This window comes from Eschrichtius robustus, chromosome 19 (assembly GCF_028021215.1).
Source record: "Eschrichtius robustus isolate mEscRob2 chromosome 19, mEscRob2.pri, whole genome shotgun sequence".
Classification (NCBI taxonomy): domain Eukaryota; kingdom Metazoa; phylum Chordata; class Mammalia; order Artiodactyla; family Eschrichtiidae; genus Eschrichtius; species Eschrichtius robustus.
The window spans coordinates 1,506,561-1,627,621 of record NC_090842.1 but is presented as its reverse complement, the minus strand read 5'-3'; the positions used below and the strand labels follow the sequence as shown (position 1 = coordinate 1,627,621).

Below are 121,061 nucleotides of genomic sequence, written 5' to 3'. Positions count from 1 at the left end.
ACATAATGATCAAGGGTTCAATCCAAGAAGAAGATATAACAATTATAAATATATATGCACCCAACACAGGAGCACCTCAATACATAAGGCAACTGCTAACAGCTATAAAAGAGGAAATCGACAGTAACACAATAATAGTGGGGGACTTTAACACCTCACTTACACCAATGGACAGATCATCCAAACAGAAAATGAATAAGGAAACACAGGCTTTAAATGACACAATAGACCAGATAGATTTAATTGATATTTATAGCACATTCCACCTGAAAACAGCACATTACACTTTCTTCTCAAGTGCGCATGGAACATTCTCCAGGATAGATCACATCTTGGGTCACAAATCAAGCCTCAGTAAATTTAAGAAAATTGAAATCATATCAAGCATCTTTTCTGACCACAATGCTATGAGATTAGAAATCAATTACAGGGAAAAAAACATTAAAAACACAAACACATGGAGGCTAAACGATACGATACTAAATAACCAAGAGATCACTGAAGAAATCAAAGAGGAAACCAAAAAATACATAGAGACAAATAACAATGAAAACACGACGATCCAAAACCTATGGGATGCAGCGAAAGCAGTTCTAAGAGGGAAGTTTATAGCTATACAAGCGTACCTCGAGAAACAAGAAAAATCTCAAATAAACAATCTAACCTTACACCTAGAGGAACTAGAGAAAGAAGAACAAATAAAACCCAAAGTTAGCAGAAGGAAAGAAATCATAAAGATCAGAGCAGAAATAAATGAAATAGAAACAAAGAAAACAATAGCAAAGATCAATAAAACTAAAAGCTGGTTCTTTGAGAAGATAAACAAAAACGATAAACCTTTAGCCAGACTCAAGAAAAACAGGGAGAGGACTCAAATCAATAAAATTAGACATGAAAAAGGAGAAGTTACGACAGACACCACAGAAATACAAAGCATCCTAAGGGACTACTACAAGCAACTCTATGCCAATAAAATGGAAAACGCTGAAGAAATGGACAAATTCTTAGAAAGGTATAACCTTCCAAGACTGAACCAGGAAGAAATGGAAAATATGAACAGACCAATCACAAGTAATGAAATTGAAACTATGATTAAAAATCTTCCAACAAACAAAAGTCCAGGACCAGATGGCTTCACAGGTGAATTCTATCACACATTTAGAGAAGAGCTAACACCCATCCTTTTCAAACTCTTCCAAAAACTTGCACAGGAAGGAACACTCCCAAACTCATTCTACAATGCCACCATCACCCTGATACCAAAACCAGACAAAGATACTACAAAAAAAGAAAATAACAGACCAATATCACTGATGAATATAGATGCAAAAATCCTCAAAAAAATACTAGCAAACAGAATCCAACAACACATTAAAAGGATCATATACCATGATCAAGTGGGACTTATCCCAGGGATGCAAGCATTCTTCAATATAGGCAAATCAATCAATGTGATACACCATATTAACAAATTGAAGAATAAAAACCATATGATCATCTCAATAGATGCAGAAAAAGCTTTTGACAAAATTCAACACCCATTTATGATAAAAACTCTCCAGAAAGTGGGCATAGAGGGAACCTACCTCAACATAATAAAGGCCATATATGACAAACCCACAGCAAACATCATTCTCAATGGTGAAAAACTGAAAGCATTTCCTCTAAGATCAGGAACAAGACAAGGATGTCCACTCTCACCACTATTATTCAACATGGTTTTGGAAGTCCTAGCCACGGCAATCAGAGAAGAAAAAGAAATAAAAGGAATACAAATTGGAAAAGAAGAAGTAAAACTGTCACTGTCTGCAGATGACATGATACTATACACAGAGAATCCTACAGATGCCACCAGAAAACTACTAGAGCTAATCAATGAATTTGGTAAAGTTGCAGGATACAAAATTAATGCACAGAAATCTCTTGCATTCCTATACACTAATGATGAAAAATCTGAAAGAGAAATTAAGAAACACTCTCATTTACCATGGCAACATAAAGGATAAAACACCTAGGAATAAACCTACCTAGGGAGACAAAAGAACTGTATGCGGAAAACTATAAGACACTGATGAAAGAAATGAAAGATGATACCAACAGATGGAGAGATATACCATGTTCTTGGATTGGAAGAATCAATACTGTGAAAATGACCATACTACCCAAAGCAATCTACAGATTCAATGCAATCCCTATCAAATTACCAATGGCATTTTTTTTACAGAACTAGAACAAAATAATCTTAAAATTTGTATGGAGACACAAAAGACCCCAAATAGCCAAAGCAGTCTTGAGGGAAAAAAACGGAGCTGGAGGAATCAGAATCCCTGACTTCAGACTATACTACAAAGCTAGAGTAATCAAGACAATATGGTGCTGGCACAAAAACAGAAATATAGATCAATGGAACAGGATAGAAAGCCCAGAGATAAACCCACGCACCTATGGTCAACTAATCTATGACAAAGGAGGCAAGGATATACAATGGAGAAAAGACAGTCTTTTCAATAAGTGGTGCTGGGAAAACTGGATACCTACATGTAAAAGAATGAAATTAGAACACTCCCTAACACCATACACAAAAATAAACTCAAAATGGATTAGAGACCTAAATGTAAGACTGGACGCTATAAGACTCTTAGAGAAAAACATAGGAAGAACACTCTTTGACATAAATCACAGCAAGATCTTTTTTGATCCACCTCCTAGAGTAATGGAAATAAAAACAAAAATAAACAAATGGCACCTAATGACACTTAAAAGCTTTTGCACAGTAAAGGAAACTACAAACAAGACGAAAAGACAACCCTCAGAATGGGAGAAAATATTTGCAAACGAATACACAAAGTATTAACCTCCAAAATTTACAAGCAGCTCATGCAGCTCAATATCAAAAAAACAAACAACCCAATCAAAAAATGGGCAGAAGATCTAAATAGACATTTCTCCAAAGAAGATATACAGATTGCCAACAAACACATGAAAGAATGCTCAACATCATTAATCATTAGAGATATGCAAATCAAAACTACAATGAGATATCATCTCACACCGGTCAGAATGGCCATCATCAAAAACTCTAGGGCTTCCCTGGTGGCGCAGTGGTTGAGAATCTGCCTGCCAATGCAGGGGACACGGGTTCGAGCCCTGGTCTGGGAAGATCCCACATGCCGCGGAGCAACTAGGCCCGTGAGCCACAGCTACTGAGCCTGCGCGCCTGGAGCCTGTGCTCCGCAACAAGAGAGGCCGCGACAGTGAGAGGCCCGCGCACCGCGATGAGGAGTGGCCCCCACTTGCCGCAACTAGAGAAAGCCCTTGTACAGAAACGAAGACCCAACACAGCTAAAAATTAATTAATTAATTAATTAATTAAAATATCTAGAAACAGTAAATGCTGGAGAGGGTGTGGAGAAAAGGGAACACTCTTGCACTGTTGGTGGGAATGTAAATTGATACAGCCACTATGGAGAACAGTATGGAGGTTCCTTAAAAAATTAAAAATAGAACTACCATACGACCCAGCAATCCCACTACTGGGTATATACCCTGAGAAAACCATAATTCAAAAAGAGTCATGTACAAAAATGTTCATTGCAGCTCTATGTACAATAGCCAGGACATGGAAGCAACCTAAGTGTCCATCAACACATGAATGGATAAAGAAGATGTGGCACATATATACAATAGAATATTACTCAGCCATAAAAAGAAACGAAATTGAGTTATTTGTAGTGAGGTGGATGGACCTAGAGTCTGTCATACAGAGTGAAGTAAGCCAGAAAAAGAAAAACAAATACCATATGCTAACACATATATATGGAATTTAAGGGAAGAAAAAAAAAAGGTCATGAAGTACCTAGGGTTAAGACGGGAATAAGGACACAGACCTACTAGAGCATGGACATGAGGATATGGGGAGGGGGAAGGGTAAGCTGTGACAAAGTGAGAGAGTGGCATGGACATATATACAGTACCAAACGTAAAATAGATAGCTAGTGGAAGCAGCCGCATAGCACAGGGAGATCAGGTAGGTGGTTTATGACCACCTAGAGGGGTGGGAGGGAGGGAGATGCAAGAGGGAAGAGATATGGGAACATATGTATATGTATAACTCATTCACCTTGTAATAAAGCAGAAACTAACAGACCATTGTAAAGCAATTATACTCCAATAAAGATATTTTTTAAAAAAACAACTACAATGAGATATCATCTCACACCAGTCAGAATGGCCATCATCAAAAAATCTATAAACAATAAATGCTGGAGAGGGTGTGGAGAAAAGGGAACCCTCTTGCACTGTTGGTGGGAATGTAAATTGATACAGCCACTGCGGAGAACAGTATGGAGGTTCCTTAAAAAACTAAAAATAGATTTACCATATGACCCACTACTGGGCATATACCCAGAGAAAACCGTAATTCAAAAAGACACATGCACCCCAATGTTCACTGCAGCACTATTTACAATAGCCAGGTCACGTAAGCAACCTAAATGCCCATCGACAGATGAATGGATAAAGAATATGTGGCACATATATACAATGGAATATTACTCAGCCATAAAAAGAAACAAAATTGAGTTATTTGTAGTGAGGTGGATGGACACAGAGTCTGTCATACAGAGTGAAGTAAGTTAGAAAGAGAAAAACAAATACTATATGCTAACACATATATATGGAATAAAAAAAAATGTTTCTGAAGAACCTAGGGGCAGGACAGGAATAAAGACACAGACATAGAGAATGGAGTTGAGGACATGGGGAGGGGGAAGGGTAAGCTGGGACAAAATGAGAGAGTGGCATGTACATATATACACTGCCAAATGTCAAATGGATAGCTAGTGGGAAGCAGCTGCATAGCACAGGGAGATCAGCTCGGTGCTTTGTGACCACCTAGAGGGGTGGGATAGGGAGGGTGGGAGGGAGGGAGATGCAAGAGGGAAGAGATATGGGGATATATGTATATGCATAACTGATTCACTTTGTTATAAAGCAGAAACTAACATACCATTGTAAAGCAATTATACTCCAATAAAGATGTTAAAAAAATAAATAAATAAAATAAAGTTGAAAAAAAAAAACCTACAATGAGGTATCACCTCACACCAGTTAGAATGGGCATCATCAGAAAATCTACAAACAACAAATGCTGGAGAGGGTGTGGAGAAAAGGGAACCCTCTTGCACTGTTGGTGGGAATGTAGAATGCAGAAAGAGAAAAACAAATATCGTATATTAACGCATATATGTGGAACCTAGAAAATGGTACAGGTGAACCAGTTTGCAGGGCAGAAATTGAGACACAGATGTAGGGAACAGACGTTTGGACACCAAGGGGGGAAAGTGGCGGGGGGGCGGGGGAGGGGGTGTTGTGATGAATTGGGAGATTGGGATTGACATGTATACACTAATATGTATAAAATGGATAAAAGAACCTGTTGTATAAAAAATAAAATTTAAAAATTCAAAAAAAAATAAAAAAATAAAAAACGCTAACCATCCTCTAAGCCTTCAGCCAGTTGTAATCTTTTGTGCAAGAGTAACAACAAAGATCACTGATCACAGATCCCCATAACAACTGTAATAATGAGAAAGTTTGAAATATCACGAGGATTATCAAAATGTGACACAGAGACACAAAGTGAGCAAATGCCGTTGGGAAAATGGCGCCAATAGACTTGCTCGACGCAGCGTCACCACAGACCTGCGATTGGCAGTGCCATCAAGCGAGCTCTGCCTGGGTTTCCTGACAGCTCGTGTAGGTGAGGACGGAGCCTTGGTCTGGACCCGCCGGGCGCTTGTGGCCCAGGACAGCCCCGCACACGTCCTCACTCTCCCGGGACAGTACCGGCAGCTGCCCCTGAGGCCTTCGGGGAAACTCAGGCAGGTGATGGAGTTGAAGGTAGTCTGTGCGTGAAAAGGAGCTCTTTGACCTTTCTCTACCTTCTTAGTTTTCTGTAGCGGGCGCTCACTGTTTAGAATTAAGCAGCGGCAGTGATTTTTTGTGATTAGGGACGTGGATGCAGGTCCCTTGCAGGCAGGCAGGGCTCCTTCCACCTCTGCAGGCACTGCAGTGGGCTGCCCTCTCCTCTCGCGGCGCTCACAGAGGCGGGCCGCCTGAGGGGCGGGGGCTGATTCTGACGGAGGGCTCCAAGGGCTCCAAGCTGCACCCCGCCCCCGGCTCAGGAGTCACCAGCAGGAAGGAGGAGGGAGCGGGTAGCATCGCCGGGCCGGAGTAAGGCAGGCACCTGGCCCTGCCTGTGTCACGGGTGAATCTTTCCTCTCTGAACCTCAGTGTCCCCAAAAGGAAACCGAAAGAAAGGACAATGACCATTTATCAGGAACAGGACTTGCCAGGTACTATATTATTCCACACCTACTGTCTAAGTAATCTGAAATCTTTTCATCTCAGGACCCCATTTATGTTCTTAAATTACTGAGGACCCCAAAAAGCTTTGATCCATGTAGGTTGTATCTATAGGTATTTACCGTATTCGAAATACCTGAGGGGCTTCCCTGGTGGCGCAGTGGTTGACAATCCCCCTGCCAATGCAGGGGACACGGGTTCGAGCCCTGGCCCGGGAAGATCCCACATGCCGCGGAGCAACTAAGCCCGTGCGCCACAACTACTGAGCCTGTGTTCTAGAGCCCGCGAGCCACAACTACTGAGCCCGCGTGCCACAACTACTGAAGCCGGCATGCCTAGAGCCCGTGCACCGCAACAAGAGTGGCCCCCGCTCGCCACAACTAGAGAAAGCCCACACGCAGCAACAAAGACCCAACACAGCCAAAAAGAAAGAATGAAAGAAAGAAACGCCTGAGAATTTTTAAAATATTCACGTTATTTAAAAATAACAGTCATAAACCCATTACGTGTTAGCAGAAATAATGTTTTTATGAAAAATAATAGTTTCCAAAATAAGGAGAGGAAGGACACTGTAGTGCTTCAAATCGCTTTACTGTTGGCTATTTAACAGCAGACGGTGGGATTCGCATCTGTGTCAATACACTATTTTGGTTGAAGTACGCGACGAAAATCTGGCCCCACAGACGTGTGCCTGGAAACGCAGAGGCATTTCAGTAGCCCCGTCGGACCCCCCGGCAGGCCCTAGAGACTAGCTTCGAGGTGGACTCTGCTACCCTATCCCCGACCCTTTCCTCCTCTGTTACAGTAAAATCCATTGGTCTGTTTTGCACTTTGAAAGGATTTTTACCCAGGCATGACCGGGCCGTTTGGAAAAATCTAAGTTCACGGGGTCCAGTGGATCTCCCAGTGGAGACGCACCTCACACGACATCAAACACAGACACAGCACTCCGCCCCGTCACCACCAATTTCGTCAGCAAAGTCCAACCCTGTGAAGCTCTCAAGCTGTGCAAAATTCTCATTTTCCCGCGAGAGCCCGAGCTCTATCACCAGCACAGGCTCTGAGCTGGTCTCCTGGGCGCATCCTGGAGGAGACTCGGCCCCGTGGTGCACCTCGGCTCACGGCCACACCTGCTCCTCCCGTTTCATTACCAGAACCATTAAGAAGACAAAACTCAAGCGCTGAGATTCAGTACGATTAGTATCTTGTTGCTGCCTCATCAAGGACACCCTCAGCATCGGCTGCGGGGACACACGGGAGCACAGCCCGGGCCGAGGCCATCAGAGCAGAGGTCACCTTGTGCCAAAGGCAAGTGGCGTCTGAGTGGCTTTGACGTCACAGACCTTGAGGGTTCCACGGACCACACTCTGAGAACTGCGAGACTAACCGCTCACCACCCCTCCACCCAGCTCAGCTCCGTTTCCTGAAGAAGAAACTGGAGGCTCGGTGATGTCAGTGCGGGGCCCCTCCAGCCCTGCCACTTCCGTCTCTAGCAGGACAGGAATCTGTGCGTGGCCCCTGCTCCCACCCCACGCAGCCCAGCTCTCTGCCCCCCCCAGCCTCTATTAAGGCCCCCTCTACTCCGCTGGGGCCCTCAGATGGCCAAGCCCCCAGGCAACTCCCCCTCCCCCCGGCCCCCCCGCAGCCCAGCGATGACCCAGGTGTCCGTCGAGCCCCCAGAACAAGAACACTTCACCACCGACAAAGCGCAATCCACCCTCTTTCACCCTCAGGACCAGCGTGAGGATTGTTCCAAGTGGCCGGTGAGAGGCGGGGGCCTCGTCTCCCAGGCTCTGGGGCTGTTCCCACCAGAGCATGGCTCTCCTAACCCTCACGCCCCCCGCCCACCTGCCACCTCCCCAACTTGTCCCCGGCCCTGCCGCCCAAGCTCAAAGTCAGCAGCCACCTCGGGGAGTCAAGAGAGAGCTGGGGGGCTCACATGGGCCACGGACACCTCTCCCCGTGCCTGCTGGCCCCAGGCCCTCCTCTGCTGGGAGCAGCCCTCCACCCCAGGCTCCGCGGTCCCCAACCGGCACACTCCACCCCCGCTCAACCACAGGGCGGGTTAGAGGTTGGGCAAGGCCCCAGGCCCACCTCTGAGGACCACCCTGGTGGCATCAGTCGCCCCTCCCAGCGCCAGGTGGCAGCTGCCGCGCCTCCCGGACAACTCCTTCTCAGTCACCAAATCCCTTCTGAGCCAGGGTCCTGACACGGGCATTCTCACTTGGCTGGACTGAGCACCTGGAACCCCAGGCCCAGGCCAAGCAGAGCAACCCTGCCCAGAGCCAACCACTCCCCCTGGCACCCTCCTTCCCACCGAGCCAGCAGGCGCCTGTGGTCTGGGCCGGGGTCCCCAGCTCCTCAGTCAGGCGGGGTTGGGAGAGCCTGAGAGGGCCCCTGGCCTCGCAAGGAGGAGGACAAGGGAGATGCGGGCTTGGGGGACCCGAGCCTCCCAAAGATGCACGACCCTGAAGGACCAGAGGGAGCGCCAAGCGCCCTGGGCGGCAGGCCTGAAGCCTCCTGGGGTCGGAGGAAGACAAAGTGCTGTGCATCTGTGTGGCGCTGATACCAGGCACCTACTGCCTGAGAACATGCCAGAACCCAGCAGGGGAGTGGGCGTCCCATCGCCCCAGGCCAGCCCCGCCCCGCCTGCAGTTAAAGGAGCACAAAGGCACCTGCGTCCACACACATCTGCACGTCCTTACTCAGTCTCTCTGGTGAACCTTCTTCCCTGGTGTTTTTCTCTGCAATTTCTTTAATGCATGATTCTCAGTCCCCTCTTGATCCTCCAGAACCAGCTCAGACCATGAGCTCAGTCTGAGACACCAGAGCCCTGAGGGGGGGGCTCTCCGGGGTCACCCAGCCGTACGCACCGCGCTTGGTGAGCCCTGTGGCACCTGGACGACCTGACCAGCCAGCCACTGGACACGTGCCACTAGCCCAGGAGCGCTGGAGACTAGAATTCAAAACCGCGTGCAATGCACTCGCTACCCTCGGGGCCCATAAATCAACGCTGAGCACCTAGGGAAAAGTGTTAGGGTCTCGGGAGTTTTGGGGAGAGGAAGGAGTGGTGGGCAGGAAGGGGAGGGAGGAGTGGGGACGGAGGGGGAGGGGAGGGAGGCGTGGGATGTGGGAGGGCTGGGGGTGCCACCAGCTGGGGGCTGCCCCAGGGCTTCCTGGAGGGGGAGGCTCCTGGTGAAGGTAGCAGCTAAAGAGGCACTGCCCCAGGCGCAAACCCCGACTGATTGGCTGTAATGACACGATGCCCCCAAACAGTGAACCGCCCGTTCGGGCTCCACATGAAGCCGAGCACAGCGTCTCCTCAGCTACACGGTGGTCACTCTCCTGGAACGGCCAGTGCGGCTTCAAAAAGTGCAAAGAGCCCTTCGTGTCCACGCACAAAGCTCAAGGAACTGCAAACAAGCACCTTACCTCCACGATGGTGACTTCAGGCACCCCCTGGACCGTCCACTAAGTGCCGCTGGCTCCATCCAGCCCTGTGACAACCAAAAAACCGCCATGCAGGCCGATGAGGTGGGTGAGACCAGCGCCGGAGGAGACCAGCACCGGGCAAATCGAGGGAAAACAAGCTCTGGGCCCGGTGCCTGCTGGGATATCGGGATGAGGCGGCGAACACGTGAGCAATTGAGTGGATACTAACTCAGCCCACCTGCGCCCCTGCGGCGTGCGGCCCTCACAAGAAACACGTGGGCCGCCGTGGGGCCGCTCAGCCCGCAGTGACAGCCAAACCGCAGACCCAGAGCAAGGGGGAGGGCTCCCCGGGGCCGAAGACCAGATGTCCCGGCAGGCGGCCCTGCCCTGGGCTCCTGTGGCGGGGAGGAGAGGTGTGACGGGGGTGGCCTGCGGGTGACAGGGCGGTGGTCTCCAGCTGGGCTTGTTTGGCAATCAGGGGAATCTCGGTCAGCTGAACTGGAAATGGTTTTCTCTGTAGCTAGTTTCAGGGGAACCAGCGGCTCTAATCTCAGCTAATCAACCACGAGATGAAGATCAGGGAGCTGGAGGGTCAGGGTCTGGCCTAGTCGCAGGTAACCCAGGGGGTATCTGGGGTCCTCAAGGGGGCCCTGAGGAAGAGTGAATCAACTCCACTTCATTCGGGCAAGTCTCTGCAGTAAGCCGTCTCCCAGGGCGCTTCGAAAAACAAGGGGTTTGTGAGGCTTCTTACTTGCCCCTCTTTTCTGGGAGCACAGACTCAGAGGGGACCCCACCCAGACACCCTGGCTGCTCCAGCATTTCCCAGGGGAGCCCACTGCCCCCAGGGCCCAGCGCTGAGCTGGGGAGTGTGGCGATGTCCCTGCACCCACGGCGGCCCCTGCTGGAGGTGGGGGAAGTGGGTGACCCACACAGGCTCCCGAGAGGGGGCAGCGGGATTCGCTGGCTCCGCCCGAGCTGGGCCAGCACCGGGCCCCACGCCCTCGGCAGCCCTTTGGCATTCACCCCGAGGGCCACACACACTCATCAGAGAGCAGAGCCTCGGGGGAGCTCCGAATGGCACCGAGTAAGCCAGCACCGGACATGGTGTCCCGATGGCCCGAGGGCACTGCACGGCACACCCCGCCCGGGGCCCTGGCACCGTCCCTTTTCCGAGCACTGTTTTCTGGGCCCGTTCCCAGGCAGCACCCGCTCTAACCTCTAACTGCTGCATCTACTCCCACGTGGCGACAGTTCATCTGCGTCGTCCCGGGCAGCTTGAGTTCTGAGCCGCAGCAAGTCAGGCTTCACACACGTCCCCAGGGGCCTCCCAGCCCAGCTGGGAGTGAACCACTGGCGACCCCTCCACACACCAAAGCTTCCTCGCCTTTAGCCCCTCGGGGTGGGAAATCCATCCAGAGCACAGTGCTGGTCTTGGTCCCCTTAAACTGGGGGCGCTGCCTGTCACAGGCGCTGTCACAGTTAAGGGCTGGGGTGCCCAGCTGGGGGGCTGGGGCTGTCAGCCTGTCCCAGCGCGTCCCTTAGCGCGGAGCGGGTTGTCGCGGATTTGTTTCCCACCCAGGGCAGTGCTCCCGCCGCGTAGCTCTGGCCCCTCTACTGCAGGCGCCCAGAACTGTGGGCCCAGGCCCAGCACTGGTATTTTTGAGGCTCCCCAGGGGGTGGGACGTGGGAACGGCTATTGTGAGAACCAGGAAATAGAAATCGGAGCGACTGAGCGAGGGGCTTCAGGGGGAAGGCCTGACGCACACCAGGTCTGGGGAGCCCTGGACCACCCAACAGGGCTCCTGGGAGCTGTGTGTAAAGCGAAGCCGGAGCACAGGCTCACTCCTGGGCATCAGGGCAGCAGTTTGGGGTCCTCTCCGACTTTCAGAAGTTCCCTTCTTTCATTTGCAGGGGAGTGGGGTGCCCAAATTAACTTATTTCCTGATTTGCATCTATGTCCTGGGTAAGGGACAATAAAGCAGTCAACCTCCCTGTCAACGACATGTCCCTGTGCCAAACGAAAAGAGAAAAGGAGCAGTTCAGACAGCAGGACCGGCACAGAGGTGAGGCCAGAACTCCCGTGACAAGTACCCTCCCTCGGCCCGGTCTTAACTGGGGGCAGGGGCACCCGAGCCGAGGTGTGTGACGGGTTGACGGGAAGGGTATCAAGAAAGGCCAGGAGGAGACCCGAAGCCTCACAGCAGGGGCTCGGTTTGGTTGGAGAGGTAACCTCAGCGTCAGGAGACCGTCCAGAAGGTACCAGAAACAAAGCTTGAAGCCAGGAACAGAGTAAGCAGGAAAAGCTGTCCCAGCTGTGCTGCGTCCGTCGGCGCCCACGCAGGAAGGCCTGCAGAGCTCGCCTCCATTTCACAGATGAAGCAAGAAGGGGCCACGGCCAGGGCTCATGACAGTAAGTAACGCGGCCGGGGCTGGCCTCTTAACGCCAGTGCCCCGACCTGGGCGCCGCACACCCTCAGCGGCCACAGGAGATGCTCACTCCCGGGCAGCCTCCATCCCCTGGGCTCAGCCACAAGGTCGAGGTGAGGGCGCCCTCCCTCCAGCGAGGCCCCGTCTTCTCATCGTCCCCCATCTGTCCCTCGGCTCTCTCTGGGGACAGAGCCTCACCATGGCCCCAGCTTTCAGGACGCCCTTCCTCCCTGACCAAAGTACTTCCTCGTTCCCACCTCCTTCCATCCTGGAAGTCACATTTGGGCGACCTCTGGACACACAGACCTTCTTCCAAACAAGTGTCCACGGAAAATCTGCTTTAATGAGCATCACAGGGGCCCAAGAGGAAAATAATTTTGGAGAGAATGGGGATGGGGTCAAGGTCCCGTGCCTTTGGCCTAAAGAGCTTTGCGGTCAGGAGTTCAGCGGCTCACCCACAGGGGACAGGTGACGGCCTGAAGGTCTCCCGGCCTCAGCTTCCTCATCAGTGAAACCGGGAGAACTGGAGGTCTCCCTTGACAGGGTCGTTGCTGGGTTAGAAGGGCTGCTTGTAGCGGGCTGGCCCGGAGCCCCTGACCATCAGTAAGGACCACCAGGAGGACGGTCTGGCGTGGACAGGCGGCGGGCAAAGGGCCAGCGGGGCCCGCTGTCTGCGGCTGTCACGTGACCACGGCCACACCCACTCACACCCACACTCTCCTCTCATTGGTGGATCAGCAGGATGGACAGCCGCGAGCACCAATGGAAGGCCGGGCATCCGTTCTCCCGCTTGGCCGACACCATACGGCCCCTGCAAACAGGCCGCGTCCTGCCCTGGGGCCCGGACCGCTCAACGCATAGCAGGCCGCCTGCCGGGCCCTTGACCTAGCTCTGGGGTCCCAGGTCCTGGCCGCCCGCATGTGGCCCTCGGCCCAGCCTCCGCTGGCGCTTGGAGTCACAGCAGAGGTGACAACGGCTGATCTGTGTCCCCACCCGCGATTTTTTTTTTTAATTTTTATTTATTTATAGCTGTGTTGGGTCTTAGTTTCTGTGCGAGGGCTTTCTCTAGTTGCGGCAAGCGGGGACCACTCTTCATTGCGGTGCGCGGGCCTCTCACTATCGCGGCCTCTCTTGTTGCGGAGCACAGGGTCCAGACGCGCAGGCTCAGTAATTGTGGCTCACGGGCCCAGCTGCTCCGCGGCATGTGGGATCTTCCCAGACCAGGGCTCGAACCCGTGTCCCCTGCATCGGCAGGCAGATTCTCAAGCACTGCGCCACCAGGGAAGCCCACCCGCCCGTGATTTTGAAAGCACTTTCCATATGGAGTCTCGCCTGGGAAGTGGCGAGAAGAAACTGAGGCCTGCGGTTCTGAGAGCCGGGCCAGGCAATGGTCCCACGCACCAGCTGGCCCAGAAACACATCTGGCTCCCCCACGGAGGGCTTCTTCTGCCACCTGACGCCTGAATTGTCAATGCCTTTGGCTGCAGTGTTCCACCCAGAAAAGAGATGGAGCCCGAGAGCAAGAAGCCTGGGGCCTGGCCGTCCCATGCCCTGACCTCCCCCTCCAGTGCTGGGTGTAGAGGGCAGTGGTCAGCAAAGCGGGCCCCACAAGAGCAGAGCTTGAACGCTTCGGGCGAGGGGTTCAGGAAGGCTTCCTGTTTCTGGCTGAGGGGCCCGAAGAGACACAGCGCTCTGCTCTGTTTATGACCTGAGGCAGCACCACTCAGGGCTTGTGGTCCAGGGACAGAGCTCAAAGGGGAGGAGGCCGGAGGCCGGGGTACCGGCCAGCCTCAGCACACGTGAGTGGCGAGTCTGCCAGCGGTGTCTCTGGGTGTCAGCGGTAAAGCTGGGTACCCTTTCTATGTGGCACCAGGTGGCACCGTCCCACTTGGAAAACATCGCACACGGACTCTGCCCACAGCCAGACTGACACATGCTATCACCAGAGACTGGAAATGCATTCCTGTAATACCCATCAGGACTTTTCCCCTGGAAAACAGAGTGCTTAAACGAATGAATAATAACAGATGGAGGGTCCTAATTTTACACCAGTGAAGGCTGGGACCCTCCCAGCTTCCTCCTGCTCCTAACCTCCCCCGCTTCCAGAGGAGGGGAGAGCGCTACCCAAATGGAGTCCAACCACCGGGCCAGAACTAGGACATGTGACCAGTCCTTGTTCATGGGGAGGGAAGGCACCAGGGACCCAGAAGAGCCGTTGGCAAAGGGGCTTCTCCCCTCTCCTGGCCCTGCCAGCCACCAGCGGACAGGACACAGCACAGGAGCAAACCGAGGGAAGCGAGAGGGGCTGGGCAGGGGGACGGCAGCCCTCAGATGGTGCTGAAACCAGGCCCCTGCTGCTGGAGTGGGGGCCCAGCTGCCTGAGGGCCCGTGACCTCACTCCCGCCGGTCCGCGTCTTCTGGGGTCCACGCTGTAGCTGGTGGAGCTGAGGCCAGCTGTGCACGTCTGTGGCTCCTCCACCCCACCCCCGCACAGCCGCTGGAAGGCAGCCGGAACTTCGGGGACACGAGGCTGTAGATGATGGGGTTGATGGCGCTGTTGGTGTAGACATAGGTGCGGCAGAGGAGAAGCCCCCAGGGGTCCAGGAAAGGCTGGGCCACAGAGGAGTTGAGCAGCACCGGTGTGCGGTAGGGCATCCGCAGGACGGCAGAGAGTAGCACGACTACCACCAGCATCATGGTGACCTGCAGGGCGGGAGGGCAGGGGTGGGAAGCCCCTGGCACCCGGCACACCGAGTGACCGAGTGACACGGCTCCTGCCTCAGGGCATGTTTGCTGAGTAAGTGATGAGGACGTGACTGCAATAATCACTTAAACTAGCACTGCGTATGGCTCTGCGCTAAACGTTTCCTGTGCAGGAGCCCACGGCCGGCATTCAGAGCTGTGCTGGTCCATGCGCTCATGAAATAGCCCCACTTCAGGTGGTAAATACTCACTGCCCTGAGCCCCCTGGCGCACCCTATCCCCCAGACCTCTCAGACGCCCAGCAAGTAAAGACTGGATGCCTGGAGCGGGGCCTCGGGCCCGGGATGACACAGGAAGGCCCCAGGTGGACGCTGTGGCTGCTGGCGCTTAGGTTATGTCCCCTGCATCGGGCCCTCCCAGTGGTTCTGTTATCATCTCCACACGAAGGACGAGGAAGCAGGGAATTCCCTGGTGGTCCAGTGGTTAGGACTCGGCACTTTCACTGCCAGGACCCAGGTTCAATCCCTGGTCTGGGAACTGAGATCCCGCAAGCCACGCAGACAAAAAAAAAAAAAAGGAGGAGGAAGCAGGGGCTCAGAGTGAAGGATGACACAGCACACGCACCACGAACCGGCTTCTCCTGCAGCCCGCCTGTGCTTGCCACTGTCCTGAGTGGCCCAGCCAGCCATGGTCATATCCCCATTCTACACCCCAATCTGTTCTTTCAGCCCAGGAGTGAGTCGCCAGGCCCAGGAGACAGTCCTGTCAGGAGGGGGGCCGAGGACAGGGATACTCTGGGCTCTTCCACCTAACTTCCAGCTGCCTACCCAGGGTCCCGGCTTCTCTGCAAGGGAGGCGGGTCAATGGGAGGGGAAGGGGCACGTGTCCTGGCCACTTCCGAGGGCAGCCTCCACTGACCCATGCAAGGAGCTTCCTGTGGGCCCCAGAACTGAGGGGAGGTCTCAGGGGGGCCTGTCATCTGCTCTAGTCTTGGGCCCTCCCTGCTGCCGCCTTCAGGATGCAGGGGCAGTGGGTGGGAGCATGGGTGCTGGAGCCGGCAGGCCTAAGCTGTGTGACCACGTCCCAGCTCTGTGACCTTGGGCAGCCCACTTAACCTCTCTGAGCCTCCCTCTCCCACTTGTGGCATCAGGAGAATAGCAGTGTCCTTCATGAATTGGTCTGTGGAGGGGCAGTGGGGTGAGGAGTCCCCATGAAGTCATCACTCTTTTGCCCCAGGAAGTTTGACATCTCTGTGTCCATAGCTTTGTGCTGGGGCCATGCTACGCCCTGAGTGCCAGCAGGCCTTGGCCGCTCCGTGCTTCTGGCTCTCCCTCTGTCTCTCCATCTCTCTCTCTGCCTCTGTCTCTCCTTCTCTCTCCGTCTCTCTCTCTATCTCTCTCCCTGTCTCTCTCCCTCTGTCTCTCCATCTCTCCCTCTCACTGTCTCTCTGTCTCTGTTTCTGTCTCTGTCTCTGTGTCTCCCTCTCTGTCTCTCCCCCTCCACTCACATCTCTGCTGCTCACCCACAGGGGCCCTCTCTGCTCAGCCTTCCCCCTGCCTCAGCCTCTCCAAGTGCCCGTCGTGGTTACATGTGGGACCTGTGCACACCTGTCTGGGGCTCCAAACGTATGGGGATCCCCCTGAAACTGGAGGGAGGTGCGGCCCCTCCGCTCAGAACCCCTGCTACCTCCAGTCAGAGCCAACTGCTTCCCGGGCCCCCGGGGCGCCCACCCCGCTCCCCCATCCTTGCTGACCCTCGGTGCACCAGGCCCTCCCCCTGCCCCCCTCCCCCGCCGCCTGGACCACTTCCTGGGTGTCTGCTTGGTCACCTCAGATCTTCATTCAGTCATCACCTCAGCAAAGTCTTCCGAACTTTCGCCTAAACTCCCACTCCTCCGGGCTCCATTTCTTCCTCTGACAGGGTCCATGTTTACTTGTCCTGCCATGAGCCCCGGGGGCAGGATGTTTATCTTGTTCTGTTCTCCCCCGTGTCCCCGCACCTAGAAACTCGCCTGGCACACAGTCGGTGCCCAGGGGACACCTGCTGAGTGAGTGGGTGGACGAACGTGGAGCCGGCACCCCCTCTCTGTCCATTCACGCCTCTGCCGCATCTCCCTGCCTCTCTGCAAACTGACCCCGCCCACCCCTGCTCCCCACTGGCCACCCCCGCCCACCTGCTTCCTGGAAGAAGGGAAGCCTCTGGCCCGCGGGGCTGCCTCCCCTGGCTTCCGGGCTCTGGCCGGTCCTCACCACCCCCATGCTGGCCCCCAAGCTGGTCCCCGAGCTGTGGCAGGTGGGCCGGGGAGCTCTGGATCAAGACCCTCCCTATGAGACTGTAGAGGACAGTGGCCTCCAGCAGGGCGTAACAAAGAAGACGGTGAAGTCCAGCAGGCAGATGGGCAGGTACAGGCTGCGGCCCCCCGTGCCCGCCAGCGTCCAAGTCCACCAGGAAGAACCAGAGCAGGCAGTAGACGGACGTGGTCCCCCAGACGCCGGCCGCGATGCACTTGGCCCGCGCCGCGATGCACACGGCCTGTGCCCGCATTGCATGGCAGATGGCGAAGTACCTGCAAGCCACAGGGCAGTCACGTGACCCACCTGCTGATCCGTGGGATTGGGCCATGGAGGGTGGTCCACTCAGCTAATCAGATTCCCGGATGGGGAACCGAATGTGGGCGCAATGGTGGAACTGGCCCTTTCATAGGGGACCTGGGAGGCCATGTTGAGGCAGCCTCGGGGGCTGGCAGAGCAAAGGTGCCAGTCTTGAGGGGAGGGCAGGGCCGAGTCGGAAGGTGCAGCCCCTCAAGGTCCGGCCAGGCCCACAAGGTTCAGAGTGCCCTTGCGAAGACCTTGACCTTTGTGCAAGTCCCAGGGTGGGTTTTCTACCGTCCACCGCCAAAGGTCACAGGCTGAGGGGTCAAGGACATTGCGACCCTAGATGGGCACAGCAGGGGAGAGCCAGGACCGGGCCAGTGTATGGATGTCAGAAGGCCTCGGTTATGTCCCCGTTCTGTGTAGCCCTGGACGAGACATCCTAATCCTCTGGACCAATGTGCTGAAGGCCGCGCAGCTGGGAAGAGGCAGAGCTGGGCTTGAACCCGGTCAGTGGGTTTCAGCGTCCACATGCTTAGAGGCTAGATGGCCTCTCAGGCATTAATTTCATAGCTGGAAGAGGCCCAAGAGACTGTCCGGCCCCAGTGCCCACGTTCCCGGTGGGGACTCCAAGCCCAGAGAAGTGCAGGGTTGCCTTGGCATTCCGCAGCAAGTCAGTAGCAGAGGTGAGATGAGAAGCCCGCTTCCCGGCGCCTGCCCCTGCCCTTGCCGGGTTCCTCCAGGGTCCCACACAGCGCCCCCTCCATAAATGGGGAGCAGACTCAGTTTACCAAGGATCGTGGCCAGGAAGTCCTGGCTTGCAGCAGGGGTCGGGGTGTACCTCCCTCTCCACGGTGAACGCCAGGATGGAGCAAGAGGAGGCACGGATGCCCAGGTACTGCAAGTAGCTGATGCCCAGGCAGCCGGCGTGGCCACAGACCCACTGCCCAGCCAAGCTTTTGGAGACTTTGGGCAGCCCGGCCGCCACCAGCACAGTAAGGTCCGCCAGGGCCAGGCTGACCAGGTAGCGGTTGGTGGGCGTGTGCATGTCCCGTGTGGTCAACACCACCAGGACCACCGTGGCGTTGCCCACAACGCCCACCACGCACACGAGGAGCACCGGGAAGACCGAGGCCATCTTGTCCTCAGGGCTGGGGACGGCATCACCGGGAACCAGGGACACGGTGCTGGGGCTGCCCGGCCCGCTCCCGCTCTCCATGGTGGCGGCGCAGGCGCTGGCGGGGGAGGGCGCTCTGGGAGGCGTCCACACCAGCGGCCGGGCCTCACGCCGCTGATGAACACCTGCCTCTCCGAGAGCCCGGCCCCAGGGACGCGCAGGGACCCGGCGCTCGGGACGTGACTGCCTGGCCAGGCGAGGGACAGAACAGGGATGCTCCTTCTGGTCTCTGCCGTAAATACAGTCAGCGAGCCACTTGCTCTGCCAGCCTCAGTGCCCCGGTACGCAAATGCAGACGGCCGTCATCCCGAAGGTGTGAGGCCGAGCGGAGGTTAAACCCGGGAGGATGCACGTCAAGCCCCAGCCCAGCACCTCCTGAGCGCTCAGCGGCCAGCTGCCCCGTCACTAGGAAGCCACACAGCGTGTCCAAGCCCCAGCCAGCTCGTCTGTGAAACTGGGGGAATCAAGACACCTGCTTCTCAGGAACACGGTGAGAGTCCCACAAAACGGCGAGGCACGGAAATTTCTGGGCCCGGAGCCTGGCACCTGTCGCATGTCCGTTACTTATGTTAAAATTGAGGCTTTAATCACCCTGGGCCTCAGTCTCCCCATCCTTCAGGGGATCCTAGCTCGACCCCGGGTGGGCTGTGCGGAGTGGATGAGACGGGAGCGCCCAGGGCATCTGCAGGGCCCCAGCCGCGGCTCCGCGGGCTCTGCTCCCTCTTGCTCTGGAAACGCCAGGGTCAGCCAGCCCCCGTCCACCCATCGAGGTTCATAGGCGCCCCTCTCTCCCTTCTCAGCTCCTGGAGTGATGGCAAAAGGGTTTGTATCGTGAGCTGATCGAGGAGTGAAGTCACAGCTGGGACTCGGGCAAACGGGTGAAGGCCCAGGGCACACACAGCACTGATGCCACGCGATACACAGCGCACCTACACACGCACACCACGCGCCACCCACCTCCACCCTTTAACCCCGTAGGTGTCACCTGCCAGCAGTGCCGCCTGCCTGCTCCCGCAGAGCCCAGCCTCGCCCCTGGCAGCCCCGCCTCCCCGTTGGACAGGCGCCCCAGGACCAGAGCGGAGCCGGAGCTCTGCTGAGCGGCGGGAGCCAAGGCTGACGCCACCAGAGCTTCACAGGGCGGTCCCCGCTGTGGCCCACGGGGCAGGGACCAGGGTGCAGAGTTAGGGCAGGGCTGCGAGAGAGCTGGTGGCCCCAGGACGCCGACCACACGCCTGCACACACACGCAGCACACACACAACACACAACATACCCACAGCACACCTGCACCGCACACGCATGCAACACAGAGTCACATGGTGTTCACACACATGCATACACATGCTCCCCACACAGACAGCCCAACTCCCCCTGTGCACGGCAACACGCAGAAACGCGGACACACAAGCACACAGACACACACATGAACCAAGCCCCCCTGCACAGCATACCCGCCACACACAACGACACACACACACACATGCACCCACCTCTGCAGGCACACACTTAACTCACCCCGCGCACACCTGTACCCACAACACAGGGACCCAAAAGCACACACAAGTACACAAATGCACATCACAACCCAGGCATCTGTGCTGTAGCTAAAGACACACACCGTCCACACTCACACACCCAGGTGCACAAGCACGCAGAACACGCCACACACCTGTGCCCACAGGCGTCTGCTGACGCGGATCCACACGGCCTGAGGCCCCTCGCTCTCCTGGAAAAGAGCCTCTCTCCCGTTTAGCTGGAGGAGACGATGGCCCCAGGGTCACGGCAGCCGCCAAGACCCCAAAGGCTCCATTCCCTCCAGCCGGCGGCCCGGGGTCAGGACAGACCCAGAGCTCTCCCAGCAGCCCCCCACCCCCGTGTGCAAGGCCCCCTGAGGCCCGGCGCTCACCCGGCGGCCCCTGCCGCCTCGGTGTCTCGGGGGCCCCCCTCCTCCTCACCGCCACCTCCCGCTCCTGCCTGCAGGCGAGCCTGTCTGAACAAAGCCTTCCGCCAGGCGGGCAGCCGGGACCACCGCCTCCCAGCTGAGAGCTTACCCAGCGAAGAGCCTCGGCACCTTCCTCCTCCCAGAGGGGGACAGGGGGAGAGGAGAGCCGATCCCACAGCAAGGCTTCTGGTTCTGCAGGCTGCAGTGCCGCCCACAGACGTGCTGGGTGCTCACACGCACGCGCCCCGCCACCTTCTCCCCGCCCCCCACCGGCCACCCTGGTGGGGCTGAAGGCAGCCGATGCAGCTTCTCCCGCAGGGACACCCGTGAGAAGAAAGCCCAAGCCCCCTGCCTTCCCCAGGCCACGGGTTCGCCAGGCTGCAAAGGACCCCGCTAGCCCGCTGAGCCCCTAGAGCCCGACAGGAAGAGGCGGAGACCCAGGGAGGAGGTGGGGAGGGCGTGGACTGGTCCCCTTACACGTGAGGCTGGGATTACTGGGGCGGGGGGCGGGGGGCTCAGATGTCTGGAATCTGAAGGTGAGTCTGGTGCGGGGACCGCCCCCCGAGGGCCTTCCACTGTGATCTGGAGAGGAGGGGACCCTGAGCTGAGCCCGTGCTGGCTGGGAGACTGAGGCCCGGGCAGGGGTGTGAATGGTCCAGGTGGAGGAGCGGGACTGGGGCCCCGGCCTGGGGGCTCCAGGGAGCAGGGGTGCCCCACCCTTCCTGCTGGGCTGGTACTGCCGCTGTGCACCCCACGGCTGGCACACCTTCTCTCGGCTAGCCTTTGGGAACAGAGCCCGAAGGGCCCCCTCAGCTGGCTCAGAAAGCAGGAATCCCAGCTGTCACCCCCAAGTGGCCAGCGGCCTGGCTCTTCCAAGGCATTTAAAGTGCAGATTCCAGTCCCAGGCCCGGAGGCCTCAGGCTGGAGGGACCTGGGTAGCATGCAGATCCCTGGCCACCAAATCGAGCATCCAGGCGAAGTGCCCTTGAATACATGTCTTCTAGAAAGACCAACAACACCTAGCGTCTTCTCTTGTCTCTTTATGTTTTGATCTTGGAACATAATATACTCAGAGAAAGGTGCATGGAACATGAAACAACGGTCGAATGAATAAAGCGAGCACATGGGTGCCATCGCCCGCCCCCACCCTGGGGGTGCCCCGTCACTGTCTTCTGTTCTGCCCGCCTCAGAGCTTTCTATAACCAGAGCCACTGCAGCTGTGTCCTGCTTATTCCAGTGACACTGGCGGGTGGGGACTCACCTGGCTGTGTGTAACCAGCTCGTCCGTTTCCCCTGCTGTGTGATTCTCCGCCGTAGAGCTGGGCTGCGATATGTCCACGCGTGATGGACTCTCAGTGGACTTCTGGGTTGTTTCCATTGTGGGGGAATCAGGCGCCACTGTTGTGAACACTCTCGTACGTGAATCCTGGCTGAGTGCATTTTCATCTGCTTGGTCCCTAAGATGTGATTCCCAGGACCTGGCTGGACACAGAGATGAGTGGAGGTGGGGGAGGGCTGCTGAGGAGGAGAAAGGGCGGCAGAAGAGACAGCATGCCTGGCAGGCTGTGGTCCCACTGCCCCAAACATGGCAGCCCAGCCCCCCACTGGGGCTGCCTGGAACCCTGGGAGGGCCACACGGAGGGCTCCGCAGTACCCGGGGGGCAGGGGATCTCCCTGGCTCGCCCTGCCACCCCTAACCCACCTCCTGCACCTCCCCCCTCTCCTCCAGGATGGCCCTCCCCTGGGAATTCCGCTCCCAGGATGGCTCTCGACTGCTGTCCTCCTGGCTGGTGCTGAAATCACCACGCTGGACTAGAATCTGTCTTCAGCCTCACGCTAGGCCCTCGCTCTACACCCCTCGCCTTGCTGTTGGGCGCGGGGCTCCTCCTTCTCTCTCTCGGACAGGAAAAAGGTGCCAGAGGGGCAGGGGCGTCGCCGCCCAGCACCTATGTACAGAATGCCTCACCCGCCCTGAGTTCTCACCCACTAGCTCACCTGTGGACAGACCACAGCCCGCAGACTTTCCCGCGTCTCCACCCTCCGGGTGCCCGTGGAGTCCTGCAGCCAGCAACACCCCGCCCAAGCAGCACAGGAACCCTCGGTGGCTTCTCCCAGGTATGAGGCAGTTACGGAGCTCTTGTTCACAGCAAGACAACTCGCTGACAACTTAGATGGCCACTCAGAGTGGTAAGGACTTGATGCTATGTCCCCACAGCTGGATGTCTGGCAGTTAAAACAGACGTGGTTGAGAAAAACTGATTGGCATGCAATCCACTGAGTTAAAGGGCGGGCTGCAAACAGTAGGTGAGCGCTCTCACCTGTTTGCAAAATGTATTCGTGTCTAATAACAGCCATCCGCCAGGAGCTTGGCATGTGCCAGGCATGGGGCCCGGCCCTGGGCATCTTGTGTGGCCATCACAACTATCCCCTCATGGTGGCAACTGTTATTGTCGCCGTTTTTCAGAAGAGAAAGCAGAGCCTCACAGATGCAAGTTGGTTAGCTCAAAGCCACAGAGCTAGTCAATGGTAAAGCTGGTATCTGAACCCAAATCTCTCCTTCTACAAAGTTGGTGTCCTCGGCCATAGGCTCCAGAAATGTCTGGAGAAAAGGGACACCCAGCGCCTGGGTCACCTTGTTTTTCTGTCTGCATCGATAAATGTGGGTTGATTCTGTAGTTAGGAAAAGAGACGAGGGACTTCCCTGGTGGCGCAGTGGATAAGACTCCGAGCTATCAATGCGGGGGGCCTGGGTTCGATCCCTGGTCAGGGAACTAGATCCCACATGCATGCCTCAACTAAGAGTTCACATGCTGCAACTAAGGAGCCAGCGAGCTGCAACTAAGGAGCCAGCCTGCCGAAACTAAGACCAGGTGCAACCAAATAAATAAATAAATATTTTTAAAATATATTGTAAAAAGAAAGGAAGAAAGAAAAGGAGATGAAATACCCCACTGAAAGGCTGCCTGTCTCATGGGATCCTTCCTGTATTTGGTCCCAAGGCCCTCCACCCTGCCGCCCTGACACTCCCTGGAACCGTCCAGACGTCTCCACGGCCCAGGATCCAAAGCGTAAATGTCTGGTCCTATGTCGGAGGCCCTTCTGGCTGGTTGGTGGTCACACTGTCTGGTTATGAATGAATATCTGAGCAGCACGCCTGGGTATTTGGCCATGGGTTCTGCTGGAATCTGGGCAGAGAGGAGTGATGAGGCCAGGCCAGGTGAGGAAGGGGTGGGGTGGGAGGTGCTCCTGGAGAGTGAGGTGATGTCTGTGTAAAGGAAGACGGAGGCAGAGACAGAAGATTGTAGGCGTAAAGAGACTCGGCAGGCTGGTGCTTGAAAGGGGAGAAGTCACCCTCAGGCAGTAAGCTCACACAGGGGCGGGGCACCTGTGGGTGGGGCGCCTGGTCCCCGCCATGGCAGTGCCCCTGCCGCCTTGGTCCTCTGGTGCCGGGTGACTGGCCACCCCTAGCGCAGGACTGACACTGCAGCCTCCTCGTTATCCTGCCTTTCTGTCGGCGGCTCTTCTGCACGTGATGACGGCTGGGACGGTGTCCGCTGCCTGGCTGGCGCCCACAGGGAGGATGGGCCGGCTGGACGGGGCCTCTGCCTCTCCCTGCAGCCAGACCAGCAGAGAACCGGGCTCCCTACACGGCAGCTCAGCACGCTGTCCCCTGCGTCGCCAAGGCCCAGCCTGATTGAGGGGCTGCTGGGGAGCTCCGTCCCCGCAGGCAGGCAGGCAGGCAGGACCCCCTGGGGCCGTCCTGGAGCCCGGCCACCACAGTCTACTTGTCTTCAGCATAGGAGGCTGCCGGCTGGACCACAGCATGGCCTGCGGGTTCACGTGGGCTCTGTTGGTGGCCAAAGTGGAGGAGGGCGTTGGGGTGTGAAACTGCCGCCCCCGGGTTGTCCACCATGGGAGGGAACCCAGGGTCCTCGATAAAGCCCGCGAGGTGGGAACTGAGCTGACCTTCATCCCTTAGCTCAGTATTCGCTCATCAGGACCTCCCTGGCAGCCCAGCGGTTAAGACACCGCGCTTTCACTGCTGAGAGCATCAGTTCGACCCCTGGTGGGGGAACTAAGATCCCACAAGCCGTGCGGCCAGGCCACAAAAAAAAAAATCATTCATTCATTCATTCATTCATTCATTCACCAGAACCAGCCGGCCCAGGCCCTGCCTTGCGAGGGGCCCTGGGGCCACATAAACAACACAGCTTCAGGCGAGGAGGTCCCAGGAGCCCTTTCCCCCAACCTCCCCGGGGCCTGTGAACCTCATGAGACAGGGGCAGGCAGCCACCTGTTGGCTGGGTTTCAGGGTCGCCCCTGGATGTCTCCAGGGAGGGAAGGAGGCCAGGTGGGGTCAGTGCCGGGAACCCCACGAGGCCAGGATGGAGCCTGGAGGGACCAGGGGCCCCACGGGGGTCAGCACCCCTGCCGGTGGAGCCCATCCTTTCCTGAGTGGAGCCCTCTCACTGCGTCTGCGTAGGGGCTGCGATGTGAGTGGGGTCTGGATGAAGATGGGGGAGTGTGCACGTGTGTGCGTGTCAGGGCCCGCACGTGAGCCTGCGCCCACCTGGGCCCCTCACCACGTGACCGTGAGCTAGTGCAGGGGACGGACAGCATTTGAACGTCCAGGAGCCTGAGGCCCTCCCAGCATGGGACCCCAAATGCCCGGACTGGCGCGCCCTCTGGTGACAGCCCGAGGCAGCGCGGAGGCTGGCTGGCATCCAGTCGCTTGGAGAGGCGAGAACTCCTGGTTCCCTCCTCCCGGTGGATCCGTCCAGCAGATTCATTTTCGCAAATGTGGCTTTCAGACAGAAGCCCTTGTGCGGGGCTCACCCTCGCCCCTGGACAAACTCATAAAGACACACACACATACGTTGAGGCATTTGGGGCGGGGTCGAGGGGATGAGCCCTGAGCGAAGGCAGAGGGCAAAGTGAGCCTTGGGGAAAACTTCAGGAACCAGCGGAAAGCACCTGGGAGGGGAGGTCCGCGGCATGGAGCCAGTAATGTGTGGCACTGGGAGAGACAGGCTGCAGATGCAGCCTGCAGACGGGGAGGTGGGCGTAGAAGGCCCCCTCCCTGGGAGCACAGACCGGCCCTGTTGACGCCTAGAAGCAAATCTTAACAGGGCCCAGTGATCTGCTAAAACCACCTGCAGGGAAGAATAAAGCCTCGCCTTCTTTGGGAGTAGATAATTCATCCACAATGTCCCACAGCAAATTGAAAATACAAGTCGTGCGATGAAAAAGGGCCAGATCGCTGAAAACCAGAGGAAACGCGGCAGACCCCCGGGTGATCCAGACGCAAGAACTGTCAGACAGGGGTTTTAAAATAATCACCTGCCGCGCCCTTCTTGTCACTGCCCTGCTCAGGAGCCTCCCATGGCCCCATGGCTCCTCAGCAGGGCACCCAGCGCCCCCTCCCACCTTGGAAGCAGCTTCGCTTCACCCTTGTATAGATTTATGTATAGATTCATACACAGAAGCTTGGGATCCATATGTTACAATGCTAAACAATTACAATCTTGTAAGTATTGTGTGATATTACAATCACCTGTAAACATTTGGGCCATTTCTCGTTTTTGCCTTTGTTCTTTCGGTTATTACGAAGGGACCTATGAACATCCTTGCTGGGATGGGCAAGAGAGTCCCAGGCCAGTGGTTCTTACTCTTCCCCGGGACCTGTTAACCTGCAGGCCGCTGGCCCACAGCCAGAGGTCCTCAAGCAGCAGGAGTGGGGCGGGGCCTGAGAATGTGCATTCCTAACAAATCCCCAGGGGCTGCTGCTGTTGGTGATCCAGGGACCCCGCTGTCTAGGGTGGAGCTGCTGATCCCAGGCACTGCTCTCACTAACGCCACGCTGTTTCCCAAGGTGGTCGTGGCCCAATGCAGATTACCACACCATTAAGTTCCCATCCAGAGTTCCACGATTACGGCCATCCAGAGGTCTGTCACAGCCCGTGGCCACAGCTATTTTATACGATAAGTAATGTTAATGCAGGCCCTCGACTGACCCAAAGGCCCTTGCCTGATGGGACCACACCTGTTGTCCCACAGAATGTGGGGGGATGTGCCAGTTAATGTCACAGTGGCTGCCGGTGACAGTGACCCCAAATGACCAGGGCTGGATGAAACAGGTGTTTACGTTTCTCTTACGTAACAGCCACAGCCAGAGTACCTTAATCTGGAGACAGCCTCATTCGCTAGGCCACTTGGGTTTTTTTTTTTTTTTTTTAAATTTTGATTTTAGAGTATTTTATATTTTTATTTATTTATTTATTTATTTATTTGGATGGACATAGTGGTTCTTTTTTATTTATTTATTTATTTATTTTTGGCTGTGTTGGGTCTTCGTTTCTGTGCGAGGGCTTTCTCTAGTTGCGGCAAGTGGGGCCACTCTTCATCGCGGTGCGCGGGCCTTTCACTATCGTGGCCTCTCTTGTTGCAGAGTACAGGCTCCAGACGCGCAGGCTCAGGAGTTGTGGCTCACGGGCCTAGTTGCTCCGCGGCATGTGGGATCTTCCCAGACCAGGGCTCGAACCCGAGTCCCCTGCATTAGCAGGCAGATTCTCAACCACTGCGCCACCAGGGAAGCCCAACCACTTGGGTTTTGTGGTCCGACTGCCTGGGGTGGAATCCCAGCTCTTAGATGTTACAGTTTCTATTTCCCTGACTATAAAACGGAGAGAATGGTGGGGCTGCCTCCCAGGATTCCACAAGATCGCTGGGCACCAGGCCTGCTGGGAGTCCATATAAGGACAGATGTTTGTGCCTGTCACCTCCTGTCTCTTCCTTCCCTCCTGAGAGGGAGGCAGCAGGGGTGAATAGCCCCACTTCGCAGAGCCGGAACACTGAGGCCTAGAGAACACAGCTTGCATCCTTACACCTGGGGACTCAGTGGCTCAAGGTCGAGGATTTAGATTCAGAGAGACCTGGGTTCTAATCCCACCTTGGCCACTTTCTGTCTTTCTAAATGCACCTCCCCGCCGCCCCCCCCATACACACACACATACACACACACTCCGGATGTTGAAAACACTGTGATTAGTAACGCCGGGCGGGAGGGGCGGAGGGGCCAGCAGCGGCCCGGGGGTACAGAGTGGGGGGCAGCGTGCTCAGGGGTGGGTTTTATCTGGGGGCAGAGGGAGCTGCTGGAGGGGTCTCAGGCCGGAGTGATGAGATTGGAACCAACCCGAGATTTAGACACGTAGCTCTGAGTGCCGGGAGAGGGTAGGGCTCGGGGCAGTGATGGAGCGGGAAACGGGGGGAGGGGCTGGAGCTGTGGCCTTAATCCTGGCAGGTGGTGATGTGGCTGGATCCAGAGGCAAGGGGAGGGAGAAACGGGAGGACACTCAGAGATTCACCTATGAGGAGTCCCCTCCCCCAAGCCTCTCCCACCGCCTCTCAGCTCCCACCCTCCTCCTCTCCTCTACCATCTCCCTTCATTTCTTTCCTTTTATTTTTTAATTTTCATTTATTTATTGATTGATTTTTGGCTGCGTTGGGTCTTTGTTGCTGCGCACAGGCTTTCTCTAGTTGCGGCGAGCAGGGGCTCCTCTTCGTTGCGGTGCGCGGGCTTCTCATTGCGGTGGCTTCTCTTGTTGCGGAGCACAGGCTCTAGTAGGGCAGGCTTCAGTAGTTGTAGTATGCGGGCTCGGTAGTTGTGGCTCGCGGGCTCTAGAGTGCAAGCTCAGTAGTTGTGGTGCACAAGCTTAGTTGCTCTTTTCTTTTTTAAAAAAAAAGAATAGCTTTATTGAAGTATAATTCATATGCCATAAAGTCTACCATTTTTTTAAATTAATTTGTATTGTAGTATAGTTGCTTTACAATGTTGTGTTAGTTTCTACTGTACAGCAAAATGAATCAGCTATACATATACATATATCCCCTCGTTTTTGGATTTCCTTCCCATTTAGGTCACCACAGTGCATTAAGTAGAGTTCCCTGTGCTATACAGTATGTTCTCGATAGTTCTCTATTTTATACCTACTTGTCAATAGTGTATATGTGTCAAACCTAATCTCCCAATTCCTCCCACCCTCAAAAATCTACCCTTTTAAAGTGCACAGTTCAGTGGTTTTTAGTATATTCACAAAGTCGTACAACCATCACAACTGCCTGACTCTGGAACATTTTCATCACCCCTAAAAGAACTTTTGTCCCCATTAAGTGGTCATTCCCCATCCCACCTCCCCCAGCCCCTGGTAACCTCTCACCTACTTTCTGACTCTGTGGATTTGCCTCTTCTGGATATCTCACGTAAATAGAATGTATTTGTCAGCTCAGACGACCATAACAGATACCGCAGACTGGGGGGCTTCAACTACAGACATTTATTTCTCAGAGTTCTTGAACCTGGAAGTCCAGGATCCGGGCTCTGGCGAAAGCCCCCTTCCACCTTCTTGTGTCCTCTTACGGTTGGACCACGGCATCTCTTCTTAGACAGAGTTCAATCTTCTGTATGGCTGAGTAGTACTCTACCGTATGGATGGGCCACATTTTTTTTTGGCCGTGCCACACGGCTCGTAGGATCTTAGTTTCTGGACCAGGGATCGACCCTGGTTCTTTGTCAGTGAAAGGGCCAAGTCCTAACCACCGGACCCCCAGGGAATTCCCTGGACCACATTTTACTGAGCCATCATCAGTTGATGGACACCTAGGTTGTTTCCACTCTGGGGCTGTTGTGAATAACACTGCTGGAACATTTGTGTACAGGTTTTTGTGCGCACATTTCATTTCTCTGGGAGTGACATCGCCGGGTCAAATGGTAGCTCCATGTCAATGACCTCAATTTCTTCTCTTGCTCATTCATTCACACAGGGTCCACTGCAAAGTGAAAACGTGGGCCCCTTGTTCAAAAATGATTAAGAATCTTAAGGCGAGGACAGCAGAGCATTCGACCAAGCCTAGGGTCCCTCTAAGTGCAGGTTCCTATTGTAACATGGACAGTTTGATGTTCTGCAGGAGGCTCTGTGTGGCTCCACCCTGAGGGCTGTGAAGGCAGTTGGTAAGCTGTAAAAATACTCCCAATGCCACATGATGTCCTTCTGATCAAGGACATTAAGCTGACTGCATTTAGTAAGATACACAGCTGTTTATCCACATGGAAAGAGTGTAAAATTTTAAGCTCTGATATTTAAACGCAGTATCTTTAAAAAATGATTAACTTTTGTGTTGAGCTGATTATTATTTTGTTTTTGTTTGTTTTTTTGAGCTGATTATTTTTAAGAAATCAGTGTTAAAAATTCAACTGAGTAAACTTGAAGATCTAATTAGCTTTATTCAACAATTTATGAATCAGGCTGCATCCCATGTAGCAAGCAGAAAGGCTTCTAAAAGCTGTACAAAATGGAGGTTGTTATAGGCACAGGAGGGTGAGACAAGGAAGTTAAAAGGGTGGGTTACTTCCAGCAAGGGCACCTTCCCTTAGGGGATGCAGGGGTCTTAGGCAGATCACCTCCCTAGTGCTGACTGATGGGTTTAAATTTCCACTCTAGGGAGAGGCTAAAACTTCAATTAAATTAGGTATTAAGTCTTGATAGGCTTAGCATAAGTGACTCCATTTTGGACCTGTTGCTACTTTTTAACAACATTGGCAATAGTTTTAAATGTTTAACCTTTCAGTGGTCTATGTCCTTTTGCCAGCCGGAACTCCTATTTTTATTTATTTCCTATGGGGAAAATCCCACCCTGGACCTCTCATTCTAAGACAGCACACAAAAAAATATTTGCTTTTCAATTTAAAAGCTAATTAAGGTTGATTTTTTACTACTGAGAACTTTATGGTGCTTCCAGCAAATAGGTTACAAGCCACAGTGTGGCAAAATCCACCAGGACTCTATGACATTTTCTTTTTAGTTGATCCTGTTTCTTAACCCAAAGATAGCACCACAAAATGATGAAGCAAACTTTTCAACACTGGATTGCTTACAAAAAAAAAAAAAAAAAAAAATAATAATAATAATAATAATTAAATGTTTAAGCTTTGACATTTAAACTCAATATCTCAAAAAATGATTAAATTTTGTGTTGGACTGATTATACTTGATAAAGCAGGAGCTATTTAGTCGCACAGAAATAGTCTTTAAAAATGTTTAGGCTTCATTCTTTCAAAGATTTCCTAATTGAATCACCTGGATACATCATGCTTAAGATTCAGTCAGAAATACACCAGAGATGCTCTCTAAAATAATCGATGGGAGGAGGTTGGATGAAACAAAATGATTAATCATCAATAGCATTACATACTTATTTGTGTCTCGACATCACATCAACTCTGTTAATTTTATTATGTCATCATTTCTTAGAATATTTGTTATACAAATAAAAATATTTTCTTTGTAAAAAAAATGTTTAGTCTTTGACATTTAAACTCAGTTTCTCGAAAATGATTAATTTTGCGTTGCACTGATTATATTTAACAGAGAGGGAGCTATTTAGTCCCCGGGAAGAAGTTGAAAATGTTTAAGATTTGCTATTTAAACTCATTTCCCGCAAAGGATTAACTTTGGCTGGGACCTCTCCAGCCGCATGGAGGCACGTAAGTTCCGAGCCCCGACGTCGCAGGACCCACCTCCGCGGGTCCGGTACCGCCCGCGGAGCGCACTGCCAGGCGCGAACCGGCACTCGCGGCTCACGAGACCGCGCGGCGCGGGAAGCCCACCCTGCGGCTAGGCGGGCGGTGCGCCGGCTCGGAGACCCGCCCCAGGGGCGGTGCCCCGGCCGCGCCTGCGCCGTGCTGGCTCGGGCGGGCGCGCGCCGCGGGGGCGGGGCCGCGCGGAGGCGGCCGCGCGGAGGCCGGAAGGAAGCGGACGGAGGGCGTGGCGAGCGAGGGAAGCCCGCCGGCCCGCAGACAACCGTCGCGGCCTGATGACGTCGTACAATGGCCGGCCCCCGCGGGTAGTGGAGCCCGTTTGTTCCGCCCGCGTCGCGTCTCAAGCCGGAGCCTGTGAGGAGCGGAAGGGCTGAGGGACGTCTTCCCCGCGCCGCCCCGACCCCTGCGAAGCCGTGGCCCCCTCTCTGCCCTTGCGCTGAGGTAAGTGGTGGCGACGGCGGGAGGCCGGGCCGGCGGGAGGAGGAGGCCGAGGCGGCCGGGCGGGGAGCGTGGCGGCTGCGCGGAGCCGAGGCCCGGGAGCCCCGCCGCCTCCGCCTCCGCCTCCGCCTCCGCCTCCGGGGAGCGCTCCAGGCTGCCCCCCGCCGAAACGTGGCTCTCGGGCCCCGGAAGGGGAAGCTGAGCTAGGCACGATCCCACGTTCCGTTCGGGCGAGCCGGCCTGGGGGTCCTGGACCCCCTCCGCTCGAGCGCCCGACAGCTGCTTCCGCTCCCTGCAGTGGGGTTGATCTCCCGAAGCTGTCATTTTTCTTCCGGGATATTCGCGTGGCACTGCTTTCCGCCCACAAAGATGGGGTGGGGGGCGGAAGGAGGCACACAGGTTCGCCCTCCGGATTGGGGATAAGCTCTTCGGGAGCTTTGAGCTCCCCGGAGCCTCCTGGAACTTGCTCCCTCGGCTTCCCGGAGGCACAGGTAGGACCTATTGGCTGTGTCCCAAGACGCGCGCCACTCTTTGGAATAAAATTCCTTGTGCCCCTTTGGCTAAGAGCCCAAAGGATGCCGGCTCATTGCTGGGAGAACCTAAGACTTAAAGACTTTCGGCATTACTCTTGCTAAAACTTCAGTTTTACTGACTACTTCATGACAGCTGAGTTTGCCGGCTAGAGTGGTTGATCGTCTTAAATGAGCTGTTCAGTTCTATATCTGTGAGAGCAGGTCAGTTCTTCAGATCAATTTGGGGAGAATGGACGAAGAGGGCATTTAGAGGCATAGCAGTGCTGTCATCTTTTCTCCTTTGATTCTCATCTCCTTCGTGTTGCCTGTGGAGTGGTCCTGTCCCAGAGCAGAGGTTGGGATTCTCAGGGTGAGCCTGGACCCAGGCTGATTCCCGCTTCCCAGGCAGGGGAGTCTTTGCCTGATGATTTTACAATCTGAGCACATGTGTGGAGCCCAGCCAGCTCTGGAAACCAATCACGTGTGTCCCAGAGGCTGGAACTTGTCTCCAGTTCTGGGTGGGAAACGATCAAACACTGAAGAGGTTTTTTCCTTTTTCACAGATCATCTCAAGGTGAGTGCTTCCTCCCTGAGGAGTCGTTTGATGTCAACTTTAGTCAGTTTGGGGATGGTGTCTATCACCAACCTTGACATCCTTCCTTTGGATGTTGTAAATCCATGAAGTTATGAGTCTGAATTTTAACCAGATGTAGCAGAACTTGGGCATTCAGATAGGGACTGCTCTGTTAAAAATTATTAACCTGGAAGGTTAGGCTTGTATTTCTTTGGTGCTCCTTTGCCAAAACCTCTTTGGAACTCCTGTTTTGGTAGTAAATATACAAGCCATAGGAGGAAAATCAGTCTCATTCAATAGTCACACCCCACGTTTGACCAAAAACCATCTTACCTGGCTTGGGAACTCACCTCACTTACCAGACCAGGCCCTGAACAGCTTCCTGCGGTTTGTCAAAGTGACCCACCGTGAGAGAGGGAAGATTTGCTGCCACTGAGAGTGCCAGGGGAGTGTCCTGCAGGTTCTAAAGGTTGCTGGGAAAGAAAAGTTCCCACATGTTGTATACTGTAGCAGTGTCCTTGCAGTCAGGGCGCAGCCTTCCAGAATGGCCGCTGGGAAACGAGGCAGCACCCACTCTGTCTCTCAGTTCTAGAATAGTCTTCTAAAAAGTAGGCACTTACTTCAAGTTTCTTTCTGGCGTGCAACAGGTAGTTCATCAAGTAATGAGACCTTGTGATTTAGTCAACGAGCGTCTCTCCGTCCCCGTCTGCCAGTGTAGTATGCTGTGGAGACACAGTGATGGACACTGCTATTCTGTTCTCCAGGCAAGTTCACTGTCTTGTGGGTCAAAGGACTAAAGAGTTCTAACCCTTGCCAAGAACGCTCGATGACAGGGTGACGGTGTGAGAAGAACAGACTGAGTAAGAATAGTGAGCCTGGGGGTTGTGAAGACGTGACCAGAGGACCCTCCATTTCGTTGTGTGCATTTAATAGACCACATGGTTTTCTTGGCTCCTGACACAGAGCACGTACTCAGATATTTGCCGAGTTGAACTAATCTCAAAACAGGACACTGATGCCCAGAGAGCCAGTTAACTCGCCCAGAGCAGGGCCTGGAACACACACCGTCTTCTGACCCCCAGCGACACACCCCTTCTGTGCAGCAAGGTGTGACTCAGGTTGCTTCTGATAAGCAGGAAGATTCTTTGGCATGTTTTCCTCTGCAAGCTGTTCACCTGTGTGTAGCCTCAGATTGGAAAATCCCAGGAGGTTCCACAGGGAAAGAAGAGATGGGACCCCTTTGCTCAGGAGATTGTCAGGGCCTCCTAAGGGTGACCGTGTGTCCCAGTGTGCCTAGGATAGCCAGGCTCATGCCTGCTGTAATGGTTAACAGTGCCCCCTTTCAGTCTCAAACACGCCCCCAAGTTCAGACAATAAGTTATATGGTAGCTCTGCTACCGAGTGCCAGCCATTTGCTGAGCTCGGAGAACCCAGGTGATTCTGAGCCCTTCCACTCAGGCCCTTCATGGGGCCGGGGCGGGGGGGTCTCCCAACAGACTTTGCAAACAGATAGTTGCGGTACACGGTGTGGAGAGTTTGGGCATGTAGTAGAATAATGTACAGCATACTTAGGGCAGGAGTTCTCAGTGGGTGGACCTCAGGAGGTTTTGAACTCCGAAAGTGGGGGATAAATTGTGTATGTCCAGGTTTTTCTAGGGAGAGGAGCCATCCCCTTCCTCGGATTCTCGGAGCAATCCGTGCTGCCCAGAAGGCTGCCAGCGGTAGTCCTCCCCGATAGGAGCAGGTGCACACAGGGCCTTGCACTCTGCCACCTTCTGGTCAGCACTGAAAACTGCCCGTGAGAGGAGGGAAGTTAGCTTTGTGCTTGGACGGCTGAAGTGATTTCCATAATACAAACGTCGTGGGGCATGCAGGCTCTGCAAGTACTTCTTTTTTACACACAGTACAGCAGCCTCAGGATTTTAATTTGAGGCAGCATTTCCTGTGGTGTCGGTGTAGAAGTGTGCACCTTTGTGAGGGCTTCTTTTATGAGATTCACCTTTAGTGTAAGTGCCTAAGGTTCAAACTTTAGACACATTTAAAATAAAAAAATAAGTGACTGGTGTCGCAAGTTTGATTCCCATATGGTCATCACTGTTCTCTAATAATCTGTGTGAAAATGTGTCTTTTTGGTTCTAGAAGGGCTAAGATAGCAACCTAGCTGGATCAGCACAAAACTTTAGAAGGGAGAAAAGAGCAACAGGCAAAGTCTGCTGGTTCAGTCCAAGTCCCCGATTTATGTGACGGCTTTGTTCCAAACACGCACGTGTGAAGTCAGTTAGAGATCAGGTCCCATTTTCCTGTCGAAACAGTGGCGGTGAGTGGGGATTAGTCCCTGGGCAGGTAGCAGGAGCTCGCGTCATGCATCGGGCCGGCGCCGGCACTGGGCACCTGCTCCTGCAGCGGCTCGGAGATGCAAGCCCGGATTGCGCTCAGTGGCCACGTGGCCTTGGTTTCCTTCTCTGTGAGGGGAGCAGCGTTTGTTTGGAGGGTTGATGCGAGGAACTGGGTCGAGTGCCTGGCAGAGTGGTAGTCTCTCAGCAGGTGGGTGGACTTGATTCTATTGCACACGTGGTCGTGCAGAGTTGATTATCCGGCGTGTGTTGGATGGCTGTCTCCTGAGCACCCAGGAGACTGACCGCAGTCTGGTAGGGAAAGGGGTGTGGGTGTTGGAAGCCATCAGGCTGATCTCATTTAGGTGTCGCAACGACTTCTGCAGCGGATGCTGTTTCCCCGTATTTCAGATGAACAAACTGGGGTCTGGCAAGTTTACATAATTTGCCCAAGACCCTAAAGCTGGGAAGCAGCAGCGCTGGGATTCAGGTTCTGACTCAGAAGCCCACACTGTGTGCCCTGTTCCATGTGTCCCAGAAAGACATGGCCCACTTGCTTGAGTTCATATAGTTGAAGTTAGGCGTTCTTTCTCCCATTTCTTACCCTAGGATTTAAATCGAAGTTTGCCAGAATATAAAGAGCAATTTGGTTGGACCTAATCATGACAATGAAACCTTTTGGCACCTGGGTCCCAAGAAGGGGCTGCTATCAAGTTACTAGTGAGGGAGCCTCTGCGCCATGAACAGGATAATAATATGTTGCAAAGCTAGAGTATCAGGTTTGTGGATTTTAAACTAGTTTAAGGGGACACTTAATTTTGATTACCAGTTGATTGATTTCAGAGGTGACTTGGTTCCCAAGGTTGCCATTAGACTATGATGTGAGAATCAGAATTTGTCAGGTTTCCAGTAGGGATATGTCTGAGGCTCAGTGACCAGCTGCGCGTGACTGCCTGCCTACACGGTCCCAGGTGCCAGCCTAAGCAGCTGGGGAATGAAAGTCCCTGCCCTTCTGTGGAGAGGTTTTGTTATATACAATGTAATAAAAACTGTACAAGGGTAGGCAGAGGACATCATACACAAAGGAAAATCTCCTGTGTTTTACTGATGTCATTAGCTAAGGAGGGAGGCTGCCGGTTTGCCACTGGCCCCTGACTGGCTGCCCTAACGCCCCCACGCTGTCTGGAAGAGGTGCGGGTGCCGGGCCCTGTCCGCGGTAGGCTTCTTGCCTTGCTCGTTGCCCTGGGCTGCAGGGGTGATGTGTGTGGTGACAGGCTGTGCCCTGCACAGGGAAGCCAGGAAGCCACGGGACAGCAAAATACTCCATTTTAGGGCTAACTTTTTAATAATTCTTTCCAGTAGTCCTACCTCTGGATAGTGTAGTTAGAAGACTGAAAAGTGAATCATTTTCAAAGCTGTCTACTTTTAAGTGACTTTGAATGGATTGGTTGGTTTGTAAATTTCTTTTACTGCTAACCATTTAATTTATTTATAAAGTGATGAATTTTAAGTGACTTGTCCTCATGTTTGCTGAATTTTAATAATTTCCATTAACAGCAAAAACAAAACAAAACAAAACTGTTTTTAACTGTGGGTTCAGATACCAACTCTTGGTATGTGCATCTTTAAACATAGGTTCTCCTTTTGAAGGTATAAAGTTAAAAGATACACTTTAAATTTTTAGTTATGTAAATGCATAAAGTAATTTTATATAGAGTATGTAAATATACTTGTGCGTTTCCAGATCTCACTGAGGTACCAAGTAGCATGACTGGGGCATACATTATTTTAAATAAAAAATTTTGAAGAATCAAGTGAACATTAAACCCTTCACTGTTCCTGCTATTTCACACCAGCTTAGTGGTTACTCGCTACCCGTTGCGTGGTGGATGGTAAATGTTTGCTTGTAGGCTGTTTGGTGTTGATTTCATGCACACACCGTCTCAGCCCACCTTCTGCAACCTGCGTTTAGAACCAATGGAACAATGTCCTATCTTTGCACATTGGGGTGGGAAAACCAGAAAATAGTCACTTTATAATTAAATCTAGTGAGTAAAAATAGAAATGAAATCTTCTAAAATGACACTGTTGGTCTTTTTATATAAGAAACTACTTAAATATGTAAGATTTTCTGCCAGAGTTCTTTCCCACGACCTGCCTGTCCTGGAACAGTGGTTCTCGAGAATCACAGCACACGAAGGCCTTCCGGGCGTCCCTTGGCTGCTCCAGTAGGGTCTGATGCGGCCATCACGACCGGACCTGGAGAGACATGTGCAGGAACGGGAGATGGCCCATGTCCTGGGGGCTCTCAAAGGCAGGCTGGCTGGCTTTCTGTTCCAGACCCTGCGGGGTGACTCCGGAAGAGGCCAGGCGCTGCCTTCAGTGTTGCCACCTCCTTCCGAATGCTCGTTTTCCTGAATTTCACAAGTAATTACTTTACGAACCCCAAAAGCTGTCGCTTGCAATGCCCATCTTCTTGCCCACTGTCTGATAACCAGTCGGGGTGCCCTGTGTGGAGGTGGGCACGCCGGGTCTCTCGCTGCCCGGTGGCTCCAGATGTGAGGCTCCTGGCACACAGCTCCACGCACTCGGCCCGGCCCCGCGGAGGCCTAGGGTGCAGTGCCGGTGGTCTGCGGACTGGGGTCTGGGGTGTGGAGGAGCCAGGCGGGGCGAGCCCTCCTGCAGGTCAGAGGCAAGCACGGGGCCCAGCAAACCAGCGCGAGATTGACTGGCCCTTTTGCTGGATGCTGTGAGTGTGTGTTCTCTTTGTTTTGCAGAACCGTGGGTACCGATGGATGTGGCCGAGAGCCCTGACCGGGACCCTCGCTCTCCGGAGGATGAGGAAGAGGAGCAGCAGGGGCTCTCGGACGATGACATCCTGAGGGAAAGTGGGTCTGAGCAGGACCTGGATGGAGCGGGGGGGAGGGCTTCTGACTTGGAGGCTGAGGAGAGCACCGCCCCAGGACTGAGCCAGGAGGAAGAAGAGAGTCGCTCTGACGAGGAGGACCGGGACTCCGAGGCTCAGGAGCTGAGCGGGGGCCCGGCCAGCCCCCCGCGGGCCGAGCGGGGCCGGGGGGAGGAGGACCGCACCAACGACCTGAGGGACGAGGCCTCGTCGGTCACCAGGGACCTGGACGAGCACGAGTTAGACTACGACGAGGAGGTCCCCGAGGAGCCGGCCCCCGCTGCGCAGGAGGACGACACCGAGAAGGCCGGGCCCGAGGATGACGAGGAGAGGGGAGAAGGGGCTCCTGGGGAGGACGGGAAGGCAGACGTCCGCGGCGTGGAGGACAGGGAGCCCGTGGAGGCCGCCAAGGAGAAGAGGAAAGAGGACGACGACGGGGAGATCGACGACGGAGAGATCGACGTGAGTATGCCCAGCGGAGCCGGCAGCGCCCCCGGAGGAGGGGGACAGGAGGCGTGTGCTGGGAGCCGTCGCCGTGGTGACGAGGGAGCGCTGAAATCAGGGGACGTGGGCTAGAGTCAGAAGACTGTCTGCCAGTCGGTAGCTGGCAGAAGTCCTGTGGACCCTCACTCATCTGGTGCTGTTGGTTGGATTGCGGTAAAATTCTAGATTTTTTTTTTTTTTAAACAAGCAGTAATTTTCTGCCTTTTTCTTTGCTGTCTTTAAGTAATATTTGAGTTAGTATTCAACTAGAACCATTGTGGATTTCAGTTCCTGTTAGGTTCTTTTTTTTTTTTTTATAAATTCACTTATTTATTTATTTTGGCTGCACTGGGTCTTCGTTGCTGCGCGTGGGCTTTCTCTAGTTGCGGCGAGCAGGGGCTACTCTTGTTGCGGTGCGTGGGCTTCTCATTGCCCTGGCTTCTCTTGTTGCGGAGCACGGGCTCTAGGTGTGCGGGCTCAGTAGTTGTGGCTTGTGGGCTCTAGAGCACAGGCTCAGTAGTTGTGGTGCACGGGCTTAGTTGCTCTGCGACATGCGGGATCTTCCCGGACCAGGGATCAAACCTGTGTCCCCTGCATTGGCAGGTGGATTCTTAACCACTGTGCCACCAGGGAGGTCCCCTGTTAGGTTCTTGAGACTGAAAAAACTTCCTTCCAGCTTTGTCTATTATTTTAGGCATTTTTATCTTTGCCCTTCTTCGCTGCTGAGGGTCACAGCTAGGCCACGCTTCTTTGGGAGTGTCCCTAAAAAGACCCTCAGAACTGGATAAAATGGGGTTGTGTGTCAGAACGCTTTGGCTTCTGACCAAGGCACCACATTCTTATAACTTATTTAAATTAATCTGGCCTTCAGATTAAGGAGAAGGTACCCAGTAATAATCATCTTAGTTGTGCGCAGGTTGGGTTTTTATGACAGATGATTCTGTTGAAAGAATTTCCGTCACGATCTTTTAAGAAGTTGAGTCTTGGTGGGGAAGAGCCTGAAGTCCTGCTGAGAAATGCTTTTACTAAAAGGGGTTGAGAGAGGGACGGAGCAGATTGACAAGATCTGGGGCCTTTAATATCCCAGCAAGGAGATTCTGCTCACCGGAGAGTCCCTGTGGGGAGAGGTGTGAGGAGCACCTCAGAAGCGCTCTGGGTTGCCGAGAGAGGAGGGGCTGGTTAAGTACGTGACCCCGGCTCGCTGGAAGTGCCAGGCTCCTGCGGCAGCTGGTGCGGACGCCGCGTCGCGGTGGCCGTGGCTGTGGCCTGGTTTTCAAAGACCGTGCTTCTCAAGCTTTGGTTCACGAGAGCAGAACTTTGTGGGGCGTTACAAGATTGCGTATGTAGTTACAAGCTTAGAATTTTAGATCTTTTATCTTCTCACAACTAAGTGTAGGAGATGATCTCCTAAATTAACAGCCGTTACTTATTAATACTGTACTCATTTAAAAGGGTATTGTCGGGACATTATCTATGAACACTCTTAGGTTTCGCCAGCTATGCTTCCCTTCCCATCTGGAAAGTTCACCTTGACCACAGGGTTACCAGAGGAAAAGGAGATGCCATGAGACTCCAGTTAATCAGTTTGGACGACATTTTGGGCAGAAGATGAAATCATTGGTTGAGGTTGCCTTGAGTTTGGTTTTTCAGTTTACAAAGAGAAAAGCCACGTCTGCATCCTGCCACCAAGGATTGAGGGGCTCCTGATGACTGGGGTGCTGTGGCCGGCGGTTCTGGGCAGTCTGTTTCCCACTAAGAAAGGACCAGTTGCAAGCTCTTCTTGCTTCAACTGCTGAATAAGCTGTACGGGAAAATTCATCTACTTTCCTGCCTTTCCATGATCATATGTGGACAGGTGTCTCCCTGCAGGTCCCGGGGGGCCTTGCCGTCATCGCACTCCCGGGCTTTCCTGCCACACTTAGATGTGGTGGCGTGGGACATTGGGTTGAACTGAGCTGGCCCGGGAAAGCACCCATCATCTGGCGGTTTGCTGGTTTCCCCCAGAAACAGCAGGTGAAATAGAAATCCAGTTTGACTTTCTTGCCCACTTGATCCTAGATGGTTGTTTGGTTTGGCTTGTGCCTGCCTGGCACCTCTCGCAAGGGCCTCACAGCCCTACTGGACCCGCAGGCTGCTGGGACCAGAGCACAGCTTCGTTCAGCCACGGGGCGGCACTGCCCTTCCCACACACAGCCCCACGGACCCTGCAGTGTGTCAGGCTCATTGTAACACGCTGGGGGTGTAACTGGGAAGGGCAGAGCCCATCACCCCTCGGGGATAGGCAGGCCTAAACGGGAGTGGGCGCTATGAATGGAGACTTGGGCCCTCATGGGAGCACACCTGCCTTCCAGGAGCCCCTTGGTTCACTTGCCCTTGCCTGTGCCCGCCTGCGTTCCAGGCTTCTCCCCATCCTTTAACCATTGGCTTCCATGTCACCTCCTTTCTGCAGGCTCTGCCTCCTGCCCCTGACTCTGTTACCTCTGGCTCAGTGCCTTTGCTGGGCTTCCACAGTCTGAATTGATTGGGTCATTAGTGTGTTTGTTTCTGTTGCTCTTCCGTGCCCACACCTCCAAGAACACAGGTTCCCTAAGTCTGGGACCTGCATGGCTTTCCCCCTCTATTCCCAGGACCTGGCACTTTGGAGACAGCCGGTAACTGCCCTCTAAGCAGATGGGCGAACTCCAGCTGCTTTGGGGCGTGTTGAAGTTGAGTGCCGTTGAGATGGGGGTGGCAGTGGGTGGAAGGTCTACACTGGAGAGCCATTCGCATAAAGAGGCAGTTCAAGCACTGCGTGTGGGTGACCAGCACCAGCACTAGCCGCTGTTGGAAGAACCCAGTGTAGATACACATTAGCTCGTATTGAAAAACTACTGCTGGTTCGCTTCTCCTGCTCTCTCCATCCCAGTTCCCGTCCGTCCGTCCTTGTCAGAATCTCGGCTAGAGAGTTTGCCCCACGGTCCCGCAAGCACACACTCCTGTATCTTTCTCTCCCAAGATGGAAAGGGAGCCAGAGGTGTGCACTTGGGTCCATGAGCAGCCTGCTTCTGACAGGCCTTCGGCCTGGTCCCCTTTAGTTTAAATCCCTGCCAAGTAGCCTCTGGTCCAAGTGGAAAGCATCCGTCCCAGGGGGCCTTTTCCCCATTGCTTTCAAGCACGTTTTTTGGTATCAGAAGTGGACTACCTGGATGTTTTATGCAGAAGAAAAGGGCCGTTTGGCTCACACCTCGCAAGTGTGCGTTCACTGAGGCCCCTGAGCTTGTCCACGTCTGGCAGGGGTCTTGCAGCCCCGCTGACTCTTCGAAGAGGCTCACCGTTCCCAGGGCCCCTCCTGCACTTCGCTGCCCGTCTCCCCTCAGCATCCAGGCCTGGAATTGCTGGGAACGGCCAGCTGAGTGGAAGCATCTAAAAGGCCCTGTGGTTTATCCTCCTGTTAACTGAGAAGCACTTTGCTCTCCTGTCAGGGTACACTGTCCCTCTTTTTTCCCTTGTAGATTTTGGGTCCCTGGGACAGGTGAATTGATTTGGGGGGGAGTCACCCCCACCCTCCGCAGCTTTTCTGCTCTCTTAGTGGTTTCCTTGATAGTGGCATCAATTTGTACAATAAACCTTTGACATTCTTTTGTCTGAACCACATAGTTTATAACTCAGGCCTTGAATTACTTTTCTATGTTTTGGTGTGCTACCTTCAGATACAAATGCCTTTCTGGAAGTGCCACTCCCTGCTGCGGTGGGGATGGGATTTTGCAAACAGGATTGTGGACCAACTATTTATAGCACCCGGCTTATTTGTGGAGGGGAGCCGAGGGTCCCTGACAACCGACAGCTGAAGCGCGGGTGAGTTCGACTTCGTCAGCGGTCTCACCTGTGCACGAAGCCACACTTAGGACAGGCAGACGGAGCAAGCGGCCGTGTGAGGCCTGCCTGGCTCACTCTCGCACCCCTGCTGAGTTCCGCACACAGACCCCCTTCCTTCGTGGCTCTGTGATTCACCTTAACAGACTCGAGGCCTTCCATCTTTGGTCCATCCTTTGTCTCCTCCGCTTATGGACTTGGTTCTCTTTTTATATCTCGCTTGTCATCTGGTTGACAGAACTTCAGCCACCTGGAGTGTGCCATCCCCTTGGGAAAGCGTGGCGTCGTTTGTTCCCTTCCTCCTTTCGTCAGTGACTGTCACACTGATAGGGTGCGTGCTCAGAGACGGGGCGGGGGGGCGCGCCCCGAGTGGATGGGCCACATGACTCCTTGGGCAGAAGTGGTAGCTCTGGGCCCAGCCACAGACAGATACACTTGGAGGCGTTTTCTTTGCAGGCGGTCTTTTGTCTTTTCTCCTGTTCACATCTACCTCCTCCTTTCGCATCTGGACACACAGTATCTTCTGCCAAAGGGCTTCCAGGCAGGTGAGGCCTCGGGCTTAGGGATCTGGGGACATCCACAGCACTGTCCCCTGGTGGGAGCCGGGGAAGCAACCGTGGTGGCCTGGCCGCAAGGGACTAAGTAAGGCCTGCCGCCCCCCTCGGGGCGGTTGGGGGGCCCGGGCCACTGTCCCTGCTCAGCTGAGCAGCCCAGAGTTCTGGGGTGGGAAAGCTCTCCTTCTGCCAGTGGCTGACCTGGCCAGAGCCGTGGAGGCCGTTTGTGGTTTTGTGTTTACCCCCTGTGGGCTGGTCCCGGGTCCCCTCACAGGAGGATGACTGTCCGTCCCGGGCGCCGCTCCACCCACCCGATCACCTTTCTGAGGCCAAAACATGACCTCTGGCCCCAAAGGGTGTGAATGCGGGATTATAGACCCGAATTGCTACCCCACTTCACAGGTGCAGAATCGAGGGTTCAGGGAGCCCCTGGTTGGCCCGGTGGGTGCCTGGGCCTCTGCTCCAGGGCACGTGCCGCGTCTTGCTTCCTTATCTGCCGAGACTGCGGAGCTGATGGGTGGGAAATGACTTCTTTTTGTTACTGAGGACATACACAGGCTTTGTGGTTTTGTTTTCGGTTTTTTTTTTTAAAAAAACTTTGGGTTTATTTATTTATTTATTTATTTATTTATTTATTTATGGCTGTGTTGGGTCTTCGTTTCTGTGCGAGGGCTTCCTCTAGTTGCGGCAAGTGGGGGCCACTCTTCATCGCGGTGCGCGGGCCTCTCATTATCGCGGCCTCTCTTGTTGCGGAGCACAGGCTCCAAACGCGCAGGCTCAGTAGTTGTGGCTCACGGGCCCAGTTGCTCTGCGGCATGTGGGATCTTCCCAGACCAGGGCTCGAACCCGTGTCCCCTGCATTGGCAGGCAGACTCTCAACCACTGCGCCACCAGGGAAGCCCTTGTTTTCGTTTTAAGGAAAATAAAAACCTGCACAAAGGAGAAAGTGGAAGTCACCCATGCTCCGCTCACTCACGTTTTTTGTTGTTTTTTTTTTTTTATAAATTTTATTTATTTATGTATATATGTATGTATGTATTGGCCGCGTCGGGTCTTCCTTGCTGCGCACGGGCTTTCTCTAGTTGTGGTGAGCGGGGGCTACTCTTCGTTGTGGTGCACAGGCTTCTCATTGCGGTGGCTTCTTTTGTTGCGGAGCACGCGCTCTAGGTGCACAGGCTTCAGTAGTTGTGGCACGTGGGCTCAGTAGTTGTGGCTCGTGGGCTCTAGAGTGCAGGCTCAGTAGTTGCGGCACATGGGCTTAGTTGCTCCGCGGCATGTGGGATCTTCCCGGACCAGGGCTCGAACCTGTGTCTCCTGCATTGGCAGGCGGATTCTTAACCACTGTGCCATCAGGGAAGCCCTCACTCACGTTTTGACGTGTTGCCTCTGAGGGGGTTTTTCTATCACGATGATACTCGCGCCCTGGGTGGGAGCTCTGGGTGCTCGGAAGGTCGGGCGGGGAGAGCACAGCTGGGGCGGAGGGCCGTGTCCACGGTCGTGGTGGCAAGTGTGATCCAGGCTGCCCTGTGCCCCATGCCCTGTGCACACTCACCCCAAGGACACGCTGCCGTGGTTCTCCTAGATTTGTAAACTGTGGAGGGCCTGGCACTCACCCCCTGAGTTAGTTGTTGGTGCCGTTTTAGCTGTTTATAGACCCACCAGTTTGCTTCTTGCTGGACCTCTGCTCTCTGCTGGCTCCGGGATCAGGGGCTGCCCATCAGAATTCCCACCTGACAGTTCCAGCCCTGACCTGACAGGACGGCTGTCCAGCAGCTGAGCGCTGGGAGTCTGGCTTCAGAGACCTCCTTCTTGAGTCGTATTTGCGTGAAACTCTTTATAAGATTTAAGAACTCCTTTGGTTTGTCCAGCACTTGAAAGGCCATTGTACTAAATGAACGGTTAGTTGACATTTGAGGGTATTCGACTGCTGAGTGATTTGTGGATGTTTTCGTCTGCCTGGCGTCTGAGAAGCCGCAGAGCGCCCCCTGGTGGCTCGTGGCTCAGGTGGCTGCTGCCCGCCTGAGCTAGGGAGCTGGCTCCTCGCTGCTCTTGTGAATATTGAGAGTAACATCGTTGCAGGAACACGTCTTTAACCCGATCTCGTGCACTGACTGAGTCTTGATTCCTGAGAAGCAGTCACTCTGTACTCATCATTTCAACTCCTGTGCATTGATTTCCAAACGAAGCAGAAGATTTAAATGAGTTCTGACCTCTCAAAAGAGTTTTGTTTTTCTAATGAGAACAAACAGAATCTGCTCTCAACTTAGACGTGAGCTCCTGTGTAATAGATAATAGCACATTGAGGTTATGCCGGGAGGGAAATAGTGAAAGGAGAACACGGCTGGGAGACCAGAAGGGCGGGGTCTTCTGTCATATAGCATAAAATCAGCACATTTTCCTCAAACTGAAATCATGTGGGGGGCCGGGAAAATGGGGAGATGTTGTTCACAGGGTACAAATTTTCAGTTATAAGATGAATAAATTCTCGGGACCTTTAAAAGAAAACCTTGACTAACTTATTTAATCTTTCTCTCCCAAAGAAATTCTGCTGACTCTCTCTTTTAAGGGATATAACTCTGAGGCATCTGTTGTTTTCTGTTATAAAATGCCTTTTAATAACTTGGTATTTTTAAGGTAAAAATTATACAAATATTTAAGCTTTAAAATAAGTCATCGTAAATCTAGGGTTTGCCGTCAGTATTTCTTCATTCGGTAAATATCAGTACTTGCTGTTTACTCTGAGCCTGACGCTGTGCTTGGAGCGGTGACCCGTGGTGTGCAGAGGGCAGGGGCCGGCTGGGCAGCCACGACGGCTGGGACCCGTGCTCCAGGGGCAGGGGGCTGTGGGACCGGCTGTGAAGGGAGATGGGGGGCCCTGAGGAAGGGGACTCGAGCTGCGGTCTGGACATGAGATGAGTTCCACGCCGGGGAAGAGAGGCGAGAGTGTGGTCAGGCCAGACCTGCAAAGATCACGGCACAGCGGGGAGCACGTGGAAGGGTTCAGGAGTGCGGACGCCCTTCAGGACGCAGTCCCCTGGCCAGGTGGGACTGGGCAGTAGTTTGGACGAGGGTGGTGCTGCGGGAGACGGGGAGACAAAGGTCCAGGTGACTCCCACACCGCTGCCCTGCTTGTGATCCCTTGCTTGGACCACATGAGCGCGCTCTGGAATGGGCTGGGAACCGGGGGGGCGGGGTGGGGGGCCGTGAGGAGCTCCATCTTGGACTTACCTACTTAGCTATGCTAGCAGGGCGCTGGATACCTGCCCAAGCTGGGGGCGGTCCCGGAGCGGGGTCTCAGGGGCACAGGCGGGGACTGAGGAGGGTGCAGACCAGTGGTCCAAGTCAAGGCTGCTCTTTGGAGTCCCTGGGGGAGAGACCCCCCCCCCTCCCCGGGCTGTGGTCTTTAAACCCTCCTGCGTTATTCTAAAGCCAAGGTTAGGACCTCTGCACCAAGAACCAGAAGAGAAGGGCCCAGGTCTAAGCGAAAGGTGGATACGCTCGCTGGCCTGAGTCGCCTAAATTCCCTCCTCCTTGCCCCCAGACTTTTCAATTAGAGAAAGTGTCTAATTTAAAGGACATAAAATATTTTGTCCTGTGAATTTTGTTTAAATGTAAAAAATGTTAAACACCTGAAGTGTAGCCATTTCCTGCCCAGAATTGCTAATTAAGAGAAACGTGATGACACCCTGCTTTTTATCATGCATCACGTACTTCACAGAACGTTGTTGGTCTCGTGTGATGCTGCACTTTTGTGGGTAAGCTTTGAGAGATCCCCATTGTGTGGATGAGGAGTCTAAGGTTTGGGAAATGTACGTGAACTTGGCCACATGGATGGCCAAGACCTGAGTGTTGTGACAATACCCTTTCTGGTTTAGTGAAGGCCGTGCATGGTGGTAGATGCCCCTCCTGCCTCTTCAGCCCTCATGAAGACAAGTCTCTCTTCAAGTCACATTGTCCTCTGTTTCAGGATGATGACCTGGAGGAGGGTGAAGTGAAGGACCCCAGTGACAGGAAGGTGAGGCCTCGTCCCACCTGCCGATTCTTCATGAAAGGTAATTGTCTGAGTGAGGGGCCTTTGCGCGGCCCGTTTGTGTGGCCTCGGCTTTTCCTGGGACTGTGGTGGTGGTTCAGCCCTGGGCCTGTGCAGGGCAGTTCTCAGGGCCGGCAGCGACGGTCTGTGGCGGCAGCGGCAGTGCATCGATGTCAGCTGTGGGCCTTTCGTGGTCGCTCTGATGCCTCTCTCGGAGGGGAGCCAGCCTGCTCGTTTCACCCTGGGATGCCAGGCCCACCTGCCTAGCACAGACCTGTATCTTCACTGTAGACAATGCTAACTCTTTTTCTAAGTGGTCCTTCTTATAAGGCCAAATGCCCCGGCCACCAATTGTGACATTTTCCCACCTCTGTAAGGGGAGTTGCCGCTTTCTGCAAGATGTCTCAGAGGCATATCTTTCATTTGGAATGGACTTCTAAATAGAGAGGGTCGGCCTCTGAAGGCGGCAAGGCCCCTCCCTCCTGAAAAGTGGACAGAGTGAGTCAAATAGCTGTGACAGTGGCAGTGTGACAAGGCTGGTGAGCAGTGGGCACTCAAGCCCGGGGAGACGTGTCACGGCACCGTCTGGTGTGCGTCTGTGATTGAACGTTTCCCTTGCACGGCAGGAAGGTGTTCTTCTCCTGCCCTGCTCTGACCCTAGATGCCTCGCACAGTGACCCAGCCCACCCATGCAGCCTAACGTTCACAAGAGCTTCCTGTACTTCTTTTCCAGATGTTGTGACACCATTGTCCACTCCTCCTTCACCAATACCAAATTCCATACCATTCAGAGGCCAGGTTAAAGGTACAAAATATACGATATTCATCTCTTCAGTACCTCACAGTCCCCCTGCTCCGGAGGCCAGACTCCTTTCTCCTGGATCCAGAATGCTGCTGTGACGCCAGGGGAAGGGGAGGCCCTGAGGGCAGAGAGCAGCCATGACAAGGCTCACGGGAGCTGCGTGCTGGCTGCACGGGGGGCGGGGGCACGGGGGGCATGGGGGCGGTGGAGCCCCGTCCTACGAGTGGCCTCGAACAAGCCCGTCCCTTGTCCCAAGGTGACCCAGGGATGAGGGTGCACGGGAACACGCGGGACCCCGGTCAGCGCGTGCCGGGGGCGTGTCCTCTCGGCCGTGCTGATTCTGCGCTGCTGGTTGCTGCCGAGTGGGGGAGTCCGGCTCGTCTGAGTTAGACGGCCGCGCGATGGCTCCGTGTGTGGCCGTGTGTGGCCGTGTGCGCTGTGCCCGTGGGACGGGAGCGTAGCCGCCCTCGGGATGCAGATACGTGTGCAGTACCTTGTAGAAAGTAAATTGTTACAGGTCTTCAACGGCTTTGGTATTTGAAGCGTCATTATTTCAGAAAATTTAAACTTAAGCCGAAGACTTCTTTTTCATAATGACGTCAGCCCATCTCTGGAATTTCTGGAGTAAAATGATGGAGACAAACACGCATGCATACACATACATGTACTGCAGTCATTTCCAGTTAGCGCTGGCCACACACAGTGTGCTTCAGAAACCTGGCCATCGGCCAAGAGCAGCCGGAGGCCCCCGTGGCAGCGAGGGCAGGAGGCCGCGGCATCCACTGTGGAGGCCACGGAGGCTCTGGTCCAGGTGCTTGGGGCCCCACGGCAGAAGCACTTTCCAGCATTTAGCCCCAGGAGCACACACACCGTGAAGCGGAGTTGGTGGCGGCACTGCAGGTCGGCATCACCGGGAGGCGCCTGGCCAGACGAGGACAGGGTGCCCTCTCCAGGGACATATGGGGGTCACATCACAGGAGGAGGGGAGGTGCCTCCAGGTCACACTGAGCGCCCAGTTGGGGTTTCGGGGAGTGAGACCAGTGGGTCAGGCATTTCGCAGTGGAAAAATCTGAAGCTAGTGGTAAGTGGCCTTTTTTGCAGTTTAGTTGGGCCTGTTCAGTAACTTGTTTCAGGAATGTATTTTTTAAATATTTAGTCACCTTTCCCCCCTACTGTTTGTTTATTCTACAGAATAATGCGAGTACAGAGTACGGAAGGAGATGGGTATTCTGGAACATATCCTGCTTTTTCTTAGTTATGAGAAAGGTTTTGGATGTAAATGTTTTTGCTTACCTGCAGTTTGTAAGATTGGTGTTGAATTGAGATGAATGCGTTTCAGTTCTCTCCGGTAGCAGGAGAGTCACTTTAAAAATACAATGAAGTTTTTTTTTCGTGTTCGGGGAGGATGTGGGGAAGTGGAACCTCATACCCAGCCGGTGGGAACGTGAGCCGGTGTGGCTGCCCTGGGCGCGGCCTGCTGAGTGTGGGGGACCGAGCTGCTCTCTGAGCCGGCCACACCCCTCCTGGGTGTCTGTCCAAGAGAAATGAAGGCGTGAGCCACGCCGAGACTCGTACTAGCAGCATAGACACAACAGCTGCGTGACTGTGTGGAAACAACCCCAGTGTCCATCAGCTCATGAACGGATAAACAAAATGTGGTCCATCCTGATACTACAACGCAGTTGAACCTTGAGGACACTGCCAAGTAAAAGAAACCAGTCACGCGAGGCCCCATATTGTACAGTTTCACTTACAGGAACTGTCCAGAGTGGGCAGATCCATAGAGACTGAAAGTAGGTTAGTCATTGTCTAGGCCAGAGAGGGATGGGTAGTCATTGAGTGCAGGGTTTCCTTTAGGGGGATGGAATGTTCTAGAATTAGGTAGTGGCAGTGGTTGCACAACTTTGTGAATGTACTAAAACCCACTGAATTGTGCACTTTAAATGGGGGTATTTTATGGTATGTAAATTATATCTTTGAAAATGCTTTTTAAAAAATGTTTGTTAGCTATATTTCTGTTGTTACTGTGATCTGCAGGTTTATTGTTAAATTGCCCAAATGGACACGTTGATATTTGTGACCATTGACAACAAAATGTACTTAGGAATACAAATTGAAACATTTTAAAACACCAGTACTTTGTTTATGGTGTATTTTTACCTGTCTTATATTTAGGTTGAGTCATCAAGACATGAAGTTCTATCCACAAAGGCATAAATAGCATTTTCTTTAAACTGTGTTCTGCTTTGGGTCTCTGATTACCTAGCTGTCAGTAGCACCCAGCCCGTTCTGTGGGCCAGGCCTCCTGTGTCCTCTCCTTCCTGCTCTCTTTTTCTCTCCCTCCCTCTTGCTTTCCCTTTTTTAAATTGTGGTGAAATACACAATATAAAATTTACCATCTTAGCCGTTCTTAAGTGTACGTTTCATTGGCATTCAGTACGTTCACATTGTGGCCATCACCACCATCCATCTTCAGAACTCCTTTCATCATGTAAAACTGAAACTGTCTCCATTAAACACTAGCTCCCCAGCCCTTGGCATCTGCCCTTCTCCTTTCTGTCTCTATGAATTTGACTACGCCATGTGCCTAATAGAAGTACAGTCTTACAGGATTTGTCCATTTGTGACTGGCTTATTTCACTCAGCACGGTGTCCTCAAGGTTAATCCAGGCTGTAGCAGGTGTCAGGATTTACTTCCTTTTCAAGATTGAATAATATTCCACTGTGTGGATGAACCACATTTTGCTTACCCATCATCCATCAGTGGACATTTGGGTTACTTCCATTTTTTAGCTATTATGAATAATGCTGCTGTGAACGTGGGTGTGCAAACATCTCTCTGACACCCTGCTTTCAAATCTTTTGTGTATACGCTCGGAAGTGGGATGGCTGGGTCAGGTGGTGGTTGTGTTTTTAACATTTTGAAGAACCACCCTGCTGTTGTCCACAATGGCTGCATCGCTTTGCATCCCACCACTGAGCACAGTGTTCAGGTTCTTCTCGCCAACGCTTGTTTTCCGATTTTGTGATAGTATCATCGTGGGTGTGAGGTAGGGTTCTGATTTACGTTTCACCGTGATTAGTGATGTAGAGCATCTTTTCACGTGCTTTTTGGTCATTTGTGTATCTTCTTTTGAGAAATGTTTACTGCCCTTATTTTGTTGTTGTTAATTTATTTTTGGCTGCGTTGGGTCTTCGTTGCCGGGCGCGGGCTTTCTCTAGTTGCAGCGAGCGGGGGCTACTCTTCGTTGCGGTGCACAGCCTTCTCACTGCGGTGGCTTCTCTTGTTGCAGGGCACGGGCTCTAGGCGCGCGGGCTTCAATAGTTGTGGCACGCGGGCTCAGTAGTTGTGACTCGCGGGCTCCAGAGCGCAGACTCAGTAGTTGTAGCGCATGGGCTCAGTTACCCCGCGGGATGTGGGATCTTCCCGGACCAGGGCTCGAACCCGTGTCCCCTGCATTGGCAGGTGGATTCTTAACCACTGCAGCACCAGGGAAGTCCCTACTGCCCATTTTCTAATCCCTGCATCCTCTTGTGTTTAAAGCAGCAGGTCTCAAGGTGTGTTCTTGAGACCCAGGGGCACCCTGAGGTCAGTGCTCTAATGACAGTAACACTGCGCCAGTCGGCAGGTGTCGCCCACTGTATGTGCACCGAGAAATGACATCCGGGATAGAGCAGGAAGATGCATAGTTAAACTTTATTTTTGGGTCTAGGTCTTTTTTTTTTTTTTTAATAACTTTGTCGAAGTATAATTTAAATGGCATAAAATTCGCCTGTTTTAAATGTCCAGTGATTTTTATTAGTTTACCAAGTTGTGCACCCAGCACCACAGTCCAGATGTAGAGTATTTCCATCACCCCACCACAGCCCCTCAGTGTGTCTTTTCGCTCTTCCGTCTGACGAAACTACAAGTGCTCACGGAGCTCGTCTGCTGACACTGAGGCATGAGGGGCGCCTCCAGGGAGGGCGTGCCAGGTGTGGCTGTGAGCCCAGACGGCCACGTCTCCTCCAGGACACCCAGGAGACCAAGACAGTGACTGTGCTAATGATAAGGTTCAGGCTCTCAAGTGAAAATCAGAATTTTGGAGAACTTGCCAGCTTCGCAGGGTTTGATGACTTTTCCAGATGACCGTCATGTGGTGTCACAAAAGCATACCTGGGTAGAAAGCCATTCACAGTGCAAGGTGGACTGGTGGACCTCCGCCCAGGAGTCGGGGAGGTTCAGTGACAGGACTGCAGCTCGCTGTATCGGAGCCTCAGAGGACGCGCAGAGTCTGGAGAGGCTGTCATGGGTGTCCCCAGGCCGGCCGCACCTCCTTCTCTGAAGCCACCCAGCACAGCAGATGGGATGCAGGGGCACAGTTGTCTGTGAGAACCCAGCTGTCTTCATTCTAATGTCAAATTAAAGAGATTTGCAAAAAGGAAAATAATGCTACTCCTATCGCTAAGTATTCTTAAAACGTATTCGTAAAACTTTTATGTTAACAACTATTGCTAACATAAAATTACATACGTTAGGGACTTCCCTGGTGGTCCAGTGGTTAAGACTTTGCCTTCCAATGCAGGGGATGCAGGTTTGATCCCTGGTCAGGGAGCTAAGATCCCACATGGCCTCTAGGCCAAAAAAACAAAAAAAAAAAACATAAAACAGAAACAATATTGTAACAAATTCAATAAAGACTTTAAAAAAAAAAAAAAAATTACATACGTTATATTTCATGTCTTTAAATTTTCTGTTTTAATTTCCAATGTAAATATATCAATTAATATAATCAATTATTGTATATCAATAAATATAATCATCACAAAGGCTCTTTGGGGGTCCTGAGACCAAAAAGTTACAGGAACCACTGGCCTATGTTGTTCACAGAGAAGCAGCGCAGAAATTATTTTAATTCTTTCAGCTACCATAATGACTGTATTCCTTAAGAAGTTAAAATATCTCAGAATACTGCTCAATGTGACCGTAGTTGTCTGTCACAGTTCTCTGTGAAATAGGAAAGTACTTGAGTTTTTTTGTGTTCTTTCATTAAAAGTTTGTATGCGACAGTTCATGGGATTTTATGCGTGTTAGAATAAGCGTTTGTAGATCTTGGGTTGGTCTTTAATATTTAATTATTAGATTTTTATATATTCTGCCTTCCTTTTAGGAAGTAATTTTTAAAAACCATGTAGCACTGTAAATTTCTTTATTTTACTTTGACAATCCCTATATTTGTTACTTATTCTGAGTTGTTTAGACTAACAGGAAATGGGACCAAGGAATATTTAAGTAAGACCACTATGTCTTATTTAGAAATAAGAAAGTCTTTGTTTAAAATTCTAGTGTGAAGCAAGCATTTTGTATGGAAACTAGAGAGAGATTGTAAAATTATCTCCGCTGTTGCAGTGGGACGCATTGCAAATGCGGTGACATGCGGCTTACAAATGCCATCTGGAGGCACCACGCTGACGCCAGTCAGACCAGCAGTCAGAATTTTAAGGTCTGTAGTGTTTCTGGACCCACCGGCAGCCACACTCACACATGTGCCCGCAGAAACAGGCACTTTCAGCTCCCCTCACACCATGAGCGAGATGGGCTCCTTGGGCTGCTGTGTGTGGTGTGTTTTCCTTTCCTGTTGCCTCTGTGTTCAGGTCCTTGGTTTCTGCTGAGACTCAGGTAGGCTTTCTTTGTGTATGTGTCTGTTTCACTGGTAGAGTTTGGGTTTGTTACTTTTGAGCTTGCAGGTTCCTTTTTTGTAGGTATATTTATTGCGTAGTGAAGAAAAGCAGGGCTCAACACAGAGTGTATCATACAACCAGGAAAAAAATGGGGATGGATACACTGATTGACTGATCGATCGATCCCCCACAAATGGGTGACTGCCTTTGGTGCAGGGCCCTGGAGATGGGGAAACAGCACTGAGTACCTTTCTGAGTACTTGGATGCCTTTGTTGACCTGCATTCCCGTGCCTCACCATGCCCCGCACCACACTGCCACGCTGCATCCTTTTTTTGTTGTTTGGTTTTTGGTTTTTCAGCCGTGCCACGAGGCTTGCAGGATCTTAGTTCCCGGACCAGGGATTGAACCCGAGCCCCGGCAGTGAGAGCGCCGCGTCCTTAACCACTGGACCGCCAGGGAACTCCCAGATCCTTTCCCTCGTTCCCTTTGGGCTCATATCCCTGTGCACGCAGCGTCCTTACACAATAGGAAGACTGTTAGTCATCCAGGCACAGTCGCAATCCACATAAATTTTGTGTTCGTGAAGTTTCATTTAGAAGCAGAAGACTATACAATTTTTAAACCAGTAGCTCTATTTTTGCTTCCATTTCCTGGAGAATTTTTTTCCCGAACAAATTGCTTTTTTAAATTATGAAAGTAATATGTGCTGACAGAGTCAAAACAATAACAGTTTGGGGTGTATCCTTCCAGACTTTTTTCTACACAATTAAACATTCACTTTCCAAAAGGCTGGTGGGATTACACTATTCTTGCTGCTCTTCCTGCCTGCAGGTGTGGGACATCCGTCCTTGCCCGTGTGTAGACTGCCCACACTTCCTCCTGGAGGAGTCTCCTCCTTCTGTTTGGAGGCCAGACACATGCAGTGTGGACCTTAGCCCTCTGGGAGCGGGGGCCCGGGGCGGGCGGCTCGGGGGCGATGCCCCTGCCCTTGCCTCTCACCCTCCTCTCAGCTCTGCTCACCGCCTGCTCCTCCGCCCTCCCCTGCCAACATGAGGGACGAAAGAGCTTTTTTGTCAGTGCGCTCAGGGGTGATGTTTTTGTTTTGTTTTGTTTTGAAAATTTTTTAAATGCAAAAAGAACAGAGAATCACAAATACTCATTTATCTGCTACCCACATATTTATTTTAGATTTTAAAAAATTATAGAAAGGCTGTGGTTTATATTGTTAATACTGTTCTGTGCTTGCAGTTTTCTACAATGAGCTTTTGTGACTTTTTAACCCCATAAGCAGTGTGGACTCTGACGCAAGTTTATAGGAGTCACGCACTGGAGAAGAGTGTGATGTTCTGGACTGCTTTATTTAGAGATACGACCGCAGAGTCTGGTTTCTTTGAAACTCTCTGAGTCTCTGGGATTTTGAAGCCCCTGTAGTGTATATGTCCCAGCCTCTGACTTATATGTGATCTCTCAGACACTTCTGGAAATTAAGAAGTTAATTGGTTATTTTTGCATTCTCAGAGAAGCAATTTTTTTAAGCATACTTTATTTCATATTTAATTTGGAGCATTGTATTATTAAGTTGGTTTTAAATACAAGTTTAAATATTCATAATGTTTAAAAGGTAAAATTTAGTGTTTCTTTAAATACCAAATGATTATTTCTCTTCAATTTACATGATACAAGAAAAAGCGTATTTTGTTGACAGAAACATTCAAATGGAATATCATGTTTAGAAGTGAATATACATTAAAAGATGGCTTACAATTTAACTACATGCTAACCAATTGAAAATGTTTTTTAAAACCACTTAGATATTGTATGCCGTATTTATTTTTTAAGCCTGTGTACATATTACCTATTCAAAAAATTAAATTTTAAAAAAGTGATTCACTCACTAATTAATTTTAAAATGTAGACTTCTTGCCTCCTGTGCTGAAAAGTCAAGTGGTTTTCTTGAATAATCTTGGTGTTCTGTTGCTGAATAATGCTAAAAGTTGACCTTCTGAATTCTTTGTTGTAAAGTATAAACACCCAATCTGTCTATGTGTTTTCTCTCTAACGCATTTTTTTAAGTACCAGAAATAGCCTGAAGTGGTTTGGTAGGAGAAATGCAAATGTACAGAGCTGGTAAAGATCACCCTGGCATAAACGTGCAGAATTCTGATCATTTTTGTGCTTCTGGTTGATTTCTGTTTCAGTACGGGCAGTCTTTTGAGTCAGAATAATGACCCCGTCCGTGCACCTGCACGCTCCCCAGGGCACGTGTGTCCTGAGCAGCAAACCCCAAGGCAGGGCCGTCCCGATCATCGGGGCGCTCTCGGGCTTCTCTGTTTCAGGGGAAATGAAGTGTTCCTACGGTGACCGTGGGACAGGGGCCCTGCGGGAGCCCTTTAGGAGGTGCCGCTTGCAGGACGGTCCCAGACCTTCCAGGCCTGCCTGCTGTGGCCTCGTGGGGTGGCCGGGACCGCGCTCGGCCCGCTGCCTGGCTGCCTGGCCCGGCGCCGCGGGAGCAGGGGGAAGCTGACCTGTGCGCTTGGGCCGGGCGCCCTTTCTGACCTGGCTTTTATTTCCGTAGGGAACTGTACCTGGGGCATGAACTGCAGGTTTATACACCCTGGAGTCAACGACAAGGGCAACTACTCCCTCATCACCAAAGCCGAACCTTTCCCGCCCAACGGTGCCCCGCCTCTCGGACCTCACCCTCTGATGCCTGCCAACCCGTGGGTGCGTGAACACCTCTTTCATTGCTAGCAAATCACACCTAAGCTCTGTTTGTGACTCTCCGACTCAAGCACGCTAATACGCCTTGTATGGCAGGCGTTTCCGCCTTCTAGCTGCTCTGGTGTCTCCAGGTAGAGGCCCCCCAGGCTCAGGGCAGCTGGGTGGGGCGGAGGCAGGCTTGGAGGAGGGAGCAGGTGGTAGCCGGCTGGTGTTCTCCTTGGTGTTCTGGCTCCCCCGTTTCTGTGTAGATTTTAAAGTTTGCTTGCTCTCTTAACTTTTCCCTTCTCGTTTTTTAATAGGGTGGGCCAGTAGTTGATGAAATTTTGCCTCCACCCCCTCCAGAGCCCCCTACAGAGAGTGCTTGGGAGCGAGGACTCCGGCATGCAAAGGAGGTAACGGAATCAGCAGAAAACCCGAGAAGAAAACTAGTGGCGGTCCTCGCGCACAACTAGCCTTTCTGTCTCTCCGAGGCCTGCTGGGGCGTGACAGAGCCCAGGCGGCCAGGGAGGCCCCACCAGGAACGCGGCCCACGGGCTTCCTGGGGCTCGCAGTGCATCGGGCCGTGCCTGAGCCAGGGCTGCAGCCCCCGGCCCCGTGGAGGCACTCCCCAGAGGCTTAGCGCTCCCGCGCCCCCTGCGGCCTCTGCATCTGGAGAAGCGGTGCTACGCCGGCCTCCCCTCTCCCCTCACACTCCAGGCCGCACCCAGCCCGGGGGCCCGGGCTTACCCTTCTTGGCTCTGGGCCTGCCTTCCCCTCAGGGAGATGGCAGACTGAGGCAAAGCTGTTCCTGCCCTCAGCACACGCTCCCCGCCCCCAGCCCTGACCCGCTCCCGGTGCCTCTCCTGCCCGGAGCACACCTACCTGCCTCCCCTCTGAGGGCACGTCTGGAGCCCCCTGGTTCAGTGCCAGCACTGGGAACAGGGAGTCACCACTCCGTCCCCTCTTCCCAGACCTGGGTGTGTCCTGAGTGCAGGGTTCACTGTGTCTGCAGGGACGGGGCGCTCCCGTTCCCCAGAAGGGTGCGTGGGGTCCCCTGTCCACCCCCAGCACGGAGCTTAGGCGTGTCCCCAGTGAGTGCTCGGTCGTGCTCTCCTGCCACTCCAGCCCAGGCTGCCGGGGTCAGTCGGGACAGGATCCCCTCTGTTTTCCTAACAGTAACTGGTGTTGGCTTCTCTCTTCTTAAAATGGTAGGTTTTAAAAAAAGCAACCATTCGAAAAGAACAAGAGCCTGACTTTGAAGAGAAAAGGTTTACGGTGACCATTGGTGAAGATGAACGGGAGTTTGACAAAGAAAACGAAGTTTTCCGAGACTGGAACTATCGGATCACGAGGGATGTCAGAGACGCAGCGTAAGGAACGGCTCTGCCTCTTCCTTCCCTGTTGAGAGAGGATTCAGCGTCCCCAGCTGCGTGGGGCTTGCACCCTGGAGAGCAGCAGCGCCGAGGCTACCCAGGGCGCACGGGGGCCTGGCCACCCGCCAGCCTCAGGATGGCCTCCCCGAGAGCGTTTCAGGCAGTTTGCAGCTGACTTTCCTTGTTGTTTTGCTTCTGGGGAGGACACGTTTTAGCTCCGTGCCTGGGCCTTGTGACTGCAGGGCGCCTCACGCCCGTTTGGGTTCCTCCGAGAGCTCGGAGAGGTTTTACGGCTGCTCCTAAAGCCCCTGGGGCCCCGTGAGTGTCCTCCCCGCTTTTCCCCAAGTTCCCCAGGGACCAGGAAAAGCTGTGAAATTTGTCACTAAAATCCGGGAGTATGGCAGGTTTCTTCATTGTTTCTTCCAGACATTTTATCAGGGGTCTTTGAAAACAAATTGCAGAAGTACATGGGGTTGAAACACCTGTCAGCTCTTGAGGAGCTATGTAGCGTCCCAAGTACCGCCCTCGGCTCGCAGCACGCCTGCTCCGGGGCAGGTGCCGCTTTCTTGCGCTCCCCTCTCAGGACTGAGCGGGCCAGGCCTCTCCTGAGCAGGCCGGCTCCAGCATCGTCTTATCTCACAGTGACACCGTGCGTGGAGGTTTGCTGCTGCAAAGCACAACCACTGATTTCTGCCTGAAATCACAGTCAGAGGCTGAGAAAAAGGACGTAGGGTTGGCTCTGCGTTTCCAAGATCACCAGTGCTTGCCTGCGCGGCGTGAGGTTTGGAGCGTTAGGAAGGCGTCTGGCTGTTGGGAATGAGAAACAGCTGTGTCACTTGGTAGAGCAGCCCAGGTCACCCCGCCAGCACCCCACAAGTGCTGGGGGAGAGATTTCCTAGAAAGCAGCCCCTGCAGGCCACACAGATGCAGCACGGCCTGGTGGGGGCCTCCGGCCTCTGCAAGCTCTGGGCGTCTCTGTTTCCCCCGCCAGTTTACCCAATGGGAAGGATCAGTCTGGAGCCAAGAAGTCCCTGAAACAGCCTCCAGGGCCATCTGCTGCTAGTGTACACTTCCCTTCCCTGCACCCCACCCAGGGTTTGAGTCAGGGACCTGTGCAGGTCCTCTGGGTCTGTGTGTGTGGGAGCTGGGGCCGCCTCTTGCCTCTTCCCAGGGCTTAGTCAGCTGTCCTGTCCGTGTGATTGAAGGCCCACCTTTATCACCCACACAGGGGTCTGCTCCCGGACCTCCTGTTTTATTCTTTGGGTCTGTTTCTTCACAGGCTGGGCCGTCTGTGATGTTGTGAGGTCGCGGAGGGTGTGTCTTTTTTTTCTTTTTTTCCTTTTCTATTATTTGGCCGCGCCGTGCGGCATGCAAGATCTTAGTTCCCCGACCAGGGATCGAACCCGTGCCCCCTACAGTGGAAGCGCGGCGTCTAACAACTGTTCTGCCAGGGAAGTCCCTCGGAGGGTGTGTCTTGTCTTTCCCATGGTTTCTTGGCTGGTCTTACATGTTTTGGTGTCCATGTGAACCTGAGGATCAGTTGTCTAGCTGCATAAAGAATCTCATCAACGTTTTTACAGGGATTGCCCTAAATTTGTAAATTAACAAAGGGCTTTGTAAATTAACTGACTTCTTGATGATGTTCAGTTGTCCTTTCCAAAGACAAGGGAGGTGGTCTCATTTATTCACACGTGCTTTTGTGTCTTTCAAGAGTGCTAAAGTTTTCTTCAAACAGGTTCTGCACGTTTCTGATTAAATGAATTTTGTTCCTAAATATGTTTCCTTCTTTCTTGCTAGTGTAAGAGGGGTTTTCTGTATCCTCTGTCTCCTGACTGGTTATTATCTATGCACATAAGGGTGTTGGTTTCTGTATGTTAAGTTCTCTGCATCTGCCTTACTGGGCTCCTCTGGCCACTTGAATCGGCTTCACCGTCGTGTCTTGGCTTTTCGTGTACAGCATCATTTAATGTGCAGATTGAGGTGGTTCTGGGGTCTCCTGTAGTCTGACCACGGCGGTGCCTGCAGCACACGGGTGGGCTGCCTGAGAGGCACTGGGCTTCCTCAGCCCGTCCGGATCTTAACGGGAATGCCTCCCTGTTCCCGATAAGTTAGGTGCTGGCTTTAGTTCTAAAGTGTATAAAAACATGTTATCACGTTAAGAAAGGATCACTTCCTATTTTCATTGAGAAAGGGGTATTGGATTTTTGTCACAAACGTTTTCATCATCTGTAGGTGTAATCCTGTGACTTTTCTCTGTAGGTCTGTGATTTTCTTTAGTATGTTCATTTTCTAATATTGACTCAGCCTTGCAGTGGTGGTGTGTTATTTTTTTTAATGTGGTATCTGAATCTTTGCAAATATTTTATGTAATGTTTTTGCATTAATATTCCTAAGCGATAAGCTTGACTTTTACTTGCTCTTTTTCCAGACTTGAGCCTTACGCAGACCCTTATTACGACTATGAGGTAGAGCGGTTCTGGCGTGGCGGGCAGTACGAGAATTTCCGGGTGCAGTACACAGAAGCGGAGCCGTACCATAACTACCGGGTATGTGGGTCTTATGTGTGTAGGTCAGAACTTCACTGATGGACCCATTAAAATCATCCCTTTTTTATTTATAGGACTTTATATGAGCTTAATTGTGTGGGCGTGGTGTACTAATTTCAAGCCCCGCTTGACTGTTCGTGGAGAACTAATTCGGGTCCATGGACTAACTTTGTGGTGATTTGAACAGAGCCTTCCTTGGGTTGGTCTGTGCTCTTGCTCTGTTTCTCACCGGAGCTGCTGGTTGGGTGACTGATGCCAGTGGCACGGGGTGTGTCCCACCCTCTTGAGCACATCACTCTTTCAGGTTCCTTAGGACCACCCTTCACGGGTCGTGCCGCCTCATGCGCCGGCTGCCTGGGCCACTTACAGCCATTGCTGTTGGTGCTTCTCTGACATGTAGTCGATTTGTGAATACATGCACTTCAGTCTCTGAGTCCCTGACTCTATGCTTTTGGTGTGAAGCTGCCACTTGGAAGAGATCTGTTAAAAGCAGGTTAGCAGGGCTTCCCTGGTGGCGCAGTGGTTGAGAATCCACCTGCCAACGCAGGGGACACGGGTTCGAGCCCTGGTCCGGGAAGATCCCACGTGCCGCGGAGCAGCTAAGCCCGTGCACCACAACTACTGAGCCTACACGCCTAGAGCCTGTGCTCCACAACAAGAGAAGCCACCGCAACGAGAAGCCCATGCACCACAATGAAGAGTAGCCCCTGCTCGCCGCAACTAGAGAAAGCCCGCGTGCAGCAACAAAGACCCAGTGCAGCCAAAAATAAATAACTTTATTTAAAAAAAGAGAAAAAAAAGCAGGTTAGCAGTTTTTGTGCCATGACTTAAGTCGTATTCGTGAGTTTTTTGGAGCAAAGGGAGTGACTGTCCGGGAGCCCATCAGATGGTGAGCTTGTGGTGAGAAGGGGCCCCGGGTTGACCATGCTGTGCCCTCTCCCCGGCAGGCAAAGCAGACTCCTCACTGGGGCCGGCCTGCGGTTCCAGGTGCCTCGTGACAGCCGGGGCAGCCTCGAAGGGAGCAGGACCTGCTGGGGTCCCTGCCACCACGTCCCCCGGTGCCCCAGGGCCAGGCTGCCTGTGCAGAGCTCAGTCATCTCCATCCCTCGACAAGAGCTAAGGCCAGAGAGGTCTGCCCAGCTCCCAGCGGCCTGGGTGCTGATGTTGGAAGGGCAGGCTCTGCAGGGCCCCCCCCCCCCGCCACGTGGCCTCAAGTCCGTTTCTAGCGCTGAAACAAGACCCCGCCCCGGCGGTTCTGTCTCCTCCTCCTGCTCTCGTGTGTCCTCCCCGCGCCTCCCCTTCCTAGTGGCTAATCGTGGCATGTGCGTATGTCTGGCTTTTCCACGAAGGAAAGGGAGCGGGAACGAGAGCGAGAGAACAGACAGCGGGAGCGGGAGCGCGAACGGGAGCGGGACCGGGAGCGCGAGCGGCGGCAGCGGGAGCGCGAGCGGGAGCGGGAGCGCGAGCGGGACAAGGAGCGGCAGCGGCGGAAGGAGGAGTGGGAGCGCGAGCGCGCCAAGCGGGACGAGAAGGACAGACAGCACCGCGAGCGCGACAAGGAGCGCGACAAGGAGAAGGAGAAGCCCAAGGCCCGCTCCCCGCAGCCACCGAGGTGAGGCGCTCCCGGAGCTGGGGTGCTGGAGCCGGAGGCCCGGGTGGGGGGCCGGCCCTCCCTGCTGCCTCCGGGCTGTGCGCCGGCAGGAGGCCCGAGGCCCAGGGCCTGGGAGGGGGCCCCGGCTCGGGGGTTTCGGGCAGCCTTTTGGAAACCGAAGCGCAAGCACGTATGTGAGTACCAGCCCGGGACACGTGGTCCTCTCCAGAAGATCATAGCGCGGGCTGAAGTGTGTATGTCCTGTGTGTCTTACAACTTTGTTGAGATGTAAGTCACGTAGCATGCCGTGCGCCCATTGAAGGTGTCCAATTTCAGTGGTTTCTACCATAGTCACAGAGTCGTGGTGCCATCACCACAATCTTAGAACGCTTTTGTCCCCCAGAAGGAAACCTCATACCCATTGGCTGTCATTCTCATTTTCTGGCCCCTGGCAGCCGCTCATCCACTTCTGTCTCTGTGGGTTTGTTTCATATAAATGGGGTCATATAATGTGTGGTCTTTTGTGATTGGCTCCTTTCACTTAGCATAATGTTCTCCAAGGGTCCGCCACTTTGTGGCATTTATCAACACCTTGTTCCTCGTTACAGCCGAATACTATCCCATTATGTGGATGGACCACATTTTGTCTATCCGTTCGTCCGTTGATGGACACTTGGACTGTCCCGACGTTTTGGCGACGGTGAATGTGGACATTTATGTACAGGTCTTTGTGTGGACATGGTTTTCATTTCTCTTAGGTATCTATATATCTAGGAGCAGAATTCCTGGGTCATGTGCTAAATATGCTTAACCTTTTGAGGAGCTGCTAAACTTCCACAGCAGCTGCACTATTTCACATTCCCACCAGATACATGTGAGGGTTTGGATTTCTTCCTCATCCTTGTCAACACTTACCATTACCCATTTTTTAGGTCCTAGCCATCCTAGAGGTTGTGGAACGGTATCTCATTGTGGTTTGATTTTCATTTTTCCCTGATGACCAGCAACGTGGAGCATCTTTTCATGTGCTTGTTGCCTGTTTGTATATCTTCTTCGGAGAAATGTCTATTTAGATACTTTGCTTGGTTTTTAATTTGAGTTGTAAGAGTTCTTTGTGTTTTCTAGGGACAAGTTCTTTATCAGATGTCTACTTTACAGCTACATTCTCCCATTCTGTAGGTTGTCATTTCACTTTCTTGATGATGTCCCTTTTCTTCTTCTTCTTTTTTTTTTTTAAAGGAAGGCCTCTTATTTTTTCCAGCTTTATTGAGATACAGCTGACAGATAACATTGTGTGAGTTACAGGTGTGTGATGTGGTGATTTGATACACTTACACATTGCAGGACAATTCCCACCATATGGCTTGTTATCACCAGCCTCACATCATTGCCTTTTCTTTGTCACATATTAATTAACCGGATATGCAGGGCTTTGTTTCTGGGCTCTGTATTCCGCTCATTGGTCTCTGTATCTGTTTTTATGCCGATACCATACTGGTTTGATTACTACGGCTTTATAGTACAGCTTAAAATCAGGAAGTGCAATGCTTCCAGCTTTGTTCTTCTTTCTCAGGATTGCTTTGGCTATTTGGGGTCTTTTGTGGTTCCATACAAATTTTTTTTTTTTTCTTTTAATAGACTGACACCAAGCATTGTACATGGATGACCACAACAAAAGCAACAATGACTGCAATTACCCAACACGAAACACACTCATACTATGTCATAATATTGACATTCAGTCCAGTAATCCTCCACTGTAACAGCTCCTTTACTTTGCAGTGAAAATTGATTTGTATATTTTTTGCCTCTGAGTCCTTGTGGGATTTTTTTTTTTTATTCAAACAGAAAGTCACAAAAATTATAATCATCCTCATCAGTTCACTCAGTCCCATGTAATTAATTTTTTTTTTTCATCTTGATCTTTTGTTAGCACTTTTACGAGTTCGCATCAGTTTTCCATTAGAGTTCTGAAAATGCTTATTCATTCAATTCAGCGGTATAGTCAGTTACCAGAAACCTGTACTTGTCAGAGTCTTTTCCATGAATTCCTTGAAGATGAAACCCTTTTATAGGAACATATTTGCAAAAGCATCAGAGTACACCCAGAACTGTCTGTAAATGACAAAAGACTTAAAAATGACCACAGTTAAAGATTTGATGAAAGTTCATAATAACGCAGCTGACAAGGAAATTTAGTTATTTCTGAGATATACATTTTAAAGTAATAACTAGAATAACTAAATCCTAAATTTTAGGGTTGTTTTTTCTATTTCTATGAAAAATGCCATTGGAATTTTGGTAAGGTTTGCATTGAATCTGTAAATTGGTTTGGGTGTTACAAACATTTTAACAATATTAATTCTTCCAATCCATGAGCGTGGAACATCTTTCAGTATTTTGTGTCTTCTTTGGTTTCTTTCATCAGTGTTATAATTTTCAGTGTACAGATCTTTCACCACATTCATTAGATTTATTCCTAGGTATTTTATTATTTTCGATTATCAACAGGATTATTTCTCTTTCAGATAGTTTGTTGTTTAGTGTATAAAAACACAACTGATTTTTGTATGTTGATTTTGTATCCTGCAATTGTACTGCATACGTTTATTAGTTCTAACAGTTTTTTGGTGGATGAAACAAGGCTCTCATCCCTAATTCTTGTCCTTTCGTTTGGACAAACTTGCGTCCTGTGTGCAGTTCTGTTTCTGAAAGTAAATGTCAGGACTGTAATCTTTCATTTTAGTTTGTGGTCAGTGCCAGATCTGACTGTTTTCATCCTCTAGATTACACTGAGCTGACCTCCTTGAATTTACTGTATTTTTTCCTAACATTGGGCAAAGTGAGGTTTTACAGAACACTCAGAGTGAATCATATTTTAGACGCATTGAGAGAGTTCTTTCTTTTAATTAATTAATTTATTTTTGGCTGCGTTGGGTCTTCGTTGCTGCACGCGGGCTTTCTCTAGTTGCGGTGTGCGGGAGCTACTGTTTGTTGCCGTGCGCGGGCTTCTCATTGCGGTGCCTTCTCTTGTTGCAGAGCACGGAATCTAGGCGCACGGGCTTCAGTAGTTGTGGCTCGCGGGCCCTAGAGTGCAGGCTCAGTAGTTGGGGTGGACGGGCTTAGTTGCTCCATGGCCTGTGGGATCTTCCCAGACCAGGGCTCGAACCCATGTCCCCTGCATTGGCAGGCGGATTCTTAACCACTGCGCCACCAGGGAAACCCAGAGAGAGTTCTTTCTTTAAAAGGCTACTTTGATGAATCTTCTTACGTTAACAGTAATCGCTCTTTAAGTTATCTGAAATTTATATATCCATTTGAGTGTTTGAAGAGCTTTATTTTGATCTTTCTCTTGTTGGTCCCTTTGACGCCCCTTTTTGGTAGAAGCCCTTTGCCCTTCTGCTCATACCCGCCAGCTCTTCCACCTCTGCACCGTTCACCGCGAGCGTTCCGCCCCAATCTTTGCTCTGCCATTGCCCCTGACTCCAGGGCTTTACCCACTGCTCAGGGGGTCACCCCACTCACTCCTGTCTTCTCACCCTGCTTCACTGTTCTCACAGCTCTTGTCACCCCCTGACCTCATATTACTCAACTTATTTATCTGTTGTCATCTGTGGCCCTCGTAGAATGGAACCCCCAGAGGGCACTGCAGTCTCAGGGCCCGGCACAGAGGGAGCGCTCATGAGCACTTGACAGATGCCGTCGTGAGTTTTGGGTTAATGTGACACACGAGAGCGTTCTGCTTTCCAGGTTCAAAAGATGGCTTTGTTTTCATGCATATCCAGATGCCTGGTCTTGGAAGCAGGGACCCAAGGAAGAAGGGCAGGTGATAGCTCGGGTGTCACTACGTGTAACTCTGTGGATTCCTGAATCACATTAGCAAGTCCACTCTTGTGGTTTCACGGTTTCTGAGCATACTTCCTCCGGCTATAGGCCGCCTTCCCCAGCCCTATTAGGATGTTCTGCTTGTTTCCAAGGAGCCAGCTGACTCTTCCCAGGTAGATGTCTATATTTCCAGCTCAGGGGCGTCTCTACACGAGTGTGGCTTTAGGGACCCTGGGGAAGGGCAGGCCAGCTGTGTCTGCGTGTGACCACAGATCCACCCAACTTACAAGGGGTCACGTCTCGATGGACCCGTTGTACGTTGAAAATGCATCTAACCTGCCAGACGTTGTAAAGTGTGGAAAAGCTCCTGTAATTTATTGAACACCGTACTGAAGGTGAAAGCAGAATGGCTGTCTAGGTCCAGAAGGGTTGTTTGGTGTAGTGGTTGTCTGCCCTTGTGGTCACGTGGCTGATGGAGACGCTGTGGCTTGTTGCCCTGGAAGAGATCCAAATGCAAAATTCAAAGAACAGCTCCTACTGAAGGCATGACACTTTCGCACCATTGAAAGTCAAAAAATTGTAGTGAAGCCATCGTAAGTCAGGGACCATCTGTAGCTCATGGGGCAGACGCCTGTGCTCACATTCCAGGGCTGCCTGGCCTCTCCACAGGGAAGTATAAGCAGATCCAAAAGGAGGGTTTTTTTAAAGGCAGTAGCATGTCTTGGCCTGGCCCCCAGGCAGCAGAACACGGTGAGAACAGCCTCCAGATCTGATGTTTACACAACCACAGGGTCTCCCATGAGGAAGGGCTCAGTGAGAAAGTGGCTGAACTATCGGGTCAGGGTTCAGGAAACTTCGTGAATTCTTCCTAAAATCAGATGCAGCTTTTCTCATGGGCTGATCTGCTCTGCTGCCGGCCTCTGACCTGGTTTGCTTCCTTCTGTTGGGCTCAGTTCTGCTCCCATGGGTCTCCACCCCCAGCACCTACTACCCTCAGGGCGGTTGCGGGGGGCGCTCCATCACTCGGGTTAGGCTGGCTCACTGGTCTCTGGTGTCTTGAATTCCATCTTTGATCACCCTGGCTGGGGCCCCGCCAGCCCTGCGACCAGTCTGGAGGGTGGGGTTTCACCAGAGCAGAAATTCCAGCATGGCCTCCTGTTTCCTTTCCCTTGATCAGCCAGAGCTGGAGTGACCACTTCTTTAGGAGGTGGCCAAATTCCCTGCCGTGATTCCTTTATATGACCTCCCTTTTATAGAAGAGCTTGTTTATTTAGCCTTTGACAGGTTGGGAATTTTTCTTTTTTTTAATAGATTTATTTATTTTATTTATTTATTTTTGGCTGTGTTGGGTCTTTGTTGCTGCGCACGGGCTTCCTCTAGCTGCGGCGAACAGGGGCTGCTCTTCGTTGCGGTGCACGGGCTTCTCATTGCAGTGGCTTCTCTCGTTGTGGAGCATGGGCTCTAGGCGCGTGGACTTCGGTAGTTGTGGCTCGCAGGCTCTAGAGCACAGGCTCAGTAGTTGTAGCACATGGGCTTAGTTGCTCCGCGGCATGTGGGATCTTCCCGGACCAGGGATCGAACCCGTGTCCCCTGCACTGGCAGGTGGATTCTCAACCACTGCGCCACCAGGGAAGCCCCGGGAATTTTTCATCAACAGCTGAATAGAAAGAACTTTTCTCACCTGAGACAAGAGACTGACAAAGCTTCATCCAGAAAGACCACTTGGGAAGCTCTTGTCTCCAACCTGTGTGTGAGGGGCTCTGGACAGTGGGGCAGAGTCTGTGCCGGGATCTCACTTGTGGGTCCTGCGGATGTACGTGGGGAGAGGTGACAGAGTAAGCGTGGTGATGGGTCTTTGTTTCTTCTGCAACAGCACGAGCTCCCGAAACCCACCTTGCGGCCGGGAGGGGGAGGGAGGCGGGCGCACAGCGGTGTGGGCACTGCCTCTGCCCGGCGCCGGCAGGACCCGGGGCTCCCTTCTTACACCACCTCCGACCCCTGCCCCTCACCTGCCCGAGCTGTCGCCCTGAGACAGGTGGTTGGTGAGCTGCCTACTTCCTTTTGGCTCTTCTCCAGACCCCCAGGCCGGACGCCGCAGTGTGGCTGTGTTTGGAGATGGCGCCACTCCTTTCATCCAGGTTTGCCTTTGTAATTAGGCCTTTGGAGACGTTTTGCCCACTGCTGTAGCTGGGCTGTTTCTAGACTAGAGCAGAGCCTGTCAGCCCGCTCTGCGGGGCGCATCTCTGTGATGGGGAGTCCCTTCTGTGCAGCGGCCTCTGCTCTTCACAGCCCGGCTGGGGGGTGCGCTCTGCCGGGGGTGGGGGGCGCCGGCCGTAATTAGGTTGTCCTCGGCCCAGGCAGAGGGGTTCCATTCCAGACAGAAGCAGTAACCAGGACCTTCCTGCCCAGACTGCCTGCTAGCTTTAAAGCTGTTTACTGAACATTTGGGTGTAGTGTGAGGTTCGGTGCCTCTTGGTTGCAATGGCCCGCTTCTCATTTCCTAGGAGACCGGTAGTCCTCGTGAGGGAGCGCTGTCCCCACTTCCTCACACTCTCTGGAGCCTGGCAGGCTGTCGCTTCAAAAGCAGGGAGGTGCCCTGCTCAAGCGTGCCCACCAGGGGGTCTGGGGGCAGGCGAGGAGCCACTCTTCTCGAAGGCCCTGGGGGCGGGAGGTTGCTGTGCGGTTGGCCGAGCGGCGGCTGGATCCCTGCCCGTGCGTCTCCGTTCGGCTCACGCTGGCCTGTGGGCCGAGGCTGCCCGGCCTGCTGCTGCCCTGGAGACAAGGGTTATGGTCGCTGAGGTCTGCTTTGACTGGTCCGTGGGACTCTGCTGTCTTTGCAAAGAAGTGCATGTTAGGTTTCCCTCTGCTTCTGGTGCTTTTTCCTCCCTGTTTCCTTGAGTGCTGCTGCCCCTCCTCCGGCCTCAGCTCCTGCCGCGGCGGCTCCGCCTTCAGTGCCATCCGTCTTCTATGTGGAACTCATGGGTTTCATGAATTTGAACACCACGAGTTGTGATCTGTGTAGGCCCCCATGGTGGTGTCGCCTGCCTTTGCTAACCTCGAGGGTGTCAGAGGCTCGCACTGGACACCTGCCGCGCTGTCCCCGGGCCACGGGCACCTCCCACTCCACTCTGTCTCGGTCCTCGCGCTTAAGGAGTTAGATCCCCAGCACTGACCTTTCTGTTAGCAAGAAAGACGCTCCCTGAGAGCTCAGGAAACCTTTCTTTATCTTTCTCATCTCATTCCAATCTATCCTGGTCACGGCTTACCTGCTGACCTGCTCTGAGAAAGTCACCGTGCCCGGGGTGTTTTCGAGGAAAGGTGTACCTGTGTTTTAACTTCTTGCCTAATGCACTGAACTACAGAGGCTGCCCGACTGAGAAGATGGAGAGACTCGTGGTCTCTCACGTGTTCTGACCTAACTGCAGACGTGCGGGTTGCTGGGAACTGGGTAAATGCAGGTGAATATGAAAGCAGTCAGGCCGTGGCTGTGCTTCACAGTGGGAACGGCGTGGGGCCTGGGGTCCACACACAACCGAAGGCAGCTTGGGAGTGGGCTTGGGAATGACAGGGCCTCACCTTGGAAACAAAGTTTTCACGACCCCGCCCAGAAATTGAAGTCCAACCTTGCATTGAAGTTGAAATATGTTTTCAAAATCTGAGGATTAAAGCAACAGGTCTGTGGTCCCAGGTGCCACTCCCTGGGGACTGCCCTCACCTTCCCAGGCCCCCTGGGGAAAGTGAGTAGGAGTGAGGGGGCGGGGGCATGAGTAACAGGGCCTGTTCCATCCCCGGCTCATCTGCGTGCGGGACCCTGGGTGCCGCCAGCCTGGCGGAGGCTGGAGGAGGGCTGCTCCCAGCCGGGCAGGTCATGCAGGCTGATGGCCGTCCTGGCCGGGGCCCTGGGAGCCGGCTCCACATCCACCGGGCCCCGGGATGACCGAGGCCAGCAGCTTCGAGGGGAAGGGCTGAGAGAAGGCACTCGGGAGGCGTGAGCGAGTCCAGTCGGGAAAAAGCCACCCGGGCGCTGCCCGTTCCCTCTCCCTGTGTCTCTCCCTCTCTTTAACCCTTCCATCTTCGAAGAGAACCTTCCTCCTTTTTATCTTTTCTTATCTTTGACCCAAAACTGGGCTTGCTACTCAGGCTGGAGTTTGCAGACGCCCTCGCTGTGGCCTGCCGTGCCTCTCACCTCCGCCCTGGCATCGCAAGGGGACTCGGGGGCCCTTTCTCGTGCCCTTTGCTCCTCAGAGTCCCTCTCTTGTGGCCTTGAACAAAGGATCAGGTGCCTGGAAGATAAGATTGTTTTGTGGCCGTGCTGGGGTGGGCTGCTCGGAGATCACTAGAGGGTGTTTCCCCCTCTCTGTTCAGAAGGGTTTATGCAAATTCCAGATCTGTTCTGTCAGCTTTCGATGCCAGCATGGCTGGCAGTCGTCCTCCTCCCAGCCGTCCCCACTCCCTCGGGTTTCCTCCCGTGTATCCCCAGCTTCCCGTCGTGGAGCGGCCCGTGCGCCAGCCTTCGGTGGGTGGCCCGTGGGGAGAGCCTGGTACGCCTGGCTGTTTACTGCAGTCCAGAATAGTTGCTTGTCTGGCTGCCAGGCTTTCCAGGTCTCTTTAGGCTCTCCTCTGGTGTGTTGTCAGAAAGCAGAGGGACAGGCTGCGTGTCAGGGGTACCGACCTAGGCCCCATCCTCTGTCACGGCTCCCCCGATGCCTGAGTTGGGAGCAGACCTGCTTTGCCTCTTCCCCGCCCGTCCCCAGTAGTATAGGAACAGTTTCCCAAAAGAGAACTGTTAATGAACTCTGTTGACACTCCATACTGACATGGCTGCATCATGAATCACGCCCTTGGTTTCCGTCTGTTCCTCCCTGTGTTAGAAGAGCCACAGGTTGACAGAGCTGGGCAATTCTGATGACTTATGAAAAACCTAGTGACCAAGGTGTTCCGTTTCCTGTTGCATTTTTAGAGTGAGAACAACACACGAAGTGTAAAGGTGAAAGCAGCTTGGGATGGCCCGGGCCAGGCCAGAGTCATCAGGCGGGTTTCACTCCCTTCCTGGACACTTCCAGGAGGACACGCTGAGGAGCTGATGGGGCAGTGGCTCTCAGCATTTGCGGCTGAGATTACAGGGATTTTATGCCTCAGTTTAGTGTGTCCTTGGGGCGATTTTAAACGTTGGGTGTTGTTCCTGATGTGGGACTCTTAGCAAATAGTAGGCATGGAACTTGCTCGTTGGTGGATCGATTGAAAAGTTCTGAAAATATCAACAGGTGTTGGTTGTTGTATGTTATGATGTAATGTAAGTAGTTGCTGGTGATAGAAAACTTATGTAATTCTAAAATTCTAGTCCCAAAAGGCAGGACCATTTTTGAATAAAACTGTGATGTTTTGCTGACACCCATAGAAGGTGGGAATCAAAGGCAAGACACAGTTCCTAAGTCTGACAGCGCTCTAACCCAAAGCCCAGCAGGTTGGGGGCAGGGCTGACGGCACCGCTACCATTGTTCTCTAGGTCAATGGACAGGACACGCCCAGAACCCTCTGAAAATTGAGAGTATCCGGAATTGTGACAACACTGTGGTCCTGTGTGCAGATAAGATTCTAGAATAGGAGAAGTCAGATTAATGGGAGAGCACAGCCCCTCGGAGTAAGAATTTATATGCCCCAGAGATGGCATCGCCCACAAGCCATTCTGGAATGGAAGCGGGTCCACTGGCCTGCGGGATAGTGGGCAGGAACGTGCACCAGAGAGGGGGAGGGGGTTAAAATAGAAAGACAGCAGGTCTAGAGCAGCTAGAAGCGAGTGTGGCTTAGAACGGAGGAGGCTCTGTGAGCCTGGAAGAAGCTGTTACACTTGTAACGAGCGTTAGCACCGCCAGCGCAAGTGAAAGCCAGTGGCCTGGGAGAAACACAGGACGCAGAAGCGTTCCCAGAAAACTGGCCAAGAACAAGGCACCACCAGAGCTCAGGTGGCCTCCCTGCCGCCAGGTGCCGCTGCACAGGTGGGAGCCCATTTCTGTGCGCGGAGCTGCCAGGGCTCAGGTTTACTTCTGCGTGGGCTGCGCCGTGGCGCCCCCCACCGGTTACACAGGAGCCCAGAGTTGATGAGAGGGAGGGAAGACAGGCGCCCCCGCTGTGCTGAGTGCAAGCTGCTCAACTTGCAGGGAACGTGTGACTGTTTACCAAGAACCTGTTAAATGCTCACCTCCTTTGGCCCACTGATTCCCCATCTTAGGAATTTGCCCTTGGAAAAACATGATGTCCATGAAGACTTACATAAAGGGTGATTTTACTGTTCTTTGTGTTTTTTAAACACAGAAACAGCTCACCGTAGAGAAATGTCTAAATTACGTAACACCTGACAGTGAACTGCTGCACCTTCAGGGAGGCCAGCTCCGGGCGGAGCAGCCCCCAGGCGGGCTCAGCTGTGCTTCCAGGGTTCATCGTGGGGAGTGAAGTAAAGGCAGAGAGGAGATTCAGAGACGCTAAGCGGTGGCTGACCCCAGAGAGCGGGATACTGGGGTTTTTATTTCTCTGTTTTTACTTTCTGTGTGATTTTTTAATTAATAAGTATCACAAGGCCAGCAGATACCTTCATATTGAACTGCTGCCAGTTGTTCTGGGACCCTGTGCTCTGGCTCACTGTAAAGCAGGGGTGCTTTGGTGTGGGGTGCGGGGCACCCTGGCTTGGAGCTGAGCCTTGTCCCCCGTGCTGCGCTGCTGAGCTGCTGCCGGCCCCCGGCCCCCGGCCTCCTGCTCACACCCTCAGGACCCCGTTGCTCCCACTCCCCTGCGTGGTTCGGCCTTGTTGCGTTCCCAGTTGGTGGTGACCACGTGGGTAGCCCGCTGTGGCGGCGGGCTGCTCTCACTAACCCGCTGGCCCTCGGGTTTGATGCTCTTCGTCACAGCATTGACTTGTCCTGCTGTCGTCCCTCTCGCTGGGGGATGAAGTTCTTTCAGTGAATTAAACCTAAGAGAACAAAGGACATGTGTAAGGCTTGGGTTTAACCCATTTGCAGACAAGGAGTTCCTCGATCCCTTGAGCTTCCTAAGTGCCGGTGTGTGGCCACTGTGCGCCAGCTCTAGAGAGAACATGCCCCTTCCTCCCTGTGCTCCCGGAGCCCACGCAGCGGGGAAGGCGGGGGTTCTGGGGGAGGATGGCGCCAGATGGCCAGCTACCCTGCTGCCCTGGAAGGCACCGCTCGTGGAGAGAGCCCCGCGTGTCTGGTTCCAGGTGAGGTCTGCCGTAGACAGAGCACCTGCTGCCCTGTGTGTCCGGCGTTCCTGGAGTGAGCCATTAGGTCGCGGTCTCTCCTCTGACTCAGTTTCTTTCACCAAACGGCATTGCTGTCTGCTGGGAGGTGGCCCTAGACCTGCTAACCCCTCTGTGATTTCAGCCGTCAAGCTGAGCCACCAAAGAAGGAGACGGCCTCTGCCGGGCCCCAGGTGAAGAGAGCCGACGAGTGGAAGGACCCCTGGCGCCGGTCCAAGTCTCCCAAGAAGAAACTTGGGATATCGGTCTCCCCTAGCCGGGCACGACGGCGTCGGAAAACATCAGCCTCGTCGGCCTCTGCCTCTAATTCCTCCAGGTAAGGAGGCAGGGAGGTCAGCGGACTGAGCAGCGTCTGTCTGCTCAGCGGGGGTGTGGCGTAGCTGGGTTCTAGAGCATCGCTGGCTAACGGGACTGACACTTCACACCTTGGTGAGGCTTCACATACCCCCCGGAACAAGGTCAGCCGGGGTGCAGGCCACCCAGAGTGGAGCACAGCCCTGGGCAGGGGTCAGTGTGGGGAGAGACACCGCGTGGCGGAAGACCAGAAGAGCGGCCTGGCCCCCGTGCCCAGTCAGTCCCTCTGTCGCCTGCGAGTTTGGGTCAGCAGCCGTGCGATCTGTGTGTGCGCTAGGTCTGCACAGACCAGTGAGGCTGCTGTGGACGGTGAGAGCGGGGGCTCTCCCTGAAGAGGACCTGGAGGGGCCTGCGGAGGTGGACGGGGGCTGGACGTTGTCTGTGGACTCAGGGTTTCCACTGCCCGCACTGGTGGACACATAGATGCCCACGCGTGTGTCTGCCCGCGTCAGACACGCTCACCTACACACACGGGCACACGTATCCTGGCTCTGTCCCCCGAGGGCCTGGGAGCTGGGTCACCAGCGACAGCGAGCGCGCCCGGCACGCAGGTCTTGGTTTCTAAGCACCATTGCCACGAGCAGGGGGGCTGGACTGCAGCGCGTCCACGAGGCACCTGGAGGGCGGCGTGTCTGTGTGAGCGGGGGCGGGCGGAGGGGACGCAGCCTTTCTCTTCTCTCCCGGCGCTCCAGGTCCTCGTCGCGGTCGTCCTCCTACTCCGGCTCTGGCTCCTCCCGGTCCCGGTCCCGGTCCTCTTCCTACAGCTCCTACTCCAGCCGGTCTTCCAGACGCAGCTCGTTCTCAGGCAGCCGGTCCAGGTGCGTCCCTGAGGCCCAGCAGGTGTGGAGAGCGCCAGCTCGTCCGGGTTCCTGCATGACGGCAGCTTTCTGTTTTGACGGGGGCCTTCCAGCTCCGCATTTGTTGAGGAATAGTCTCACTAGGTTAGGTGTCTGGTGAATTCTGAAGAATACACAGCGAGGGGCTGAGGAACCGACACAGGGGTGCACATCGGGGCTCGCAAGCCACACCGCTGTTGGCCTGATTGGGGGCTGTGCTCATGTCATGAACAAGGCGGCCACAGGGTCAGCGCCAGCTCGGGTGACCTCCTGTGGACCTGCACTGACCACACGTGGTGGGTCACATTCCAGCACACTGGAATTTTGGAGTGTGCGCAACCCCTGTTTGGGGGCTCAGATACAGACTGTTTCCATCTTCGCAGAAGGTGCTACTGCCCTGTTCCAGAAAGATGGGGAGTATTTCCCCACTGAAAATAGGCAGACTGCTTGGGATGTTAGAGAATTTCTGGTCATCGTCTGGGTGGGAGGAGTCACTGGTTCGCATGAGGAATAGGAAATGGCTGACACCGTTTTTGCCTCTTCAGCCTTTTCAACCAGGGCAGGCTGCTGCGTGCGCCTCCACCCCCAGTGCCACCTGCACACGGACCCAGAGTCACTCCCCCGCCCTCTCTGCCTCCTGCCAGCCTGAGACGCGCAGGTGGGGCCCCACCCAGGACAGGTCTGGGACCAGAGGGAGGCTGCGAGTGGCGGGGGCCGCCTGTGTGGTTCTGTCCCCGCAGTCGCAGACAGGCGCAGCTCTCCCGGAGGGCCGCAGCGGGGCATGGACCCACCCCTACGCGCTCACACGCACACCACACACAGACACACGTGCCCACCGCTTCCCTGGGGAGCACGTCACAAAGTGTTCTTGGGGTAAACTGATGGGTCCTCCTGCGGGGTCTGTGGCCCCCAGTGGCGCCCCTTCCTGGCAGGCTGTCTCACCCTAGGACAGTGTAGGGCGGGCGGGAGCAGCACGAGGAGGTCGTTGAAGCTGTTGCGTCTGAGGGCCGCGTTCCTGGGTTTGTGGGGTTAGATGACCGCTGGGCCTGCTTCTCCTGAGTGTCATCTTGTGCTGAGTGACAGCTGTGAGAAAGGAAAGCCAGCCTTTGGCTAAGGGTATCCAGAGGGCCAGCTGTGGGCACTGGGGCCTCATGGCCTCCCTGCCAGAAGTGTAAGCAGTGCCTGGGTGTCCAGGGGAAGGCTGCTTGTAGGAGGCTGGGAGGGAGACAGCAAAGGTATCGATCATCAGTGGCAGGAGACACCTTCTGTGGTTCCACGTGGGAAATAAGGCTGGTGAGCTGTGGGGAAGAAGCCTGGAACCAAGCTGATAAACTTGGGGGTTCTGGAAACCCCAGGGTGTGGGGGGCTTACCTGCAGTCTCCCCTCTGTGAGCACTGGGTGACACGGGGACAGACGGGAGAAGGCCCTGTGTGTGGTCTGTATACGGCTGAGCTCTTCTCACAAAGTCGGGGACGCTTTCTTCGCTACTTAACCTTCCCCTCGGGTTGTGTTTGCGAGCCCCACTGACTGTTCCAGGGCCTCCTGCCGGCTCCCGGCTGACGGCTCATGGGGTGCTGCCTGCCCCTTGGCACCTCTTTTCCCCTCTGACGTGCATTTCAGGAGATGACCGAGACCCGTCCGAGGCCGATCGGTAGCCCCTCCGGGGGTGCGGGCTGGGTGGAGCGCCTCCTCTCACCTTGGTTCACTCCCTAGGTCCCGGTCCTTCTCCTCGTCCCCGTCCCCATCCCCAACGCCTTCGCCGCACAGACCTGTCAGAACCAAGGGGGAGCCGGCTCCGCCTCCTGCAAAAGCAGGGTGAGTGCTGCGACGGGCCCCGGGAAGTGGGCAGGGGCGCGGGGCGCAGACCTGGCCTCGCGCTTCCCGGGTGTGGGCCTCGGGGCCACGGGCCACGTCCGTGCTCCAGCGTGCTCACTCTGGGGCTGGAGCCTCACCTGTCAGGAGCCAACGCGGCACGTGAGGGCCCCTTGCCCTGGGGACCTCCCGTGCTCCGCCCTGGCTCTGTCCGTGGCAGCCTCAGCCCTGCCGTCCTTCACCTTCTCTGCTGCTCCTGGAGCTGGTCACATCGATCCTTCTCAACAGATGTGACGACGGGAGGGGTTAGAAGCATCTAGAACGTAGCACACAAACCTCACAATACCTGGCGTGCAGGGTTGGGGTGCACGGTCCGCCGGGTGAGAGTGGGCTCCGCTCCTGCAGCTCTGCCGAGCGCGAGGCCCGTCCTGACGTTGGCCGTCCCCATGTACGTCTGGCCCAGCCCCCGTGGCAGGTTTTCCTCCTGAACGGGGTCGGCTCCCGGGCCTAAGGCTTAGGGAGTCCTGGGCGGCTCACTGTTAGAAAGGGAACGGTGTTGGCATAGGACTTAGGCCCCAGGCACCGCGTCCACCTGCACTGTACTGTTGGGCGGGGACCCCGACCACAGTGCAGGCGCTCTGGGCCGCCAGGCTTCACGCAGACAGCGCCGCGCAGGGGTGAGCGCCGCGCAGGGGTGAGCGCAGGTCGGCCTCCTGGTCGGCACGGGCTTGGGCTCAGCCCTGCTGCCGTGCTGAGCAGCTTCCTTTACCCAGACTCTGCTTCCTGCTGGCGTCGGCGTGGCTGGCAGCGTCTGCTCTGTGGCCCATCTGCGCCGTGCGTGTTCAGGGTGCTTATTAACAAACGGGCAGGGTACCTTCCCCACACAACAGTGGAGAACAGCTTGGGGGCCGTTTTCCCGACTGCAGTGGGGTCCCCAATCACTGAGGGAGCACAGCCCAGCTCTCGGCACTGCTCCGGGGCTCCTCAGACGGCCCCGTCTTCCTCCCGCTCCTTTCTTGGAGGGGGAGGCCGCGGCATGCTCAGTGTGGGGTGGGGTCCGCGGGAAACAGCCCCTCACAGGGGGGTGTGTGCGTGCACTGCACGCGCCCCGAGGTCGGCCGGCAGGGCCGCCTCCGCCTGCCCAGCTGGGCCTGACCCTCCCTCTGTCCCACGTCACAGAGAGAAGCTGCTGAAGAAGCCAGCCCCACCTCCAGCCCCACCGCAGGCCCCCAAAACCACCGCTCCTGCCCCCGAGCCCGCCAAGCCCGGAGACCTTCGGGAAGCCAGGAGGAGGGAGCGGCAGGCCAGGAGCCCGCCCAGGAGGTGAGTGCACCGGCCTTCCAGGGCTGGCGGAGGGGTGCGCCCAGGCAGCGGAGGCCAGGGGCCGCGGCACGTCACCGAGCCTCGGTGTCCCCAGGAGCTCGATGGCTGCGAGGGGCCCGGCTGCTCCCTCGATGCCAAGTTCCCCCCCTGCTGGAGGCACAGTGTAGGGGGAGCTGGCCAGGGCTGTGGTTGGTTCACTTTGAGGGCATCAGAGCCCCGCCCGCTGCCCGGTCGGTGGCGGGTCACCGGGGGCGCGTTGGTCTCCGGCCAGCGAGCCCTGGCTTGGAGGAGCGCCCGCGTGTCAAGGCCACAGACACGTGAGCAGCCGGACTGTTGGTTGCGTTGCAGGCGGACCGTCAGCGGCAGCGGCAGCGGCAGCAGCTACAGCGGCTCTAGTTCCAGATCCAGGTCATTATCACGTCTCCCTGGCCCCAGTCCCGTCAGCATCTGCCTCTGTCCCCCAGGCAGGGTCCAGGGCGCCCCGGGAGAGGCCGCCTCAGGTGTGAGCATCCCCCTCCCTCGGGTTCCTGAGCCGCTCCGGCGAGGAGTGGGCACGGGCTGAGGCAGCTGGGGACGGCCGATGGAAAAGATCTGAGGAAGGAATAAGCAGGAGAGAGTTCTGCTTTTCAGTTGTTGAGAAAGCAGACAGGATCGGATCAGTCCTTAGATTCCTTGAATCCAGTTTTCTCTTTCATTTGCAGGCAGCAGGTGGTGTATACATTTGCCCAAAGCTGTCTTGAGTAGGTCTGGGGTGTGTTAAAGACCTAACCTTTCAGAAAGGCTGGGCTCTTCCCTTCCCTGTTGCAGCATCCACACACCTTAGGATGCGGTGCTGCCGGTTTTCTCAGAGGGCGGGAGTCCCTGTGGAGCCTGGGCTGTGAGGGGACCGGGGCCTAGGAGATCGGCCATGTGCAGAGCCTCCCGAGTGGGCCCGCTGGGGTGTCTGGCACAGCGTCTGCTCGCGCTGCGGCCCATGTCCGCCCTCTGTTATGCACCGTCGCCAGGGTGGGTGTCCTGCTCTTGGTCACGCTCAGCCGTGTGTCCCTGCCCAGCTAACAGCACGGTCACCTGTGAGCACGAGGGCCTGGCCACAGCCACGTGGGCGGCACCTATAGAGTGCCCAGAGCCCCCACAATCTCGGGCTGGGTGGGTTCCCCTTCCCTGGGAACAGGAATCGGGTCTCAGGCTGGGGCCGCGGTGCAGACGTGCTTGTGCGTGCAGGTCCCTGAGCGTGAGCAGCGTCTCCTCCGTGTCCAGCGCCACATCGAGCAGCAGCTCAGCGCACAGCGTGGACTCGGACGACATGTATGCAGACCTGGCGAGCCCCGTGTCCTCGGCTAGCTCGCGCTCCCCCACCCCAGCCCAGGCCAAGAAGGAGAAAGGTAGAGCCTGTGTGCAGGGGAGCGGCACTGTGCCAGTGAGGGTGTGTTAGTGCCAGTGAGGCACGCCTCCCCCCGCCGGCTCACGGGCGGCCGCCTCACCGCAACAGAGGCTCTGACGGGCGTTTCTCACGGGCAGGAAAGTCTAAGAAGGAAGACGGTGTGAAAGCAGATAAGCGGAAGCGGGATCCGTCCACGCAGCCGCCCAAACCCTCGAGAACCCCCGCGGGCGGCAGGTCCTCCCAGCAGCCCACGACCCCCCAGCAGGCGCCGCCTGGCCAGCCCCCACCGGCCGCGTTCATCGCCCACAAGGAGATCAAGTTGACTCTGCTGAACAAGGTGAGGCCGTGGGCGGTGCTGCTGGGGCTCCGGGGCCCAGGGCTGGGCCGGCAGGCGGCTCTCCACGTCACCCGGCTCGTCCTGCCCTCGTGGCCAGCCCCGTGGGCAGTGCCGCGTGGGCACAGGGTAGATGGGAGTTGGGCCGGTTCCCACACGGCAGCCCTGGGACCTGGGGCAGGGAGCAAAGCCGACTTGGCCTCTGAGTTGACATCCGCGCTGCCCTGAGAGACTGGAAGGCCGGAGTCCCACCCCTGGCGTGGAGGCCTCGAGACCGTGGGCCCTGCCCCCCTCGGGGCCACGTGGCGCAGGAGCCCCAGAGGAGTGCCTGCAGCGGCGGAGAGCAGGTGGCCGCCTGCCCCAGGGCCTGGTCCTCCTCACACACACCGCGTCGTTCCAGGCTGCTGATAAAGGGAGCAGGAAGCGCTACGAGCCCTCGGACAAGGACAGGCAGAGCCCACCTCCAGCCAAGCGGGCCAACCTCTCCCCGGACCGAGGTGAGCCACCCGCGTCTGGAGCCGGCGCCCTGTTCACCCTTAAAAAGTCTTGAGGGCCTCAAGGGACTTCTGATTGGGTGGGTCGTGTCTATCCACGTTTACGATTTTAGAAGTTAAAACTATATATAATACTTTTAAATAACACAGGTAAGATTTTTATAGAAAATAACTGTATCTTCCAAAACAGACGTTAGTAGGAATGGCATTGGTCTTTTGTTTTTTAACAACCCTCTTACGGCTGGGATCCCATCTCTTCTGGTCACACGAATCACTCGGCCTCTGGAGAACCCCACCCGGGCTTGTGAGGCCTTGAGCGTGCGGAGGGCGCACAGCATCTCGGTGTCGCGGGACGCGCCTGACTGCTGCCCCGGCGGTGCTCGGCCGCACCTAGAGAACCGCTGGCCCAGGCAGGGCCCCTTCCTGACTGGCTCTAACTAGTAAAGCAAAAGCCTGAGTGTTTCCAAGCTGTCTTTCCCCCTTAAAATGGAGAGGTCCCGCGAACCCCACCAGGAGCAGGAGGTGGACACTGCCCGCCCCGAAGCACCCCCCCCCCCCCGGCCCGGGGCCGCCTGCATGCCTCTGCGGGGCGGGACCCCCTCCGTCTGCCCTCGCTCAGGGCCCCCGCGCTTGCACGACAGCAAGCACTCCTTGCCGTTCTTGGTTTTGCTTCTAGTTTTTAAGCCGCCGTGCCTTTTTGTTCCCCATTTGAAGACCCTCACCGTGAGTTTCTGCAAGGCACGGAAGGAGGGTTTTGTCTGCTTGGCGTTGGACGCTCAGAGCTCGGTGGCCTGTTTTGATGCTGGCTCGAGAAACCAGAACCGAAATCACACCTCGGCTTCCGTGTTTTTCTGGGGCTTCATTTTCCAGTGTAATCAATCCTCCCCTTTTCCTTTTTCTCACTGGCTCTGCTCCTTACGTCTTTCTGTGAAAATGAGGAAGCCGAACTGAGCTGCCACCTCTCTGTGGCATGGGGTCACCAGTGGCCAGAGGGGCCACCCCATCCCTGTCTGAGCACACCAGCCCCTGCGCAGCTGGCCCCGTGTGGAACTGGGACCCTTGTCTTACCTTGTCCTCTGTCGCCCAGGTTCTCGGGACCGAAAGTCAGGTGGGAGACTCAGCTCCCCGAAGCCAGAGCGGCAGAGGGGCCAGAATTCCAAGGCACCCGCGGCCCCAACAGACAGGTGAGTGTCTCCCCCCCGCCCCCATGCCCTGGGCACAGCACGCTGGCTCCTTTGCCACAGAGAGGGCTGGCACAGCTTCCCTCCCCAGGTGGAGGCCAGCAGGACTAGCCAAGGGCAGGCTCAGAGGCAGCAGGGGTGTGGCACTTGGCTCAGATCCAGAGGCAAGAGGGCCGTCCGGCCCATGTCTTAACTCTGCCCCAGTGGGTCCTAGAATGAGGAACGGCCCAGAGCGCGCAGCTCCCGGCCAGGGGACCAGGACCAGATGGTGGCACCCCTTCCCCTCCCTCCCACGTCAGGCACAGGAAATAGGGGCATGGATCCCCTTTTCCCAGGAAGTGGGCTGAGTCTCTGCACACCTGCACCCCTGGCTTTGGGTCGAGGGCCAGGTGGGAGGGGCCGCGGGGAGGGTGGGCACAGCCCCCAGCCCTCGGCCCACAGCACTGCTTGAAGCCGGGGTCCAGCAGCGTGGGGTTTCACGTCAGCACAGAGCGGGGCGCGTACGAGGACCAGAGTAGGAGGGCGGGATAGCGTGGCTCCAGGCAAGCCCCGACGCTGTGCCCCTTCACCCGCGCAGTCTCTGCTCCACGATCGGGGGCGTGGGAGCGGCGTGGGGAGGCCACCTCGACTGTGGCCAGAACCCGGGCTGCAGGCAGGAGGCCGGGCCGGGCCCCGCACGCTTATCCATCGTGGGGGGGCCTCGCCCACTGGGGAGGGGCGCCTTCCACCTGGCAGGTGCCGCTCCTGGGGTCCAGGCCCCCGGCAGGAGGCTCGCAGAGAGAGGCCCTCCGCCCCTCTGACTGCCTCCCCACCCCCACAGGAAGCGCCCGTTGTCCCCCCAGTCCAAGAGCTCCAGCAAGGTGACCAGTGTGCCCGGCAAGGCCTCGGACAGCAGTGCTGCCGCCGGCGCGTCCACAGGCACCAAGTCAGGGAAGGCCAGCACGCTGTCCCGGCGGGAGGAGCTGCTGAAGCAGCTGAAGGCCGTGGAGGACGCCATTGCCCGCAAGCGGGCCAAGATCCCCGGGAAGGTGTAGCCCGGCCTCTGCGCCCCGAGGCAGGGACTCACTTGTTTTTATAAATAGGGTAAGCGCAGCCATTTTGGATTTTGCAGTTAATGTCTTATTTTGGCTGTGATTCTTTTTAAAAACTAAAAAAAAAAAAAAAAAAAAAAAAATTTCTCAGCTGGAAAAGAAGCCACACACGTAACGAAGATGACGCTGAATCGCAGACTGAAGCAGCCCCTTTGCAGAGCAGAAGTGCGGCGAGCCGGCTGGGCGGGCGGCCGCGCGGCGAGGACCGGCTCGATTTTATGTAAACGAGGAGTCCTCCCTCTGCTCGCCAGTCAGGCGTCCTCACCGCCCGGTCGGCCGCGCCCTCGGCAGCCGCCCTCCTCCCGTCGCCAGGAACACCAAGGCTGCCGAGCGTCCTCCCCGCCCCTGCTGCCCCCAGGATCAAAAAGTATATATATATTCTTGACTAAAGTCTGATTGGGAAATACTCCTGTCTTTTATTTTAAGCATCAAATTGTTTTAGTTGATTTAAAAAGGAAAAAAAAAATACAGAAAAGACCAAAAAAAAAAAAAAGGCCGAGGGTATTGTTGGGCATCTGTCAGATGTGGAGGGTCTTTTTTTGAGGGGTCTCCTAAAATAAAATATTTTGATAAACAGCTGTCTTGCTCTGGTGGTGATGTTTGCCTGTGCCTGGGCCCCCGCCTCGGCCCTCCGCTTGGCAATGCCCGCTGGGCTGCTGACTGAAGGAGGCCCGACCCTGTGGAGCGCTCACCTTGGTTTCCTCGCGGGGGCTGGCCTGGCAGGGCTTCCTGAACACCGAGATCTCCACCTGAGCGAGAGCCCACCTTCCCCAGCAGCGGGCCCTGAGCCAGAGAGGTGACCCCAGCCCGAAAGCCAGTTCTCCGCTCGGTGCCTCAACGCACGGTTGGACCCCACTCGGACATGCAGGTGTCTGAGCGTGAGACGCCCCGGCCAGGACCACGGTGCCGTCTCACTCACTGCAGGCTGGGAAAGGCTGTCGTCGAGTCTGAGAGCCGCTGCCCGCAGTGCCCTCCTCAGCCCCTGCTCTCCTCCCAGCGGGACCAAGACCACTGGAGGGGGAAACCCTTCCTTGTGGGTTGAACTTGCAGAGTGGTGCCGGGGCCTGGGAGTGCCCCCGCCCGGTCCCCCGATCGGCACCTCTGCTCTTGGATGACTTTAAACCAAGTTCCGTGAGTCCTTGCAGACGACATGCCTCCCAGAGCCCTGCTCTGGGCCGTCAGGAGGCCACGGCCTGGGGCTCTGGCCTGGGGTCGTGACCCTGAGGCTACGTTCAGTTACCTCAGTTACCGGGTGCTCTGTCCCAAGGCTGCGTAGCCACTGACATGTGGGACAGGAGAGCCGGCCGGGAGCCAGTGCCACGCCGTGGGGCCTCCTGCGTGGACTGTTTGCAGTGCAGTCCACGCCTGCCCCACAGCACAGCACACGCAATGCTGCTTGCGTCACTGGCCTCAATAGTGTGTCTGGGCAATTTCTCAAGACTTATCTGATTTGCCCTCGGGTCAAAGCCAGGTGCAGAGGGAACTCCCATTCTCCGAAGGGCGGCCTTCAAGGACACAGAGCCAGAATCCAGGACACCTTGGGTGACAGCCTGTCCCTGCATTCTGCACCCCAGCCGCTGGGCCCCACAAGCCAGCCGAGCAGTGATGGCCTCTGAAGCCAGGAGCCCGCAGGTGAGCGAGTCCCCCACGCAGGTGTCTGCACGCCGCCCCCCCTGGCCCTGCTGACCAGCCAGCTCCTGTGCCAAAGGGCTGGGCTGACCTGGCTTCCAGCGCCTGGGTTGGACCTATGGCCCTGGGACCCCTGGACCGGAGCTGGGTTTAAACTAGCAGCTTGCCATTTGCTATCTGGGGGCAGGGGTGTGTCCTGGGAGGGGTGAGAGTCACACCCCGAGCCAACTCTCCCCCAGGTCTAGTGGAAAGAACATTCCAGGCCAGGCATGTGGGAAAAGGGAGGCTCTGTGGTATAATGGGTTCTCAGCGTCTTTGCCCCGCAGGGGACGTGAGGGCTGAGGCCCTGCCAGGCGGTTAACATGCAAAATCACTGGGAGTGATTCCCAGTTCCTCAAGTTTCTTTTCTGCCTACTGACCCCTGCCCCTCCCTCCAGCCCTCCTCCTCCGCAGCTGCAGACCCCGACCGAGCCCCTCCCCTGCCTGTTTGCATTCCTCCTTCCCACCCCGGGCCTTTGCATGCACTGCTTCCTGTTCCTGGAACTGTGACCCAGCTGCACCTCACCCTTCCTCTCCCAGCTCAGGCCAGGCCTGCCGCGTCCCCTCAGGCCTTCCCCTGTCTGCTGCGCCAGTGCTGTCCTGGAGCTGGCCTCCTCAGGGGTAAACTTTGGTGTGCTTTCCCCGAGTGTAAAGCAGAGGCAGAAAGCCCAGCCTCGGCCCTTCTGAGTTTTCTCATACTAACCCTCCTCGTCTTGAGGGAAGGGGCCGGGGCTTAGCTCCACCGAAGGGGAGCTGCACCCCTCGGGCCGCCCTCCCCAGGCCAAGGCACTCGCCGGCTTCGAGCGTGCCCGTCTCTCCTCCTCTCGCTCTTGAACGGGTAAAAAAAAAAAGATTTCATTTTTTCAGTGTATAACTTTCCGAACTCAAGTGTGAAGTGTCACCTCCAACGTCATGAGTGAATACATGAAGCTAGCGGGGCAGCTCAGTTCAGCGCAGATTAAGTCCCTGTGGGTTTCTTAACGCCTGCTGGTGATGCACAGCCGGTGCCAGTTCCTCCCCGCAGCGCCAGCCCTGTGCCCCCCGTTCCCTCAAGGCCTGGGCCTCCACCCTCCTCTCGCTCTCTGCCAACCGTCCAGCTCCCCCCGTGACGGTTCAGCCAGCGCCTCAGCCCCTGCGGGTCTGTCAGCCCCTGAGGACAGCAGTCAGCCTCCGTCGGCGGGAGGAGGCCCAGGCCCTGGGTGAGTGGGCAGGGACCCCTGCCCTGGGCAGCCAGCCCTTGAGGGGCCGTGGACAAGCATGAGGCGAAGAGGTCGTTCCTGACGGTGCCAAGTTTTGGGAGCACGAGAAAACTGGGCTGTGTCCTAGGTTGACTGTGGGCAGGGCTGCCTGGGGCCCCGTGGTCGAAAAGGCCACGCCACAGGAGGGAAGGGGGAGAGGGTATTGCCACCCCCACTTCACAGACGGGACTGAGGCCTGCCGCTGGGCTTCCCTCTAGGACGGGGGAGAACTTCGAGCCTGGAGCTGGCAGGGCCTGGAGCAAACCCCTCCTGCAGGCCGCGTCCCCAGCCCAGGCCCACTTGGGCTGCTCCTGTCCAGCCAAGGCTGCAAGGGCTCCGAGCCACAGGCAGGGCCACCCCAGAGGCACTCAGAGGGACTGGTCCCGTTGAGTGTCCCTGTGGCTCCTGTGTTTCTGCCTTCCTGCCCTGGCTCTGCCCTTTTCTCTCTGCCCTGCCTTCCATCTGTGGTCTCTGCATTTGTCCGAGTCTCCCTAGATCTCTGTGCCTGTCTCCATCCATCCCTCCTCCCCTACCTCCATCCCCCCACCTCTCTGTGCCCCTCCATCCCCTTTCTACATCTCTCCAGGCAGGGGGACTTGGGAGCTTGGTCGAATGGGTGTGGTCTGGGGGCAGAGATGTGGTGGGTGTGGTTTGAGGGGCGGAGCCATCCAGGGCACCTCCTCCAGGACACTCTCCAGCCTTCCTCCTGCAGCTGCCTTTCCAGTATTGCCTAACCCTGTACCGGCGTGCTTGCCTCAGCCGCCGGCAGGAATGAGGCACTGCTGGGCTCCGCCCTGTCCTTCCGTGGGTGCCTGGGACCCTGACCCCAGGCAGGCCACCAGTGCACACAAAACAGCTCGGGGTGGTAGTGAGGAAGGAGGCGTGAGCCCCGGCCCCGGGGTTTGTCCCCGACTTGCCCACCCAAAGACACAGAAAATGCTGAAGCTCAGCTCCTTGGCGTAGGGACCCCTGAGCCTTTCACTTCCGAAGATCCTTTGCGGGGGACCCCAGCCCCACGAAGGCAATGCCACTTCCCCTTGGATTCCACCTCCCCCAGAGGCCAGTGCCAGGCATGGGTGCCCCCTCCCCTCACTCTGCGAGGGCAGCTCCACGGCTGAGGACAGGGCAGGTCCACTGCATGGTGTCCCTGCCCTGGAGGGGCTCACACTACCTTTGGGGCTGAGGCAGGAGGGGACTGGGATTTCTGAGGCCCTGCGTGCCCTGCAATAAGGCCAGCCTCAGCTCAGCCTAAGGGGGGTCTTTCTCTGGACCTGAGCGTCTGTCCCGGTGGAAGGTGGAAGGGGCTCAATTGTGTCCCCCAAAACTATGTTGAGGGCCTAGCCCCAGTGCTTGGGAAGAATGTGCCTTTATCTGGGAAAAGGGTCTCTGCAGCTGTGCTTAAGGTCAGGCTCTTGATGAGATCACCCTGGGTAGGTGAATGTCTGTAGAAGGTACGGAGACGAGAGACACACATGGGGAGAGGCCATGTGGGAGTGAGGCAGAGGCTGCACTGGTGCGTTTACAGCCCGGGGCCCCAAGGATTGCCAGGAGCCGCCAGAGGCTGGGAGAGGCAGCAAGGATTCCCTCTCAGAGACCCCAGAAGGAACCAGCCCTGCTGACACTTTGACTTGGGGCTTCCGGCCTCCAGACCGTGAGAGAATAAACTTCTGTTGTTTTAAGCCCCCCATTTTTGGGCACTTTGTTATGGCCGCCCCAGGAGGTGAATACAGGTGGTGAGCTCCCTGCCGCAGGAGGTGTGCAAGCAGAGAGTGGATGGCCACGGGCAGGGGTGCGGTAGGCAGGAGCAGCCCTGGGGCCTCCACGTGTCTATCCATCCAGCGGTCAGAAAGAAGCCGGAGAACAGCCGTGACGCCATGCCCGCTGTGGGAACATTTCCTCCACACCGAGGCTGGGAGGGCGGGCGGACTCGGGGCCCAGAGTCACACGCTGCCCACTGGAGGTCCTGGGCGGGCCCCGGCGTCCCACTGCCTTCTCCGTCCCCCTCTCAGCGGTTTTCCTGCCCACCGAGTCTGCGCCTCCAGAGTCAGACTGGCCCCTTCGTGGTGTACATTCTGGCTCCTGCCAGCAGGTGAGGAAATCCAGAAGGCAGGTTGACTCCATCCTCCACGCCCCGGCCCTCCTCAGCGGGACATTTTATACTGATTCGAGAGGACCAGGGCAGACGGGCCCTTGCCAGCATGGCATCCAAACCTCAGCATTCAAAGCTTGGCAGGATCTGGCCCTCAACCGTCTCCCTTTTAGGATAACGAAGGCACCACCAGCACCCTCACCAGCAGCACGGAGTTGGGGCGGGTGGGCTCCGGGGGGCCTCCTTAGGAAGCTTCCTAGGGCACCCTGCCCTTTAAAGGTTCCAGGGCACTGTCACCTCCTCCACCTCAGACTTGCACTTTTGTTGACTGAAACCACAGAAGCCCAGCAGAGAATCCTGAAGGGGTCGCTGGCCCCCAGCCGCCCCGGTCCCTTCGGGAACCTCCCCACGTGGCAGGAGGAGGGGACGGGAGAATCAACCCTGGTGGAGGACCGGGCAGCAGCGCAAAGTGAGCAAGCTCTCGCCTCAGGTCACCAGGTCCAAACAGCAAAAACGTGCACGTGGTTAGGACTCGGCACTTAGAGAAGGTTCGAGAGTGCCTGTCACACAGGAAAGACCGTTCTGAGCCCCATTAGCAAGTGCTTGGCCTGGGGTGGGGTCCCTGGAGGTGGGGGAGAGGAGGGAGGAGTGGGTCCCCCCTGTCCTGGAGGGGAGGGGACAGTTGCAGGGAGGGGAGGAGGAAGCATCGCCAGGCCCTTCCCCAGGAGGGAGGGTGCCGGATGTTCCCCAGGTGTGGCCCGAGGTATAAAGGGCGCCGCAAGCCGGCTGCAGCCAGGGCAGCCACTGGATCCGCTGGGACCGCCAGGTGCACCGCTGCAGAGCCCGGAACCCAGCCCCCGCCGCGATGGTGAGCCGCTCCTCTCCCCACCCTCCCCCCTGGACGGTGCCGCCCGGCCTGCCGCCGACACCCAGGCTGAGGACGGTGCGGGAGGGTCCAGGAAGCCGCCCAGATCTGGGGGCAGAAGGGAGCCAGGACCCAGGAGCCCAGACCCCTCCGGGCCTCCGTTTCCCCAACTGTAGAGGGAGGCTACGTGCCCCCGCCCACTTTCCACAGGGAGCAGAGCCGGCGGGTGGCAGCTCGGGGCCCCTGCCCTGGGCACCGCTGACCACCCACCGCCTGTTCCACCAGCTCTCCCCTGTCCTCCTGCTCCTGCTCTGGCTGCCCACCAGCCTGGCTCACCACAGCCCCCCACTCCGGGCGGGGCCCCGCACCCACACGGCCGGGACCCGGCGCTGCTACTCGGCGGAGGAGCTGCCCCTGGGCCACGCCCCTCCCCACCTGCTGGCGCGAGTGGCCAGGTGGGAGCAGGCGTTGCCGGTGGCGCTGGTGTCCAGCCTGGAGACGGCGGGCCGCAGGAGCCGGCACGCGGGGCCCCCGGCCGGGAACCAGTGCCCTGTGCTGCAGCCTGAGGAGGTGCTGGAAGCTGACGTCCACCAGCGCTCCATCTCGCCCTGGAGATACCGGTGAGAGCGGGCCTCCCTGGGCACGGGCCCCTGGGCCCCCTGAGCCTCAGCGCTCTCACCTGCTGACCTCCGGCCGGCCGGCCCCACCACTGGGAGGTCAAGGCTCTCCCGCGAGCTGGTCCTCGCCCAGTGTCTCAGACCTCAGCCCAGACCTCAGACACCAGGGTCCCCCTGGGAAAATTGGGGGGCCCCCATTTGAGTCCTTGCAGGGGTGGGGCTGGGACTGGCAGGGAGAGAGGGGGGCTTCTGGGCTCTGGGAGGGCCGTGGGGCACACGCACAGTCTCACTTCCTGGGCACCAGCTGCATGCCAAGCCCTCCCAGCGCCGCACACCTCCCACCCTGCGGCCCGGAGCCGCCCTGAGCGCGTGGGGCAGCCGTGGGGCCGCGGGCAGGGAAGGGGGCGCCTGCCCAGGCTCTCTGACACCCTGCCTGTCCCGCAGCGTGGACACGGACGAGAGCCGCTACCCCCAGAAGCTGGCCTTCGCCGAGTGCCTGTGCAGGGGCTGCATCAGCGCCAAGACAGGCCGCGAGACGGCTGCGCTCAACTCGGTGCCGCTGGCCCAGAGCCTCCTGGTGCTGCGCCGTCGGCCCTGCTCCCGGGACGCGGCGGGGGCGCCCACGCCCGGGGCCTTTGCCTTCCACACCGAGTTCATCCGAGTGCCCGTGGGCTGCACCTGTGTCCTGCCCAGGTCGGCCCGGTGATCACCGGCTCGGCTCCTGGACTGGCCTCAGGGACGCCCCTCCTATTTATGTGTATTTATCAGTTATTTATGTGCCCCCCTGGGGCCCTGGGCAGGTACCGAGGCTCCAGGCCTCTGCTTTGAGACCTGGCCTGGGAAGGGCCCAGTCCCCGGTGCCTGGGGGATGACCCTGTGCTGGGCAGCCCCCAGCTCGAGATGCAGTTTATCCTTTGACAAAAACAGCTGGGCTAGAAGGAACATTCTCACTCTTCTAGAACTTGCTAAAACAGCTACAGAAAAGGGAAAAGGTGTTCTGATGGCCACCTCCACTTCCTGGCCCCCTGGGCTCCCCTGACCCCAGCCCCCTGGGAGGAACAAGCACCCCTGTGTTTCTAAAACAGCTATTTATTTACATGTGAATACGCGTTGTCTCCCTGGTAAACAGTATCTCAGAGCACAGCACTGGCTGGCAGAGGGCAGTGGGTGAAGCCACTCTCTCACCCTCTCCCCTGCCTGGTCGTCAACACCCAGCTGGTCCCCCAGGGGCAGCCACTGGCCCAGATCATCGTGTGTCCTTCTAGGAAGGTCTATGCATGGACCCAGGTGCACCCAGGGCGGGGTTATGTTTTAACAGAGTGGAGCCCAGGTGTGCCCCGCTGGCCATGCAGTAGCTCCCGGGTCTGGCGATGGGACTCGTTCCCAAAGCCCAGCCCCCTACCCACAGACGTGGGTGTGGCCCCTGGGGACTACCTCCCTACCCCATGGACAGGTGTCCTGGGGTGACTTCCCGGGGGGTCCGCTCAGGGGGACATGTCTTTGTAGCCTGGCTGAGTCATGCTCTCCCAACCCCAGCAGAGGCCCAGGCAGCTCTGGACACCCCCTTGGGCTTCTGTCCACCACGGGTGACCTGCCAGACGAGGGGCAGCCAAGCTAACGGGCACCTCCCAGCTCAGGCACCCAGCCAGCCACCTGAGAACCACCTGACCTATCACGACAGAAGGTCCTGGATCAGAGCAGTGAACAAAACGGATAGCTCCCCACCTGCCCCCTGGGTGACCAACAACCACGGCACAGCAGCGAAGCCCTGGGCCGGCTGGTGGTGAAGGGATCAGGAAAGGGAGAGGGGCTGCAGTGGAGGCCACCTGAGAACCACCTGAGTGGCCATCCAGGGCCCGCTGCTCCAGGCAGAGGGGATGGCCTGTGCAGAGGCTGAGAAGGTGGCCTGCCTGTGCCCGGGGGTCAGTGTGGCTGGAGCCCAGTGGGCGGGGTGACAAGGGCCAGAGCAGATGGGGGCGGGGGCCGGAGACAGTGTCCGTCCTGGGCTATGGGAGCCTGCGGGCTCCGAGCCGGGCACCGGGCGGGACAGGGCAGCGCTGGGAGTGGGGGCGGAGGAACGGTGGGCCGACTGGATCTATGCTGAAGACGAAGAGTGCTGGCTGACAGGCAGGGTGCCCTCCAGGCCAGAGGTCCCTAGAGACCCCCAGCTCTGAAAGTGTGAGAGGAGGAGGTGAGCGATGTAAGGGCTTTTCCAGACTTCGGGGGAGTGGGTGCCGGGGAAGGAAGGGGCTTCCGAGGCTGGGGTGTGAGCTGAAGCCAGGCAAAGCTTTGGGGGCCACAGGGGCTCCTGGCCCCGCCATGGCTAGTGTGGTGTGTGTGTGGCATGTGCAAGGGGGGCATGTATGGTGTGTGGGTGTGTATGTGTTACCGAACCCACTTTGGGTTCACTCACCCACTGATTACTCCCCCACCCTCCCTCCCTCCCTCCCTCCCTCCCTCCCTCACTCAGTCTTTAAAAACCTTTCCCTGAAAGCCACCAGGGAGTTGGGGGGGGTCTTTTGAGCACGAGCTGCCTGGACTCCTTGCTCAGTGCCTGCGATAAACCCTGCACCTGCCTTCACCACAACGCGTGTCAGCAGACCGGCTTCGCTGTGCGTGGGTGAGCGGACCCGAGTTTGGTTTGGTTACAATTTTGGCGACCTGGCTGGAGCGGAAGTCCCGAGTGGGCACCTTGCCCACGGCACATCGGCCCTAGGGTGGTCCGCGGGGTGCTCCAGCAGGTGAGTCCTAGCAGGTCAGGGAGCTGGAGGGACACACACGCCCTCCCCCCAGACCTGAGACATTCTTTTCCAGAGTAGAAACACAAACACTTGGAATTCCAGATACGTGTTTCATGGAACAGGCGATGCACCAAGATCCCAGTGCCAGTGAGGAAGATGACAGCCCTGTTGCCAGTGAACCCGAAGGAGTCTGCAGAAAAGGGGGTGCCCCGGGCTGGGGGCCGCCCACCCCCACCCGTCTGCAGGAGGAGCCCTCGAAGCTTTGGCGGGACGGGAGTGGCTTGAGGCCCTGGTCACACGACCTCATCAGTCACCGGCATGGGGTTTTCATGGGGGCCACCCGCAGGGACCCCTGCCGCCTCCTCCTCACTCGGCTTCTTGCGGGCCTCGGCCGGGGGCCGGGGCGGGGGGTTGCTGGGTGGCTGCTTGATGGTGCCCCCCACCTGCGGCCGCTCCTTGGGCTTGGTCTCGATGGGGGTCCACTTCTCCCCGCGGATAGCCGCCTGCAGGACACAGAGGGGCTGGGCTGGGGATCCTCCCGGGCCGCCCCCGCCCCGCCATACCGCCTCCCCGCCCCTGTGCTCCCCCACCCCCGCCAGGAGCCAGGACACGACCGAATTCAGTGAGACCTGAGGGGACTGGAGCTCAGAGAGGTTATTTGATGGGCCTGAGGCCACACAGTCAGATCCCAGCTATTTCACCACAACACAAGGGGCCCCACAAGGGCGAGGGGTGCTGAACCCTGGGGCTCCTGAAAGATCCCCTGGAGGCAGCTTCCAGGTGCACAGCCTTCCTCCCAGGGACTAAGGGCCAGGAGCAGGACAGGAGCCCAGGCCCGAGTGGCCATGATGCTGAACTGAGGCCGGCAGCTCTGGGTGAGGGGGGTGGGGAGAGGCCCAGGAGGGTGGCCAGGGAGGCCAGGGGCCCAGGTGTGTTGAGGAGGAAGAGTGCACGGCCCAGGGAATTTGCTGAAACGCAGACTCCAGGGCCACAGGCCAAGTGGACCTAAGAACGTGTATCTTTCATTTTGTATCCCCTAATACATTAGTTGATAAAAAAAAAAATGTGACAGCATATACTTTATGAAGCATAAGAATAAAGTGAATTTCTATAATCACACCTCCTAAGTTAAAAACTAGAACACTGGGACTTCCCTGGTGGCACAGTGGTTAAGAATCTGCCGGCCAGTGCAGGGGACACGGGTTCGAGCCCTGGTCCGGGAAGATCCCACATGCCGCGGAGCAACTAAGCCCATGCACCACAACTACTGAGCCTGAGTGCCACAACTACTGAGCCCGCATGCCTAGAGCCCATGCTCCACAACAAGAGAAGCCACTGCAATGAGAAGCCCACGCACCACAACGAAGAGTAGCCCCCGCTTGGCGCAACTCCAGAAAGCCCGTGCACAGCAACGAAGACCCGACGCAGCCAAAAAATAAATTAATAAATTAAGAGGAAAAAAAAAAACCAAACTAGAACACTGTATCCCAGAAGGTAAAACTAGAAAGTTGAAGGAAGAGAATGCAGGAAAATATGGCATATGGGCAGGGATAGCCATTTTTAAAAAGCATAGACCATAAAGCAAATAAATATATTAGCCAGACAGACTTCTGCTCAGTGAAGAATTCATGGACAAAGTTAGATCCTTAATAAAGAGGGAGGAAGTATCCACAATGGCTAAAACTGACAAAGGATTCACAATTAAAATACACATGACATTCCTGCAAACTAACAAGAAAAAAACAAAACCCCAATAGAAAAATGGGCAAAAGATCTGAACAGGCAGCACAGAAGCACTCAGACAGCTGAAGCGAATGAGGAGGCGGCCAACTCGTAATCAGTGGAGCAATCAAGTCAAAATCATCAGGCCCTGTCGGCCTGACTGAAGCTGGTGGCCGTGGCGGGGCTGGAACCACAGCTCGGCGGGTCGGGGGCGCCACGCGCAGGAGAACGGCGAGCGTCCAGCAGCCTGCACCTGGTGGGGGCCCTGCCCCATCCCCGCCGCCCCCTGCCCTGCTGTAAAGGTGGCCTCGTGCAGCCTTACTGACAAGGGGCGCTTTGAGTAACCTGGACTCCAGGCCAACCCAGCCCCGAGGGTTTTGCACGTGGCATCTGCCCTGCTCACGAGCTCCCCGGGAAGTGCTCCTGACAGCATGCCGAACTGGATGAGAAACCTTTGAGCAATGGATCCCAATCCAGGCCGGGCCTGCCGGCCGTGGGACCTGGGCCAGCCACGTCCCCTCTCTGAGCTTCCGCCGCTTGTCTGTGAAGTGGGGGCCCCACCTCCCACCTTGCAGGGCTGCAGCGCGGGTTACAGAGGATGTAGGGGAACGGCTAGCACGTTAGATGGACCAAAATGGAGGCTACACTGTAACTGTCCCCACGACGTGAGCAAGGACACAGGCTCGGCCTGCAGGGCCAGCCATGGGGCCAAGGCTGTCAAGGACCAGCGGGGCTGAGCACGGAGGACGCCACTCACCAGCAGGTAGATGCTGCTTGCGATGGCCAAGCAGGCTGTGCCCAGGATGGTGGCGAGCAGGAAGCCGGCAGGTACCGACAGCCTGGGGAGGGGGTGGAGGACGGGAGACAGTCAGAAGCGGGGTCTGCAGCCCCAGGCCTTGGTCAGAGACCACAGGATCTCAGGACAAAGCCCCCAGGACCTTGAGCGGAGGGGATGCCCAGTGCTGCCCAGGCTGGGCTTCTAACTTTGGCCCCTGAGCTGTTTGCACAGGGCAAACCAGGCAGACATAGGGACAGGGCACTGGGCCCCCAGCCACCACCCAGGGAGGAGGCCCAAGCAGCTGCAGAGGCACTGGGCGTGGCGGTCTCCCTGGCAGCGGCCGCCAGACTCACTGTGGGACGGCTGAGCAGAACCGCCCAGCTGAGCCCAGTCAGCCCCAGAACACTGATTATTCCTGACTTACGCTACCAGGTCGGGGTGAATCGTTACCCTGTAAGTAATGACGGATACAGGTTTAGGGAACCTCTGGCAGAGCCCGGGAGGGGCCTGACTTGACCCCAGCAGTCCTCTGCCGGCGGCGCTGGTGATGCCAAGTGGGCAGAGACTCACCCAAGGTGCAGGAAGGCCCGGATGTAGTAATTGCTGGTGAGGGGCCCGAACACCTTCACCACTCTGGTCAGGTACTTCTGTCCGCTAGGCAGAGGGAGGGAGGGGAGACAGACTGCGTCCAGCTCAGCTCAGCACACCCCACCGCCCACCCCGGCCCAGAGCACCCGCTCTTCCTCCCAGGGGTCCGGGGGCTCGGCGGCTGGGCAGACAGCGAGTGGGCTGGTGCTGGGGACAGGACCAGGCTCCTCCGTGGTTACAGCTCCCGGGGAGGCCCCCAGAGCAGGGTGGGGGAGACTCACCACCTCTCCATGGTGGAGCCCTTGCTTCTCTTCCCCCGGGGGTACTCTAGCAGGCAGATCAACACCCCTGCCGCACTGAAGCTGCGGTTAAGGAACAGCCCCGCTCAGCCTGAGGGGCCGCAGTGAGCCCCCTTTGCTGATGAGAGAAGAGAGAGGTGCGGCCACTGCCTGAGGTCACGCAGCTGGGAAACAGCTGGATGGGATTCCCATAGCTCTGGCCACTTTGCTGCCTTCTTTGCTGTCCTGTGCCCTCCCTCCCCCCACGCGTGCCTTGGCCTCCAGAGAGCCTGTAACAGCCGGGCTGGCGGGGGGAAGGGGGGACCCGGTCCACTCGTGGATAGGCCCGGCTGGCTAGGGAGGGTGGCTGAGAGATGGGGGTGTGGAGGGGATCCCGAGCATTCCCGAGGCCTCAGTGCCACCCTCAGGGGGCACTGACACCTCCCACCCTGCCAGGGCCCGGCCCGGTGGGTCTGTCACCTCCCTGCTCTGAGCCCCTCCTGCCTTCCAGGGGCGGCGGCATCTCTACCCCCCCGCCCCGACCCGGGGTGTGCAGCGGGAGGATACATGGAGTATGCGCCCAGGTACCACTGGGCAAACTGGCCGACCGTGGCCACAATGCCCCCGGTGATGAGGACTGTGGACAGAGGAGAAGCAGGTTAGTAGGTGCTCCACGCATCCCTGCAGGGGCTCCGGCCACCTCCCTGTGCACGCCCCCCCCCCCAAGAGGGGCCAGCAGTCCACCAGAGCTGCCCTCCGTCCGCCACCGTGTTAGCCCAGGAAGGGGACCCAGACGGGTGCAGCCCCTGGCCGGTGATGGGGAATGGCTGTAGGCATGGGGGTCGGGACGCCTCCCCCTGGGAAGCAGCATTCGCGCCGGGGAGGGGGCTGAGGAGCTGCTGAGGGATGTGGGGGAGAGGCGAGGCCTGGGCTCCAGCCTGGACACACCCCACAGGCCCGGGACCCTCAACACGCTGAGTGTTTGCTCGATGTGTTTAAAGACTGCGCCGTTGGTTGCCGATTTTGTACCAGCTGCGTGGATGTTCTCTCCCGGCTGGGGGTGTCCTGGTCGACCCCATTCGTGTGTTTTGTCTGATGCTGAAACTCCCACCAGTTCGGAGTGGACTTGGTCTCTCCGGCCCTTTACCTGCCGCTCTGTGTGCGCCTGCCGCGAGCGAGTGTACCTCTGTCTTTCCTCCCCAGTAATTTTTTTTTTCTACTGTGGTAAAATCAGTGAACAGCTCAGTGGCGTGAAGCACATTCACATTGTTGTGGCACCGTCACCACCAACCATCCCCAGGATTTCCAGTCATTTATTGAGGTATAATTATTACATAAAGTGCACAGACTTTTTACATGTGTGACCCCCTACGTGATCTCCACCCGAATCAAGATTCCCGCCACCCCGGAAAGTTCTCTGAGGGCCCTTTTTTGCTGAACAGGTTTGTCCAGGCCCTTCCTGCGGTGGTTTGCATGGAGTTCCAGCTCACTCTTTGTCTTGTCTTGGGTAGTTTCCTACTGTGTGAATCCACCACGATTTATTTATCCATTCTCCTGCCTTTGGGACATGTCAGTTGCTTCTGGTCTTGGGCTATAATGAATAAGCTGAAAGAGCTAAATTCTTTATAGTCTAAGCGATCTGATAGTGAATTTAACACCTTTTATTGACTATGGTGGCAGATAACTTACTTTGTTATCTTATTTGTGCCTTCTCTTGAACTAGCTTTTTTTGTTGCTTCTCCTGCCTTCCGCTGACTTGATCAAACTTAATTTTAAAATTCCTCTTTCTGGGACTTTCCCTGGCAGTCCAGTGGTCAAGATTCTGCATTTCCAATGCAGGGGGCACGGGTTCAATCCCTGGTTGGGAAACTAAGATCCCAATGCCACGTGGCACAGCCAAAATAAAAAAAAAAAATCCTCTTCCTGAACCACATGTGGACTTTAGAAGGTTTAACTTCAGTCTCACCCCAAATTACCCACGATTATCAATTATTTACAGTCAGTGTCTTCACGCTGGTGTTGCCGTCCTTCTCTCCGGATCCAGCTTTGCTCTCGCTGGAGCACATCCTTCAGTAGTTCTTTCCAGTGACCTGAACTTCTTGGTCACACTTCCTGTTGCACAGGGTGGGGGAGGGCAGCCGCCCCCCCCCCCCACCCATGTGCAGCACAGGCCTGAGTTTCCAGCGGTTTTGTCTTGTTCGAGACTTTCTTCGTCCAGGCTCCAGTGGCAGATGGCACAATTCCTTGGGGGGGATGATCTTTTGGTCTGTTTCTTCCCGGCTCTGGCCTCAGAATCTCACCGGGTAAAAGCCCTGACTCCTGGCGCCCCTCCCTTCGGCCCCTGAACCCTCATCGTCTTCCGCTGGTGTCAGGCTCAGCTATGTTCATGTTCACGCTTGCTGTGCTGTCAGCACCTCCCCGAGCTGGAGGAGGGAAGGGACATTTCCCCTGCATTCAGGCAGCACCATGTCCACTCGACCTGGGGGTGTAATTTCCTTGGCCTGAGCCTCCATCATTAGCAAGAGCCTCAGCTCCCATGGGGCTGTGGTCTCACGATGGGGATGGAAACTTCAGCTCGTGGTGAACAAGGTGAACGTGGGCAGAGGTGCTGGCTACGTCAGGCTGTGTGCTCTGGAAAGACTTCTCTGAGCAGGTGGACGTGAGCTGAGAGGTGGGCTTCAAGAAGAAGCCGCTTCCGCAAAGGCCAGGGTGGGTGGGCCCCAGAGGACTGGCGGGCCAGGGACGGAGCGGTCGGAATCGGAGGGGACATGGTCTGATTAGATGGGACTTTCTACAATAAAAAGGGCCCACGGGCTGTGATGCTCGTGGGGCCTGGCCTGGTCAGCCCAGGGGGGCTGTAGTTAGTACTGAATCAGGAGGAGAAGTCAGCAAAAGGAGGAATTCGGAGCCAGAAGGGGGACTTTCTGACAAACCGCCCCTTTTGATGGCGGAGGAAGCTGAGCCGTAGTCATTGCAGGGGGGATGGTGGGGGGAGGGGGCAGCTCTGGGCAGAAGCGAGGAGAGCCAGGTACTGACCCACTGAGTTCTCAGCCATTTAGACGCCAGAAGGGGGCCTGTCTGCCTGGACACAGATCTTGGGGCAGGTGCCCCAAAGCTGCCCGCCTCCCAAAACGCGACCTTACGGAGCTCCCCTCCCCACCCAGCCTCGCCGGCTCCTCCAGTCCCCGGGACGGGGGTGGGGGCCTCAGGGTGGGTCCCAGGTAAGCGGTGGTGGGCTGAGACCCTCCTCACCACCATATCCCCCAGTCCTCCCACCCGCCCACTCGGACTGGGTGCGGGGCCTTCCTGGGAGGGGCAGAGCCGTGAGCGGCTTCTTCTTGCTTCAGGCCCCCCGCCTCCTGAGAGGTTGCTGAGTCTGTGCAGCTCGGGCTTCCGCCCCTGTGAGCGCAGGGTGGCAGGGTGACAGCGCCGTCCCTCCCCAGAAGCAGCCCCAGGGAGCTGGGTGGGAGGAGGTCACACGGGCTGTTTCCAGCCGCCTTGTGCGATGGCCTTCTGCGCAGACTCAGGGCTGGGCCCCAGAGACAGAGCGGTCGCCCCCCACGGGCCAAGTCCAAGGCCAGGAGGCAGGAGGAGCCCACCTCCACACCCCAGGACCCCCGGGGCAGGAGAGACCAGTCCAGGCAGGGGTGGGTCAGGCCGGGTTTTCCCAACCCTGCTGGGCGGTGACTCTCCGGAAACCACCGGGGGCAAACGCTTCTTCCCCCGACTGCAACTTCCTCTTTTGGGGAGGGGGTGGAGGAGTGAAGGGACAGAGGATGGGGTGTGGGTGTGCCCGGGTCTGCAGGGGCAGGAGGGCCCCGGATCCCCCTCCCCAGCCCCAGGGCTCCGCTCGGAGGCTGCTGCCTGCTCCCAACACAGGCCGCCAGGCTCCTTCCCGCTGGAGTCTCCAGTCTCGGGGCCCCCACCCCCAGGCTGCAGTTCCCACTTCCTGGCCTGCAGCCCAGGGTCTCTGGCTCCTCAGGACCCTCTCCCGCCCCCTCTCCAGCCCGCCCCCTCCCCCTTTCCTCAGCCATAGCCTGGGGTCTCCAGGCCCCCACTTCCCCAGCCCGGGCTCCAGCCTGGACTGCCGCGGCACCCCTCACCGCAGGCGCAGCCGCGCTCTGCAGCCCCCGCCCCCGGTGCGGCGGCCCCCCCCCACTCACTCAGGCCGGACGCCAGCGCCTGCTCGTTGGCCCACATGGCCCACTCGATCTGCCCCATGGCGGCGACCCGGCTCGACACGGCTCAGGCCCTTCGCACCCCGCGTCCCCAGAGCTCCGCCTGCCTCCCGCCCCGAGTCCCCCCGGTTCCGGCGCCGCCCGGCCCCGCCCCGCCCCTGGCCCCGCCCCAGCCCCGGTTCCCCAGGTGGCAGGCAGGCCTGGCGGCAGGTGGGGTGCCGGTGCTCCCAGGAGCCTCGTCCCCCACCCCCTCCATGAGAGCCTGGGCCCTGGAGCTCAGGAAGGGGCCCTGCCCAGCCCCAGCCAGGCCTTCCTCCGTGCAGACCCAGCCAGCTCGGCTGCGGTGGACTCGAGTGGCGGCGGGGCTTCAAGCCAGGACCCCTGAGCCTCGTGGGGATCCCTCCCCGGAGGTCAGCGCAGGCCCAGCCTCCGCCTCATCTGGCCCTGGGCTAGTGCAGGTGTGGACAGGTGTGGCCTCTGCAGGCAACCCTTTGCTCAGAGACTAATTTGGGAGGGGTGGTGGTGAGAGTGTGGGAAGCTTCTGGGAAAACCCAGAATGCAGGGGTGCTGGGCCCTGTCCTCTGTCACCTCCATCCTCTGACCCCACCCCCTTGCTTCAGGGTCAAGGTCAGAGAGCGAGAGCTCAGATGCCCTCCCCCTCCTACCCCCAGCTGGGTTAGGACAATGGGGAGGGATGCGAAAGGTGAGGTCGGTCAGGTCAGAAGAATGGAGAAGCTCACTTGGAGGGAGGGCTCTGGTCGCAGACCCACAGCTTTGGGCTGAGTAGGGGCTCCTGCCCGCAAAGCCGCTTCCCACCTCCCTTCCTGGACGGAGCTTAGAGACAGGCCCAAACCGCGTCCCCAGCCTGTCAGCCTGAGTGACCACGTCCACCACGGTGGTGGCCATGGCCGTGGGGCAGGGTCAGCTGAGCACCCCATATGTGGCTGGGCAACAAAGGGCGAGCTGGGGGCAGAAGTCGAGTCCCCAGCCCCATCTCCCGCCGTGCCCTCCCAGCCCCCTCGGTGAGCTCTGCCTGGACCAAGAGAAAGCACGCCAGGCAGAGTCCTTGAACTGCCTTTACTGCGGCCTTGGCGCTGCTCCCCGTCCCCTCAGACACAACACTGGTCTTTTTGTGAAGACACCCTGTACCCACCCACTCGGGGGCCTGGGCTCAGGGTCAGGCGGAGCACTTCACGGGGGTGTCCTGAGGTTGTACCCTGTGCGGTGGCCCGTGCTCCAGCTCCGAGGGGGGACCCCTGACACGCCTTCATCTCCAGTGGTCAAGCTGCTGTTAGGGGCAGTGGGGGTGACCCCCGAGTTCAGGGCCAGAGCCCTTTATTGGCGATGCACACCGGCAGCTCCCCACTGGCTGGCTCGGTCCCCCAGTGCTTGGATCTGGGAGCAGGCTCCCAGCTCAGCAAGGTGCTGGGTGCAGGTCGGGGAAAGGTGAGGCACCTGGGGGGCCCCTGCTCCCGACCTCCTGGGCACCTCCAGGCATCATTCCACTGTCCAACTCGGCCACAGCACACTGTCCGGCCCGGAGCCAGGCGGCCACCCACAAATCCCAACAAGCACGGCCAGGCAGCCGCCACACCCGGTTCCCAGTCCCAGCAAAGCGGCCCCTTCTCCCAGCGGCAGCCAGGGCTCCGTCGAGGAGGCGGTCAGGCGGCTGGCTTCGGCAGACCATCGGGACCCAGGAGGTGAGCGCCAGGGTCATCCAGGACCTGAGGCCCGGGTCCCACCTAGGGGGTTGAGGAATCAATGTCAGGGCAGGTGACAGGCAGCGACTTCCTTCCAGGAAGTGCCGGTCAGATGACACCCTCCTGGTGACGCCGGGCCCAGGGCCCAATCCTGCAGCAGAGCCTCAGTCCCTCCGGGCAGACCTGGGTTGGACAGCAAGTCCTGGGGTGGACGGTAGAGGCCAAGGCCTGGGTGCACAGGTCACGGGTCTGGGAATTGGATGGATGTGGCGGAAATCCCGGCCCTGCCGCTCTTGAGCGGGGACCCTGGTCTGTTCTGGGGGTCCCCACATTCCAGCCCCACCCTCCCCTCCCCTCAGCACGGGAGCACCGCCCCGCACACCGCCTGCATCCTTAAACATCCGCTGTGAGTGAGCGAGGGAAACGCCAGGTGCTTTGAAACCAAGGAGCAGGTTCATGGCTACTCTACTGTCCCTCCCGCCGGGACACACTGGGGGTGGATGGTCTGGGGCTGAGCCCGCAGGGCACGTGCGGTGTGCGGCCAGGACGCACCTGCGTGGCAATGATGTATTTGATGCCGCCGGGGGTGGGGTCCGCACCCAGCGCAGCCTTAAGCTCATCCGAGAGCGGGACCGGCTCCACGGGCAGCCCCTTCAGAAACCTAGGAGACAAGGCAGGACTGGACGGCGAGTGCAGGGATGGGACGTGTGCAGAACGGGCAGATCCAGGACGGAACACGACGCGGCTGCCGGGGGCCGGGGGGTCGTGACTACCAACGGAGTCGGGGCCTCTGGGGCTGACGGACAAGGGTGCCCAGCATGTTCTTAACGCCCCGGGCTGTGCACCTCAAAGCGGTTGAATGGTGGGTTTACGTTACGAGCGTTCACCAGGCACACAGACGCTGAGCGGGAATGCCGAGGGCCCGGCGCCGTCACTGAGGGGAGGGTTTCGGGAAACCTCCACAAGGCTTTGGTGCCGCCTCTCTCCCTGGCCCACGGCTGCTGCTGCGCCCGTTGGGGGACACAGCTTAGGAAGAAAAGGCCTCAGCTGACACTCGGGTTGGTGCTTAAACCTACAAACTACCCCCAGGGTGACCAGCGCGATGAGTCCTCGGTCGTGGGGCCGGTCCCACGTGGTGTGGAAGGTAGCATCCGGCTCTTCCCACTCGAAGTGGCACCGCCCCCTCTGGGTGACAGGTCAAAGGGCCCCACCCACGCTTCCTGCGCCCCTAAGCGGGCAGGCATCCCCTCCCTGAGAACTGGGTCCCTTAAACAGCGGCGAGGAAGAAATCCAGACGCCCTGCCGTCACAGGAGCTGTGGGCGGCACGCGTGTGGCCCCGGGGCTGGGCCGAGCGGAGAAGCGTCCGCGGTCACACAGAGGCACACGTGGGACACACCCCCTGCGGCCCCACGGGTCCCCGCCTGCCGTGGCCTCCCGGCTTGGGGCCCACAACTCACTTGTCTCCGTTCAGCTCGGGGGGGAAGCTGTGCCTCACGGCAGCCACAAACTCGGCCACAGTGTCATCCAGGGTGAAGATCACAGCGTTGGCACCCGCGTCAAACGTGTATGCCACCTGGAACCACAAAGTGGCTCAGACCGGCTCAGACCAGCTCCCAGTGCGCGCAGGCCACCCGCTCAGGACGAGGGTGGGGGGCCGCGCAACCAAAACGCGAGCGAGAGGGAGCTGCAGCCCCCAGAGAAGCGGGCTCCGGGAAGCCCCGGCACGACCGGCTCCCGGCCCCGGGCGCCCCGGCCCCGCACCTGCCTTGGTCCGGCCGTGGTGTGCGTTGAAGCAGTGCACCAGGCGGATGACCCGCCGGGACGTGTCGCTGAGGTAGGAGATGGGCGGGAAGGTGTCCAGGCAGGTGGCGTGGAACTGGTTGCTGTCTTTCATGGTCAACTGGCCGAAGGCCTGGAAGTCGCGCTCCCTGACGCAGCGGCTCATCTCGGCCATGCGTGCCGGCACCAGCGCCTCGGCCCGGAACTGCAAGGCAGGCGGCCGCTCCGTGAGCCCAGGAGAGCCACGGGGCCCGGCTTCCGAGCGCCCCGGGAGCCGCCCGCCCAGCCGGCCGCGGCCTCACCCTGAGCAGCGCGCTGGTCTCCACGCTGGTCTGCATGCCCGCCGTGCTGCCCGTCGGCTTCCTCTCGGTGCTCACCTGCGGCGAGGGAGGGAGGTCTGCGCCACGCCCGCGGCCCCGGGGGCTGGGGAGGCCCTCCCGCCCCCCGCTTGGCCCTCCCACTCACCACGAGGATGAGGACACGGAGCTCCGGCCAGTGTGACTCGGGGGCCACCTGACGGGCGACGCTGTCCTTCCCGTCGGCCCGCTGCCCCATCTGCCACTCCACGAAGCCGCCGTACAGGCTGCGGCAGGCGCTGCCCGAGCCCCTGCGGGCCACTTCCGACAGGTCGCTCTCCACGCCATAGACCCGGGCCAGGGTGTAGGCTGCAGGCAGTGATGGGGGCGGGGAGGCTCAGACAGGCTGGAGGGGCCCTGGCCTGTGCTCAGTGCCACGGGCGGGGGGCACCCGGGGGACGGAGGCTCGGCCCCCAGCTCCACGGCTGGCATCCAGCACCCACGTGCTCATGCGCTCGGCCTCCGCAGGGGGCTCTGGCGGGAGGGCAAGCCCCCCTGGAGACTGGGAGGCCTGTGTGCCGAGGGGCCGGAGAAAGCTTCTCTGAGAAGCTCTGAGGGGCGCTGTTTGGGGCAGGGCCCAAGGCACAGAGGGCAAAAAGCGTGCACGTCCGGGGCTGCTGGCAGCGCTGGGCACAGGGCCAGAACTGGTCAAGGGTCTGATGCCAGGATGCGGACCTGGGGGTCCACGAGGCAGGCCGTCTGCCCCCGATGCAGCCTGGCTCACTGGTCTCAGGCTACATGGAGAACGTGACTCAGCTGCCCACCTCTGTGGTAAGTGCCCCAGCTCGTGGGTGGGGGTCCCTGCTGGAGGGTGAGCCAACAGAGGGGAGGGCAGAGCAGAGATTCAGAGGGAGAGATGGGTTCCCAGTAGGCCGTCCGGGAGCCTGGAGCTGGCCACAGTCCTTGGGATTCTGCTACGTAAGCCAAGAAATCGTCCCCACTTAGTTTAAGCCAGTTTGAGGGGCGTTCTGTCACGCACAGGATCCTATACACGGAGCTTGGCGTTCAGACATGTCACACGGCCGGGGCACAGCACTGGGACCCATCCCGGGCACCCACCTAGGCAGGCGTAGCCTGCCGCTGAGGAGGCCAGGCCCGCGGCCGTGGGGAAGTTGTTCACCGAGGCCACGTGCACCTTGTAGCTGAGGCTGAGGGGCAGCGGGTCCTCGTGGCCGTCGCTCCTCCGCTTGCGGGCCAGGCGACGGACTGCGGGGCCAGGAGACAGCGCCGTGGGTCAGCACGGAGGGGACCGGCCTCTGTCCGAGCTCCGCATGCAGACCTTCTCGGGAGACCCCAGGCCCCAGGCCCAGACCCCGCTGTGCTGACGGGCGTCCGCGGCCCCTGGGGCGTAGGAGGTACGGGGGGGGGTGGGGTGGGAGGTGACGGCGGCAGCGCCTTCTGTGCACTCGGACCCGCCCAGCGCAAGGAAGGGGCACAGGGGAAGGAGCGGGCCTGGCCTGACCCCAGCATCCCCAGGGCCCCCACTCACTCTCCCTCAGGCAGGCCTGGAGGCGCGGCTGCCCCACGTCCTCCTCCCGGCCGTTCAGCCAAATCCGGTCCTCTGTGAAGTCCCTGCTAATGGCAGCCGTTGTGGTGGTTTTTAACTGGGAAAGAAAGTGCAGGGCCACCTGAGTGGGGGGCATCGGCCGAGCACCCCTCTCTGCGGGGGCCTTTCTGGCCCTGGTCCCTCCTGGGCGCCCACTCAGAGCAGTGGCCTTGCTGGAGGTGGAGGCCAAGGCGGGCCGGGCTCGGGCGGTGGGAACACCCAATGGGCGTCCACTACCCAAGGCGCGGCCCATGCTCCCATCTCCTGGCAGAGAATGCAGGGCAGGGACCTCCTGGGGGGGGGGGGCCAGGCGTGTGAATGCCTGTGCGCTGAGCACTCCTCACAGCGGGCGATGGGACGCACAGCATTTGTTGGCTGGGGGTTTACTGCCACCATCTGTAAACAAAGGTTTTGTAAGTATTTTTTCGGTGTGTATCGCCAGCCCAGGCTCACCTGATCCTGGTGCAACGTGACGCTCAGAGAGGAGTTGATGGGCAGGATCAGCTCCTCATCTCGCTTTCCCCCTGGAAGACATGGCCCACGGCAAAGCCAGTCAGTGTCCCAGCCCAGCAGACTGGCGCACTGTTGCCCCTGCCCACCAACGCCCCACCCCTCCCCACACTCACTGCCACCCCATAGCTCCCCAGCTGCCTGAACCCTGCTCTCTCACTGCACAATCTAAGTCCTCTTCCTGCTGTGCCCCCGCCTTCAGGAAGCCCTCCTGGATTGCTCCCCCACTTCACTTAGCTCCCGAGAGCAGGGCTGGACCCCTTGCTTCACTGCTTCTGTTTTGTCTTTCACTCACTCAACAAATAGTCTTGGAGTGCCTACCAAGTGCTGAGTGCTCTGATTATAAGGCCCTTGCCTTTTCCTCCCAAACAGAAGGAGCCCCAGTTACTGAAAACCCTTCAAATCTCCCTGTTCGTTCCCCCTGGAGACAGCATTCCCCCCACTTCCGCTGAGCACTTCCACTCCTGTCATATCACAGCAAACACAGGAAACCTTCCAGAAAGTCCAAAATTTCAAATCCATTGTTAGGCACAGGTGCTGCACTTTTGTGCAGGGTCTTTGGGGTGGCAGACAGTTACGGGACATAAGAAAGACGAATCCTGGTAGGTAATACAGGAAAGTCCAAAAGGATCCCCCATAAACACGCCCAACTGGTTTCTGACAAAAGCGCAAAAGCAGTTCCTCGGAGGAGGCACAGCCTCTTCCGAAAACACTTCTGGGTCACTGGACGTCCACCACTGAGCAGAGCCGAGCCCCACATCTCAGACCTTGGACAAAAAAAATCACTCAGAATGAATCACAGACTTAGATTTAAAACGTAAAAGCCTAAAACTTTTAGGAAAAAACATAAACACTCTTCAGGACGTAGGACTAGGAAAGACGTCTCTGACTTGGTACCAAGGATGGAGAAGACGACCCACTGGGCCCTTTTAACAACTTCAGCCCTTTGAAAGACCCTGTTAGGAGGATGGAGAGAGAAGCTACACGGTGGGAGAAAATATCTGCAAACCACACATCCAGCAAGAATTAGTATCTAAAATACAAAGCGAACTTTCAAAACTCAACGGTAAAAAGCAGATAATTCAGTTAGAATGTGGACAAAAGTCCTAAAGAGACATTTCACATAAGACTCTCAGAGGACAAATGAGCACTGGGAAAGCTGTTCAACATCACTGAGCGGCAGGAGAACACAAACTAAAGCCACAGTGAGATGTCACCACACACCCATCAGAATGGCTAAAATAACAGCTGGTGACAACACGGCATGCAGAAAAGCTGGATCACACCTACATTATATGTTGTTGGTAGGGATGAAAAATGGTACAGCCACGCAGGAAAAGCTTGTTTCTTTAAAAAACCAGACATGCAACCACCCTATGGCCCAGCAACTGTACTCCGGGCCATTTATCCAGAAGAATGAAAACTTACGTTCACACAAAAACCTGTACAGAAAAGTTTACGGCAGCTTTATTCATAATTGACCCAAACTGGAAACAGCCCAGCTGCCTTGAAAGGGCATATGGCCAAGCAAACTGCGGCCCCTCTACGCTGGGAACAGAACAGGAAAGAAGTACTGACTCCAAGTCTCACCGGGGCGACTCTCCAGAAACTAGTGAGCAAGAAGAGCTAATCCCAGGAGCATTCCTGAGACCAGAACAAGACAGACACGGAGAGCAGGTGGAGGTGGCAGAGTGGGCGTGACCATGGGAGCCAAGCCCCCGCGGGGACGGGCGTCCTGTACGGACTGTGTCTCCCGGTGTCTAGCTCCGCGGGGACGGACGTCCCGTAAGGACAGTGCCCCCAGGTGTCCCGGCTGCAGGGGGTGCCCAGCTCCGCGATCGCCCTGCCCTGCCGGGTGGAGGGCGCGGCGGGTCCTCACACCTGCACGCGGACACACAATCTCATCCAGACGAGGGCCCAGCCCACCTGCCGCGGGCGGAGGACCCGGTCCACCGCCCAAACCGGCCCCTCCGAGCCTCAGTTTCCCCGTCCGCAGGGCCCCCACATCCCGCGCCCCGAGGCCCGCCACTCACAGTACTTGATGACCGCGATGTTGACCGGCGCGGTGCAGGTCACCACCTCGACCGGCTCCTCCGAGGCCATGGCCGAAAAACAACGCGACCCCAGCTCACGGCAGCAGGCCTTTCCAACCCGCGCCGCAGCCAGCCCCGCGATTGGTCCGCGTCGCCCCACCTGCTCGCGTGCCGCCCAATCAGCGGCGGGCCCGGTCCACGCTCCACCTCCCAGCCAATGAGCGGGATCGGACGATGGACTGCCGACGCTGAGCGCGCCCCCGCTGGCCAGCGGCCGCGCTCCGACTCTGCGCAGGCGCGGGGATCTGTCCCAAAGCGGTGTCCGCGCAGGCGCCGGCTCTGCGCAGGCGTGGGGTGTGCGCAGGCGCGTGGCGGCGGCCTTCCCGGTAGCGCGCGGCCGTTGCGGTCGAAGACTCGGGGTGAGAGCTGCTCTCAGCTCGACAGGACGGGGGCCCCGCCGCCCGGGGTTCCTCGCGCCCCGCCGCACGGAGTCCCCCTCGCCCCGCTGCCCGGGGTTCCCACAGACTCCCCACCCCCTGGGCGACCAGTTCCTGGGTGGCGGGCTGCTAAGGGAGGAGCTCTTTCGGAGATAGGTGCTTTCAAACCCCGCTCCCGTTTTTTTAAGCTCCAAATAAGCAAGGATTCTTTTTTCCCGATTGAAATGGGTTGCCACATTTATGTTGACTCTGTTATTGCTGTAAAATGTACCATTTTAACCACTTTTAAGCGTGCAGTTCTGTGGCATTAAGTACCTTTATATCGCTGGGCAACCATCCCCACCCTCCGTCTCCCGAACGTTTTCATTTTCTTAAACTGGAACTCTATTCCTTACAGAGTAACTCCCAATTTCCCCCTTCCCTTTGTAAAAATTTATTTTTAGTTTTAAAATGATTCAGGTGTCAGTGACGATAGGAGTATGTGATATAAATTCTCCCACTCTGGGTGCTGCCCCCCCAGTTCTGTTCCTGGAAGTATCAGCAAATAGCTTTCTTCCTCTTAGGTGTTTCTTAGAGATCATCTCCGATGATCTAGACTTGCCATAACTTGTCCACCGCGTCCCCTGTTGGTTGACAGTTGGGTTGTTACCAATTTTTGGACACAAGCTGCTTTTTTGTGCAAGTGTGAGTTCTTCTGTAGGAGAAATCTCTGGAATTGGCATTGCTGGGCCCAGCAGGATGTGCCTAAAGTAATGTTGATAGCTCTTGGCAAGTTCCCTCTGGAAGTTCCATTGATCATTGAAGCCCAACCACCAAAGTAAGGGAGCCCGAACCTTCCCCAGCACGGCGGCTCCCCCTCCACCTGACACATGAAAAATGGTATCTCACTGACGTTTACAGCTGTGTTTCTGATGGTTGTTATTTTAAGTTTTTCTTGGAATCACTTTTCGGTTTCATGCAAAGCCACTGAAACTTCTTTGAAGAGTTGCTGGTGTATTGCTCTGGACAGCGGTCGCGGTGTGTTCTCGGAGCCACAGAAGAAAGGTCACCCGTGAACCTCAGTGATGTATGCTGTGCCGTGGTAGTGATGTGAGGGACAGCGCAGACGTTCATGACACATCTGTTTGGCATCAGGTACTGTGCTAGGTGCTCCACCCTACATCGCCTGGGTAACTTCAGTTTTATGGTTTATAATTTAAGTATTTACTATAGAGTGAATGTGTCACCCCAGATTCGTATGTTGAAACCTGACCCCCAGTGTGATGGCGTTAGGAGGGGGGCCTCGGGGGGTGATGAGGTCATGGGGGTGGAGCCCTCATAAAAGAGACCCCACAGAGCTCCTCACCCCTTCTTCCAGGTGAGGACACAGCAGGAAGACACCAGCCGTGAACCTGGAAGGGGCTCTCACCAGACACTGAATCTGCCAGCACCTTGATCTTGGACTTCCAGCCTCCAGAACTGTGAGAGCTCAGTGGTATTTGTTTAAGCCGCCAGCCTGTGGTGGTGTTTGGCATAGCATCCTGAACAGACTAAGACAGTACTGCATGTACGTGATTTAGAGAGTGAATTACCAGATCCCCTTCTGTACCCCCCACCCAGGTTTCAGCTCACCAAAGGCAGCCACTTTTAAATCTCTTATTTTTCTCCGTGTTTCTAAATAATCTGCTTATTTTCCCTCTTTTTTTCTCTCTTTCCTTTATTTCCGTTTTCGATGGTGTCTGTTGATTACCACCAAGTAGGAATGAGGAATTCTCTTCCAACCCCACCACAGTCCTTCCTCCCCCGTACAGTTACATGTTCTCAGTGTTATGCTCGTGTAAACCATGTTCACGGTTGAACATGTAGGCATAAATGCCTGACTGTGTGCATGTGGGCAAAGGCTCCCTTATGTAGTGGGGAACCTTGAACAAACAAGCCCCCTGAAAGAGGGCTGGACGTAGGCCCGCAGGCTGACACGGTGAGCCCCAGCTCTCCTGAATGGTCAATCAACATGCATGTGTAAGATAAACTCATCATAGGGCCTCTATTTTCTGTTTTTTTTGTTTGTTTGTTTGTTTTGTCAAAGAGGTGTGGGTTAATGCCTGTGGGTCATGGTGAGGGCGATAAACCAGACGGAGAAACTTTAAGACACATGTCCACGCGTTCTAATTTGCTCCATTAAAACGTGTTTCACAGGCATGGTGGTAGGTGCAGGGAAAACGGAGTCAGCTTGAAGTGTCAAGGTCGGGGGGCAACAACGAAGCCTTGAGCATCTCCCACAGTCCTCCTCAGATTTCCTGTCTTGTTTCAAAGCTTTTTCTATTTTTAATGTGGTAAAATATATGGAACGTAAAATTTACCATCTTAACCATTTTCAAGTGTGCGGTTCAGTGGCAGTAGGGGCACTCACATTGTTATGCGGCCATCACCACTGTCATCTCCAGAACTCTCTGCTCTTCCCAAACTGAGACTCTGTCCCCACTAAATACTGACTGCCCACCCCTCCTCCAGCCCCTGGCAGCCACCCTTCTACTGTCTGTGTCTGAACTTGTCTACCCCAGGGACCTCATATCAGTGGAATCCTATAGGATTTGTCCCTATGTGTCTGGCTTATTTCACTGAGCATAACGTCCTCAGGGTTCATCCATGTGGTAGCAGGTGCCAGAATTTCCTTCCTGTTTAAGGCCGAGTGGTAATATTCCGTTGTATGGACGGGCCACGTTTTGCTTATCCATTTATCCGTCAGTGAATAATTGTGGTGCTTCTGCCTCTTGGCTGTTGTGAGTAATGCTGCTGTGAACGTGGGTGTCAAACATCCCTTAAAGTTCCTGCCTTCAGTTCTTTTGAGTGGAATTGCCCAGTGGTAGAATTGCTGGCTCATATGGTAGTTCTGTGTTTAATTTTTTGAGGAACCTCCAGACTGTCTTCCACGCGCCTGCACCATTTTACATCCCCACCAACAGTCACAAGCTTCCCGTTTCTCTATGTCCCCACTGACACTTGTTCTTTTCTTTTCTTCTTTTTTTGTGGTAGCCATCCTAAGGGCTGTGAAGTGTGAACTGGTGTCTCATTGTGGTTTGATGTGCATTCCCAGATTTCCTTTTATTTGTGGTGATTTCTCAGTGTTGATGAGAGAGCACGTGGGATGGCGTTTCTCAAACGTTGGCATGCGTACCAGTCACCCAGGGAGTGTGCTGAAGTGCAGGTTCTGAGTCAGGAGGTCTGGGAATCTGCCTGTGTAGCCAGCGCCCCAGGTGTCGATGGCAGAAGCTGCTGGGTGAGGGCCACACCGTGAGCAGCAAAGATGGATAACACAGTGCACAGGGGCCCTGCAGTCAGGCCAGCCCAGCGTGTGGGTAACTTTCTTAGCCACAGAGAGCATGTTTCCTACAGCAGAGAAGTGTTCCCTGAAGGGACTTAATGGACGGGAGGTGACTTGAAAAGATGATCTGTGTCTGTACGTAGATTTTTTTTATTGCCCTTTCGTTTCAATTCAGTCCACTCTGGAGATCCTCAGCAGCGAGGTTATTCTGGAACCTGGGGCGTGTGAAACACCAGGAAGTGAGGCAGTGGGAGATGGAAAGGGAGGGAGTCTCCTCTCCCGGGAGATTACCTTGGTGGGGGAGGATTCGCTACTTACAGGAAAGGTGACATTGCAGAGGTGATGAGGTGCAGGTAGACTGCACCGCGAGGTAGTACACATGGGTGGTGCAGACGCTGTGGTCCAGGGCAAGTGTACGGAAGAGGAGTCGGGGGCGGGAGCCGGGGTGGCGGGGGCACCGAGGAGTGACGCTGGTGGGCGGGGACGTTCTGGCGGTGGAGGCGGTGGGAGCGACTGCGCAGGAGCACGTCGTCCCTCCAGGAGGAAGTTCCTCTCTCCTCCAGGCCAACCCAGCAGCCAGGCGGCAGCCAGACCCTCGTGTGTGCTGGCGGGGGCAGCCATTCAGAGCGAGAAGGGCCCGGTGCCCCAGATTTCACTCCCCACCTCGTTTCTCACTGTCCTCTTCGTCATCTTCTGAAGTCCCATGGGACTTATCATCTTGGCCCTGGAAATAAAGGGCTTGAACTCGGCAACCTCTAAAGGCCCAGGACTCTGACCCTGTGCCCGCACAGCGATCCCGTCTCCGTGGGTCCCGGCACTGGCTCGAGGCTTTTCTGCAAAGGACTGGGTGGCAGACGCCGTTGGCTTCCTGCCTCTTCCAGCTCGGCTGCCACGACCTGCCTTTGCTGTGGCAGATCCAGAGCAGCCCTAGAAAACGAGCAACTGACACGGACACGGAGGTGTGAATCTCATAGAATTTTCAGGCCACAAAATCTTCTTTTGATTTTTTTGGTATTTTTTTTACAGTGGTAAAATATGCATAACACAAAATTTCCATTTTAACCGTGTTTAAGTATTTAGTTTTAAGAGCATTCACATTGTGGTGCAGCCATCACCACCATCCGCCTCCAGAACTTTCTCACCGTCTTAAACTGAGACTCTGTCCCCATTAAACACTGACTCCCGGGTCCTCACAGCCACCATCTACTTTCTGTCACTCTGTCTTTGACTCCTTTAGGTCCCCGTGTCAGTGGAATCATATAGGACATGCCTTTTTGTGTCTAGTTTATTTCACTGTGCATCGTGTCCTCAGGCTTCACCTGTGTGGCGAGTGTCACAGTTTCCTTCCTTCTTATTGCTGAGCAACGTTCCATTGTACAGACGGACCACAGTTTATTCATCCATCAGTGGACACTGGGCTGTTTCTACCTTTTGACCATTGTGAATAATGCTATGTCTTTTTTTTTTTAAATATTTATTTATTGATTTGGCTGCGCCGGGTCTCAGTTGCGGCATGTGTACTCCTTAGTTGCAGCATGCGGACTCTTAGTTGCAGCATGCATGCAGGATCTAGTTCCCTGACCAGGGATCGAATCCGGGCCCCCTGCATTGGGAGCACGGAGTCTTAGCCACTGGACCACCAGGGAAGTCCCTGCTATGTCTTTTGCTTTTCTTTGATATAACCATCCTCAGCTCTTGGGCTGTCCAAAACAGGTCGGGAGGGCTCGGTTTGGCCCCTGGCCATGGCTCACTGACCCTGCTCTCAAACAAAACGGTCCCAAATCACATTGTGTGCTCCGCTTTGCGTTGCCTTGTAAGTATCCAGGAACCGCCCAGGCTCATCAGCCATCCCCATCTAGAGAAAACGGATCTGGGTGGAGTGGCCCAGGGCTGAGGGCTGTCTGGGTCTGCAGGGAGGACAGTCCAGCCCCTGCGTCGGCTGGACCATGTCCCGGTAATCACTGCAGGGGACACCCGCCCTCCCCTTTTCTTCTTGATAACTTTTTTCCCCCCAGAGCCATTGTTTCTGGGTAAAAGTTTTCCTGTTTATTAAGGAATATTTGATGCACATAAAAGAATACAGGTCATGTGGTCATATAAAGCGTCAAAAAATGAAGCCCTAGCCTCTACCACTTACTTGGAGAACTCCGACCAGTTTCCCCAAGTACCTGGTGCATCTCCCATCCTGGTCCACTCGCAGATGCAAGGAGGTGGGCGGCCCTGCTTTCTGTGAGGTCTTGTCCCTGCACAGCACTTCCCGTGTCTGAGTCTAGCTCTTCTCATAGTTATGTCTGTAAGGACCCCTGACTCTTCCTTATAGGATGAATTCAGTGTTACGAGGACCCAGCTGCAGAGGACCTGCTGGCGTCCTGGGAAGGTGAGGATGACAGAGTAGTGGGGTTGGTAGCAGAAATGGAGAAACAGAGCTCAGTTCACGCCCCACGCGAAGACTCGTGGGAGGTCACCCCCGCCTTCATACTTTCAGGCTTTCAAAATTACCTTCCGTTGTCTCCCTCTTCAGGGAAGAGCTGTGTGACTTTCTAATAATCACAGAACGGAAGGTTCTGAAGCCTTCGGAGTCCTTCTAAACTTTGCTAAGTTGTCTGTGCTCCTCTGACCATTCACACACTTTCGTTGGGGTCCTCCTCCAGCAGGTGCTGTATTGGGTGAGGGGGGAGGCTGGCAATCTCCTCGTGGAGGTGAGACAGCTTCTAAATATTGAACAAAGGGGACTTCCCTGGTGGTCCAGTGGTTAAGACTCCGCACTCCCAACGCAGGGGGCCCAGGTTCGATCCCTAGTCAGGGAGCTAGATCCCACGTGCCACAACTAAGTCTTGGCGCAGTCAAATAAGTATTAAGAAAAAAAAAACTGAACAAAAACACAGCAGAGAGAGTGGCACGGGAGACCACAGGTGACAGCGGTGGGTCGCTTGGAGATGCAAATATATGCTTTGGTCCCACAGGCGTGGCGACAGCCTGGAGAATGATGTGATTGTAACTGTGTCTTGAGAGCAAAGCCAGTTGGTGACATGTTGGATGCATTGGAGCGAGGACTGTCTGTGGCCAGGGAGACCTCTAAAAGGTCACCGCGGTGGTCTGTGACACTGTCCTCTTCTGTGACGTAGGCTAAGGAGATGAACTGTCATAGACAGTGACAGTCTGGAATGGAAGGTCTGGACCGGCAGGGGAGTGGCAGCGAACAGACTCTGAGGCCTGGAGGAGTGAGATGGGAAGAAAGCGCAGGGTGCGTCGAGGGCCCAGGGCTGGAGACAGAGGGAGGGCAATCATGGCAAATTCCACCCATGAAAATTCTAGAAAGTGCCAGCTAATCTGTAGTGACGGAAAGCAGATCAGTGGTTCCTGAGGTGGCACTGAGGGGGTGGGGTGGATGGATTAGGAAGGGGCAGGAGAAAGCTTCCTGGGGGTAGATATGTCTCTTCCGTCGATGGGAGCGATGGTGTCACAGGTGCTCATCAAACGTGGACGCCAACGTATGTGCAAGTGACCATATACCAGCTACATCTCAGTGAAGCAGGTTTGATTGTGCAGGATTTTCTGTGAGGCCCAGGTGGATGATTTTGAACTGAAGGGCTCAGAGAGGGTGGGAGAGGGTTCTCGCTGTCGTCTGAGGATAACACGCTCATGGTGTCAGAGGCATTGTCTTTGCCCAGCTGCTCATCTAAAAGTACTTGCCTTCAGTCTTGGAACCGAGAGGGCAGCACGGGAAGAAGTTCCACAAGTGGGGAATGAAGCTGAATCTGGAGGAGGGTGGGGCGCAGGTGATGAGCCCCTTCCCCTAAGCCTGCTCGCGTCTTTTTTTTCTTTTAATGTATGGATTTTAAATTTATTTATTTATTTATTTGGCTGCGTCCGGTCTTAGTGGCAGCACACGGGATCTTTGTTGCGGCACGCGGGATCTTTCATTGCAGTGCACGGGCCCATCTTTGCAACACGCGGGCTTCTCTCTAGTTTTGGTGTGCGGGCTCCAGAGCACGCAGCCTCAGTAGTTGTGGCGCGCAGACTCTGTAGGCTCTCTAGTTGTGGTGCGTGGGCTCTAGAGCGTGCCGGTTTAGTTACCCCACGGCATGTGGGATCTTAGTTCCCCGACCAGGGATCAAACCCACGTCCCCTGCGTTGGAAGGCAGATTCTTAACCACTGGACCGCCAGCTAAGTTCCTCGCGTCTGATGTTTGCGTCTCCGTCCTCGAGTAGAGGCCCAGTGCACGTGTGCACATGTTCAAGAAGCATGCGTTTCAGGAGCGTCGCCTGAGTGCAGGGCCTCCTGCAGGGCCTGATGCCATCGTGAAGAGACTCAGAGGCACTGTTTCCGCCACGGCCTGAGCCCTAACCTCGTCCGTCTGCACGGCCCCTGCTCCCCCCCTATTGAAATGACTGACGTTTCCCCAGGAGGAGCTCACTCTACCCTGGATCCCATTCCCAGCTGCCGTGTCTGACCCGAGTTTGGATCTCTGCTCTGCCGTTGGCCAGTGGGCCTCTCAGAGTCCCAGCCTCTGTGCGCTCCCATTCCCTACAGAATCCTTTCTCTTGGAGCCTGTTGGGAGGTGACACAGCTGGCAGGGAGCCAGCATCACCCTGGAGGCCCCGTGTTTGGACATGGGATCTTTACAGAGGGGATTAAACTAAAATGAAGCCAGTAGGTAACCCTGATGACTGGGGAGATAAGAAAATAGGACCCAGACACATAGGGGGACGACCACGTGAGGAACTGGGGAGAAGCCGGCCTCGGGAGGAACCACCCTGCCGACCCCTGGGTCTGGGACGTCCGGTCTCCAGGACGGTGAGACAGGAGATGTCTGTGTTAAGCCGCCGGGCGTGTGGTACTTTGTCATGGGTGATATCACACCAGTTCCCCAGATCTTAGGAACAAAGGCACAGCAGGCTGCTCTGCGTATGTAACTGTAGCCGTTAACAGGGACCCTCTGCGGGCTCTTCAGCGGCCCCAGGGTTATCCCCGCTCTTGCAGGTGTTTGGCGAATCTTGAGAGGTGCCTTCCGGCCGCATCTGCCAGCGTCTTGTTGCTGAGCTTCCCGTGAGAGGTTTACGGTTCCAACAGAAACGCTTAAGGTCTCACTGAGACCCAGGGCGCTGGGCTCCCGGGGGCGGAGTGCGGAGGGCTGGTCACCAGGGGCTGCGGGCTGCCTACCTGCCTTTAGCCCCCAAGCCCGGCTCGCAGCAGCCCATGTCAGCCCTCCTGTGGACCAGTCGCTCCAACCTCCCTTTCCTCTTTCTCCTCAGCTTTTCTCTCTCGTTTCCCAAAGCCTGGTCAGCTCTGAGATGGTGAGTGTCTCCTGCTGTTCTCCTTCCTTCCAGCCCATCTCCCTCTGTCTGCCCTCCTCCTCCCCCCACCAGGCGTGGGAGGGGACCTGCTTCCCATGTGGATTCCAGAGCTCCCGTCCTGCACGTCCGGCCGCCCTCTGACCATCTCACCCAACGCCCTGGCCCTGGGTTAAAAACGTATCTGCTATCCTGATCTGGCGCCTTATTTCTGATTTCCAAGTGAAAGGAAAGCTCAGAATTGCTTACTGAGCAGCAATGTGGTTTAGGAGCCAAGACTACAGACTCCGGAGCCAGAAATCCCAGCCCTGCTGTGGACCCACCGTGTGACTTTGGACAAGCTGCTTGGGCCCTCTGTGCCAGCGTCCTCCCTCACGGGGGATAAAGCCATGAGAGGGCTCGTGTCAGCGCCATGCCATGTCCATCCGCAGTAACTGTTGATTACTGTTGGTCCCCAGAGAAGCTCTCAGGTGAGTGCTGTCGCCCTTCAGAAGAAACTGTTCATTAAATCAGGAGTAAATAACGCAGCCTCTATAGCTTCTGGTTTTCTGAAACGAGGGCTCCAAACACGGCGTCGTTTACTGTATGCACGAGGCTGGGAAGCCTCGCCAGCTGGGGCGGGCAGCTGCCACCCCGCCCACACTCCTTGGCCACCCTATTCGAGCCAACCACTGCGGAAAGTATTTCCCTCATCGGGGGCACGTGCACCCAGCTTACCTGCTTTCAAACACCCGCACATGTGGTCCTGCACCCCAGCTGCCCCTGTAAATAGATCTGGGGCTTGATTCATGCAGCCTGGGTAAGCCCAGGAGGCTGCTTGCTGGGCCTCCTGGGGCTGGTGATGGTTATTACGTTTGTGCTAAGCAGAGCAGACCCGTATCCAAGGGCGGGAAGAAGCCGTGATTGTGAGATAAGCCCCAGAGCTGGATCGAAGGGGGAAGAAAGTCCGGTTTAGACCAAGGCTTGCCCTGTTCCCCCTTTATTCCCCCATTCCCTTGGCGTTTGTCCAGGGTCTGTCCCGGATCAGATAGAGGTTAGGCACGTGGGATACAGAGGCTGCCACCGTATGGGGGGTTCGTGGGAGAAAGTGGCCTCGTGTGCGATGCTAAGGATGACAGGCTTGAACTTGAGACCGTGGGGCGGACAGCCTGTCTGAGGCTGGGACGGCGTGGGCTGAGCAGGTTGGAGCCGCCCTTGGGGTGCAGGATGGAGGCTGAATGGGAGATGGCAGTGGGGGCCGGGAGGACTCTTCCACTGTCGGCCTGGGAGATGGCGAGAATGTGGACTGTGGTGAAGGCCATGAAGGTCGAGGTGAAGACGCTGGTCTGAGGAGGCCTGCGCGGTGGAACTGGCGGACTGTGGGGTGGGGAAGGTGAGTACAGGGCCCGTCTCTCGTGATGCACGTGTGGGGAGACCACGTGGCCTCGGAGAGTCATTTCCGGAGTCAGTGGATAAAGCAGGAAACACGTCAGGGCAGAGCTACCCCGAGTGACCGGTGGATGGCTCCCTGGAGCGGCGGACCCACCTCCCAGCTCCTCCCCGGCGGCCCACCTGCCGCTCTGGCCCCGAGGGCTCACGTTCACACTCGAGGGTCCCGTGTAGGGTCGGGAGTTCCCACGCCATGCGTCTCAGGGGCCCTGCGCCCGCCCAGACCATTAAGGGCCCCAAAGAGCTAGTTTGTGTGGAGGCTTCCATCTGTTTTTACCCATTTCGGAAGTTAAATTTGCCGAATTCGTTTACTAAGTTCATTTAAAATTATCAATAATAAACCCATCACGTGGTAACGTTTTGTGAACAATAGCTATCTTCTGAAGCAAAGTTGTAGTGAGGAGAGTGGTGGTGTTTTGCGTCTTTGCGAGTGTCCACGTGCGGCCCCGTGGACGTGTGTGGCCAGGCTGTCCTCTCAGCCTCCTCCTCGTGACGCTTTGGCTGACGTGTGGGAAGGAAGCCTAGCTGTGCGGCGGGCACGCGCTGGAAGCGCTTTCGGATGATGTGGCTCTTGTTTGAGAGCACCAGAACTCTGCCAGGTGTGCTGTGATCCTGGCGCCCGGCAGCGAGCTTCCGCACTGTGCTCCGCTGGCTTCCCTGCTCTGTCTGGTGCTTTGCGTCTTTGGTCCAGGCGGGGCTTTGTGACGTCCGCGTCGGTCATTTGGAAAATATTGCTTCACTGACTACACAGAGCTTCCAAATGCTGACGTTTCTTTTCTTTTCTTTTCTTTTTTTTTTATACATTTATTTATTTATTTTTGGCTGCATTGGGTCTTTGTTGCTGCGCACGGGCTTTCTCTAGTTGTGGCGAGCGGGGGCTACTCTTCGTTGTGGTGCCCGGGCTTCTCATTGCAGTGGCTTCTCTTGTTGCGGAGCACGGGTTCTAGGCACGTGGGCTTCAGTAGTTGTGGCATGCGGGCTCAGTAGTTGTGGTGCACGGGCTTAGTTGCTCCGCGGCATGTGGGATGTTCCCAGACCAGGGCTCGAACCCGTGTCCCCTGCACTGGCAGGCGGATTCTTAACCACTGCGCCACCAGGGAAGTCCCTGACATGTTTCATTTTATAGTATGAAAAACTCACTTCCTCATCAGAAAAGTCTTTAACATTGGGAAATTGCCAAGCTTTTATGGAAGACAGACGTTCCCAAAATTGCCATTTTCTCTTGAAAGTGCAAGTGCTATCATTGGCAGTAAATACTGTCCGTCCTCCCTGAAGTGGCAGGCTCACTGGTCCTTTTCTGAGAAGCCGTCTGCGAGGACTGTGGTCGAGGCGACCCTGCACACCTCACCCGGCAGGTCCCCCTCCAGTGGCAGTGGAGGGCCCCGCACACTCCCCGCCTCTCCACTCAGAACATCACAGGGACCAGGACGCAGGATGCAGGGCGTCCTGAAGCCGCACTGCTTTGCGTGAGTGTGTGGTGGTGAACTCTGGTGCCTCGGTCTGTGCGGGGCTGCCAGCGGTGCAGCCCCCTGCTTTTGCACCATCGATGCTGTGAGGGGCGTAACGAGTCTCCCTTAGCGCGGCCCCCTGGACGGGTCTGCAGGCCACCTGTGAGAACTACTCTGCTGGAGGAGGAGGGAGACGACCCTTGGGGTGACCGGAGCCACTGCGACGGCGGGCCACGCCTCCCCGATGCCCAGCAGGGTCACCCCGACTGTCCTCAGTCTCTTTCTGGCCTGTTCAGAGCAGCTGCATGTCAGAGGTCACGCTGCAGCATTCACAGAGAGCCCCCTGTGACTCCATACCTGCCTTCCCTACGGAAGTACAGGCGTCACTGTGTCCTGGGCCCCAGGCCTGTTCCCGGGGGAAGGAAAGGGGGCAGGTGTTTGAGCTGGGAGCGAGACCGAGGTGATTCCGCCTCTTCCTGAGGACCAGTTACAGGCAATCCTTATAGGGGACAAAAGCAGCCCTGAGGGGCAGAGCTGGCTGTGAAACCCTGGGCGGTGGGGAGCACTGACTGACGCCTGGGAGGACGGTCTCTATTCCACATGATACCCAAGGATGGCCCGTGCTCACCCAGCAGGACGGACCCTGGTGGGAGCCCCGCCCTCACACCTTCTGCCCTCCTGTCCTTCAGCTCTCCCCAGCGCTCTGCTGGCACCTGAGGACACCCTGGGCAGCTGCCAGACCATCCCTTGGGCAGCTTGGCTTGGGCTGGGGGGTGGGCAGCTGGGAGGAGAGGTTTCCTGGAGCTAGAACTTGGTGGTCAAGAAATGGACGTAGAGTCTAGGAAGGGTTAAAGGTCGAGGGTCTCCGTAGAGTTAACGATCATAGTTTATTTTTGGTGCGCTAAGTGTCTTCTTTTGCTGCTGTGTCTCCCGGGCCCCTCCTGAATTGTGGAACAGAGGGTAGCCCGCTTCCCTTCGCTCAGAAGCAGAAACCGAGGCTTCACAGTGGAATCAAGCCACCGTAAAGGCTGGAGCCAGAGCGCCTCACTGCTGCATCTGGTGGAGGCTCTGTGTTTGCGGCAGACTCCCACAGACCCCGGCTTGGGCAGCGGGTGCCTCCACGCCCCACATCAGTTCCAGCCTCTCCCTACGCCTCTGAGTCTTGGCAGCCGGGGCGCTCTCCCTGGAACCCTCCGCCGTCCGCAAGGTGATGGCGGCTGGAAACTTATGTTCCACTGAACTTTGCCAGGGAGCTATACTTAGCCACCAGGGGGAGGCCAGGAGCGGGCTCACTGAGTATAGATAGTAGCCAGCGGACTGATTTAGAACTCCCAGAGAACCCCCAACACGGTATTTATAGAAGCCTCCGGGCTTCTGGAAGGGAAGCCATAACCTTAGCGCGCCTGGGGCTTCAGGAGAGAGGTCTCTCCGCGGGGAGCGGGGTGGGGAGCTGGGCCCCCGAGAGGCTGGGTGTCCCCCTCACACCTGTTCCGGGACCTGAGCCACGGGGCCAGGCGCTCGCGTCCCAGTCGGAAGGCAGCGCCCGGTGGTTTTCTGTCCGCCGCCCGTCACGCGCCTCCTGGGAGCGATTTTCATGTGGTGCAGATGCCGCCCCTCCCTCGGCTCGTTCCGAGATTGTCCTCTTGTCCAGAATCCTGGTGATTTCTTAGGCTCCTGCTTTTGCCCAGACTTGGCCGGGCTGCCTCTGAAACACCTGCCTCCAACTCCTCAGGTCCTGGGGCTCCTGTCCCCCCGGCCCAGGCTCCTTCCCTGGAGAGAGGTACCAACAACGTGCCTGAAGCTGTGTGGCCAAAAGGCCTTCTTTAGGGAGAAAAGTGGAAATGTGATGCGTAAAATTTGGGTAGAGAAAGCCTGTAGTTGGGGGGGGACCCAGGTAGCAGTCCTGCGAGGAAACAGGTGTCTGTGCCCTCCTCACCCGGGACGGTGTGAGGGACGGTTGGACCCCTTCCTGATTCCCATCTGTGGGTGTTGGGAGAGGGCTCCAAAAACCCAAATCTTAAGTGAGCGTCTCGGGTCAATGCTGCTGGTCAGGCAAAATCACGAGCAATGAGGAACGGAGAGTGGGAAACAGTGAGGCCTGAGTGGCCGGTGGGGACATGGCCCCATGGCGGGGACGAGGCATGCTGACTGCAGCCGCCCTCCTCGGAGAGGAACATCTTCCCCATTCACTCCACGTCGACTCCCTGGCAGGTGCCCGGGACACTCTTCACCGCGCCTGCCAACCCACCCTCTGCCACCCCTGCCCTCCGCCAGCCCAGATATAAATATAAGAGCATTTTCCATGGGCCGGCACAGAAGGGCAAACATGGACTTTATTTAGGCCTGTGAAATTCCCTTCCTCCATCCCCAACAGGTGCCTCGCTTCATTTAGATATTGGTGCTCAGAAATAGAACACAATTTACAATATAGCTTCCTTCAGGCATCTGGATGCCATTAAAAATAAAAAGCCATCCAGTGAGATGGGCACAAACACGAGCACGGTTGGAGCTAGGCCTTTGCCAGGGGTGAGGAGAGGCTCCCCAGCCCCGGGCTGCCCACCCTGCTCAGCAGAGGCCCGGGCATTCGGGAGACAGTGGAGGGACGTCCCTGGAGGGCAGAGGCCTGTTCTCACCCGCTGCGGGCCCCTGACCAGGGTAGCGGAGAGGAGGAGGGGTCAGGCACCTGCACACGCGAGAGGGGCCGTCCGGGTGGGTCACAGTGCGTTCGGAGGAAGCGTTTCTAGTAAGTCGGTCGTGGAATCACTGCCCCCTTGATCCTTTGTGGCCTGGGGGGAACAGCATTCCACTCTCCTCTCCATAAGTCCAAGCACAGGGACCCGCCAGGCTTCTCTAGGCAAACTGTGTGCTCTCATCAGCTGTTACAGGGTGAATGGTGTCCCCCATTCGTATATTGAAGTCCTAACCCCCGAGTGCCTCAGAACGCGGCCTTATTTGGAAACAGGGTCTTTGCGGATGTTGTC

At 56.1% G+C, this 121,061-nt stretch overlaps 4 protein-coding genes, 1 long non-coding RNA gene and 1 pseudogene across 8 annotated transcripts; 3 read left to right on the top strand and 3 right to left on the bottom strand.

Annotated features, from left to right (window-relative positions):
- Positions 1 to 12,948: 12,948 nt before the first annotated feature.
- On the bottom strand, positions 12,949 to 18,738 carry LOC137753575 (thyrotropin-releasing hormone receptor-like; annotated as a pseudogene).
- A 12,771-nt stretch (positions 18,739 to 31,509) lies between these two features.
- Positions 31,510 to 82,970, top strand: ZC3H18 (zinc finger CCCH-type containing 18). Of its 4 annotated transcripts, none has more exons than XM_068528267.1 (19): positions 31,510 to 31,671; positions 37,865 to 38,454; positions 46,849 to 46,933; positions 55,952 to 56,100; positions 56,397 to 56,489; positions 57,289 to 57,446; positions 59,878 to 59,995; positions 61,345 to 61,607; positions 72,803 to 72,994; positions 73,725 to 73,850; positions 75,582 to 75,683; positions 76,860 to 77,003; positions 77,352 to 77,411; positions 78,225 to 78,385; positions 78,522 to 78,721; positions 79,119 to 79,215; positions 80,300 to 80,396; positions 81,214 to 81,476; positions 82,952 to 82,970. In XM_068528267.1, the coding sequence occupies exons 2-18, from the start codon at positions 37,879 to 37,881 to the stop codon at positions 81,425 to 81,427; spliced, it is 2,835 nt and encodes a 944-aa protein (XP_068384368.1). In that variant the 5' UTR covers positions 31,510 to 31,671; positions 37,865 to 37,878; the 3' UTR covers positions 81,428 to 81,476; positions 82,952 to 82,970. The 4 variants fall into 4 exon arrangements, with proteins under 4 accessions (XP_068384368.1, XP_068384367.1, XP_068384366.1 ...); XM_068528266.1 differs by lacking the exon at positions 82,952 to 82,970 and adding an exon at positions 81,576 to 82,060; XM_068528265.1 differs by lacking the exon at positions 82,952 to 82,970 and having other exon boundaries at positions 81,214 to 82,060.
- A 4,374-nt stretch (positions 82,971 to 87,344) lies between these two features.
- Positions 87,345 to 88,667, top strand: IL17C (interleukin 17C). The gene is given in 4 exon segments (XM_068529174.1): positions 87,345 to 87,402; positions 87,405 to 87,475; positions 87,477 to 87,964; positions 88,406 to 88,667. Coding segments are annotated over 4 exon segments (879 nt in total).
- Positions 88,668 to 90,792: 2,125 nt separating this feature from the next.
- Positions 90,793 to 98,363, bottom strand: CYBA (cytochrome b-245 alpha chain). The gene is made up of 6 exons (XM_068528981.1): positions 98,232 to 98,363; positions 94,636 to 94,705; positions 94,072 to 94,146; positions 93,773 to 93,856; positions 93,182 to 93,263; positions 90,793 to 91,205 (listed from the first exon to the last, which is right to left on the bottom strand). The coding sequence occupies exons 1-6, from the start codon at positions 98,287 to 98,289 to the stop codon at positions 90,996 to 90,998; spliced, it is 579 nt and encodes a 192-aa protein (XP_068385082.1). The 5' UTR covers positions 98,290 to 98,363; the 3' UTR covers positions 90,793 to 90,995.
- Positions 98,364 to 99,304: 941 nt separating this feature from the next.
- Positions 99,305 to 106,284, bottom strand: MVD (mevalonate diphosphate decarboxylase). Its single transcript, XM_068527640.1, has 10 exons — positions 106,172 to 106,284; positions 104,082 to 104,152; positions 103,572 to 103,686; positions 103,142 to 103,288; positions 102,192 to 102,391; positions 102,029 to 102,103; positions 101,713 to 101,931; positions 101,405 to 101,520; positions 100,499 to 100,607; positions 99,305 to 99,988 (listed from the first exon to the last, which is right to left on the bottom strand). The coding sequence occupies exons 1-10, from the start codon at positions 106,239 to 106,241 to the stop codon at positions 99,908 to 99,910; spliced, it is 1,203 nt and encodes a 400-aa protein (XP_068383741.1). The 5' UTR covers positions 106,242 to 106,284; the 3' UTR covers positions 99,305 to 99,907.
- Positions 106,285 to 106,518: 234 nt separating this feature from the next.
- LOC137753229 (uncharacterized) lies at positions 106,519 to 109,080 on the top strand. Its single transcript, XR_011071419.1, has 3 exons — positions 106,519 to 106,590; positions 107,572 to 107,742; positions 107,966 to 109,080. It is a non-coding gene; the product is annotated as an uncharacterized lncRNA (long non-coding RNA).
- The last annotated feature ends 11,981 nt before the right edge of the window (positions 109,081 to 121,061 follow it).

Coding starts and splice junctions, on each gene's coding strand:
- CYBA (XM_068528981.1), bottom strand. CDS start 98,289: ATGGGGCAGATCGAGTGGGCCATGTGGGCCAACGAGCAGGCGCTGGCG. Junction 94,706..98,231: donor GGCGCTGGCGTCCGGCCTGA/GTGAGTGGGGGG, acceptor CTCTGTCCACAG/TCCTCATCACCGGGGGCATT. Junction 93,857..94,071: donor GGCTCCACCATGGAGAGGTG/GTGAGTCTCCCC, acceptor CCCTCTGCCTAG/CGGACAGAAGTACCTGACCA.
- ZC3H18 (XM_068528267.1), top strand. CDS start 37,879: ATGGATGTGGCCGAGAGCCCTGACCGGGACCCTCGCTCTCCGGAGGAT. Junction 38,455..46,848: donor TCGACGACGGAGAGATCGAC/GTGAGTATGCCC, acceptor CCTCTGTTTCAG/GATGATGACCTGGAGGAGGG. Junction 61,608..72,802: donor CGCTCCCCGCAGCCACCGAG/GTGAGGCGCTCC, acceptor CTGTGATTTCAG/CCGTCAAGCTGAGCCACCAA.
- MVD (XM_068527640.1), bottom strand. CDS start 106,241: ATGGCCTCGGAGGAGCCGGTCGAGGTGGTGACCTGCACCGCGCCGGTC. Junction 102,104..102,191: donor TCCGTGTCCTCATCCTCGTG/GTGAGTGGGAGG, acceptor CCCTCGCCGCAG/GTGAGCACCGAGAGGAAGCC. Junction 101,932..102,028: donor AGACCAGCGCGCTGCTCAGG/GTGAGGCCGCGG, acceptor CCTGCCTTGCAG/TTCCGGGCCGAGGCGCTGGT.